Source organism: Rhododendron vialii, chromosome 9a, assembly GCF_030253575.1.
Source record: "Rhododendron vialii isolate Sample 1 chromosome 9a, ASM3025357v1".
Classification (NCBI taxonomy): domain Eukaryota; kingdom Viridiplantae; phylum Streptophyta; class Magnoliopsida; order Ericales; family Ericaceae; genus Rhododendron; species Rhododendron vialii.
Genome location: NC_080565.1, coordinates 9,633,411 through 9,735,000, shown reverse-complemented (window position 1 = coordinate 9,735,000; position 101,590 = coordinate 9,633,411). Strand labels below are relative to the sequence as shown.

Below are 101,590 nucleotides of genomic sequence, written 5' to 3'. Positions count from 1 at the left end.
ATATATATATATATATATAATTGAATATTTATAATATAAATTATAAATATTACAAGATTTAAAATGAATGAGAGAGAGAGAGAGAGAGAGAGAGAGAGAGAGAGAGAGAGAGACATAGTAGAGAGGTAGGGGATTAATGCACACATGAATGGGTAGGAGCGTTGGATTTTTGGGGAGGACCCCCTAAGCCGTGAACTAAAAACATAAGACCGGCCAAGAATTATCTCTAAAGTCAATGCCTTGTTTGTATTTTGTATTTGGGCTAAAATAATTATGTGTAAGTGGGCCATAACTTGTACTGGGTCATGTTAACTTATTTTTTAGTTGGGCTCAAGTGAAAGATTAGGCCCATGTTGGTGTGTATAAATATATCCTTGTAAAGAAAACTCTAGTACGAATGTGAAAAATACTACTCCCTCCATCCCAAAATATTTGTCCGGTCCGCAAAACGAGAACCAAAAAATAATATATTTCTTTCAATAAAAAAATTTAAACTTTTTTCATAAATCATAAGAACTCATCGATATCTAATGAATTGTTGAAAAAATTTTGAATTTTTCTTGCAAAAATTGTACTCATTTTTACGTTCTTGTTTTGCGGACCGGACAAACATTATGGGACGGAGGGAGTATTATAAGTTGTCCCCGACTAAGCTTGCGACAATTAATTAATTGCTTGCTTGTTTCTTAGTTTCTCTGCTAATAATAATCAAGGATCGAGGTTAATCTCAGCCAACAGAAGATGCACTAATAATTGGGGTTTTTTTTTTTTTTTTGACAACCAGATGTTCGGGTCAGCTTGCGCGCACCTCAACTAATTCCTGAGTCCTGAAGAGAACAACCGGAAGTGGCCCCAAAGTTTGAAATGTTTGACCACCGCAGGAATGAAACCTATAACCTAGGAACACTTGTTGCTTTCTCACAATCACTTGACTAAATCGCTCAGGGTCATCAATGGTTGTGTTGTCTCGAACTTGAAAGAGAAAGTAAAGATACACGCTATTACATTTTTTTGTGGTCCTGTACCAAACCTTTTACAGTCTAGATAGATACGAATTTCTGTGTATACAATAGAAAAGTGTGTACGTACAAATCCCTTTTTTGATCCTGTTTGAGTCTCAAAAACTTTATTTACAGCTCTTACGAAAAATAAGCTCAATCCGATATCAGTTAAGACTGTCTACAAAACGTCCAACTTTGTCCTAAAATTCAAACCTGAGTTCTAAAGCAAAATTTGGATGTTTCGTAAATACTTTTACAAACACCGGATTGAGTTTATTTTTTGCAAAGATTATAAACAAAATAAGCAATTTCGATCATTTTTCTAAAACCCCAAATGGGCCCAGAAAGGAGTGTACCATTAGACTTTCCGAAAGTGAAGTTATGCATATTTACAGTCGGTTCCAAACTTTACAAGCCTTCTGCAACCACCGACTAGAGGTTTCCGATCTTGCACCGATGGCGACACGAGACCCACTATGGTAATTAAGTAATTTTCACATTATCCACTCACTTTTACTTACCCATGTCAACTACTATTCAAATCAAGTATAAGCTAATCCTTAACTAATTCCCCCAACATAACATATTCATCTCTTATCTATCTGAAACTTTATCCGATAAACAAGCCTTGAGAGGCTTCACTCAATAAGGAATCTAAACGTATGAAGGGTCAACTGTCTTCAGATGAAGATAATCATGACAAATATACACTGCACATGACATAAAAGCTTGACAGAAGGCCAAGAGAGCCAAAAAAAAAAAATGAGCAGAGGGAAATGTGTCATCTTTATTCACAGTTGCATCATTACATGTACAGACAACAACTGGGGAAGGGTAGATACAGGAGAAGACTAAATCTAAGTAAATTTCTGTACCCACCTACCTACTACTGGACCTAATTGACTCAACCCTAACCTAATATCCTGATTCCCTTCCCCATTCTCAGTTAGACAAGGACCTTGTTGTACTAGTACTAGTTTGTTATGTTACAGGTCATTGGTCTACACTCTTTCACCTTCGACAGCCGTCCTACTTCGTCGTTCTTTACAAGTTAAAATAAGAACGGAGATGGAAAATAGCACCATCACCAATACCATGTCAACTAAAGGCCAATTCATGCAACTGTTTCCTACTACGCTAAATTATTTTGATCATTTTGCAAGAAAAGAAGTCTTGATCGAACACGAACACCTATGAATCCAGCTTCGACCACTCGTACCGTCCAGGGAGAGGTGCGTCATTCACCAGATCAAAGTTGTACCTGCCAAAGAACTCAATATTAACCTCGCTGTCAGGAAAACAAAGAAAAGCCATGTATTTTCTTTATTAAGTTAGCAGGACCGCAGTAGGACCACCATATTCGACTTTCCCTTGAGATTAGCCCCGTATAACCTATTAAAAAAAGTGCAATAATTGTAGGAATCTCAATAAAACGTTTCCTTGGCTACTTCCTCCACGATTGAATGACCATGATACAATAGAAGGGAATTCCATATGGGCAATTTATAAACAAATGATGCTATACAATCAGGAAAAACAAAACTAAAAACAGAGATGAGAAAAATACTTCTCAATAAATTGTCGTCGTTGCTTTTCTTCTGCACCAGCGAAGAACTCATCCATTTCATTTGCGGTCGGTATGTGTCTTGGCATGGAATTCTGCAGTCTCCTGTTAGCTTCAGTAGGCATGGTAGGCCTTGTAGTAGAACCAGGGGTTCTGATGCTCTCTGGATCTCTTATTAAACTGCATGGTGTGCTTTCCCTGGTACTCCTGTCACATAGTAGATGCATTTCCCTCTACCATCAAAGAATGTACACACACACACACAGACCGAGAGAAAGCCACAACAACCCAAAGTCTCCCTCCCTTATCATGAAAAACTGACACTAAACTATCTGCAACTGACATTGATATAGCAAGAAATTCATAGCCAGTGGCAGCTTTCATCATGTGTTTCATATCTGATCCCACTACTCCATTTAATAATGACCGGTACCCCACATACAACTTTAAAATTAGGAAAAGTGCCCTCTCAATCATTTATAGTTATTCCATTCGAAACGCCAAAACAGAATATTAACTTTCTGGATCCGGATCTTTTCTTGCGTATCTGAGTTCGTATATACGCAACTTTTCTGCATTATTTGTCAATCTGTACACCAGGATCAAGTAAAAGGCACCTATCTTTCAATTTTTATTACATACAGTGAAGAACACAAGACCCAGAGTTTTTTTGCACCTTTTGTAATTTCTTTCAACAACTTTCATCTAGGCTATATCCGTAGGACCTTAGCACTAATCACAGAAACCTTTCCCATGCATATATACAGCACCAAATAAAATAGAAGTAAAAATAATCAATTGGTATCCCAAGGGCCCTTATACTAAAATGAAAAATGACAACTAATCTTGGAGGAATTGGTGGTTGTACTTGAATCGGGGGTTGTACTTGAAACGTAACAGAAGATAAACTCATGACTAGTCACTTTAACCAACAAGGAGTAAAATGTGTGTTTAAAGAGTCCATTATGCCTCTCCCTAGTCAGCAATTGCCTAGGTGAGTTGGTATGTGGAATTACTCTCTTGCCCTAATTCAAAACAAGGAGTAAAATGTAGTTCAATGGGGACCTGATAGAACTATATCCTGTTTGCAGAACTAAACACTTCTCAGACTCAAAATAAGTTGAGATCCAACCAGAACTGTAAAAATGACTGCAGAATGTCACTAAACACCAATATTTTCAAATAATTTCCCTGCACCGGATTGAGAAGTGATTTGAGGGACAGAACTGAGAAATTGTAACACCCAGAATAACCTGGTTTAAGTGAACAAAGAATAGCAATTAGAAGTCCAATAAACCCTGAAAAAGAAATCAACCCGTTTAGGATATCCCCATAATAGAAATGTCACGTTATCACCAGTCAAGAAAGGCTTGAAAGAAGGCTAGTACATAGTTTCTTCAGGCTAAATGGAGAAACGGGGAAAAGGGGGAAAAAAATACGGAAAAGAAGAAGAAATTGTTTCACATCAAAAACCTTACATAAGCAAATGGGCAAGCAAGCATTTTATTTTCATCCTACATTCTTTGCCCCCAATTTTTTTTCCAGAACAGGGACTTCATTAACATTAAACAGAGATGGGGCCTTGAAGCCGATAAACAACAAGCCCCATGGTTTCAGCAACCCAACAGCCCCCAAAGGCAGTCCAGGATTAAACACCTAATCAACAAAGATTGAGGGGGTAGTAATGAGACAATCTATGTTTCGAAAAGGGAGTAACAAGACAATAATGTCAAAACCAAGTTGTTTTTTGGGTAATGTAGACACCCCAGACTAATAATCCCTACAGCCTCTCCCAGAGGCTTTTCACACACTTACACTTGGGGTGAGGTGACCCCGACAGTTGCTAGCAAAGGAAATCGAACCTGAGACCTCAAGTGGGAGCAAACCCCAAAGTACCAGGCCAACCTTGGGTAGTCAAACCCAAGTAAAACCGAATTTTCCTTTGCAAACAAATGAAACCACCAAAACATTTCTAGCCTCGGATATTCGAAAAACGATAAGTTTCAAAAAATCTGCTTCTGTATTTTTTTTTCCTGAATAGAATGGAAACCAGGGTTATCAACAATGAGGTGCAAAATCGGTTACATCTAGAAAGAGGGGCTTTAAGATCCATAATCTAGAAAATCCAAAATTCTCCAAACGGACCCTTGGACTCAGGCATTAGTAATTGAGAATGAAGTAAACATTTTGCAATGAAGTTTCGCCTTTGATAATGGAGTTACATGACATGCCTTACATTCATCTACTAATGTTAGGCCACGGTCTCTCTTTGTTGGCAAATTTCACGACAAAACACACATTTAATTGTATCCCTATTTATCGAGTTGTAATTTATTTTCAATTTATTTCTAGAGTGTCTATTTAGGAAGTGGAAGGAAATCAATGAAATTTGTAACTGAGTGGTAGAGATTTTAAGTAATTGAAGTGGAAGAAAATCAAGGGAATCAAGGATTTCAATATATAACAACTTCAAGAGGAAAGGAAGCTAGGGAAATCAATGTTTTGATATATGGCAACGTTTTTCAGAAAGTTGCTTGAGCAACTCAAACAGACTTCAGAAGTTGCTCTAGCAACTCTATCAGATTCTGCAGCTTGTAAATATGTGGCTTATTAGGGTTTTGTGGGTACCACATATGATATAGCCGCCCCAAATCTCTTCCTAACCTAAGAAAACATTGAAGGGACTTTGGCTTGAATCTTGGAGTAAGGAGAAGATCCATGGATCATTGAGCAACAAGCATAGCTCCAAGAAGTTCTTACAAACTTTGATTCAACTTACTTGAGTTGGCCGTGGATTTCTGAAGGATAGTGGAAGGCTTGTGGATTCAAGGCAGCGACGGTCAAAAACTGAGTGAGGTGACGTGGATTCAACAAGTAAATCTAACGGCGATTTGTGAGGATTCAGAATTGTAGGGTAAGATTACTTGTAACCGCACAATATTTCATAGTGTTTGATTCCTTCCCGTGGTTCTTACCCTTCCAGGGTTTCCAAAGTATATCATTGCGTTCGTTGTTTGGTTGCTTTCATTTGTGTGATTGGTTGAAATATTGATTGGTGATTTGATGGTTATTATAAGAGATTAAAACATAGCAAATCTATAAACCTAGGCGAACTACGGTTTTTCAAATGGTATCAGAGCGGGTCACAGAGTGCTCGCAGGGGTGGCATTGTGTAACCAAATCCATGGGACACTCTGGGCCCAACAACTAACAAGTGTGGAATGGGGGGCTTTAAAATTCATCCCTTAGGCCCTGCTTGGATGGAGTCAAAAGAGGAGTGAAATAATAGGAGAGGGTAAATGGGGTGGGGCCGAAGCTGTTGCCGCTGCTTGGATGCATCATTCTTTCCCCTCTTTTCTTTTCCTCCGTTCTTCATTTTGACGCTACCATAGGTTTTAGCCGTGAAACTTTTGGGCTCCTCTTGGGTTGCCCAAATTTTATCCGGCTGTAGAGTGGTGAAATTTGGACGAAATCACCCCCGCTTATCCCATTTTCCCAACCCGAAAATTCTTATTTAGTTTCAAGGCTCTCTTCGGGTGCTCATTGAAAGACCTTAGAGCCAAAAATCTATTATGACTATTTAAGATAAAATGATCAGAAAAATAAGATCTTTGCACGGTTCAAACAGCTTGAAAATTGGAACACTTATCTTTTTACACCATTTATATATTAAAAAATATAGTTAAAAAACGTTTTTTAATATAAATTTTTTAGAATAGACATTTTTTAATTAATTTATTTTTTTATACTTCCAATTGTCCAAAATTGATTAAATATATTGATTTTCAAATTTATATACTTATTTTAATACATAATCAAATTTAACCAAGTGCAAAATAGTCATTTGACAGTTTTTCCCATCATTCACCCCTTCTTATCTCCCCATTCTATAAAAACCGTCCAAACAAAGTCAAATTTTATCCCATTTTTAATATCTCATCCAAACCACATAATATTTTATCCCCCCGTGAACATCAAATCTATGCGGGCCAACCCATCAAAATTAATACCCTACTATCTTATCCCCTTCATATTTTTTACCCCCAATTTTTTACCCGCATCCAAGCGGGCCCTTGCATCTAAAAAGAGGGGCTTTAAATTCTTACTATTTTTTTTGCTTTCCCCTACTTTCTCAGCAACCAAACAGAGCAAAGACAATCTTTTTTACGGTTAAAAACAGGAAAAAGCACTAACCATCAAATACTGAGAGACTTTTAACAACCAAAAACACAATTAATCGAAAACCCACCTCTCTAGCGTCAAATTTCAACAAGCTTTCACCATTTTTTTTTTTGGAGGAAAATGTTGTGCACTATACTGAATTTGTTATTTTCTCCCCTAAAACCAAACAACGGAAGAGAAATTTCTTATAAATTTTCCCTTCTTTTCTTTTCCATAAGTTTGGGTATCGAATTTGGCTTCGTTTCTTTCCAAAATTTTGAAAACCATTTTACAGGATAAAAACAGGAAAAACTACCTACCTTTCAACAACTGAAGCTTAGAAAACAATTAAAAAAACCAAAAAAAGGGTAAATAGAAAAACCCACCTCTCTCTACCTTCAAATTCCACCACATTCTCGCCAAATGAAGCTTCAATTCCCTCATCAACATCTTCGCGCTTCTTTTCCTCTGTCTCCAAACGAGTCCCTTCATCGGCCACCAAATTAGGGTTTTTGGGGTGAGATACAGGACTTTCTTTGGGCGTTAGCTTCTGCCTCTTGGAATCGCAGATTAGGGTTTGTTTCTCTAGTCTACGGCTGCGGAGCTGGAGGTAGGACCCCCCGCCGCCGCCGGATTTCTGGAGAGCTAGGGTTTTGGCGCGGGTACGGACGCCGAGATAGGAGTCCATGAGGGCCACCTCTCCTGATGTCTTTGCCTTCTTCATGTATTTACCCATCTCTCTATGTTCCTTTCTAATTAATTACACTTTTTTCCATGGAAAGAGGAGAGAGACAGGTGTTCGAGTCGAGGGGGATAAACAGATGGCTGGACAAGAGGGAGAAAATCTAGAGAGTGAAGAACAGGTGGAGAGAGACAGAGAGAGAGAGAGAGAGAGAGAAGGGGGTTCTGTCGTTGGGCCCTGTTATTGGAACTTGGTTAGAGAGGGAGGAGACGGGGAATGGGGAAAAGGGGGCGGTTTGCAGTTGTTGGTTAGAGAGAGAGAGGGAGAGAGAGAGAGAGATTAGGGAAAGGTGGGGCAGGCGGCCTTTTGGAAAAGGAAAATTTATAGAAATTGTCTTTTTAGTTTTACCCAAGTCTTATTTTCGTCCTCTAAATATCAATTGTAACTTTTTAAACCTTCAAGTTTGATTTTTGGATCAAGTTGATATCGTCTATTAGCTAAACTGGATGGAAAAAATCAAATTGAGGGCAATCGTATCAATTGGACCAACTTGGTACGAACTAAAACATCCAAACTGACATCAATCTGATTTTTTCCGTCCAGTTTGGCTGACAGAAATTATCAATTGAACCAATTTTGTACGAAAACTAAATTTGAAGGTCAAAAGAGCTGTAATTGATTGTTAAGTGACGAAAATGAGGCTTGAATGAAACTAGAAGAACCATTTATATAAATTTCTTTTTGGAGAAAGAAGAGAAGGAAAATAAAATAGTGGAGTACGAGTTGCAAAGATTTTTGGGTTTTTTTTGGGATTGTTTCGTTTTGTTGTTATCCATTTTTTTTTTTTTTGCGAAAAGCTTTTTACTCTTATAGGTTAGTCTCGATTAGAGAAATCGAAAAAGTAAAATATTTTTTACTTTGGCTTTTGAGTTTTATCTATGATACTCCCTTTGTTCCAAAAGGAGTGACATTTTTGGAAAAGCGCATCATTTTTAATTACTTATGTATTTCAATATGAGTGTTAAAAATATGCAATATGGATCTTATTTGATAGATTTTAATTAGTTCTATAAAACAAAGTTTTTAAAATCACATAAAACTTTATAAATCGAACGATAAAAGCATTTTAAAATAACACGGATTCCAAAAAGCTCACTCATTTTGGAACGGATGAAGTACTACAAAAAAATATTAGGGTAAAAGTTATAATTTTACTTTTTCGATTCCTCTCGTCAAAACGAATCAATAGGATTCTTTTTTTATTACAAATCGAACAAACGCGAAAAAATGTTAATAACAAAAAAGAAAAAAAAAACCCAAAAAATCCAAAAATCCCTTAGTAAAACTTAGGGGTTGTTTGGCCTAAATAAGTCAAATGGTTTATTTTTTTGTCCTTATTCAAAATTTTGCACATCTGTTCATTTTTTTGTCAATTTTTTATGGATTATTGATTCGTCATGACGGGAGAAATCCAAAAAATAAAAAAATGATCGAAACCCAATTTTTTGAATAAAGACAAAAAATAATCCAATGATTTTTCGTCTTTATTCAAAAAAAAATTGAATTTTGATCGTAATTTTTTACAGTTTAGATTCGTCTAGTCATAACAAAGCAATAATCCACTGCACAGGTCCACCGCATGCCACGTGGAGCCTACTCTGGGCCTCACAAAAAACAGAAAAAAATATCCATAAATTCTAAAATAATTTTTTTATGGGATCCCATAGAAATTAGCTCCAACAGAGATATCGGTAGATATATATTTTGAAATCATAAGGACAAAATTGAGCTAGGCCCCAAGTAACACACGGTGAACTTGTAAGGTAGACGTAACATTGTTGCAATCACAATTAGCCGTTTAATCTCGATACAACCGGAGCCACCCTAACTATCTGGAGTACCCTTGGCCACATTTTTTTATCCAGTACGAAGTACGTAGCCTTCCCCACCTACCAATCTTGTTGGCATGTGGTACTATGGAATTTGGGAGTTTGGACTTTGGATGGATGCTTCTTATTAGAGAGTGATATGCTTTTAATGAATCAATGGTGTATTCATTTTTTTGGTGATTCTAGAACTTTGGAATCTATAGTAGGCCGAACATAGCGGCTCAGATCGGACTACCTCGGGCACGGTCCGAGCCCAAGACGGCGCTTAGATCCAATGTCGCTGGAAGGGCACGCTCGACAGTAGACCAAGCTCGGAGAAGGGTCTCATCCCAACGACCCGATGCCTCGGTCATGAGAGAAATTATCCGGCTTGTAGACACCCCAATTTGGCATAACGATTATTTTAAATCCCACCTTGGGGACTATCCCGATGATGAATGGATACAGTGATTGTTGATTGACTTCTTGTAAACCTATGGACTTTGGTGAGTGCTTTTAGCCACTTAGAGGACCTAATTCAAAGCCAAACAGCCTTTCAGACAGAAATACAGCATCCTAAGAAAATACATTTTTTGGCCACAAGATCGATCTCACGGCCTCCACTTCTTTTCTTCACCCGTAGCATATGGTGTTTGAAAATCTCCCTGATAGACCAATTCCTCACCCGCGAGATGAATTCCTCGGCCGCCAGATCTTTCTGGCGGCTACCAGATTGTCTTTTTTTAGAATTCTGGAATGTTCTGTCAATCGTTTAATCCATGCTCAAAACTCTAGTAGCCATTCTCCAATTCTTTAGGGCTACAAAAGCAGATTTGGAATACAGATAATGTTACCCTAAACTATCTTATTGATTCACATCATTTGATTGGCCGGAGTGAGTCACCCCATGCCTATATAAAGAGGCACTTAGGGTTCAAAATGAACATAACAACACACTCTTTCTAGTCACGATACCCTGCAAAAATACTCTCATACCCCCCTCTACAAAAGCCCTAACTCTCTGTGAGTAGCCGCATCCCGAGCAATCAAACCCCGAAGTACAAACCTTAATCCTAGGGTTTCGAGAAGAAGGTCAGTCAATCACCATTAATCCAAAGCAATCAAGCAACTGAGGGATCAAGGTGGTGAGGCCCAGGGGCCTATGGTTTGATTTATTTTTTGTTCCTACATTTTTATCATAGAGTTTTGATTTTTTTATTAACAGTTCAAATTCTGGTGTGAGGAAGAATATCGACTAGGACATCGTTCCCAAGGCCAATACATTGATTCAGAAAGATCCCTTGGCCGTGACATCTATTCACCGGCCATGGGATCCATTCTTCAGGACAGCCTTGCATGTACTACTTACTGCTCTAGCTCACCATATTAACTGCTTGAAGGTTAAAAATAGTTTATTTGTTTAAAATTAAATAGAGCAAACATATATCGTATGTCGAATGACTATGGGTTAGTCTCGTGATTGGGTGAAGAGGGGTGCCTTATACCTTCCCCTTATCATACCTTTGGCTCCTGTACCCAAAATCTCTACCTAATTTTTCTAGTTTTTATAAACTGGGTGGCGACTCTATTTTGATGATAACTGTTATCGTGTGGAGATGTTCCTAGCCATGGGAATGTCCACGATTCTAGTTTATGAAGTGAAATTGAAGAGTCAGGATATCTGTATGGCGATGCCCCATTTGGGAGGTGTCTACATGGCTCGGCCAAAGATCAGGGCTTGTAGATGGCCCCACCACTTCTCCGTCTTTCTAAGCGTTCCCCCTGTGGCTCGGTTAGAAACAGGGTTCGGCCCACATCAGAACCATGCTCCACCCACACGTGCTGAAGCGCTTATGCCAAAGGATAATGATTGGCGCGCATGGGGGTGCCAGCTCACACCAGAAATGGTTACCAGATTTTATCGGTGACATCAGAATGACATTAGCGACCCGTGTAAGGCACATGCCCGTACTTAGAGAGCAAGCCAAGGAGACTTTACAAATACCAAGCAAAGCAGCCCTAAAGAGGTACATGCTTCTCCACCCTAAAACCCTAGTCTCTTGTTTTACCCTCTACACATTCTCATCCTCTCACCGGAGGGCCTTGCCGAGCAACCCGGGCCATGTCTTAGTTGTGCGTTCACTGTGTAGATTAGGGCAAAAAGGCTAGGCAACTCTCGAACCAATTGAAGAGGAGCTCAAACTAAGGATCAACGAGCCACACAATTAGTGAAACTGACGTGAAAATGCTTTTGATTCAAAGCAGCTTGAACTTCCTTCAAACCACCTCCCTTTTCCCAAAAAATAGCCACAATCTCAGACACGATGGGCAGAGAACTGACAGACGTTACCATTTTAGGAGCCAAGGACACCAACAAAAGTCCAATTCTTCAACCTTTAGAGAGACACATATCCATTTCGATTCCTGCTAGCTCTGTGTTATCTCCGACTTAGGACGATATGACGACGGCTTACATCCGCATGTCACAGCGACGGGACGATGAAAAGGACAATGAATTGGCGGTTCTAAGGGCGAAAATGGCTCAAATGAAGCAGCACATGCAAGAGGTTACACCAACTACATCTAGATCTGATGGAGATCAGTGGCGACGACAGCAAACACTTCCCCCACCACCACAGGAACAACCCTTTAAAATGGGCTACTGCAGTTCCATGAAGGACCGCCTTGGCTTCACACCCGAGAAGGGCGACGCAAGGAAATAATCCTCTAGCGGCAGCCGACCACCTCCGTGATGCATCCTCATGAAGCCACCAGGAGTGGAGCAGATCTAGGGACACTGCCAGATCGTTCACAAGTATTTACTCTACTGGTCGCGCGAAGTATTCCCGCACCATGACTTCCTACCACAACCAAGCCTCCCTGGAGACAAGGCAGCACGTTTCTGAGCGTCTCTGAGAAATCCCACTCGAAAACTTGGAAGCTGGGAAGAAGGTTTGGCTGGACGGTAAGGGCGCCCACGTCGAAGGACAAAATGATGACCCAAAGGTCTATCGTGAACAAGAAAAGTCTATTGACGGACCTCGCCGAGCAGACATCGAGATGAAGGAGAAGCTTTGGCACAAAGACCATGATAAGCCCTTGGACAGAGATTCTAAGGATAGAGAACACAAGAGGTCAAAAATCGATGGACACGGCAAGCCACCGCACCCAGGCTTTGAACGGCAACTGAAGGACCTCGGCGTCTCGCCCTTCACACCTCATATAATCAATACGATGGTCGAATCCACCTTCTACTTGCCGAAGGTTACTAAATTCAATCCAAACACCTGTGCAGCCTACACGCATCTAATCCATTTTTGCCAAACCATTGAGCTGTGTACCACGAAGGATGAAGTCAAATGCAAAGCATTCCCCGCCAGCCTTGGCTCCATTGGACTCTAGTGGTTCAACAAATTGCTCGCTGGATGCATACGAAACTTACCCGACCTTGAACGGGCATTCAATACCTGCTTCATAACTAAGAATAAGACGGCCAAGGAGCACGAATCCTTGTCTCAAATGAGGAACCTCTTGACTAAGACGCTCAGGCAGTACTCCGAACGTTATTGGCAACTGTTCAACGAAATCCCTAGGATTGACGAGTATTGGGCCACACGTTCTTTCAAAAACGGCTTAGAATCTGGCAGCAAGATCTTGGACAAATTGGTAATCCATCCTCCGCACGACAAGGGCGAACTAATGAGAATTGTGGAGAGATTCTACGCCCTCCAAGAACTATACGCAGACTGAGCAACTTAGGGGATTCCCAACGCAACTACTCCACTACCGGCGGGGCGCACACTCCTCATCTATGTACGGCAACACGAGCTCGGGCACGACCGATGCAAGAATCGCCTTTGTCAAGTTCATGTTGGCCTCCAACTGTAGCATGCCAGCTGCATTGGCAACCTCGTCCTTGTACCTTGTCCTGTATAGGGATGGCAATCTCGACTGAGCTGATGGGTATCCGAACCGTAACAGCTTTTTTTCCATAAACCATAACCGAAAAATTCCTCGTTGGTGCAGATATGGTGGAGGTTGGAAGGTAACCGAACGGATTCGGTTCAGTTACAATTGAGCTGATAACCCAAACATTCCCCGAACCGAACCGAAACAGGTTAATTACAAAAATACCCTTGTATATATGTGTATACACACACACACACACTTATGGCACTTAGGGTTTTCATTTCCCCTTGACTCGGCCACTCCTATCCAGACTAAACTCCACAGCTCCAATCTCCATAGCAGCGACTCGATCTGGACTCCACTCCTCTTCGTGAGATCTCTCTCTCTCTTTCTTAGTCTCTCTCCCAATCTGGACTCTCTAATCTCTATTGCATACTCTCATCGTCTCTGTAACTCCATTTTTGCAGGCTACGATTTTGATTGAGATAAGCAATCGTGAGATTTCTCTCTCTCTCTCTCTCTCTCTCTCTCTCTCTCTCTCTCTCTCTCTCTCGATCTCTCTCTCGATCTTGTCTCTCATTTCTCGATTTTTTCAGGCAATCGATTGCAGCAGTCCAACGAGTCCGCAATCCGCAGTCGACACTCTTCGGGGCCCATTTGAATCAGTCGACTATTATCATCTCTGGTTTATATCTCTCTCTCTCTCTCTCTCTCTCTCTCTCTCTCTCTCTCATGTGCTCGAAAATATAATTTGCTTGAGAGATCTATGTGCTTGAATTTGCTGCATGTGGGCTAAGTGTTTGATTTTGCTCATAGACTAGTGTACCAGTGGATGAGTTGATTGGACTAAGATTATTCATGTGTTGTGAAAAGTGAAAACTACATCTACTTTCTTAAATTTGCAATTGTTTATACACACATCTATGGTTCTTCTATTTTGTACATCTATGTTTTGGCTTTATCTTTTGTTATTTCCACGAAATAGTTCTGCAATTGTGTATGAAGGTGGGGCCTAAATCAATTGATTGGAGGGACTTATGCTATGATCTCTGAACATTGTTCTAATCTTTGGTAATGAAGAGGCAATTGTTCCTTGCTCTGTCGTTCGTTAAATCTCCTTTATTTGGTGATTGCACCCTATGGCACAAGAGATTCCCTTTCCTTAAGGCACAGTCCTGAATCAACCTAGTTCCATAAATTATGACATTTTAGAAGCTTCGAACTAGTCTTTCGGTATTTTGCAAAACCTCACACTCTTTAGGAGCACGCTTGTGATTTAATTGTAACTTGAACTGAATATTGTAGCTTAAATCTGTAATTGTAGCTTGAATCATGTCTGAATCTGCTGGTGTTTTCTTAGGACTAGATTAATTATGTCTGAATCACCTGTCGGTTCGAGTGCTCAGTCAACAAATCCGATTGATGGTTGTGGACCATCACAACCAAGTGGTAGCCCCGTACCATCATTATCCCCTCTTGATAACCATGCAAGTGACAATCCTACTGATGAAATTGAAGTTGTATCAGAAAAATCCGATGATGATGATGGTGGAAAAAGGTTAAGGAGTCCTTATTGGGCTCACTATAATAGGGTGAAAATTGGTGGGGTTTACAAGACCATTTGCAAGTATTGTGGAACAAAAAAAAAGGGGAGAAACAAGGAATGGAACTTCGCATTTGAAAGAACACTATTTTCGGAAACACCAAAAGAAGAATAAAATGAGGCAACAAGTTCTAACAAACAATTTCATGAACAAAGACCGTCCTCCGCTACTAACTTCTAGTTTTGATCATGAGACGGCACAGAAAGAACTTGCAAGTGCCATAATCATGCATGAGTATCCTCTTTCAATTGTGGACCATGTTGGATTTAGGAGGTATTCAAATGCTCTTCAACCTTTATTTAAGGTGCCGTGTAGAAACACAATGAAAGTTGAAATATTTAAGATTTATGAGTACCAAAGGGGGAAGACAATGAGTTTGGTGGTGAGTAATGCAAGTACATTGGCTATCACAACGGACATGTGGACTTCGAGTAATCAAAAGAAAGGCTTCATGGCTATCACAGCGCACTTTATTGATGATTCTTGGACTTTGCAAAGTCGCATTTTGAGGTATTTCTAACTTATGCCGCTATATTTATTCCTTTATGCAATGTAAATCTTCATTTTTCCATTTTTAACTAAATATCAATATTGCATGTTAGGTTCATATATGTGCCATGTCCACATACAAAAGAAGTTCTATGTAACCAATTGTTGAATTGTTTGATAGATTGGAACATTGATAGAAAGATTTCAAGTATAACGGTTGATAATTGCTCTACCAATGATGCCATGATTGATCTTTTGTGGGACAAACTTGATAGTACATCGCTTATGTTGGGTGAGGATTTGTTTCATATGCGTTGTTGTGCGCACATTCTTAATCTTATTGTTAAAGATGGGTTGGATGTTATCAAGGTAGGTATTGAGAAACTTCGGGATAATGTAGCTTATTGGACAGCATCACAAAAAAGAGCGAATTTTTTTGAAGAAACAGTCCACCAATTGAATGTGACTAGTACTAAGAAATTAGGCCTTGATTGTGCGACTAGGTGGAATTCAACACTCTTGATGCTTCAAACAGCCCTACTTTATGAGGATGTGTTCAATCACTTAAGCAAACGGGACGCTCAATATAATTCCTTATCGAGTGAACGTGAGTGGGGGTTTGCTAGAGATATTTGTCATAAGCTTAAATTTTTTTTTTAAGGTGATGGAGTTATTTTCTGGAACTAAATACCCCACTACTAATCAAATCTTTCCAAATATATGTGAGATTAGAATTGAGTTGAGAAATTGGCTCCGTCTGAGAATCAAGTGATTAGGGAAATGGCCAAAAGAATGGTGAAATTTTTTGACAAGTATTGTTCTGTGGTACATGGTGTTGTGGGGGTTTCTGTTATGTTGGATCTTAGGTATAAGATCAACGTGTTGGAATTCTACTTTAAATTATTGTTTCCAACAACTTATAAGGAAGAAGTTGAGAAAGTTCGTGCACTTTATTATAAATTGCTTAAGGAGTATCAAATTCCTAGTTCAATGATGGAGGATATTGGTGACTCTTCTTCCCAATCAAGTTCCATTGATGAAGAGTCACTATCAAAGTATGATGTCTACATGCTTAGGAAGTCGAAGAGAAGTAGGACAATCGATACTGCAAAATTGGAGTTGGACCATTATTTGTCGAAAGCTGTCTTGCCAAATCCACGGGATTTGATGTCTTAATTTGGTGGAAATCACATCAACCCAAGTATCCAATTTTACAAGCCATGGCCAGGGATCTGTTATCTATTCCGGTATCGATGGTTGCTTCTGAGTCCGCATTTAGCACGAGTGTTAGGTTGGTGAGTCCACATTGTAGTAAACTTCATCCCAATACGATGAAAGCCTTGATGTGTGCTGAAAGTTGGTTGTGGGCTGCCGAAATGAAAGGTAATGAACTTATCTTGTATTTTTCTACTTTAGTAAACTAAAACTAGTACTTATGAATTTCTTACTTTATATTTGTTAGGTGAATCAACATCAGGGTACGTCACTATATTAGATGACGTGGAAACGAGGGATTCGTGTGTGACTCGTGAGGTAATTGGCATTTGTCTTACGTCTCTCGTGGTTTTAACATTACATATTGCTCATATTAATTGAACTTTTTTTGTTGATATTAATTCACTTTTTCTGCCCTTCAATTTAACAAATATGAACTCAGCAAATGGAAGTTGGCATTTCAAGATGGAAATCAGAATTGATTCTATTATTTTGTTTTTCCATCTCTTAATTCTGCAAATGGAACTTTGTATTATTTCAAGATTTGTGATTGGTGAGATGTGGTGACTGAACTTTGTATTATTTCAACTTTGACAGGACTGATTGGTGTGCATATGGTGACTGTGGTGAGATGTGGTGACTAAACTTTGTATTATTTCAACTTTGACCGGACTGATTGGTGTGCATATCGTGACTGGACTGACTGAACTTTGTATTATTTTTACTTTTCTTTGTAGTTGTTTTGTGGTGTTGTATGAATCCATTAGTAAATTGCATGCCAGCATGTGGTAGGTGTTTTGTCGCGAATGTTGGTAGCTATTGAGAATGTTGGGGTATAAAATGGTTCACTAATGGCTATCAAGGGTGTATTAGTTTTTTGTTTTTTGTCAAAAAAAGATCAATTATTCGTTTACAAGGTTATTTTTGCTTTATTAAATGGTGTTATTCACTATAAACTTTGCAGGATCAGTATTTTTGCTTGATTAAAAGGATCAGTATTTTTGCTTGATTTTAGTTATCCGTTCGGTTCGGTAATTACCCAATATCCGTTTGGTTCGGTTATAGTTATCCAGTTCCCTCCCCGTTCGGTTATCGGGGGGAATATGGGTGGTACTTCGGTTTCCGGGATCGGGGATGGAATACCCAATATCCACCCCGAATGCCATCCCTAGTCCTGTAGGCGATTGGGATTTTCAGGATCAGCTCCTCGTTCACCATCTTCCTCGCCTCCCTCTTATACTCCTCCCATGCCCGTTTAAAGCCATCCTAATAGCCTTTAGCGTTGGCCACCTTCATTTTCCTCTTTCTTCAGCTTTTCCAGTTCTCGCTTGGCAGACTTAGCTCGTTTCAAAGCGTCGTCCCTCTCCTGCTCCAACTTCTCAACCTTTGGCTCAACTACCTCCAGTTGCTGCTCCACCGCCTTCACCTTCTCTCGCTCAACCCTTATCTCCTTCCAGTAGCGAGACTTTTCGACGGTTACGAGCGTCACTTTCTTCGTGGCGTTCAGCAAAGCTTGCCCAGCCTACATAAAGAGGACAAGTCAGATTCGGCAGAATAAAAGGAATCAGACCAAAAAGAGGAAAAATAAAGGAAAATGGGTATCCGAACCTAAACTAAATAAGCACTCGCATGAACGAGACTCGGCTGAAGGTTTGTGGGAATCCTCTCCATATCCTTCGGCAAAGAAAGCCCTTGGAGCATGGTGACGGCAAGACCAAGGTCACTTTTCACACTATCCTCGATCGTCACCAACCTCCCGTCTACCGTGTAAAAAGAAGGGGTGAACTCCTGGGCGACGACGACCTTCGCAGTATCGACAGCCTTGGGAACCGCCCCCGAGCTAGAGACCGCTGGTGTCACAGATTTATCCTTCTCCATGGGATGAGGAGTCGGCGGCCTTGTGGTGGGAGTATCATGCGCCGTCTTCTGTCTCTTCTCCTGTGGCACAATCAGATCTGACCCACTTGGCGGCGGCGAAGTGTTCCCCCTCAAATTGACACTAACTGTGTTCTTCCTTGACATTTCCTCGGCAAACTCAAGTACGATGGTCTGCAGCGGAATATTGAAGCCTGGGAGTGCTATTTCTTGACTTTCGCCGAACCAAAAAGCAGCCGGCTTTCTGAACATGGGCAGTTTCACTCTCGGCTCCTTACTTTGCTTGTCTCCTCCCCTCTTCAAAGGTCCCGCTTTCTCGCTCAGCGCCTTTTTTTCCTCCCTTCTTTTGAGCATACCCTTGTAGGACGGGACGTAGCCAAGCAATGTTGGCGCATCTCGGCAAGCTTGAGACCTCAAAATATCTCCATTCTTCTCCGAGGAAATGGCATTCAAGTTCTTAGTGATGGATTTGTGGTCTACAAACTGTTAGGAAGAATCAGCGAAAGTGAAATTATCCAACAAAATCAAAGACAGCAAAGTGAAGTTAAAGACAAGATGCAAAATCTCTAAAGTCCTTTACTTTGGCACAAAGTGCCGATGGGAGACTTGGTCACCAAACTCGTAATTACCGTTCACCTCAACGTAAAAATTTGCCCATTTGTCAGTATCGGGAAGCTTAGAGATTAGGGGCTTCTTACCCCTACGAGTCGATAAATATCTATGCTCGGGCCGCCCATGCCAAGACATGATATACGTATCGAACAAGTCAGCGATGGAGAATTCCAACTATTGGCTCTCCTTCAATGCAATCACGGACATGGCTATCCTGAAACTGTTGATGACGAACAAGTGAGAGACTAGATTAAACCGAGCCAGGAGCACCCTAAGAAATAGGTGAAAGGGGAATCGCAGCTCGGCCTCATAAATAGCCATCAGGGGTACGGTGATGTGCTCGGGTCTATGTTTGGCTTTGTCCTTTATCTGGTCACTAGCCGAGTGGCTAACAACCACATCAATGTCATACTCTTGGCAGAACCTCTCGTACTCGCTAGGGTCACCGGTGAAAAAATGGGCGTGGAGACAAACCTGGCCCCTCTCGTAGAGATCAACGACCTCCTTGTCCACCAATGGTTCAACATGGCCCCCCGACTGCGCAGATGTTAAGGCTTCGGCTCCGGAATGAAACCTCGATTCGGCCTCCATTCCTTTCTGGGGGTTAGACTCATATGGGGTGGACAACATGAATGAAATCTTAGGTTCGGTGAGGAATTCCCCGTCCTCATATTCGAAGTCACATTCGGCATTTGAGTCTTTGGACATGCTTGATGCGACAGACATGTTCGAAGAAACGAAAGAATCGCGGTGTCGGCTCCTACTCCTATTCAACCACTCCTGAATCAATGAATCGACAGAGTCGTCTCCCAAGCCTCGGAGTCGGAAGAAATGACAATCACCGGGTGAGCCAGACCTAACAGAACAAAAGAAACATAATGAAAATTCTTATCATCATAATAAGATGAAGGACTCACTAAGTTCGGCTACCCCTACTGGTTCACCCTGAACTAAGCTACAATCACGGGTTCAGAAATCCCTCAAAAACCCAGCTTGGGTTTCGAAGACGATCCACCGGCTAAAGTGCACTCTGTTTCACTTTAGAGTTGGACTCAGGGTCAGCTAGAGCCAACCAGTGCCAAGACTAGGGCTCGAAAGAACAGATTAAAGGCGAGGATGCACACCACTATTCATCCCAGTTTCCCACTGTTCATAAACAACCACCCCCTCCCCACCCCACAAAAAAAGCGAGTGAAGCGTATAGAAACTAAAAAAAAATGAAAAGCAATGTAGATGAACTGTATACCTGGAGATTTCTGGAAGATCTGGACGCTGAATCTGTAGAAGATCGAAGCTAGAAGCTGAGAGGATGAGAGAAAAGCTCTGGATATCAAGTTCTAGAGAGAGAAAAGTTTGTAACCCTTCTCTCTCCTCACGCCACCTTTTATATAGGCGAGAGGAAAACAAATACTTAAAAGATAAGAAACTTAGCGGAACGGGGCCTACTAGGCATCCAAATACAATAGTTCCCACAATCACTTGGAGGAAAATATAATACTGATAATTAAGAAAGTAAATTATATATGTACCGCCCTAATTTTCCAAGGAATTTCGAAGGCATTAAATAATAATTCTTCGATTAAAATAACTCCAGAGATCTAGTCTTGATATAGATCCCAAGCATACTCGATCTCCACCCCTGGTATTCCTCCTGTGTCAAACTGCTCCACCATTGAATCTTGCACCCTCTGGCATATTGATCGCCGAAGTAACCGATTTACCATAATACAGATGTATCCGTGAGCGATAATTCACCCAGTAGAATAATCTAACCCAACTACATCTCTTAATTTACAACTAACAGGTAAGAAGATAATATTGATGCGAAGAAGTAAAATAGAGATTTTACACATAAACCGATTTATTACTATCCGTTAACCTAATGTGTGATCTAAGATCTCATCTGTGAGATCTTTCCTTCCTAATCGCTAGTTATGTCCTATGCCATGAGATCACTTCCTTTTGTTGTCGCAAATACACCTAAGTGATATACCAAGCGTGCATCCAAATAACTACAAACAAAGGGAAAGCTTATCATGCCACGACATAACTAGGGTTCGCCTATCTTAATCATCACTAGACTCCAGCCAATATCAAATCATCATTGGACATTCCACCAGTTTGGAGATTGGGTCTTTGTTAACAACCATCTCAATTCACATATCAAAAACCCACCTGTAGGCAATCTTTAACGTCATAAAACTTTTCAATTTATCCATTACCTAGCACTGTCTAGGTGAATGCTATTCGCAAACCAATCCATGTCTCTAGAGTCCAATCTAGCATATAAATCAAGAATCAGAGCAATATACAAATAATCAAAATGACAATTGAATCAAATAAAAAGTGAGGCAATCATGTAACTTTTTATGAACAAGTCAAATTTTAATACAAGAAATTTTTATCAAAAAAAATATATATTATTCAATTAATAGTAAGCCTAGGCTTGTATTAGTTTTATTTAAAAATTTAAATTGATTAATCACCATAATAAAAAAATAATAGATAAAAATATTTAAAATAAATAGCATGACCTTAAAAGGAGTCCTACGTATCATGTTTGGGTATCAAAAGTCAGGTCCGGAGGGTCGCGAGGTTATTTTAAATAAAGATATTACCGAAGGTAAAATAATTAGGTAATAAATAATCTAATAAATAAAATATATTAAGGTAAACAAGATTTGATCTTAGGAGTGTAAGGAGTCTAAAAAAAATTATTCGGGCGTTGATAACATGGTTCGTAAGGTTGCAAAGTTGTTTTGATTGAAAACTTTATAAAATAAATAATAAATAGCTAATAAATAAAAAATATTTGATATTAACAAGATTTCATCATTGAGGTGCAATGAGTCTAGAAAAAATAGTTCTGGTGTCAAAAATGTTGTTCGGAAGGTCGCAAAGTCATTTCAAACAATTTTTAAATAAATCGAATAGAGTTTGCGGTGGGAGTCCCCGCCGCAAGGTTTGACCAAGTCAAAACTTGCGGTCCGCCAGAACTTGACTGGTCCTTGTGTCCAAAGGTTGCGGCCGCAAGGTTGAGCCAATTTTTGCAAAATTTTTTTGTTTATCCTATGGTTTAATGCATGGGACCTTATGGGGCTATGGGTTGGGCCTAAAAACACTTAAATATACTTAAAGAATGGTTGGATAAGATTATAATACTTTGTGTTGGTCGAATTGAATAAAAAATCGAAGCTTCTAATTTGGAGGAGATGACTTTGGGTTTGGCTATAGAGGAACCTTGGGACCGAATTGAATGTTATTTGGTGATGCTTTGGGGTGTAGGAGGTGATTGGAAATGTTGATTGGATTTCGGTTAGATCTGTGTACAAAACCCACTTTTCTCTCTCTCACTTTCTCTCTCTAGAATTCCAATGATTAGAGCTCAAATTGCCCACAATTTTCTCTCGTCTCTGACTCTTTGAAGTGTGGGAATGTTGTGTGTGTACTCATGGTCAATGGAGAGGGGTTTATATAGGTGAATTTGGGAGATGTTAGATATGATCGAATTTAATGGAGGTTGAGTTCTTTGGATTTAGAATGGACGAATTGGGCTCGGTTTAAGGTCAGGGAAGAAGTAGGAAATGCATAAATAAATTGAATTCGGATTTTCTTAGGTATGAAGGAAATTTTTCGGTGTGTGTGAAGGGAGATGAACATGGTTTTCTTAGAGGTTAAGAAAGAGAAAGAGTGAGTTATGAGAGATGGGGGAGAGAGAGAGAGAGAGACAGCGCAGGAGAAGGAGAGGGTCAGGAGAGATGCATGCATGCCGATGCATGCATGTGTGTGTGTGTGTGTATATTTATTTATATATTTATATATATTAGAGATTATAAATGCATGTATGTATATATATTATGTAAAAAAAATATTAAGACCTAATAATATTAATGCTATTATTATTACTATTACTCTCTTCGTCCCTATTTAATTGTCCACTACGGTTTTGCGTGCATTTTCAACGGTTTATATCTCTTGACGTATATTATGTTTTATGTTTTTTAAATCATTGTCTTATAGAATAAATTGAGCTCTATCAAACGAGATCCATATTGCATATTTTTAATAATATACATCGAGAGATATAAGCCGTTAAAAATGCACGCAAAATCGTAATGAACAATTAAATAGGGACGGAGGAAGTATTATTATTAAAAAAATTATGGTCAAAAATCCAGGTCGTTACAACCTACCCCCCTTAAAATAATTTTGTCCTCGAAATTAGGGTGTACCTTCTGGTGGAAATAGACACGATTAGTCAACGTGCCTAGTATCTACCATTTTCTAAGTTGATTCCTCAATTCCTCAATATCGTCAGAAGACTCAAACGAGTTGAATGGTTTTGCTTCAGATGTACTTCTCACTATAATCCTCAGTTTCTGCTGGTTGTTCTTCGAAAGTGGTGTCTGTAGAGACTCGCATAATTTTAATTCTTGAAATGTTTATTAAATGGCTAATTAAGAGTATATAGTTTATTTGGTGATTAATTAGATTAAGGATTGAAGTGATAAAATGGAAACTTGAGGGAGTATAAGTGTGATATAAAGATAGAGGGGTATATATAGGTGTGTGTGTGTGTGTGTGTGTGTGGGGGATCATTCTCTCTCTCTCTCTCTCTCTCTCTCTCTCTCTCTCTCTCTGTGTATGGGATCATTTCATCTCTCTCTCTCTCTCAAACTCCACTCCATCTCTCAAGAAACTCAAGAATCAAACTCCATTTGGCCTCCTGATCGTGTTTTTGAGCTCGGAAATCCTTGGGTCAAGCTTGGAGGAGAGATTTCTTTGATTTTAAAGTTCAAGGAGGCTAGGGCTTGCTCAAATCTCGTAGATCTTGGTTTTCGTCTCAAGGTAGGGACTTCTTTACCTCTTTTATGTGTTTATATGTTGATTTGGTGTGAAAATCGAACCTTGATCGTCCCCCTTCGTTCTCTAGAAAGCTATCAAAAAAGTGCAAAAATCGCCCGAAATATGGATTTTCCACCTAGGTTATCGATCCCCATGAGAGGAGGGATCGATCCCTCCCCTCTCTGGAAACTCTGCTCGTTTTCTAGGTTTCAGTACAACTTCAAACGGCTATAACTTCCTCATCCAATGTCCGATTCATGCAAATTTTATATCGATTCGAAGGTCTTGAAGTCAACTTTTCATTGCCACTAAAATCATCTTAAAACTCTGAGCACACAAAAAGTTATGATCATTGGAGTGGGAGTGTGTTAGTCTGCCAACACCCGCTAGCTACTCCTAAGATTTTTGTTGTGTCGTTATGACTTTCTATGATTAGTGGATATTATTCTTGACATGTTGGCCTTCCGTTGGTGAGGAATTAATAGGGAATTACTTGGTTAAAACTTTGTTGAAATGCATCTTATTGATTATTGGTTACTTGTGAATATTTGTGGCCCATTTGTTATGATGTTGGCATATCGTATGATGTTTTATGTATGATTGTGATCATGTGAAGGTCTTAGTTTGCATATTGAGTAAAGAAGCAGTTGTGTGAGTTGGAAGTGGGGATAGGGAGTCTCGTAACGCAATGGGTGGTAATACGGAGACTTGTGTGGGTCTCGTAAAGCAAGGGGTGGTAATACGGTGATCCAGGTTGTCAGGGTTCATTGTAACGCAAGAGGTGGTAATACGGTAACTCTCGTGGTATTATACTGTAACGCAAGGGGTGGAAATACAGATAGTGGAGATTCGGGATACCTAGTTGTGTCGATATGATAGAGTTCCTTGAGTTTTGGGAGTCATGTTGCTAGTTGTGATATCTGGCATGTTTTAGAACGATTGTAGTGAATGTTGGCATACCTTTGAGTTGATTGCTACCCATCAATTTCCTATATTCGCTTGTCTTTCTTCCATTGCATCTTTCTTCATATTTGCACATAGAATTGGTAAAGATTTTCTTACTGGGTTAGTGTAGCTCAACCTATCTTTCTTTTCAGGTTCAAATGCTGGACAATAGTTTGCATGCATTCATGTGCTTGGATGTGGAAGACTTTTGGAAGCTAATTTCATTGAGTTACTCAATCAACTTTGTAATGACTTCCTTTTGATCAAAATGAGTTTGTAACTAATTATTAAAAATTCCTTTTGACTAAATCATTTTGTAACTTAGTAATTGGTTGTACTTGTACTTGAACTCATTTGGGGCTGAAGTGCCAATGCTGTATATTTTTAAACTTGGGGACTTGTTTGTAAAGTTAAACAGGTTGAAACTCTTTTGGGTATTATTTATCTTATGCGAGAAACTTTTATTGAAATGGATTATTTATTTATGTTGAAAATCAAGGGTGTGACAGTGTCTTCGTTACGTTCGATGTTTTTCCAGTTTGAAAGTTCAGCGGTCTGGTCCTTTTGTCGGCGTAGCTCTTTTGCCGACTCTGCATAGCCAAAAGTCATTGGCGAATGATCTTAACCTTTTCTATTATCTCTCAAACTAATTATGGTCCTAATAAACTTGTTTCTCCCAATTTAGTCCAACAAACTAGCGATCGACAGGGTCGCCCATACAAAGCTTCGTATGGTGCCATTTCCATGCTGGATTGATAGTTTGTTGTTGTTGTTGTTGTTGTTGTTGTTGTTGTAGGCAAACTCGACTAGAGGCAAATGTCGTTCCTAGCTTCTTTTAAAGTCCAAAACACCGACACGGAGCATGTCTTTTAAGATCTGAATTGTTCGTCTGTTTGCGGATGGAAGGCAGTGCTGAGATGAAGATCGATTCTCAATGCTTCTGCAGGCTATCTAAAAAGGTCAACGTGAATCGTGAATCACAATCACATATAATGGATACAGGTACACCGTGTAATCGCACAATTTTTCAAATGTAGAGTCAGATGAGAGTGTCCATCGAATTCGTCATCCGCATTGGTAACAAGTGTGAGAATTTAGTCAAACGGTCAACTATCACACAAATGGCAGTGTTTGATTGTGGGGACCTAGGCAGTCCTGTCATGAAATCCATGGTGATGTGTTCCCATTTCTACCCGGGTATAAGTAATGGTTGTAGGATCCCACCGGGCTTTTGATGTTCTACTTTTACTTGTTGGCAGGTGAGACATGTCGAAATGTACTCGGCCACGTCCTTCTTAATTCTTTATTCCACTCCACCAGTATTGTGGACGGAGATCTTGGTACATCTTGGTGCTCTCTGGGTGGACGACGAAATTGAAATGACGGAACTCCTTATGTACTGCTTCCTAAAGTTTACCGATGTTTGGTACAAAAATTCTTTCCTGAAAGTGAAGGCTTTTATCAATGTGGATTGCCTGTCCGACTGCTGCTTTTTCAGTTAATAGTTGATATCTTTTGCGGTTGGCTGCAGTTTGAATCCGCTTATGGCTTTCCATGATCTCCCATTCTCTAGTAGCTAAACTAGCCACTTATCCTCGGTTCTTGCGACTAGTGCATCAGCGACCACGTTTGCCTTTCCTCAAACTGCTCTTTTTATAGATAATGCCGCCAAGACTTTAAGGCGGACACTACTACTGCCAGCTCCAAATCATGAGTTGGATAGTTCCTTTCATGCGGCCTCAATTGTAGGCATCCGTAGGCGACGACCTTTCCATTTTGTATGAGTACAGCTCCCAATCCATCTTTGGATGTGTCGCAGTACACTGTATATCCCACATTTTGTTTGGGAATGAATGACTAATATAGGGGCGCTGGTTATTCTTTCTTAAGTCCTTGGAATGATTTCTCACAGGCTTCGTTCCATTCACACTTAACCCCTTTTTGGTTCAGTCGAGTCAATGTTTTACCCAAAATGGAGAAATCTTGAATGAACCTCCAGTAGTAGCCAGCTAATCCAAAAAAACTTCTTATCTTGAACACCATTGAGGGTCTTTTCCAGTCCATGACTGCTTCTAACTTGCTGTTATCAACTGAGATTCCTCTCTCTAACACTACATGTCCTAAGAATTTGACTTCTTTCATCCAAAATTCGCACTTGCTGGCTTTTGCATACAAATGATTGTCTCGGAGTACTTGTAGGACAATTCTCAAGTGATCTTCGTGTTCTTTCTCCATTGGAGAGTAGACAAGAATGTTATCTACGAACACTACCATAAATTTGTCCAAGTACGGTGTGAAAAACTTGTTTATCAGACAAATGAAAACGGCGCGGGCATTGGTTAGACCGAGCAACAAGACTACAAACTCGAAGTGTTCGTGTGTGGAATGTCGTCTTAGATATGTCACAATCTCTGATTTGCAATTGGTGGTATCCGGATCTTAGATCAATCTTTGAGAAATAAGTCGACCCTCTCACTTGGTCAAATAAGTCGTTTATTCTCGGTAGGGAGTATCGGTTCTTGATTGTGACCTTGTTGAGTTGGCGGTAGTTGATACAAAGTCGGAGCGTTCCCTCTTTCTTCTTGACAAATAAGGCAAGGGCTCCCATGGTGAGATACTAGGTCGAAAAAAACCATTTTCTAAAAGTTTCTGCAGCTGTGTTTTCAACTCTCGTAGTTCTGCCGGAGCCATTCGATGCGGGGCCATGGAAATTGGGGTCGTACCGGGTTGTAGCTTGATGGTGGAATCCATTTCTCTTGGTGGCAGTAATCCTGGCAATTTCTCAAGCAACACGTCCTCATATTCGCAGATGATGTGAGGAGGGCCAACTCCATATGATTTGTTTCTTCCAACTTGAGGCTTGCTAACCATCCAGAAGGCTTATCATGCTACACTGCTTTGTGTGCGTTGGGTGTAGAAGGACCTAGCCTAAGCCCTTAAATGAGTAAGACCTCACTTGCGAAAATAATCTTTCGCTTCTCTTATCAATTCTTTTTTTTTTTTTTTGCTAAGCTTATCAATTCTTTTTGTGACCTAAGAATCACAAGCCAAACGTAGGCCTAAGACTCCTTCTACTATAATCTATCCATCTTTAGGGTCAAGGGGCGATCAGAGCTTGAGGTTAGAGTGTAGGTGTAGTCGTAGCGGTAATCGCTCGTATGAGTTACACAACCTAATTAATACTCCGTCTTGCTTTGAGGTTTGAGTTGGCATTGATCTCGGGATTCACGTAATCATTGTTGTCGATGTAGGCAATGTTGTCGTTGGTATCAGGGCTACGTGTATCGTCCTTGCGGGTGGGGTTGACAAAATGACCGTAGAGAATGACATCGTTGACCTTTTTTGCCAATCTTGTAATGACTGCTCCACGAAGTTAGGTTTAGGGTTTTGAGGGTTTCTAAATGCCTGGTTCTCAAAAAGGAGTGCATGCAACAACATTTTCACACTGGTCCTACCATATTTGACCTATTTTCGATCGTTTATCTACCTAGAGAAAGGAAATTATTCTTCGACATGTACTCTATTTACTGAGTAACTTCTTTCGATTGTACATTTTCCTTCATTGTCGGGGTTTGTCTCTTTGTCTTCTTTGTACTGGGACTCTTCATCTCGTTTGATTGGCCAACCAATTATAAAAGGAACGGCTCCTCTATCGTTTTCTTCTAATAGGGGTCAACGTTGATTTCATAACTCCTCGGAGTCTGAGTTGCGACAGGTAAATAAATATTTATATGATATACTTAGGTAGGATATCTCGTGGTTTTAGAGAAGTAATAGATACGGTAAACATTTAGATACTCGGATTTACGCTCTTAGAATTTGGTCTACCCAAGTTCGAGGAGTTGAACATATGCTCTGATACCATTTATAACGCTCCAATTTTTCAAGGAATTTCAGAGGCATTAAATAATAATTCTTCGATTGAAATAATGTCAGAGCGACTCTAGTCTTGATACAGATTCCAAGCATACTCGATCTCCGCTCCTAGTATTCCTCTTGTGTCAAACTGCTCCACCATTGAATCCTGCACCCTATAGCAAATTGATCGCCAAAGTAACCGATTTATCAGGATACAAATGTATCCGTGAGTGATAATTCACCCAATAGAATAATCTAACCCAACTACCCCTCTTAATTTACAACTAGTAGGTAACAAGATAATATTGATGCGAAGAAGTAAAATAGAGATTTACACAAAAACCGATTTATTACTATCCGTTAACCTAACATGTGATCTAAGATCTCATCCGCGAGATCTTTCCCCCCCAACCGCTAGTCATGTCATGTCCCATGAGATCACTTCCTTTTGTTGTCGCAGATACACCTAAGTTATATACTAAGCGTGCATCCCAATAACTACAAACAAAGGAAAAGCTTATCATGCCATGACATTACTAAGGTTCACCTATCTTAATCATTACTCCATAATCATCACTGGAGGACTCCCGCCAGTTTCAAATCATCTCTGGACTTTCCGCCAGTTTGGAGACTGGGCCTCTGTTAGCACCCATCTCAATTTACATCTCAAAAACCTACCTGCATGGAATCTCTAACATCATAAAACTTTTCAATTTATCCATTATCTAGCACCGTCTAGGTGAATGCTATTCATAAACCTACTCATATTTCTAGGGTCCAATTTAGCATATAAATCAAGAATCGGAGCAATATAAAAATAATCAAAATGATAATTGAACAAATAAAAAGCGAGGCAACCACGTAACTTTTTATGAACGGGGGCGTTGCCCTTAGTCTCGTATGGCCAATAAGTCAAATTTTAATACAATAAATTTTTATCAAAAAAAAAAAAAAGCAAAAAAATCTTATTCAATTAATAGTAAGCCTAGGCTTGTATTAGTTTTATTTAAGAATTTAGATTGATTAATAACTATAATAAATACAATAATAGATTAAAATATTTAAAATAAATAGCATGACCTTAAAAGGAGTCCTATGGTCCTACGTATCATGTTCGGGTATCAAAAATCGGGTCCGGAGGGTCGCGAGGTTATTTTAAATAAAGATATTACCGAAGGTAAAATAATTAGGTAATAAATAATCTAATAAATAAAATATATTGAGGTTAACAAGATTTGATCTTAGGAGTGTAAGGAGTCTAAAAAAAATTATTCGGGCGTTGATAACATGGTTCATATGGTTGCAAAGTTGTTTTGATCGAAAACTTTTTAAAATAAATAATAGCTAATTAAATAAAAAAATATTTGATATTAACAAGATTTCATCTTTGAGGTGCAAGGAGTCTAGGAAAAATAGTTCGGAGGTCAAAAATGTTGTTTGAAATGTCGCAAAGTCGTTTCGAACAATCTTTAAATAAACCGAACGGAGTTCGCGGTGGGAGTCTCTGCTGAAAGGTTTGACCGAGTCAAACCTTACGGTCTGCCAGAAATTGACTGGTCATTGCAGTCCGAAGGTTGCGGCCGCAAGGTTGAACCGATTTTTGCAAAAATAATTTCTTTCTCATACAGTTTGATGCATGGGACCTTATGGGCTATGGGCTAGCTCTAAAAATACTTAAATATACTTAGAAAATGGTTGAATAGGATTATAATACCTTGGGTTGGTCGAATTAAATCAAAAATCGAGACTTTGAATTTGGAGAAGATGACTTTGGGTTTGGCTATGGGGGAACCTTGGGACCAAATTGAATATTGTTTGGTGATGCTTTAGGGTATAGGAGGTGATTGGAAATGTTGAATTGGGTTTTGGTTTGGGCTAGGTACAAAACCCACTTTTCTCTCTCTCACTTTCTCTCTTTAGAACTTCATTGATTGGAGCTTAAATTGCCCACGGTTTTCTCTCGTCTTTGACTCGATGGAGTGTGGAAATGTGGTGTGTGTGCTCGTGGGTCAATGGGGAGGGGTTTATATAGGTGAATTTGGGAGAGGTTTGATAAGATCGAATTTAATGGAGGTTGGGTTCTTTGAATTTGGAATGAACGAATTGGACTTGGTTTAGGGTCAGGGAGGAAGTAGGAAAGGGATATGAATGAATTGAATTCGGATTTTCTTGGGTATGAAGGAAATTTTTCGGTTTGTGTAAGGGGAGATGAACATGGTTTTCTTGGAGGTTAAGAAAGAGAGAGAGTGAATTATGGGAGATGGAAGAGAGAGAGAGTGCAGGAGAGGGAGAGGGACAAAAGAGATGCATGCATATATATATATATATATATATATATGAGATTATAAATGTATGTATGTTGGAGTATATATATTATGTAAAAAAAATTAAGACCTAATAATATTAATGCTATTATTATTACTATTATTATTATTAAAAAAATTAGGGTAAAAAATTCGGGCCGTTACAATATACACCAGCAGTGTAAATATTTGTTTCCTCCAAATCAATTATACTGCCCCACGTTATCAAAACAGTGGTTCCAATTAATAGAACATGGCGACGTGACGCAATGTAATTAATTTGGAAAAAACAATATTTACACCAGTGGTGTAAATAATTTAATCTCAATAAGTAAACCCATCTAATAGTATGAACCCAACAAATGCAACAACCAATACCCAAAAGAACTGCGAACAAACCCCCCATAGATGACACATTGGCACCGTATTAATTAGCAAAACAAATTCATTTAAATTAATTAGAATCCAATAAAAAAATGTCACCATGGAAACAAAAAGATGAACCCTAATTAGGAACATAATTGCACCACCTTCTTTCAGAGAATTGAAAGAGGAAAACCTGCAAGTGAAGTGGAGTGCGTTGGTGTCTTTCTTTTTAAAAAGCCTTAAAAGCATTCTATAATAAATTAGAGGCTTACTTAGTAATCTTTTTGGTATCTCACTTTATTATAAAGTAGCCATTATATGATGGCTGATGCACTTGTTTACATCAAAATTATCTGTCTACATCCAATCATACATTTTTTTTCACTCATTTTTAAAATAAAATTATTGAACGGTTCGGATCATCCATGCGAGACCTGGAGTGGACCCCACACAGCGTACGGTGGCCAAATGTGCGGTGGGCATATCATTATAATATGACACGTGTACTCTTTTGTACTACATATAACATGGTTATGTTATTATCCAACTTTTTGTTAGATTCCCTTCCATATTTCTCGTTTTTTAATAAATTTCATCTTTGCCGATAAAAAAAATGGTTATGTTATTTGCGGTTGAATTATCCTAATTTTGCCACTGTCAAATTCAGATCATGTTGCTGATCCCCTGCTTCCTGTTGATTTTTTTTTTTACTCGTGATGGAATAAACTTTATTTTTTTTTGAAACAATGGAATAAACTATTAATAGCCCCGTTTCACCAACTAAAATAAATATTTATTTTTAAATAAGTATTTATTTTTTGAATTAAAAATAATGTATTATGAGAGAATCACATGTCTCGTAAAATGAAAAAAAAAAGTACTTAAAAAATAAGAAATTTAGCAGAACGGGGCCTGACTAGGCATCCAAGTACAATAGTTCCCACAATCACTTGGAGAAAAATATAATAATGCTAATAATTAAATCCATCTAATGGTATGAACCCAACAAATGCAACAACCAATACCCAAAAGAACAGCCAACAAAACCCCCCATAGATGACACCCTATTAATTAGCCCAAAAAAAATATTGAAATTAATTATAATCCAAGAAAAAAAATTCGTTCTGTCAAAAAGATGAACCCTAATTAGAAACATAATTGCACCACCTTCTTTCAGCAAATTGAAAGAGGAATATTCGCAAGTGGAGTAGAGTGGAGTGCAGTTAGTGTCTCTCTTATACTTCCATGCACATGGGTAGGGTTAGATTTTCGTAAGCACTCATCCCCCTCCCCAAGTACGCTAGGATAGAGTAGATTAGGATTAATGAACGACCAAAAAATAAAAAAAAAGGAAGAGGAATATCCAGAACGAAAAGAGTCCATTCTTAAAAAGCCTTAAAACTTTAATATTAGAGGCTTACTTTGTAATTTTTTTGGTATCTCACTTTATTATAAAGTAGCCACATTATATGATGGCTTTTGTTACATCAAAAATATTTGCCTACATCCAATCATACATTTTCGTCCACTCCTTTTTATTACGGCTGATGTAGAAACCATCGACCCTTGCGACCCAATAGCAATCGTAATTATCATTGCCAGGCGAACAAAAGTGATCTATCTTGCGATTGAAAACGTCAAACACTCGGTCTTTCGAACCCCAGTAGAAGTGACAAAAGAAGAGCGTGGTTTGTCTGATGTTGTCGTAAAATGTCCAATTGAATTCGCCACCATCGTTGAGTGTCCGCATTTTAAGATCATCATCTCCAGATTTACAATGAACTTGTAAATGGCCGATGGGTTTGTCAGGCACGTCGCTAATGACGTGCATCGTAATCTGCCCTGAAGTTGCACAGACGAGGTGAAAGATCACGATGACTAAGGCAAGGAAGACTCGACTCATTTTGTATAAGTAACCCTTTGGCTCCCAAAATAATTTGGTTTTTTTTGCTTAGGTATTGTTTTCATTCAAAGTTTATACACATAGAGGTATATATACACGCTATGTGACTGTATGATATATATATATACATACATACATACACTAGTGCATGTTCGTGCTTGAAGGCACGGCTCGAATTTGGTATTCAACAAATTATTCAGTTTTGTCCCTCTAACCTCTAGAAGGCCAAAACCCCATTCGCAAAATTCGAACTACACAACAACCCGTGCTATACATCAATCCTAAGTTGTATTGGAGTTAACATGCATGAACTCTTTTCATGGCGACTACATAATGCATAATAATACTTGAAAAAAGTCTAATACTCCGTATATCAAATGAATGTTGCTGACCACTTCGCCAACCAAGCCAACTAATAGTTAAATATGTTTTAAATAATTGTGGCACACATCAATTCAAAATACCCTTTAAAAATGTATAAAAGTTGTAGTAAAAATACTTCAAACATAAGCAAATATGTCATGGGAATACTAACAGGTAGTAAAATGTAACAGAAAATAAAATTTGGGATGTAGGTCGTTGCTTGTAATGCCTCATTTCCCGTTTTCCTTTTTGTTTTTAAAACCGTGTCCTTTTGGAAAGTAATGTGAATCCAGATATATGCACCATAAATGTAATTAGTTCTTTGCAATGCAGAAGGATTGTGGAAATCTTGGCTTGATTTATCTATGACAATCTTAAGAAGTGCCTCATGATCGAAGACCCACAAAAGTGGTTGAATTTCCGTTTGACCTAAAAAAAAAAAGGACCCACAAAAGAGCTGAAAAATCATAATGACTAGGGGAAGGAAGACCTAACTCACTGTACATAATTAACTCTTTGGATCCGAAACAATTTGGTATATGTTGCTTATATATATATATATATATATATATTTATTTATTTATATATATATATATTTATTTATTTATATATATATATATTTATTTATTTATATATATATATATTTATTTATTTATATATATATATATTTATTTATTTATTTATTGTTTCCATGGAAAATTTATATAAATATATGTATATATACTAGGAATAACTAAAATAAGTACTTATTTTTTAATAAGTATTTTTTTTTTTTTTTTTGGATTTAAAGGTCATGTATTGTGAAAGAATGACATCAGTCTCCTAAAGCGAAAAATAAGTACTAAAAAAATAGAAATCTTAGCTTTTATCTATTTACTCTTTTATAACTCATCAAATTGACCCCTTTAATGTTACTTAATCTGTAACATTTTGGATTATATATTTTTTCCATTTAATATAAATTTAAACATTCTCTACTTTACTTTCCCACCAACAAAGAATTAATTGAGATCTTTAAATTGGTGTCATGAATTTGATGAAATTATGTTTGAAAATACTTTTTTTTTTTTTTCAATAATTGCACATCTTTTTCTGAAGAACCAACAATATGAGATAAGTGTAGTATTATATTATATCCCTCTTCGACCATAATAAAGACAATTAGACCTAATCCACACAAATGGATTCCCACATCAGCAGAATCTGTAATAGATCTGCAGAATCTGTAATAGATTTGCAAAATATATAAATTCCCATCACTTTACGAAAATATTTAATTGTTTTGTAATATTTGTAATCCCTTACAAAGGAAAGGACAATTTAATTTATTGCTTGAGCCTGTGAGATGTATATATATGGGTAGTACCATAACCAAAATAAAAATAATCTTCATTATAAAATGAATCGATCATCCCTTCTTTTAGCTTTGTTGATGACAATATTTCACCTCGCTTATGCAAGAGATGATATTGTGCTTCATATCACCAGCCTTGTACCAAATGACCCGCCATTGCAATTTCTTTGTCGTTTGAAAGACTTTTATTTCGGACCGTACTCTCTCTCCAAAGATCAAGAACGACAAATGAAATTGGCTCCCACCAATATTACCGACGCCGTCACCCTCTTCTGCAATTTCACCTGGGGTCACAAAGTTAAAAATGTTGCTGTTTACGATAAGAATATAAATGTTTTTTGTGCAGGGTCTTATGATTGTTACTGGGAAACAAGGCCTGACGGCTTTTATCTCAGCAAGGATAATAGTACTTGGAAGAAGTTCAATACTTGGACTTGATTCTTGTTTTTGTTTTTTCCTGGCAAGAGTTGATGCATGAGTCATCAGCTTTTGTTTTGATTACCAATACCTAAATAAAGAATAACAATGATAATTAACTTATTAACATGCCTGACGTTGCATAATCAATGATTGCAATAAATTACTTTTTTCGATACTTCGAGGTTGTTTATTTGTTTAGAAAGTTTTAATTTGGTCGCTGTTGCATCCATATTTATATGCGGATCGATCCTCTACTTCAGAAAATTCAACTTTTTTTTTTCTCGGCAAAAGATACTTTTTAATTTTTAGAATAAAGATACACAGATTAAACAGATCAAGGTAATCATTTTATGTCCCTTCCACTGTCCAGTAACTCCCACAGTGCTTATGGAAAAAACAAGGATAAAATTGATTATTATGTAGTTTTCTTCTCAACTACCTTAGGGGGTGTTTCCGGGAGAGAATAAGATAAGAAAAAGATGTTGTTGACAAATTGTTAGTTGTTTCCACTAATCAATAAGTTATTGATTAGTATGAACGAGATGCTTAATAAGTTGTTTACTGTGAGTTGATTAGTGTGAATTAAGTTGTTGATTAGTCTGAATAATATGCTAAAATGCCAAAACTTAATACAGTAGTAATTAGTGTGAATAAGATGGTAATTAAATTCGCATAAGTTGTTGCTCAAAAATCTTAGTAGTTTGTTCCTGTTTCTAACGTTTTTGAAGCTAACAAATTTGCATTTGTCTCATTCAAAAGGTTAGTTGCAGAAACTCAACAAAACTGTAATCTAAATAGTAAGATTCTTCTAGTACGCGCGAGTCTAGTACTACTACGAAGCAGCCCCACTATTTGTCTTCAAATCCTCCTTGGGGGACCTATATATATATATATATATATAGTACAACAAGATTTAACCATGGTGGGATTTAGGGATGAACATACATAGAGCCAGGGACTTAGGCAGGCTGTTGTGCCCTCAATTTGGGTCTTGTCTGAGCTCGAAAACATGATCCAAACCGTTACCTGCTTAAAGCTATATGCGAACAATTCTGGAAAAAATCAAGTCGATCGGTCATTGGTAATTAACTGATCACATCCGATAATCTTGTTGAGTATTTTGGAAATTAAATTTGCTATTACCTTTTATTTTTCACGGGATTTGCTATTACCTTGCAGCCTTGCTTGATAAAAACGCAATGTGCTTACTAGGTTAACGATGTGTAGTTGACTCGATTTTCATTCAGTTGGTGTTCACGTCTAGTTCAAATTATTTTCAAGTTCGAGATAAAGCTCAAAGTCAAGGCGCAACAGTCAATCTATTGTGCCCCAAGGCACAACAAAGCCCCGAGTCCTAGACCCCGAGTCTCCTTATCCTTGAAGTAAAAAAAAAAATGAGATAACCAAAGCACGAACCACAATATCAGTGTCGTTCATCTTTCAATTCCTTATCGGACTAGCACAAGAGGTTTTGGGCACATAAGTTCAAGACCTCTTGTGTTGGACCCCAGCCCTTGACTAGTATCAAAACCGATTCAGGCTAGTTTTGGATGAATAAGTCACTTTTGTCTGTATTCAATTTTATTTTTTTTGCATTTATTAGTTTTACGTTAGAATTTTTTAAAGATTTTTAGCTTATTTTCTTCTTTATTGGAATAATTATGAGTTTTCGATCATAATTTTTTGTTTTTCCGATTTCTACATTGAAATGAATCAATAATCTACAAAAGTTTGACACAAAACTAACATATGCGGAAAAAAAATGAATAAATAATAGGTCACTTTGACTTATTCATCCAAAACCTGCCTCAATCCGATTCTTTGTCGATGTCACGCTAAGTTCTGGACCCGTGTGTTGGGTGGAAAGCGCTAACAATCATCGGCTCGCAATCCCGCATAAGCAACGTGTTACGCTAGTTTTCAGATTGAGCCTGGCTCATGACACAAAGCTTAGCCGATTTTCAGCCAAAGCCCACAGGCTTCCGCCTGAGCGCCTCGGAAATCTCGGCGAACCTAAGGTTTCAGACAACCGAATTCTATCTTACCCACATGTTTGCTGCCATAGTAGAGCATATCTTATTCAGGGACGACCTTGAGCATAAGCCCACCAGGTGACCGCTTAGGGTTTCCCGTTTTGGATCCAATAATTGAGCCCCCAAATATTGGAATAAATTAAATATTATGTAAGCAAACTATCATACAACTGGGCTAACACAGTGTGGTGGTAACGCACGGGAGTTTGTATTAAGAGCTTGTGAGTTTGATCCCCGGCACCTTCACCTTTTTAGTGCGACAACCTTTTAAAAAAAGCAGCTTTTGGTGCTATAGTGTGGCTCGAACTCAGGATTTGAGGTACCAATAATGCAGTCCAACCACTTTGCCACCTAACCATATGGCTGGTTTGTATCCAATATCAAACAACTAATTAATATAGTAAAAATTAAGATGCCCCATTTTTAAATCCCGCCTAGGGCCTCGAAAATCTCAGGCCAGGCCTGATCTTATCAACCAGCAACTAACACGGTTACAAGCCATAACTTGAAGAACTTCTTGAATTTGGGACCAAGGCAGCCCATGGTCCCAAAACCGCGGGCAGGGCTTGGGGCTCCCCCAGCACTTCCAGTATCATCACCAACCATTCTCATAAGAGGCTAAGAGTGACCAGTAGGTTCCATCAATAGGGAATCTAAACAGATGAAAGGTCCATTGTCTTCACATAAAGATAATCAAGCCAAAGATACAGAGAGATCAAAGGTCCATTGTCTTCACATGAAGATAATCAAGCCAAAGATACACAGATGAAAGGTCCATTGTCTTCACAGGAAGATAATCAAGCCAAAGATACACTGTACATACATGACATAATTGCTTGACAGAAGGCCAAGACCAAAAAAAAAAAACACACATGAACAAAGGGAAATGGGTCATCTTTATTCCAAAGAGTTGGTTCCATCAGTACAGTATAAACAACAAAGGGGGAGGGAAAATACAAGAGAAGACTAAATCTAAGTAAATTTCTGTACCCACCTAAGACTGGACCTAATTGATTCAACCCTAACCCTAAAAACACTAAAACCCTAACTCCTAAAACACTAAACCCTAACTCCCTTCCCCATTCTCAGAGGATCTGTTAGACAAAGGACCTTGTTGTATTAGTAGTTTGTTTTACTGACAAGCTTTTCATATTTTGCAGATCATTAGTCAACACTCTTTACCCTTTTTGACAGCCCTCCTACTTCTCTCTTTACAAGTTAAGAAAGGAGATGGAAAATGGAAAATAGCACCATCACCAATACCATGTTACCTAAGGCAAATTCATGCAACTGTTTCCAACTACACTAAGTTATTGATCACTACACAGTTATTCTGATCAACTGTCAATTTGCAGGGAAAAAAGTCTTGATCAAACACGAACACCTATGAATCCAGCTTCGACCATTCGTAACGTCCAGGGAGGGGAGCGTTGTTCACCGGATCAAAGTTGTACCTGCCAAAGAATTCCATGCTAACCCGTTTAGTTGTTGGGAAAACAAAAAAAGAAAAAAGAGTCTTATATTATTCTGATTAAGTTAGCGGGACAGTAGTGGGATCACCAGATTCGACTTTCCCCTTAAGATTAGTTTCACCACATGACCTATAAAAAATGTACAACCATTTGCTGGATTCCAGAATTTTTGGAGTTAATAATTGTGGATAGTTTGTTGTTTTTGTGTATAAGTAAGGTGTCTCTATTTTTGTGAAGGGAGGTCATTGTAGTTGGTTTTGCCTTGTTCAAAGGGATGCCCCAGCGATTTTGTAGCTTGTTCGCGCTTTTTGGTGAAATAAATTTACTTACCCAAAAAACAAATTGCATATGGGCCATTCATTAACAAACGGGGCTGTATCATTCTCAAAAAACAAGAAAAAGCAGAGATGAGAAAATACTTCTCGATAAATTGTCGTCGTTGCTTTTCTTCTGCACTGGCAAAGAACTCATCCATTTCCTTTGCGGTTGGTATGTGTCTTGGCATGGAATTCTGCAATCTCCTGTTAGCTTCGGTAGACATGGTAGGCCTAGTAGTGGAACCAGGGGTTCTGATGCAGTCTGGATCTGTTATCAAACTGCATGGTGTGCTTTCCCTGTTACAGATGCATTTCCCTCTACCATCAAATAATGCTACTAAGATTACAATATCCACACACACGCACACACACAGAGATCAATACACAATGCTGCAATAACCCAACAGTCTCCCTCCCTTACCATGAAAACTGAAACTAAACTTTCAGCAACTGACATTGATATAGCAAGAAATTCATAGCCATTGGCAGCTTTCATCATGTTTTCCATATCTGATCTCACTGCTCCATTTAATAATACATGGTGACCCACATACACCTTTAAAATCAGGAAAAGTGCCCTCTCAAACATCTGTAGTTACTCCTTTCAAAACACCAAAACAAAATATTGATTTGATCTTTTCTGAGTTTGCATACACAAACAACTTCTCTACATTATTTGGAAAAAAGAAGTTCCTGATCATTTGTCAATCTGTGCACAAGGATCAAGGGAAAGGCTAAAGAACCCTGTTTCAATTTCAATTTTGTTGCACTTTTTGTCATTCTTGTAACAACTTTCAGGTCAGCTAAGGCTTTGTCACTAGCACTAATCATAGAAACCTTTCCCTTGCATATATAGCCCCAAATTTAATACAAGTTAAAATACTCAATTTGTATCCCAAGGAAATAATAACAAATCTTGGAGGGTAACAGCCATGCATCTTATATATGCAGTGTTAGGCATGTTGAAACATAATGGACGCTTTAAACATCCAAAATCACCAGATTTAAGTAAACATTGAAAAGCAATTAGAAGTTCCCTAAACACTGAAAAAGAAAATTGAACCCACCTCTCACCATAATTAAAATTAGAAGTTAACAAAACCTGGTATTCCCATAATTTAAATGAGTATCCTCAAATAGGTTCACCTCCAATTCCATAACCCTCCACATGCAAATGGCTAAATAACATTATTTCCATCCCACATTCTTAGCCACCAAAATAATTTTCAGAACAGGGAATTAATTAACAGAAATGGGGCCTTTAAACCAATAGTAAAAAACACGCCCCCCATGTTTTCAGCAACCAAACAGCCCCCAAAGGCAGTCCCAAAATTAAAGACCTAATCAGCAAGATAAAGGGAGTAATGAGACAATAATGTCAAAATCGAGTTCAAATCCTCTATACCGAAATCCTTTTTTACCTCTATACCGGTGCATTTCCGGCCGTTGGATCGCACAATAATTTCTTCTTTAAAATCTTACACAATCTAAGGACCCAAAATACATGGATACATGAAATTTTTGGTGCAGATGATTTGAGGGGGGTCAAAATCATGTTAAAACCCAATTCCCAAATTCAGGAAAATTCAATTCTTCACTCCAAAATTCTCAAAACAACTGGCTTCAAAGTTGTGATTTTTGTTCTTTCCCCTGCTTTTTCAGCGACCAGAGCAAAGACAATCTTTTGCAATAAAGAACAAGAAAAAAACACCAGGCATCAACTATTGAGACCTCTCACAACCAAAAACACCAAAACATAGGTTACGAATCTTGACTTGTTTCTTTCCAAAATTTCCAAGTCATCGACAACTGAAGACCAAAAAATTAAATTAAATAGGAAAACCCACCTCTCTCTGCCTTCAAATCCCACCAAATTTTCCCCAAAAGAAGCTTCGATTCCCTCATCAGCATCGTTGCACTTCTTTTCCTCTGTCTCCAAACGAGTCCCTTCATCGGTCACCAAATCAGGGCATTTAGGGTTAGATTCAGGACTTTCTTTGGGCGTTTGCTTCTGTCTCTTGGAATCGCAAATTAGGGTTTGTTTCTCGAGTCGCCGGCTGCGGAGCTGGAGGTAGGCCCCACCGCCGCCGGCGGAATTGGCCGGCGGGGGAGATTTCTGGAGACGCTGCTGCAGAGCTAGGGTTTTGGCGCGGGTACGGACGCCGAGGGAGGAGTCCATGAGGGCCACCTCTCTTGATGTCTTTGCTTTGTTCATGTATTTACCCATCTCTCTTTTTGACTAATTTTTCAGAGAGAGAGGTGATTTGAAGGGGGGGAGAAAAACTAGAGAGGGAAGAACAGGTGAAGGAGGGAGTGAGGGAGGGAGGGAGAGAGAGAGGCTTCTGTTGTAAGTTGTTGGTTAGAGAGATGGAGAGGGGAAAGGTGGCGGTTTACAGTTGTTGGTTTGAGAGAGAGCGAGAGAGAGAGAGAGAGAGAGGTGGGGTAGGCTGCAGTGTACTGCTGCCTTTTGGAGAAGAAGAAGGGAGGGAGAGAGAGAGAGAGAGAGAGAGAGAGAGAGTAGGGTTGGCCCGTTTCGGGGGTTTTGACTCTTTCGAGAGAAGTGTTGTTCCTTTTCTAATTTCTCAACCGTATTAATCCATCCAACCAACTTATAGAACCAATTTCTTCCAACGAAATCTCACGCTTCCGTTTCAAAATGTTTGTCCAATTTATGAAATGAGATTTAAAATAAAAAAAATAGCTTCAAAAAAAATTCAAACTTTATTTATAAATTAAGAGAAATTATTGGTCTCTAGTAAATTGTTTAAAAAAGTTTAAATTTTTCTTAGAAAGTGTGTGTATTTTTAAATCATCGTTTTGCGGATTAGACGAACATTTTAAACCGAAGAGAATAACGAATTTTTAAACTTTTGAGAAATACACTCCTTCTGTCCCAAAATAATTGACTAATTTTACTATTTGCAATTGGTTAATTATACATTATATTTACAGTTTAAAATTTTTGGATAACAATGGTAGGTGAACTCTATGAAACAAAGATTCAGATTGCATATAAATGATAAGGTACCCTAAATGATATTATTAATTAAAATTATATGTATTATTGTAAGAGGTCCAAATAGTGCACTTGGGATAATTTTTTTGAGACAAAGGAATATGAATGTTCTATATGAAACTAATTTTAGAGTCGTATGAATGTGTTTTTTTTATTTTTTATAAATACAAATTTAATATCAATAATTTAAAAAATTGCAAAAAATATTATTTCTATGCAACAAAAGTGAAACTTCAGGATCGTATATCAAATAGTAAAAGATTAAAAAACGCAGAAAAATTAGACTAGTCGTACATACTAGAAGGTTTCTTGTGTTGCCTAAATATTGATGGATTACTTGTTTGAATTATCATGAACTAGAAATAGAATCAAACTTCTTCTAAATCTATGTCTTAATATCTTTTCCTTTTAAAGATTTTTTTTAAGGATATTTTTTTCTTACCCATTGACCTTCTCTTTATTTTCTATAGAGCATAATGAGAGAGGAGAATTAATGTGACGTGAGATAATGCCACATGAAGTTTTAAAACTTTTTAATCAAGAAAGGAAGAGACATTGCTATACTGCTACATACATAACGAGAAACGCTGAGGTATTTCCAACTCATTATTGCAGGGCGAGAGCACATATACCACAATTGATTAAAGATAAAAAGCATTTAAAAAGGTAAAAAGCACAAAACCAAAAAAAAATAAAAAATTTTTTTGCCTAGTTGAAAAAGAACTAATTTAATTTATCCAAATAGACCTATAAACAATGCTCTTAATAATCTGTGCCTTGCACGGACGTTGTTAGTTTAGTAAAGTGCAAGAGTTGAATATATCGCATGTGTCCTACATGTACTACTATAGTTTAAAAAAACCATGCAAAGCTCGTGCATCTTGGACTTTTAGAAAGATCTCTCTTTAGAAAAAGAAATCTGGTTCAGCCATGGATTAGGTATATATATAGTAATTAATTGGTAAGAGTCAAACTTCCATTTTTGGTGCTGTGGTAACAGTCAACTTCCATTTTTAGTGTTGTGCGCCATCCAAACCGTTCGTTCGGCAATCCAATGGTCCAGATGCTACACTCAGAGCTAGTATGGTTCAAGCGCTATGTGCCAAGGTGGGCAATCATCAATGGATATATAGCTGTGGTCCCGAGGGGGTGTTTGCAATAGTTTTTTCTTAGATTTTCAATCACGTCATAGAATTCATTCACACTGTCTAAGGAAAACGTGAAGATCGAATTGCCATTTTTTGAGATTGTTTGTAGATTGGTAATTCAATCTTACATTCTATATTTTAGATTTTAGATAAGTACTTATGAAGAGTGCTTGTTTTTTTTTTTTTTTTTTTGAACAGATGAAGAGTGCTTGTTGCAGCTGTTGATTGTGGATTAAATGTTACGGAAGATGAAGAGTAGTATTTACTTCAAAAGCTGCAAAATAAGCTTTTGTGATGAATTAGTCTATTTTGCTCTTGACCAAGGGTAATTGTTGGAATGGCAACGAATACTTTTTATGCCAATCATAGCTTCTCAAAATCAATAAAAGCATCTGAATCGTAATTTCTCAAAAATCAGCTTTTATGCCTTGCAAAAATTTCAAAAAACTGGTGATTTTTAAAAGTTGCTCTTAAAGTCTATAGCAAACACTTTACGACAATTTTCTAGCCAGAATCTCATAATCTGCCCTCATAATTTTTAGCAAACAGACACCGAGTGTTATGAACATCTATTTTTTGCTTATGTGCAAAGAAACCCTGGCAATTAATTTGTTGCAGGAATTGGAATGAATTGATCTAAACAAAAGGGGAAAGGGTATGATGCATACCTAGTACTATAAGTTGTCTCTAGCTGCCACTCTGTACCATCAATGGAGCTAGATAAATTTCAGGGTCATCAGTTGAAAGAGGAATTAAGGAGTGGAAGCTGTGAAACAACCAATTTTTGTTGAGATGAGGTCCTACATCAGTTCTTGGAAGAATGTTAAAAGATCTTCCGTTAATTAAAGTTATGCTTGAATTGACACATTTCTTTTACGAAATCCTATTGGTACCAACGGTACCGTAGGGAAAATGCACCGACGGCTACCGGACGGCCGATCCGAGCCGTCCAAAAATTTTAAAAAATAAAACCGAGTGGGCTCACGCGAGAATCAATGGCATCCGAGGTGTGTAGGGTACTTGATCCGAGCAACCCTTTTTCGTGTATATACACGTATATATATATATATAAACGAAAAAGGGGTGCTCGGATCAAGTACCCTACACACCTCGGATGCCATTGATTCTTGCGCTGGCCCACTCGGTTTTGTTTTTTAAAAATTTTGGACGGCTCGGATCGGCCCTCCGGTGGCCGGAGACCGCCGTCCAGTGGCCGTCGGTGCATTTTTCCTACGGTACCGTCGGTACCAATAGCAGTACTCTTTCTTTTAATATGTCTGCTAGTTCATAGGTGTTACCTTTGGCTGCAGGGCTTAATTTGGTGCTACAGGTTGGGGTGTTTTGTGTGTTTTTTTTGAGTCTTCGGATGCATGGGTTAGGCCTTTGGTTTGATGAATGTTTGATTTCTAGGGGTATGCCCCGTGGTCATGTATTTTGATTAGTTCCAATTAAAAAGAAATTATATTTATATATCAACTTGTCAACAACTTGCTCAAAAGTACCGAAGGAAGGATAAGCCTCACATGTTTGTCATCACTTCTGGCCCTAGTAATATTCAATCAACAAAACACTCATAATGCACCGCTAAAAGCAGCCAGCATGCACCACCAAAAGCGGGAACAGAGTTGTTGGATTCTTTCCACCAGCTCTTCAGTCAAAATTCCTACTCGATTGATTTTACTTTCCTTTCTTCTATATAAAAAAAACCTTCACCATTATTAGCATGAAAAATACCAGACTAGAATGATGCAAGTGTTACACGAATAAAAGGCTCGAGGGTGGGTCTATAATTTCTACTACCTCAAAATGCTATAAACATCTTATTCACGCAGGGGTGGGACTTAGCTCATGGAGGCCAATCGGTTTTGCTGACGGATTTTTGAGCTTTCCGATAGTGACGTTGAAGACATCTAGAGCTGATCCCATTTTGATCCTGTGGCGAAAACAAGCTCACCACTCCAGATATTCATGAACTCCACCCAAATTCTCGAGCGAATCGATGAGTCCTAACACCGAGCAAATCGATGAGTTCTAACACCAAAGCTGATTCCCTTGAGGCTTTTCTCTTTATTTTTGTTTTGTTGTATATTGTTTGGTTTGTTATAGTTGTACTCTGTTTTCGTATCAATATAAATGAGACAACATTTGCTTCAAAAAAAAAAAAGGATGGGTACTTCCGAAAACTAAAAAAGCTTGTAGATTAAATATTTCCCTATACTTCAATAATGTTTGTTATATTAGTTTATGATAATTAATTTCGAACATTATAAAGCACATGTAAAAATATGTTAGTATTTTTTTTGGATGGCCCACTAAACAAATGTCACGTGCACATAAATAAATCCTACTACATTGTTGAACACCAGGAAAGCCCACGCAGGCACGCACTAGTCCTCCGAGGCCATTACTTACACATATGTGCATGTGCGTATACAACAAGATTTGACTTTTCAAAAACTATTTCAATTTATATAAAAGCGCCATTTACGTGAGGGGAATTGATTTTCACACTCCCTTTTTTGATTTTTAGTATTGAAAGTGAACGTATTTTTTTTTGGTTAAAGGACAAAAAAGGAAGTGTGGTTATATAAAAAGGGAGTGTTGAAATCAATTCCCTTAGGTGAAAGGCCTCCTAAAAAAAGATCTTTTGTCAAAATTTCATAAGATTAATCTCTCCCATATTTTACATTTTACATTTTACATAAATACTAGTATAATTGTGGACGCTAGAGACTTGAGTATTTGTCAAAATTTCGTAAGATTAATCTCTCCCATGTAAGAGTCCTCCATTTGTGTTTTAGACGCAGGACGTGAGAGTCTGGTGTCCAAGCCGTATCCCTTACGTGTCCGACGTGCATTTGATGTCGGGGAACTGCAAGCGGGCCAGGCTTAAATTCAACAAAAGTTTCCTGATGAGCAGCAAGTACATCGACAACATGGGGGTTTTCCAAAACAAATGTACAGTCAAAGAAAGTCTGATGCGAAATGATTTTGACAGACTTACCATCAGCTTACTGGTATAATACATTGTAGACAATCCTCGCTCACTGTACAGGATTCACACATGAAACCAACCATCAAATGGGAAATGAAGAATCTTGGTACCTCAAACAAATGACTGGAGCTCTCAAGATGCCTCCAAATACGACCCATGCAACGAGAACTTGCAAAGGGCTTTAGATGGAAGAGTGGGCATTTTCATTTTCTGAAGTATCATCGGAGGACATGTGGGATGCTGAATCCTCTTCTAAAATACGTGCAAAACGACTAAAACCTACGTCATCAGGAGAATCAGATTCATAATCATCGGTCTCGAGACATCATTGGCTTCGAGATGCGGCTGCACATTCTCAAGTTTGTGGTCTGGCGTGTGCTGTCGATTAAAGCAGCCTAGAAGCTTGGAGGAACTATTATAGCAGCCTTCGCACAGGTCAAAGCCGATTTTCTCCTTGCAGTCTTTGCATCTGTATCGCTCCCCAATTATAGGATACATTTGCGTTAAAAGTAGACAGAAGATTTGCATGTGTTTGATTTGAAGGATCTTGCACAATCAATCTAGAAGTAGTTCAGAACTCATGTTCTCGCAAAATTAGAGCATGGAACATATTGGACTGGTTGTGATAAACTGAGCACCAAACCAACTTTTTACGGATTAGAAATTTCGTGAACCAAATCAATCCGTGAAATTCATAGAACAGATTCAACAGAATCAATACAATTCGGTAGACTACCATTCGGAGCTGGTTTTGAAGCACAGTTCATTTCAAACTGAGATACCCTATTTACAAACTATTCAATGCACTCAAAAATTACATTAAAAAAATCGGAAATCATAATTATTTTTGAACCAACTCCTCTGAAATCATCAAAAACCAACGAAATCCATTAAAGTACACCATATGACTGAGACTCTTTTAAGTGTGATGTTCCCCACTAAAATTATCATACTACATATATTCATGTATGTTTATACCCTGTCAATGAGGTTCAGATTGATTTGGAACCCGAACCATTAGCATTCATTTAGAAACCAAACCGTTCTTCCAGTTTCCTATGTTTTTAAACCACCGAGACGAAACCACCCACCTAAGGACAGAACCAAATTGCTCGGTAGATTCGGACCTGCTTAGCGCTGCGAAGCTGAGATTCAGTGCGCTTCGGTCTCTCGATTGACAAGGCCCTGAATCACATTGATCATCGGCAAAGCTTCTTCCTGGGGGTTTCGGCCCCCCATTGTTCGGATTCCTGTACGGAGTCTTGGCCATGTCAATCCATTGGTCCTGGGCCACCAGTTGCTCCAAGAAAGTCTTGTACAGCTGGCAAGCGGTACTATAGTGTCCGAGCTCATCGTGATACAAACTCTTTTTCTTTGGATCTCGGTTTTGTCCTCCTGTTACTAAAATTCTTGTTTTCTTTCCAATCGACGGAGAATCGACGGGAAATCGTATCGTAAGCTTGCTGGAATGTGAGTGTGAAAAGTGGAGTTTGGTTTCTTGCCGTATTTCAGGACTTCTTTGAAAACAAACAATGAAGTGAATGATGTGTGGAAGAAGATTAACAAAATGGACTTTATTAACCCTCAAAGTAGAAGAACAATCAATCGAGATGATTGAGTGAACAATTACAAATTAGCTCTACTCCTAGAAAATAAAAGATAAAGGCCTGATTGGCGTTGTTTTTTGTGTGTCCCTGAAACTGCTACTAACTTGTTCTTAAATAGGCCTTCCTACATTTGAATTCGAATCTTCCCCCCAAAGTAGCAGTTGAAAAACTCCCTCGATTTCTGATTAAGAACTTCCTCCAACTGCTGATCATGCCCACGTTGAGAAAATTGTCTCGTTAATTGCGGTTATCGTTCTCTTCAATCGTGGAATCATGGGATCCAGTTCCATTTGACACCTGTCACCCGATCGACGAACAAAAAGGCCATAAGAATACGCCACGTGTAGGCCAATCGACGGACAAAACTTTTTATATTTTCACCATCGATTTACTTCCATTCTAAATTATTAAGGTGAGTCCATTCCATTCTCCCACTTACCCATATTTACCCTTGCCACGTGTCGCCTGATCGACGGGTAAAAATAGAAATCTTAATTATGGTACAAACAATGCCCCCCTTATTTGTTTGAGTTAAAAATCTTTTAACTCGAATAAATAATTCCTTTGCCTTTTCCAAAAGGCGTGATTAACACACGGGGCTCTTCTAACGTATATATATCCTTTCGTTTATAAAAATTAGGGCACCGTTTCAAACCATCAACCTCGGAATCGATGGCGCCCAAGAAAGCTCCTCAAAGCAAAGCAATGGTCTCCAAAGCTTCTTCCAAGTCGTCGACTCCTCGGTCAACCCAGAAGAAAGAATAGAGCTCTCAGGAAACTGAAACCCCAACCGAGTCCTATCTCCCAAGGTACCCTCAATGCCTAAGGGAGGCACCTCAGTTACCTCTTTATTTTATTCCTGTAGTTGGTCATCCCTCCAAATTCATATTGGGTCTCATTTATTCTCCAAACTCCCCTGATTCACTACCGACATATTATCCGGTGAATTTCGACGAGCCTTTACTCCTTTCGCTCCCAGGTCTCCATCGTACTGGTTGGAATACCAGAGGAACAATCCGATCATGGCCCTCTGTATTCCCATCTTGGACAAAGTGGGTTGATCGTATGAAGGGATACCTACATCTCTCGTGGCATGCCATGGGAATTTACGAAACCATAGACCTATCCACACAGGCCTTTGAATTTAACCCTAATTTGATTGCTGCTGCTGCCTGTTTTTAGTCTGTTTCATCCAACACCTTTGTTTTTCCATATGGCCCCATGAGTCCCACTGTTTTAGACATCGCTCATCTGACTAGCCTATCGAGTATAGGTGCAGAAGTTAATGCTGCCTTGGATCATCGCCCTTGTGATCCACCGTTTGAGGCCTCTGCTGATAACTCATGGAGTTATGCACATTTTATATCCCTTTTTTGTACTTCTGATCTCAGAGAGCCATCATTTACTGAGAAAGTAGCATTTTACTTGCATTGGCTCAACAAATATGTGCTATGTGTGTCTAATTTGAAGATTACCAAGGAATATGTCCGCTTGGCCATCTGCTTAGCACAAGATGCAAAGCTTGCATTAGCTCTCTTTGTACTGGGGACATTGTATAAAGGATTATGGACATTCACACAAAATAAAATCACCAGTAATTGTGGTGGTCCTTTTTGGATTCTCCAAGCATGGCTGTATGCCTATTTTCCATTTCTAAAACCCACAAGTTATTTTCCGAAGAGGAAAGATGGGGGTGAATGCTTGAGCTATGCAGAATACTTTTTAGCCCATGAACCCAAACATGAGGACTCATCCTTTAAAAGGTACTTCAAAGCCTTTTATAGCCTTGTTCTTGAAGAATATCCTACTTGGCTCCCTTTTAAGGACTGCCGTTACTCGGCATCGCGAAGGATAGAACCCATCCTCAAATTTTTAGTGCCAGCTCAAACGGTTAATGAATTTTGGGCTAGTATCTTGATATCAAGATTCCTGTCGATAGGATTCTCCCCATCAACCACACGCTTTTCCAATTGCAGTTTCGAAGTCTACATGCCAAATCAGTGTGCTAGACAATTTGGTTTGTCACAAGGGATCCCTGTCCCTCACACTCATCCAAGGATCAAGGATTTGGCCAAAACAAGACCAATTGTGACCCAAACTTCCTTAATTACGGAACTGATTGGTCAATTTCAAGGTATCAAGGCCAGTTTCCAACTTGCGAGTTTTGTGGCCGAACCTTCTCTCATCTCAGAATTCAGACTGTTTTGGGATTGCATCAAGCCCACCATTTTCAACAAAGAATTGAGCAACTGTCTTATGAGACTTGACACTGAAGATTCCTCGTCAGGTATCTTCTATGAAATCATCCCTCTTTATTTCGTAGACATGAGGTCTCAATCTTATTAATTATTTCTCATGTTTTTAGTTCCTAAGAAGGCTCCTGTCTCAAGACCAAGAGGCCCAAAAGGTCAAGATAAAGGGAAGCAACATGAGGTTTCACTTCCCTCCAAGAAAAGAAACAGGACTTCTCAAGCCCAAGGTACATTGCGAGATCCCCCACTGATGGCGGATGCAATGAAAGGTCTTAACTTACCTGATCGACAGACCAGTCTGCCAGAAATTGCTGAAGATTCAGAGACATTGGTGACATTTAAAAGGGTAAGAATCTCATCTTTCTGCTAATTTGGACTTTAGATATCATGTATCAATCCTCTATTGATTCATTTCTTTTCTTTCACATCTAGAAAACAAGGATGAGACTGCAACTGCCACCTCACTCAGATGACAAAGGCAACAAAGATGAAGGTTTGAGTTTAACCCCTGTCAATTCCTTTTCTGTCAATCAATTTGACCTTCCATTTAATCCCCCTTCACCTTTAAAATATCCAACACCAATTTCGGACGAAGGTGTCAAAATTTCTGACATGGGCAACAAATCAGCTTTTCCAAAGGTTTCACTATTTGATCCAATTACTGAGCTCCTCTTAAGTTCAGTACCTAATTCTCCTATAATTCAAAAAGTTGATCCCCTGGTAGAACAAGAGACTATTAGTATCGAGCAACCAGATATCCATTCTCCTGCTCAAGGAGAAAGAGTGCTGGAGCCTCTTGTTGAACAATCAGGAATTCATTCTCCTATCCAAGGAGAATTGGTGTCAAAGCTTGTGGAACCATTGGTTGAGGCTACTGAATTCTCAGAGCAACAGCAGGTTGAAGGGGAAATCCATACCCCAAACTTGATCATCAACCCCACTACTCCAATGGTTTCTCCTTCATCTGCCTATGGGGCTGATACTGAATTGCCAACCAATTCACCAAATTCTGACTTGGACCTTATGCTGACTAGGACCAAGAAATATTCTGAGTTCTATTCAAAGTCCATTTCTGAGTTTTCTGAATCTCTGACTTCTCCACCATCCTCTGGGCTTAGTGAAGAGACAAAAGATAAGATGAAAACCTTTTTTGAACTGCTTGAACTTCCACTGTTGGAAATTGCCACTGATCATTCTGCAGCTTTTACTAGCTGTATGAACCGTCTGATATCCAAGAAAGTTTTTCCATTGTCTGAGCAAATTAAGCTTGAGGAATTTGGCACAATTGTACATGAGAGTTTGACAGTAGCAGCCTACTGTCAGAAAGAGATGAAGAGCAAACAGGATACCCTCAATCAATTTGTAGCCATTTCAACTAGTTTGGACACAATGGGGAACAATATACATCAACTGAAAGATGAATTACAGCAGATTGAAGATGAAAAGGCTGCCCTTCTTGCCCGTTTGAGTCAACTTGATGATCAACAAAAGATTTTATTAGCACGAAAGGAGCTGATCAGTCAAGAACTATCCAAGGTCTCCTGTCATGAGCAGAGCACTAAGGCCATCATTACCATGGCCAACACCGATTTTTTGAAATATCAGGAAAAATACAATGCTACAAATAGCAAGTGGAGTTATTTCTCCAAGTTGTTCTTGGAAGTTAAACTCAAGAACCAATAATTACTCTGTATATTACAACTATCATTTTGGCCTCTATATTTCAGGCATCTTATTAGTTGTATTCTTTATTTTCTTGCAATGTTTAGCCTTGTTTTCAGGCTTTTGTAGCTTTTGTATTAAAACAACTGTATTAATTCTGAGTATGTTTATCCCATTCTTGCATTTCTCATAATTATCCGAATCTCTAAACGGCTCCTGTTCAGAATCGATAGGGCAAATCAACCCCTGCTTGCTTACTTCTTTTGTATTTGAAACAAACCCACTGATAGGATCAACTCATAGGAAATCATGAAACCATTAACTAATTATTCCATTCCTTGGTAATGGATATAAATCGTGGCTAACCATTTCCTTCTTTATCGATGGGATAAACCAATGATATCCCATGGAAAATACCAACCGTCTTCTCCTCCACTTCCTGCTAGTGGAGCAGATCATGCGTAATAACTGCTTTAATTAACTGCTCGGAAACTGAACCGTTGCTAATTTTTTCTTTATAAATTGGACTTTTGTGGGATAGTTACACATCGATCCTTTTACTCTCAATTGACTTCTCATCTTTTTCGTGATTTGTTCTGCTCACAGTCAAATTGACACCATGGACATCGATCTAAACACCCCCTCGCCTTCTTTTGATACCGTCGATCGGCCATTTTCTCCTATTACGGCCATCTCTGGCTGGGATGATCCTTTGCCTTCTAATCCTCCATCCAGTTGGAGTATCAACCCACCCACTGAAAGAGTAATCGTCAGAATGGAGGATCCTCCTCTGTATCCCAATTCGAGTATTCGACGCTCACACGTCAAAGTCAGCTATCAATTTCCCTGGGTCAGAGAAGAACCACTGGCAATGTTACTGGATTCACTACTGTCCATGCCATATAGGCCAATGCCATTTCAACTGGCAGAGGCAGGCGGCAAGCCAAACTTAGAGAATCACGAATCCCTTTTCGAGAGGGCAAAAAATCAACAAGCTTATTGGAAAGAAATGGTGAGAAAGCCATGTTTTCCTGGTGGCTTTTCTGATGACCAGCCTGACATCTCTCCCCTTCCTGAGAACCCTGATTGGTTTCAAGAATTAGAGAAGGTATAACCCCCCACTATCTCAAGCCCATGTAGGGTATTCGATTTATAGGGATTCTGATGAAACTACAGCCAAAGAGCTATTGGCTGCTTTTGCCTTTTTGGATATTCACATTTTGGAAGAACATGTCCCTTATTTGAACTTCCTGTGGGCATGTGAGACTCTCCAATTTTACGAGAGTAGCCTCATTACTACCCATCTTCATGGGTTTAAATCTGCATTGCCTCTTATAAGGCTTTGGATGAAGACCAGCACTGCTGCTTTCTATGATCCCTTTTGGGTAGACTATGAAGTTCAACATGACAAAGTGGTTAAACTTCATAACAAAGTATTGGACCTAAATCACTCCAATTGGGAACTACCACCGAATTCCTCAAAAGCTCTGTTCAAGAAACATCAGAACTGGCTTCGGAAGAAAAACCACAAGAGAGCCCATCTCTTGGCTCAAGCTGAAAAGAGTGTAATGGCTATGAGGCCATTGGTAGATAAGAAGATAAAGATGGATGCAGAGGCAATGGCTAGGGACAAAGAGCATGCATTCCTGACCTATGCTTGTGAAAAATTTCATGTTTTTGTCACTTGGAGTTTCCCACATTATTTTGAAATCATTCGAATTAATGCTGAGGGTAACCCTATCAATGCCTAAATTTCCTTTCCAAATAGAAAATTTTATGTTTATTTCCTTTTGTAAGCAGGAAATGTAACTTGTCTTATTTTGAATGAAAAGTTAGCCTAAGTTTATAGGCTTTCACCGATGATTTGTTTAGGTACGAATTATTTGTCCATCCATCGATTCACGTTTTCATTCGTCGATTAACTCCTAAGGAGATGGAAAATATGCCTTTAAATACTTTCCATTGATTGTTCTTTCGTGAACACTTCCAAGAATGGATTCTAATTGATAAGCACCACCTCTTAGTACTTTTAATACACGAAATGGTCCCTCCCAATTTGGAGACCATTTACCAAAATATCTTTTCTTTTTCTTATCTAAAGGCAGAATTGCTTTCCAAATCAAATCACCCTCTGCAAATGTTTTTTCATAGACTCTTTTATTGTAAACTCTTTCTAGATTTTTCTTTTGTGCTTGTATATTATTTAAAGTATCTATTATGGATTCTTCCAATCCATCCAACTCTTGATACATTGCTTCCTTGAAATCCACATTATTTAGGCCATAATGCCTAGCAATTCTGTGAGATGTAATATTAACTTCGACGGGTAATACTGCAGCTTGGTCATATACTAACTCATATGGTGTAGCTCTTGTGCTTTCCCTTTTAGAAGTCCTATAGGCCCATAACATTCTTGGCAGTAGATTATGCCATTCCCTTGGATTGTCAATTATCATTTTAGATAGAGTGTTCTTGATTATTTTATTTGTAGATTCCACTTGCCCATTTGCTTGGGCATAATAAGGAGAAGAATTCAAGATTTTAACCCCATATGAGTTAACATAAGTCATTACTTCGTGACCATTGAACACAGATGCTTGGTCAACTGTGATTGTTTCAGGAATACCAAATCGACAGAAAATATGCTCTTCAATGAAATCAATAACTTGTTTCTGTGCCACACTCTTCAATGGGATGGCTTCTGTCCATTTCGTAAAATAATCTGTAGCTACCATTACGTACTCATGTTGTTGAGAAGAGTGAGGAATTATTTCTCCAATCATATCAATTGCCCATCCCCTAAAAGGCCATGGTTTAACAATTGATTGTAAAGGAAAAGCTGGAACCCTTTGAATGGGTCCATATTGTTGACATTTTTGACACCCCTTAGCATAAGAGATGCAATCTTTCCTTATTGTTGGCCAATAATAGCCATATCTTTTAAGTAACCATTTCATTTTCTCTCCAGACTGATGAGAACCGCAAGTTCCCTCATGAACTTCTCCCATAACTGTCATTTCTTGGGATTTATCAATACACAGCAATAGTACTTCATCTGAAGATTTTCTGAACAAATCATTGCCCACTATAACATAGTTTATGGCCCTTTGCTTTATATTTCTGTCTGTTTTCTCCTTTGGGTTCTTTAGAAATTTCCTTATTAGAACCCTCCAATCATCAACCAGGCTTATTTCCATAACATCAAAATCATTGCTATCTCTTTCAATAGAGAAAGGCAGGAATCTCTTTTGGACCTTTATTAATTTTTCATTTTGCCCTTCTGGAATCCTAATTCCATAAGTAATTTGTGCCATCTGATTAGCATCACTATTCTCCAATCTATAGACATGTTGTAAATGTACTTCATCAAAATATGATATCAGAGTTTTAACTTTCTGTAGTTGTAATTCTAATAAAGGATGATTGCACTTATATTCACCTGTTATCTGTCGAATCACCAATTGTGAATCCCCCGTAACATTTAAATACCTAATATTCAATTCTTTTGCAATCTCTAAACCGATAATCAAAGCTTCATACTCAGCTTGATTATTGGTCAAAATCCTGTTTTCATCTAACTGAAAAGAAAACTGTAAGAACTCTCCTTTTGGAGATGTAAAAACTACGCCTGCTCCAACCCCTCTGTCAGTTTTGGAACCATCGAATGACAATTTCCATGGTTTTATTTCAATCATATGTATCTCAAATTCATCCTTTTCCATTAACATGTTAGGATGATTAGCTACAAAGTCAGCTAAGGCTTGCCATTTTACTGCCTTTTGATTGTAAATCATACTCTATTAGAGATAACAACCATTTTCCTTGTTTGCCTCTTAATATAGGCTTTGTTAACATATATTTAATAACATCTGTTTATGCAATTACCTCTACCGTCGATGGTAACATGTAACATCTTAGCTTAATGGCAGAAAAGTACAATGTTAAACATAGCTTTTCAATAGGCTTATGTTTTATCTCACATTCATTTAATCTCCTGCTAAGATAATAAATGGCTTGTTCATGACCATTTTCATTGTCTTGAGCCAAAAGACAACCAATCGATTGGTGTCCTGCTGATATATATAATTTCAAAGGTTTTCCAATTATTGGTGGCATCAGAACAGGAGGCCTTACCAATGATTGCTTCAAAAACTCAAAAGCCTTCTGATGTTCTTTTTCCCATGTAAAATCTTTCTGAGATTTTAACTTTAATAGTGGGGAAAAAGCAAGAGTTTTTCCAGACAAATTGGAAATAAATCTCCTGAGAAAATTTACCTGTCCCAGAAACTGTTGGAGTTCTTGTTTATTTGTTGGAGGCTGTGCTTCTATTATAGCTTTTGCTTTATCTTTATCAACCTCAATCCCTTTCTTATGAACTAGAAATCCCAAAAAAATTTCAGCAGTAACTCCAAAAGCACATTTCATTGCATTCATTTTCAACTCATATTGTCTCATTCTCATCAAGACTTGTCTTAAGTAGTCTACATGCTCATCAAATGTATGTGATTTTACCACTATATCATCAATATAAACTTCCATAAACCTTCCAATTAGGTCATGAAAAATCACATTCATTGTTCTCTGATAAGTTGCTCCTGCATTCTTTAATCCAAATGCCATAACAATCCATTCAAACAATCCAATATATCCTGGACATCTAAATGCAGTTTTGTGTGTATCTTCTTTTGCAATGAATATTTGGTTATATCCAGAATAACCATCCATAAAAGAAAGAAATTGATGGCCTGCAGTTGCATCCACTTAATGGTCTACAACAGGCATGTGATACTCATCTTTTGGTGATGCTGTGTTTAAATTTCTTAAATCAATGCATATTCTCACCTTACCATTTTTCTTAATTACAGGAACAATATTTGAAATCCATTCAACATATTTAACAGGCCTAATAAATTTGGCCTTAAACAATCGTTCCATTTCTTTCTTTACTTCTTTTTGAACTTCAGGTGTCATCTGTCTTGGAATTTGTTGATATGGAACAAAGTCCTCTTTAATAGGAATTTTGTGTTCAACTAGTGATCTATTCAAACCAGGCATATTAGGATAATCCCAAGCAAAACAATCTTTGAATTCAGACAACAAGTACTTCAAACGATCCTTCATTTCATCAGGTAAAGCAGCACATACATGAAGAATTCTAGGATCTTCCTCTGTTCCTACATTAAAATCCTCTAATGGATCTTTTACTTCTGCTTTATAATCATCAAGTTTAGCAGGAGCAACTTTAAGATCTTCCATAGTCAATTCCTTAACAGTCAAAGGACTATCATCAACTACACAGTCTGCCCAATTACAAGAAATAGGCTCATCAGCCTCTAATTTCCTAGATACAATGAAAGAAAACAATCTCTTAAAAGTAGCTTTTAAAGTAGCTAACTCTTCATTCACATGGCTGAGATTGTCACTGATCATGGGAAACTTTTGATTTAGAACCACTAGACCTTAGTATCATGTTAGGTCTAACAAAATCTCCACTTATTTCCTTAAAACCATCTGTAATGTATTTAAGGAATTGGCTTTCAGTAATGCTTATCCCTATCGATTTCACTTCTGAACCCTCAACCTTGATTGGCCATAAGTCTTCATCATATAGACCTGCTTCCACGTTGTTGGTATCTGCTTTAAATGGATGTTTGTTTGCCCAGAAAATTTCCATTCCGTCGATATCTTTATCCTCTCCTTGTTTCAGAAATATTAATACCTGATGTAAAGAAGAGGGAACACATCCGTTTATATGAATCCAATCTCTGCCTAACAAGGCATTATAATTGGATGAAGAATCAATAACAAAGAAAGTAGTGTTCATCTTTCTGTTTCCAATTTGTAATTGCAAAGAAATCACACCTTTAGCAGGTGAACATCCTCCTGCAAAATTTCCAACTGTCACTTCTGTTGGGATCAGATCTGACTCATTTTTGTTCAAAGTCTTCATCATTTTCGAAGGTAAAATGTTTACTATAGCTCCATTATCAATCAAAACCTTATTAATAGGCTGCCCATTAATGTGAACCATAATATATAATGGCTTTAAATGCTTGACCAAGGCATTTTCAGGAGCCCTCAAGACAACCACATCTTTTTCTCTTGTATCTTTCTCAATTTGAATGGACTTCTTTTTAAAATCTTCTTCTTGCTCATTTATCTTCACTATAGCATCTGTTTTATCTTCAACATCCCCTTCTAAACTCGTGGGCTGATTAGGTTTTGCCTGAAAAGTTTTTGGCAAAACTAACATCATATTGCAATGAATTCTAGTAGGGGAAACTGACCCGAATTGGATTGTGTCCAGTGCTTGACCAAAGGTGGTAGATTTTTGAGAGTCCACTTCATTATTGTCATCTTTGAAATCTTCTTTCATCATATCTAAACTATTAACTGACAAAAGATCATCATCTTCTAGCAATACTTGTTGAAATTCTTCCATCTTCTTCTTTAAGCTCTTCTTGAATTATGCCTTTTGTTCCTTAATTGATAGAGCAGGGGAAACACTTGAGCTTTGCCCCCCAAGCCTTTGGGTAACGGTTGGTTTGATTATTTGCCCCCCAGGTTTTTCTACTTCCTTTGCCTTTTGTTTAGGCACTGTTGAAACTGGTATAGTAGACTCCCTAGTCCAAACCATAGGAACTGCCTGATTTAGAACTGCCCTAGCCTTCATTTCTGGCCACTATGTTGAATCCATCATTATCTGTTGATCTCTCCTTTATCTGTCTGAAATCTTCCTTTGTAACCTCCTTTTCTGAGTATTGGTAATGGGCTCGAATTCCCTTACATTTGGGAATTTAGGATGTCTCACTGTATCCCATCCATGATGCTCCATATTTGGTGGAATTACCATCCTTCCTTGATATCCACCTCTGACAAAAGGCATTCTTCCCCTTGATCTTCCACCCCTTGGGTAAAAACCTCTTCCCCTTCCATTCATAAATGAAGGTGGATATATTAGACTTGCATCCGGCTTCCCAGGTGGTGCTGGAATCACAAGGTATCCTTTAAATAGGAATGGTCCATCATCTTCCCCATACCACTTGAGTGATTCAGAAGGTATAAAAATTCCAGGATCTTCACCTTCAAAAATCAACTTTGGCCCTACATAAATCTGCAAATCACTACTTCCCATAGTGTTGAATCTAATGGAACCTTTAGCATAGGTACCATTGTACTCTTTTTCTGCAATCATTTCTTCTCCCTTCTTGATCTCCTCATCACACCTTAAACAAAAGTAATTCTCAAATTTCTGCCTCACTTGAACTTCCTCTTCCATAATTTCTTCTTCTTCTTGAATCCTTCTTTCAATTTGAGATGCCATTTTTCCTTTCTTCAATCTGGCAGTCACCATATTGACCTCTACCAAGGGAAAAGGATCAATATCAATCCCAATTACTTCTTTATTTCCCTTAGCATACTGTAACAGGCCCTTCTGGATCAGGTCCTGCACACAATTCCGAAATGTAACACAGTTGTTAGTATTATATCTAAAAGAATTATGCCACTTACAGTAATCTTTTCCCTTTCTATCCTTTTCAGGAGGGATCATATGCCCTGGTGATAAAGTTAAGAACTTTTGATTAATTAGTTCATCAAAAAGTTGATCAGCTTTGGACAAATCAAATGAGTATTGTCTAAAATTTGCTTGATTTCTCCTATTTGGATGAGATGAAGGCATATTCACAGGCTTCTCAGCCTTTGTTAAAGTGTCACAAACAATTGGTGCTTTTCCAATTACTTGGGCAACATCAATCTCCACATCTCCTTCTATATCTTGGTAATATGTACCCAGTGATTTACTTTTCCTGTACTCCCCTTCCATAAGAATAGCCTCATATCCTATGGCTTTGGAAGTAAAATCAAATAAATCTCTAAATTCCGTTCCAGTAAAATGTTTCTTAAAATCATAATCAAGCCCTTCCTGGGCTATCTTCACTATTTCAGATTCGGGGATGTAAAAATGACACTGATTCCTAATCTTTTTGAACCTGTTCATATACTGTTCAACGGACTCTGAAGGCTTTTGTTTGATTTTAGCTAAGTCTGCCACTGAAATTTCTGGTGCATGCCTAAAGAATTGAATATGGAACTGTTCTTCCATTTCTCTCCACGAATGAACAGAATTTGGAGGCAAGTTAATAAACCAAGAAAAAGCAGTTCTAGTAAGAGAATGAGGAAGCAACTTCAATTTTAGAGCCTCATCCAAATCTGCTTCGCCTATTTGCAGGCGAAATCTCCCAACATGCTCTGTAGTCGACTGATTTTCCTCTCCATTGAAAAGAACTAAATCTGGAATTCTATAATGCCTTGGAAAAGGCACATTATCAACCCAATTTGGATACGATTTTCTAAACATAGGTTTTTCAATTCTCTGTAATCCAGGACCATACATATCTTGCATAATATTCGTAAGTTGAGCCCTTAAATAAGGCTCCTGTATTCTTCCAGTTTGATTTGGGGGAACAAGGGCTTCAGGTCTAATATTATGCCCATATGGATAATCTTGTCTTCTTATGTTTGGTGGATCATACCCATAAAGATTTGGATCACCATTAGCCATGCTTGGAACATTCCTGTTATCATTCCTAAAAATATTTGCATAAACATTTTGCCCTCCATGGGCATTATTTCCAATATTTCCAGTTTCTGTTCCCATAGGGACAATAGTTGGTATACTTTGATAAAAGCTCTGATTTTGACCATTACCAATATTATTTGGAACTCTATTCATATCAGTAAAAATAGTTTCAAAAGTTGGATTATCAAACCTGCGTAGAAGGTACTTCATTACTACGGTTGGCATATCCACTGGTTTGTCCAGGGTTAACATTTACGTTAACTGGGACCTCCACCGTTGGTTGATTTTGTGCCACCGCTGCCTTAAACATAGCCATCAAAGTTTTGGCTACCTCACTTTCTGGATCATTTAAAACTCTTGCAAATTTTTGGATCAAGTCGCATGACTCGATCTCTGGACCATTTGGTTGGCCCCCTTCTGGACTCCTCTGGTCCGGATTCACAGCATTGATTCCATTTGCGTCACTTCCACCATTAGTATTGGCAGAATTGTTGTCATTGTTGCCATCTGTTGGCAATTGATTTCTAGTCTTCGGTGCCATAGCTTACTTCCAAATTAGTAAATCGCCCTCCTTCTAACACCAAAAATTGTTACTAAAATTCTTGTTTTCTTTCCAATCGACGGGAAATCGTATCGTAAGCTTGCTGGAATGTGGGTGTGAAAAGTGGAGTTTGGTTCCTTGCCGTATTTCAGGACATCTTTGAAAACAAACAATGAAGTGGATGATGTGTGGAAGAAGATTAACAAAATGGACTTTATTAACCCTCAAAGTAGAAGAACAATCAATCGAGATGATTGAGTGAACAATTACAAGTTAGCTCTACTCTTAGAAAAGAAAAGATAAAGGCCTGATTAGCGTTGTTTTTTGTGTGTCCCTGAAATTGCTACTAACTTGTTCTTAAATAGGCCTTCCTACATTTGAATTCGAATCTTCCCCCCAAAGTAGCAGTTGAAAAACTCCCTCGATTTCTGATTAAGAACTTCCTCCAACTGCTGATCATGCCCACGTTGAGAAAATTGTCTCGTTAATTGCGGTTATCGTTCTCTTCAATCGTGGAATCATGGGATCCAGTTCCATTTGACACCTGTCACCCGATCGACGGACAAAAAGGCCATAGGAATACGCCACGTGTAGGCCAATCGACGGACAAAACTTTTTATAGTTTCACCATCGATTTACTTCCATTCTAAATTATTAAGGTGAGTCCATTCCATTCTCCCACTTACCCATATTTACCCTTGCCACGTGTCGCCTGATCGACGGGTAAAAATAGAAATCTTAATTATGGTACAAACACCTCCCTTGTCCGTCCCTAGTTTTCCCTCTGACCAGCGGAAGAAGGGTTTCCGCTGAATGGTCCGGAGCAAGATGTAGATTGGTTCGGTGAAAACTGTCATTTCGGCTACGAAATCGTGCTCTTTCGGTGCCCTACGGCTGCCGGACTTGATGTTGTTGAAATCAAGAAACACAAAAACACAAACAGATAGATTTCAAATTTTCAAAACATGTTTTCGTCCGAAACTGAAGTTTGTATTTGACTTTTCATTGTTGTTATTTCTGTAAACGCGAAAGCAGAAACAATACCACACCAACCAACCTTCGAAATTTTCTTCTCAGGGAAACTACCACTATTTTCTGCAAAAGCGAAAGCAGAAAATTTTGTTTTGGCTCTCTCCCAAGTGATGAAGCATCAGGAGGCTGTGAATCTCATCAGGCACATAGAGGAATAGGATCCACAAGAAGCTGCAGAGTGCTTAGCTAGAGAGGCTTTAACTAGAATGAGCGAAAGAAATATTTCCTAAGGCAGGGCCCTTGGCAAAAATATAACACTTCACCTCATTCCAAGGTGCATGAATGAATCAAATTTCCTTGAAGTGACAAAATATAGTGTCGGATAATAATTTATTTTCCAAATTGCTCCATCAAGCACCAAGATCATAGAAACGCTTCCTTTTAGTGACATGGAAGAAAACATGAGTGAAAAACTGAACTTTTCGTTTTCCAATCATTGAGTACAGAAAGTGGTTGAAAAAATAGCCAGTTCCATCATAAAGAACTTTAGGCCTCTCTTTTGAAAGAAAAAACGGGCCAGTTAGATCAAAATTGGCTAGCAGTATTTACAAAGCCAAAGGAGATATTCTACTTTTACCAGGCTTTGGTGATTCAACTCATATTCGTTAAGCTGCAGTTCTCTTCCCGCCCGCATCAGCCTTAGGGAATGTGTCCGATTTTCTTACTACTTTTTTGTTTTTTTTTCCCTGGGGGGGAGTGTCTCGATTTTTTGTTTTTTTTTTGTCTAAGTGTTAGAAGAATATAGACTACCATGATCCCAACCCAACCCATCAACAAAGTATCGACATCCTCGATTTGAACCCACAGCCTCGCCGTTACTATCGTTCGTGTTCTATACAATAACTTATATATAGGTTTTCCAGCCGTGTATATGCGCATCCATTAAGTTGGTGATTAAATTCATGAGGATACCTCATTCTTCATATAACCACTACACAATAAACTCCGAAATTAACCCCCTTTTATTTGACTAAAGTTGCAAGCCAATAAACCTAATACTAACACGAATCTCGAAAAGAAAAAAGAAAAACCTCGGCACAAAGAAAACGCGATAAAAAGAATACAGCAAGTATGCATACCCACACGGGGAGAGAGAGAGAGAGAGAGAGAGAGAGAGAGAGAGAGCTTACCAGAAAACGCAACACTGAAATTCCTCATCGGTTTCAATTCCAGCAGATATCTCCTGCTGGTTTTCCATTGCTATTAGGGGGTGTTCCACTTTTAAAAAAAAAAAAATTTCAAACTTAAAAATCATGTGTTTACGCAAATAATTTTCCTACGAATATAGATCTTATTTGATAGATCTCATTAAGATCTTTTAAACGGTGCAAAAAAAATTGAAAAAATATTTTTCATTTTCATTATACTTAAGTTTGAAATTACCTTCTTTTTTCAAAAAGTACTTTTCTAAACGTGGAACACTCCTTAGTCGAAGATAAGTATTTTTGTGATGTACACTTTTAGGAAAAATTTTAAAATAGCACCTGACCTTTCGTACAAAGCACACACATGCATCTGACCTTTTAAAATTATCAAAAAAACACCTGACCTATTTAAAAACTCATCAATTTTACACCCGCCGTTAACTTCCCATCCAAAACAAACGGAAATCCTGAAAATATGAATTTTGGCACGAATATTGACAAAACAAGATAAAGGCTCATTTTGGCAAAACACAATATTATACTCATAAACAAGATTAAGGGTCGATTTGGCTTTCAAAGTCAATTAATAACTTAATTTTTATCTTTATTAAAAAAAACGCATTTGTTAGTTTTGCGTCAAAACGAATCAATAAGTCGCAAAAATTACTTAATTTTTCAATCCAAACCCATCCTAAATGAGGAATCAAACTTAATTTAGTAATTAAATACTCATACCTATGCAGCCAAATAAGATTACTCTGTATTAAATAAACAAAAGAAAATGCAAAAACAAAAAACATATAATAGTCATGAGTAGGTGTGAAAAGTGACTTGTCGTGGGTATTTAATTACTAAATTAAGCTTGACTATTCTATATTTTTTGTTTTTGCTTTTTCCTTTGTTTAATACAGAGTAATCTTATTTGGCTGCATAATTATGGGTATTTAATTATTAAATTAAGCTTGATTCCTTATTTAGGGTGGATTTAGATTAAAAAGTTAATTAATTTTTGTAACTTATTGATTCATCTTGACGCAAAACTAACAAATGCGTTTTTTTTCTTTTGAATAAAGACAAAAATTAAGTTATTAATTGACTTTTAAAGCCAAATCGAGCCTTAATCTTGTTTATGAGTATAATATTGTGTTTTGCAAAAATTAGCCTTAATCTTGTTTTGCCAATATTCATGCCAAAATATACATTTTCAGCATTTCCGTTTATTTTGGATGGAAAGTTAACGGCAGGTGTAAAATTGATGGGTTTTTAAATAGGTCAGGTGTTTTTTTAATAATTTTAAAAGGTCAGGTGCCTGTATGTGATTTGTGCAAAAGATCAGGTGCTATTTTGAAATTTTCTCATACTTTTATATAAAAATACAAAGAGAGAGAGTGTGTGTTTGCGTGATGACGATATAGGTGGCGAGGATCAAGGTATAACAATTGATCAACTGAAACCTCAAAACCCGCCAAAGGCCTTGCGGCCAATGATATTTCTATGTCCTTTGTGAGAAACCAGGATTTGTTTCTTATTTTTTAAAAATGTAATTTTAAGCTTAAAAATTATGTATTTATGCAAATAATTTTTCTATCAATATGGATCTTATTTGATAGATCTCATTGAGATCTTTTAAATGGTACAAAAAAATCAAAAAAGTATTTTTTATTTATATTATTTTTAAATTTGAAAATGTGAAATAAGCTGTTTATTTTTTAAAAAAGTTTCTAGAACGAGATATTTACCCTCGTAACATTAAGGCTCCGTTTAGTTGCCAGGAATGTTATACCGGAAAGTTATTCTCAAGAAAAGTTAAGTAAAGTGAAATAAAGGAAAAAGAAATTTATTTTCCCGTGAGTGTTCATTTGACAATTTTTTTTTTTTTTTGCAGAAAAACTAAAGTTTAGTGGTTCATTTGCCAGGAAAAAACACTTATGAGAAATTTCTTTATTTTTATTCTCATGGCTATTTTTAAATAAAAGTAACTTTGAGAGCTAAATAATAGGCTATCATATTTCAAAAATTAACACATACGAAAAATGTATTTTATCTAATACAAAACCTTAACATAAAATGAAAAAATCGACTTGCAATTCCCTATTCAATTTGCTATATTCTAAATGGTCATGCAAATCCCCCATTTAAATTGACATTCTCTGATAATTAACCGTACAAATGAAGTTTAAAAAATAAGTAGATGATAACTAAATAAATAAATATTAAACAACTGTGCTTGATTAGTTATCGATGCAAAAACTCACTGAAAATTAGTTAGTACAAAACAAAATTGAAGACTAATGACAAGATAAATAAATATTTCCAAAAATAATAAACTACCAATCTTTTTCCACAACAATTATCTCAGAAAGCACCATAGTAGTCGAAATTGTTGTTGCTCACGTAAATCTCAAAGTGTCTTTCTAATAACCTAATTCGTATTTTTTGTGTATTGGCGTCATTCACTTTTTTTCTTACCCGCCAATTATTTTGGCCCCACAATGGAGAAAACTTTTGCCGTAAAACAAAATCCTATGCTTTTGGCCGGACCACTTTTGCAAAAAAGTAAATCCTGTAGAAAAACTTAAAAACATGTTTCTCACTACTTTCCTACCAACTGAACACTACAAAAGTAATGGGAAAGTTGATTTTTCCATCATTTCCTGTACTTTCCTGACAACTGAACGGGGCCTAAGGTAAACTATAGGGATGCCAATTTGAACCGAACCAATGGGTATCCGAACCATAATCGAAAATTTTCCCCGCGGGTTTAGGTATGGTGGAGGCTATGAGATAACCGAACGGGTTCGGTTCGGTTCGTTTGTGGTTCGTCTGTTATCCGAACCAATCCCCAAACCGAAAATAACCGAAATCTTGAAATTACAAAATTACCCATGTATATATATACATACATCTACAAGTTTTAGGGTATTTCTCATTTCCAGACTGACGCCTCCACTCAAGAGGCGATCTGAGGAGACCAGAGGTTTCTCTCTCTCTCTCTCTCTCTCTCTCTCTCTCTTACGCGAGAAATTCTTCAGTGTCAAGCGGGCACGGACAGCTGGTGCCGAACACGCATCTCGACCGTCCAAACTTGTTTTGGACAGCCCAGATTTGTTTGGGCTTGAGAGGGTGTTTTGGTAATTTTACACTTAAAAATTACCCAAATAGATCTAGGCCGTCCAATTTTGGACGGCCGAGATGCGTGTTCGGCACCAGCTATCCCGTGCCCGCTCAGCACTGAAGAATTTCTCCTCTTACACACACACACTCGGCGAAGCGTCCATCTCCAGAGCCAGATCCATCACTCCAAGCGCCTGTTGCCATTGTCGGGAAAATCTAGAGTTCAGAAATAGCCAAAGGGTCTTTGTAATTGACTCATGTAGATGTGTGAGATTCTCTGAAAGCATTTGGTAATTCACATTATGTTTTCGTTGATACACGTTATCATGATATGATTTGGATTGACTGTGGCAATTTCTCTCACAAAGGGGCCTCATCTAGGCTTCTCTCTCCCCTGCTCTCCCCTCTCTCTCTCTCTCTCTCTCTCTCTCCCTCTCTCTCTCTCTCTCTCTCTCTCTCTCTCTCTCTCTTTTTGTCTTGTTCGGTTATCCATTCGATTCGGGGATTATCCGAAATCCGTTTGGTTCGGGTATGGGTAGCCACTTCTCTCCCCGTTCGGTTATTGGGGAGGATTCGGAGTGGGTAATTATTCGGGTACCGGGTACGGAAATATCCATATCCGCCCTGAACGCCCCGATTGTCATCCCTAGTAAACTAGACGGTTGCCACTGACCACAGCCATAGACGACACGTGGGGCTTACTCCCCGCACGGATGATCCGATCCGTTCAAAAATTTTAAAAAAAGAATTCGAGTGAGTTCAAGAGAACTCAGCTCCATCCGATGTGTGTAGATACTTGATCCAATCATCCTATTTTTCAAAAATTAGAATGAGCTCCAAAAAATGGGATGATTGGATCGAGCTTTTACACATATCGGAAGGAGCTGAGCTCTCGCCAGCCCACTTGGAATTTTTTTTTTAAAATTTTTGAATGGCTTGGATCATCCGTGCAGGGCCCGGAGTGGGCCCCGCATGCCGTCTATGGCCGTGGTTGGTGGCTCCCGCCGGTTTCTTTAGCATTACCAAAAAAGTAAAAGCGAACATGACCAATTGAACAGAGGTGCTACAGGTACAACAAATGTTGTACAGCAGCCATGCACAGATCGTTTTTGCGCTCGTCTCGGGTACCGCAAAGATTATCGGAGCCACTCATTTTGTTCAAAATATCTTCTTTACGATCTCTGTAAAAAATCATCTCAATCCAATACCGGTAATGGCATTTAACAATCATCCAACTTTACTTCAGAAATTCAGGCCAAATTCTGAAGCCAAGTTGTATGATTCGTAAACGCCCTTAGTGATATCGGATTGAGATGATTTTTTATAGAGACATTAAACAAAATATTTTGAACAAAATAAGCAACTCCGATCATCTTTGTGGAACCTGAGACGAGCACAAAATGGATCTGTGCGTGGCTGCTATGCAAGGTTTGCTTCACATGTTGAAGTATGCCCATCTCAATTTTTGTTCTTCTGGTGTTTACCCTAGTGATTAACTTATGCAACATAATTTGTTAGTTTTGTCTACATTCAATTTTTTTCGTATTTGCTAGTTTACGTCAAACTTTTTATGTGATATGGGTTTGTTTCGACGAGAAGAATCAAATAAGTAAAAAATTATGATTTTTACACAAGTATTTTGGAAAATATCAATAACAAAAAAAATTTAAAAGTTAGTTTCTGAACTTTTTCTTTGATATTTTTCTAAATACTTGTAAAAAAAAGTCATAATTTTTTACTTTTTTGATTCCTCTCGTTGAGACGAACCCATATCACATAAAAGTTTGGCATAAAACTAACAAACGAAAAAAAAAATTTGAATAAAGACAATCAAAAAATTATGCTGCATAAGTTAATCACTAACTCAACGAGTAGACAGTGTCGTGATAAATTATGCATTCTTTGATATTTTTCAAAATACTTGTATAAAAGTCATAATTTTTTACTTTTTTAATTTCTCTCGTCGAGACGAACTCATATCACATAAAACTAACAAACGCAAAAAAAAATTGAATAAAGACAAAATAAAAAAATTATGCTGCATAAGTTAATCACTAGCTCAACGGGTAGACATTGTCGTGATAAATTATGCACATCTTGATTAAATTTTAGAGTAACAATATGTAGATTAAACGGAACTTTGGGATCTCATAGAGAGCGAACTTCTAAAGTTGGTTTGACAAGATAAACTTGCAGCTGTTTCTTGCTCTAGACATTTTCTATGTTTATTTATGTGTTTATAATTTGTTTCCTAGTTGTTACTTACGGGGGAGAGACAATGAATTATTTTGTAAGATAACTAGTGTTTATCTGTATTTACAGTACTATGCACCTCGGTTGAAATTGTCTGTGCTCAAGACATTTGCTAGCTAGTGGCTCAAACACTAAATCGATTCATTAATGTGCAGTATGTGATCCTCTTCTTAATGGCATGAAAAAGAATTACTCGTGCTTACGGTACTCCTCAACTAAACTTTTAAGTTAGCTACAAAAAACTATCAATTTGCGAATAGGGTTTTGGAATGGGAAGATCGGTGGCATTTGTGCAATTACTACAAAGAATGTAGGCACTTACATTACATTTGCAAAGTTCCTTTGCGCAATTACTACAAAGAATGTGGGCACTTACATTACATTTGCAAAGTTCCTTATCAACTCTTGGGTCAAATGAATCTCAGCCCTTCTTTCAATTTGTATTTGTGTAGTCATCATACTCTTGTGTTTTATTAGGTAGATTATACTTTACACATTTTTTCTATCAATATAGATATTGTTGATAGACCTAACTAAGATCTTTTAAACGGTGAAAAAAAATCAAAAAATTATTTTTTATTTACATTACTTTTGAGTTTGAAAATATGAAATAAACTGTTTATTTTTTAAAAAGGTTTCTAGATAGGGATATTTACCCTCGTAATATTAAGATAAATTATACTTTACACCCCTCAAGTGGTATTAATTCTTTTCATGCCTGTCAACTTCAGGTATTTTCAAATGAGTCCTGGAACTATTTCTTGTTTCGGTGCCATGGCCCTGGGAAACCCAAAACGGGGGGGGGGGGGGGGGGGGGGGGTGGCACAATAAGAACATCATTTATATATATAGAAACATAATGAAATACATGAGTTCAACAAAAGCTGCAACGTTAAGATTACAAATCAAAGATGACTGATACCATCCCGTGACCCACAAGATTGTATTAAAACACCAACCACAATTTGTAGCTAATCAAAAAAGCAAGCACCTCCAGAAGTACTCCTATGACCAAAGTAGAAGAAGAGTCCACTTCGGATGAAGTCTCTATGACCTGCAAAGAGGAAGAGAGAAGACAAAAGACGCAACCATATCAAAATAAAGAACGGTCTTGCTATTGTCAGCCCACTAGAAGACAAGAAAAACACGTATTAAAATGTACTTTTTATACCCTTTAATACACATTCACACATTCACTATTGTCAGCCCATTGGACTGATTTTAGAATTTTCCAATAAAGAAAATAGAACTCACTAACCGCACTCAAGATAACGTCACCGAGGGGCTTGAATAAGATATGGGTTATTGTAACTGTCTTCAATTACATGCTCCATTTTCCGCTTTGTGTTGTCGAAAGATTGAGAAACCTCCATATTCTCACAATATGACCTTGGTGCTTTGATTCTCTGAGATCCACCCACCTTAAAGGACACAATCCGAGCAGGAGAAGAGCCAAGCTTTCTTGAGCTCACTCCTTGCGAACTAAAAGAAAATATATGGCTTTGTAGAGGGGATTTGTCTTCCTCAATGATTGGATCATCTGAAGCAATCCCACTAGGCAACCCATCCACTAGAGTTTTCTTTGATCCGCAATCAAGATTGAAATCACTAGCCCTTTCTTTAGTGTGAAGCTGTTTTTCTTGGATGTCCATTTGGATATCTTCCTGAGGAAACTCTATTTTTCGAAGTTCAACATCTGATAAGCTTGGGTGATGAAAAAAACAAAACTTTTTGCCAACAACTTGAGATTGAGAAAATCCGCGATCAATAAGAAGATAATTTCTTCCCATAAGAACCTTTTTCCTCCTCTTAATTGGTTTTTTGAGGTTCGATTCACTAAAGTCCATTCTCAACCATTTATGACTACTTGGTTTTCCAGAAATCACAATTGGCTTATAACAATCCGAGTTTTCCTCGTTCTCCTCCCTTCTAGGAATGTTCTGCCCCGCCATTTCAACCAATTCATCAACTGGTTTCGTAATCATTTCATATGTCTCAATATCCACCTCTGAAGAAGGCACATCATTCTTCTCAAACAACCGTGATGACTCACCTTCCACCATCACTACCCTGGAGCTAACATTTTGTGCGTGCTTCTCCCACCCCACTGATAAATTAGACGCATGATGTTCTAGCAACTCTAAGTGCTCAAGTGGGTCAAAATCATCCTTACAATCATCTTTCAGTTGTTTGAAGCATCTTTGAAAGTCTTGTGAATCAAAATATGAAGACTCTCCGAAAGAGGATTTTATGAGCTCAATGCTCAAAGGGTCAAGGAATGGGGACATGCCTTTTAAAGGGTCTGGTGGCAAGACTCTGGAACCTTCTTCCCCAAGACATGTTACTGCTATGTTTTTACCTTTTTCTCTCATAGAAATCTTGCAGTTAGAAGATGGAGTGGGCCCGAGGAAATCCTTCAACATATTGGAAAGGACAAAAAACATGACCAAAAATGACAACAGAGGCAACACAAACAAGATTTATGGACACTAGAAGAAGAAATTTCCTAGAGAGTAAAGACCCCAAGTAGATGAGGAAGATTGCATACCCACAAATTTAAAGCTAAAACGATAAGCCAAAGTTAAACCCTAACCAGCACATGCAAGTATAAATCAAGACTTACCCTCAATCGAGAGATTTTGTTTTGAACAAGATAGCAAAATCCATAAAGATCTTGGGGGTCTTACAGCGCAATCTTCGATTCTGACCTGATTATCTTCAATCAGAACTCATAAGTGTAATCAGTGATTGGCTTATGCTATCAGGATTCCTTTCCTCTCTTCAAACAGGACAGCGTGAAACACTGTTGAGCTTATGAGACAAAAAATCTACGAGAACAGGGAGATCGACTCTATTTTGACATGCAATAATAGATTAAAGGAGAGGAAGATTGTAAAGGGGAGGGGGAGGGGGAGGGGGAGGGGGAGGGGAGATAACGCCCGGAAACTGGTATCGCCGGAGAGAAGGGAGATAGCAAAATCAAAATTAAATTAAATTTGAAGATTCACAAAAGCAAAGCACTTTCCAATAGAGATAGCTTGCTATACTATTTTGGCGTAGCTCTCGTTCTCTTAAAAGTTGAAGAGAGAGAAAGCACTCTTCAAATTGCCACAACAAACACGGCTGGACATGACACAATGCCCACCGGCAAGTCGTATCCCTAACGTGTCCGACAAAAGAATTTATAAAAGAAAATAAGACGGCAGTGGAATGTCCGATGTGTATTCGATGTCGGTGTCTCACAGCCACTATAATCAATTGTCTGTGCTTCATAGACCACTTCAACAAAAGCTTCCTAATGAGCTGCAAGTACATCGATAACATGGAGATTTTCCAAAACAAATGTACAGTCTAAGAAAGTCTGGTGCAAATGATTTTGACAGACTTGCCATCAGCTTACTAATGCTTTGTAGTCAATAACAAGAAATGCAGAGTCAAACCACGTTCACTGTACAGGATTTACATATGAAACCAACCATCAAAAATGTCGAATACAAACCAACCATTAAGAATCTTGGTACCTCAAACAAATGACTGGAGCTCTCAAGATGCCTCCAAATATGGCCCGTACATCGAGAACTTGCAAAGGGCTTTAGATGGAAGAGAGGGCATCTTCTTGATTTTCTGAAGTATCATCGGAGGACATGTGGGATGCTGAATCCTCTTCTGGAATGGGTGCAAAAGGACTAAAATCCATATCATCTGGAGAATCAGATTCATACTCCTCAGTCTCAAGCCTCGAGACATCATTGGCTACGAGATGCAGCCGCACATTCTCAAGTTTGTGCTCTGGCGTGTGCTGTTGATTAAAGCGGCCTGGAAACTTGGAGGAACTATTATAGCAGCCTTCGCACAGGTCAAAGCCGGATTTCTCCTTGCAGTCTTTGCATCTGTATCGCTCCCCAATTATAGGATACATCTGCATTAAAAATAGACGGAAGATTTGCATGTGTTTGATTTGAAAAATCTTGCACAATCTAGTGGTAGTACAGAACTCCTGTTCTCACAAATTAGAGCATGGAAACATGTTGGACTGGTTGTGATAAACTAATCACCAAACCAACTTTTTACGGATTAGAAATTTCGTGAACCCAATCAATCCTTGAAATTCATAGAACAGAATCAACCAAATCAATAAAATCCAGTAGACTACCATTCGAAACTGGTTTTGAAGCACAGGTCATTTCAAACTGAGATTACCCTATTTACAAACCATTCAATGCACTCAAAAATTGCATTAAATAATCACAAATCAAATTATTTTTGAACCAATTCCACTGAAATCATCAAAAACCAACGAAATCCATTGAAGTACACCATATGACTGAGACTCTTTAAGTGATGTTCCCCCACTAAAATTATCATACTGCACATACACTGCCATTGAGGTTCGGATTGATTTGGAACCAGAACCATTAGCATTCATTTAGAAACCAAACTATTCTTCCAGTTTCCTATGTTTTTAAACCACCGAGACCAAACCGACCACTTAAGAACCAAACCAAATTGCTCGGTTTGGACAAAGTCGGACTGGATTCGTAGTTCAACAAAGTTTCCCTCGCCCCCTAATTAGCCTGATAAGTGGCTGCATAGACACCAGGACATAGTTGGTTTCGTGTTACGTAGCATGGATGCTAACACATCACACACAACATGACAGACGCAGTTTCACTAAAATGGAGAACCTGATATGTTAAGGTGTAAGAACTTCATTCATGGATCATGAAAAATGAAACATGACACTAGGCTAAATTAAAAAGACAACAAATTCCATGACATAAAAGACCAAGCGATGGATGGAAATTTGTGTCTTGGGGTCGGAATTCAGGAACAGAGATGTGCATTCCAAGGTGTCCGTAGAGTGTCCAATTCTAAACCACGTGTCAAAGGGGGCAAGGTGCTAAAAAGTCCACAAGACAAGCTTGGATCAGTGTTTTATAGCGTCTAGCGAGTTCCGACGTCCAACAGAGTGAGCAACTTTCTTAGAAGTGTCTGGCTTCTTAGGCTTCATGAGGTTGTGTAGTAAACCCTAAAGACCTAATAAAGAACTTCCTGTTGGAGGTCTTCCCACCGATATCACCCTAAATGGATGACAGCTATCTCCCCACTCTTTACTATGCTCTTGATGATTGCATGACAATCAACCCCAAGTTTGTCAGTCACGATGAAGAAGCCTTTCCACAAATGAGACGGCCACCAGCCCAAACCAACCTGTCAATTCAATAGAGCCATTTGGACAGTTTGGCACGGTTATTTCAGAATCTGGCCTAGAAAATCTAAACTTGATCAACGCGCATCAGGTGATAGGTCAGAATGAAACCCAACCCAAACTGGCCCGCATGCCCCTTAGTCAAGCCCTAAATAATCAATTTTATGTCAATCCCGAGCATCCGTTCAGTTATTCAGTTAGTCTGGTTAACTGAATATAACGACCCATGCCAGTTGACCCACTAACCCTTAGCCTAGCCACGTGGCTCAAAAGGTTAACCTCAGGTAGTAGCTAGTGGGCGTTGTCTTGTATACTATTCACAACTCCCACATTACTGATGTAGGACTACTGCCCAAGGTGGGCTCTCACAATCTCCCCACCTTATGATGCAATGTCCCTGTTGCATTGGCCTAGCAATCTTCCCTGGTGGCCATGGTGTGGCACTTACTAGATTCTAGAGGTGGCCCCCGCCATGTAGACCAGGGTACTCTGATAACAACTGTAACACCTGTTCCATGTGGCTCAAAAGGTTAACCTTGAGTTAATAGTAGATGGTCGGCCTTACCTTATTTAACATCCAAGACTTTCATAACTTCCCGATGTGAGATGTCACAATCTCCCCACCTTGTGATGCAATATCCTCGTTGCATTGGCCCAACAACCGTCCACCGGTGGTCATGAGGTGGCACTTAGTTCTGTATAGCACAATCAGTGTGCTTGTACCAGATTCTAGAGGTGGCCCCCACCATGTAGACCAGGGGCTCTAATACCACCTGAAACGACTCGCGCCATGTGACATGGGGTTTGTTTTTTTTTTTAACGTGGGGTTGTTTGATAACCTAAATTCAGCAATTAAAACTAAATCAATTAGGTAATAAGTGATCCAGTAGGTTTGATAACCACATATTATATTGCTTAACAAATTAAGTACTACTTAAAAATGTAGACTAAAAAGTTGAAAAAAAAAAAAAATAGCTTTGAGCTACTTAATTCTGGCTGAATTTTTGTGTACTTGCCTTCAACGATCATACCACCACCACCACTCCAGCCCACCACCACTACCACGCCACAGCCGCTGCTACCGCCGCCACCGCCACCACAACCACAATGCCACAATTGCACAACCACCACTCCACCGCCACCACTCCAACTCCACCGCCACTCCAGCCCACCGCCACTCCACACTGCGCCACCACCACGCCGCCGCCGCCACAACGCCTTGGTCAATACCATTGCACAACCACCACTACTCCACTACCACCACCACCACCACCACGCCGCCGCAACGCCACCATTACACAACCAACACTCCATCGCCGCCCCCCATTACACCACCACCGCCATTTCCACTCCATCCCCACCCTCACCACTCCACCACCACCACCCTCGCTCCATCACCACCAACCCACCACCACCACCACAATCACCACTCCACCATCACCATATGTACATTCTGACCATTAGTAAATTAAGAGAGAATCAGAACTAAAATTAATTCATCATTTTTTTTAATTCAGTGCTTAATATGTTTACCAAGCAGTTTTTCAGCTTAAAAAATTCAGCTTTCAGTACATAATTTTTCAGCTTTTAATTTCAGTGTTCAGTTTTATCAAACAGCCGCCTAACCACGTGGCTCAAAATATTAACCTTGAGTTATATTATACAGTAGCTACTCGCAATTCGTTATATACCACTTGACTTTCCCATGATTCCCCGATGTGGGACTTCACACTAAAACTATAAACGGATACTTATGCAATTTACCCTGTCCTCCTAACTACTCAACGAATTAATTTTTCTTCTTCGTTTCTTTATTCTCTGTTCCCCCTCTTCTTCTCATATCCACTGCCATCTGACCACCGTTGCACAGCTTGGTTTGGGCTCACTATTTTCAAAACCGTCTCCCCTAACCGCCTTTACACTTAGTCTCCACAACCCACCACCCCATTTTCCACCACAATAGGCCGCAAAAATCATTGACCGCCACACCTCCATATTACAGATTCACTAGCAAATCCAACACAACCATCATCGTGATCTTGAATCAGCAAAGACTTTCCTAATCTCTATTATAAATTACTTTGAAATAAAATGGTGTATTATTACGTGCTAATAGCTAACTTATGGTTCTATGAGATCTAATAACTTGGAAGGAGGATTACTGGGAGGGGAAGGGAGCGACAGGGCTAGGTGAAGTACTAATGGCTTGGCTAGATAGGAGAGAGATGAGAGATGGTGTTATCCTGTGGCTAAGTTCAGGGGGTTGTATTTGGGAGCTGCAATGGTAGGTACGAGATGACAGCAACTGTATCACACCATAGCACATCTGTCATGTCATCTTGTGTGTCTCTCCACAAGTGCCCTAACGAGTCCTTAACACTAGCCTCTAATCAAGAAGTCCTGTGATTATGGTGGATAGAGTCCTAGGTTGTGCTCTCAACATAGGTTGACGAAGATCCTGGGTGCTGCTTGCCTATAAGTGAAGAACAAGCAACCGTGGTCATGGCCGAGGGATGGTTGCTCGGTTAGGTAGGTATAATCTTAGTGGGGCAAAGCGGAGCTTGTTTAAGTGAGCCATTGAGCTTGCTGCAATGGTGACCAGCTAGGGCCCTAGCCTACCCTCTTGGGTGAGGGACCATGAGGCTGTTCACAGAGTCCACGCGTGAGCCTACGAGCAACCCGATAAGAGGTCAAGTGATGGCTTGTCACGTAATATGGGTAACACATAACTTGGCTACATGGCACCAAAAGAGCCGTACCAACACTCTTCTTGATGGGTAATCTTTGCTCTTGTATAATGCTTATCCATTTACCAAGACAAAGGTAATGGTCAATGGGTCATAGACTCATAACTACACACTCCCTTGAGAAAATGGGCACAGAAGGAAGTCAGCAATTTTCAGTGATCATCCACACATCAATTTGACAAGTACCAGAAAGAAAAGAAAAGAAGAAAAAAAAGAAAAAGAATTAAGATATGAACGATGTTTCCAGTGGCAACAGGTTTTCAGTATCACAATTTACGAGTACGAAATTCATCGTTTCCAATTGCAAGAACCATAAAGCCAGAAAAATATTGACCTTACCCCACAATAATCACAACCAACTCCGATATGAACCTCGGGACCCCGGCCAGACAACCATGATTGGTAAGGATTGGTAGATATTGACGGTAACATGGGAGCATTATTCAGAGACTGGATTGAACCTAGCATTTTAGCAACAGCAGCAAGATTCAATCACGCAAAAAATATCGCCACAAAACGTAACATGGCTACAAGAATATAGGATGCATTGTTGAACTAATCCAACTATATCTGCAAGAGAATATCCAAAATATTGTGTTGATATTCACACCCAAACATGATCCCATGAGAAAGTGGCCAATATGCTAGGATATTCTCCATATCAAAGGTTTGCATCATTACAAGATGCTCAAAAGCTAGCCATGTTACCCACTCTTTGATTATTGATAGATGACCTGCAGATAAAGAAGCTAGCCCGCGATGGTGCAACCATTTAGCAACTTGGTACAAATAAGTAAAATCTTCAATATACTGGAAAAGATAAACATATTATTGGCGAAGGAAACTTGTCGATTTGAAGTCAAGAAAAACATTCGGACGGAATACTTGTCAACAACGTACGATTTACCATCAGTTCATGATATGATTCACCATTCATGACAACTTGATAAAATCTTTAGGTGAAACTTTTATGAGATAGAGTTGGTGATGAATCCCATTATCTCACAATTCACGGTTTGATTCCCGATTCAATTCATAGTTTACAAATCATGCGATTCTTGAGACGACCAATTCTGAACCTCTTTTTCCTCTTCTTTCAATTGTGAAAAGGCAAGAATATGTTAAGAGTGTTTGGTATCAAACACCAATACGGCAATACCCATGCGTAATTTGTTAATCAGATGGTGATTTAGAGTGTTTAATATATCTACACAAGGTTCTTTCTTTTTCTTCATAACTTTTCCAACCATCAATGAGTAAATAAATCTTCTAAATATGTTAAGGCTAAAATATGTACACTTAGATTGCCTTTACCGATTTGGTGACTGTTGGATCTTGTTCCACATTGGTTAAATATAACCTCCAAACCTAGTATATGAGCATGGCCAGCCTCTTCACTCATTGCCAATTGGTTTTGAGTTGGATGCTTTAACATGGTATCAGAGCTAGGCTTTCGGAGACTTGCGGACAAGACTCTATGTCGTTGATGGTTGGTTCACCCTTTGTTTGTCGTTGATTGTTGATTGTTGTCGTTTATGTTGAATTGTTTGTTTACCTCACAACGTGCGAGTCAGGGGTTGCACGTGCGGGGGAGTGTTGGATCTTGTCCAACATTGGTTAAATATAACCTCCAAACCTAGTATATGAGCCTAGGCAACCTCTCCACTCATTGGCAATGAGTAACAAAAGGACTCGTTTATGTTGAGTTGGATGCTTTAACAGTGACAATACCCTAGCTTAATATAATGAGTAACAAAAGGACTCAAGAATTTTTGAAACAATTTTCTTTCACCTTTCTTTGAACGTTAATGCACTTCCAAACTCTTCCAACACAAGCATCTAACCTATTAAACAACATAATTGTCAGTCACACAAAATTCAACCCCAAGGGGTTGGCCTAATGGTTAAGGCCCAGGACTTAGTGGTTTGCCCTCTGAAGGTCACAAGTTTGAAACCTCTAAGCCCTCAGGTGCTATCAAATCTTTTGGAGTCAGTCTATATGGGGCTTTACCCCAGCTGTAATTGGGCTCCCAAGACCCTGGTCTTGGGACTTCCCAAGTCACTGCGTCTTTGCAAAATTCGTAAACAAAAGGAGTATATCTAATGGACTGTGGGATTAGTCCCGAGGATTAGTCGAGGTGCACGTAAGCTAGCCAGAACACTTTTGAGTGATAAAAAGAAAGAAAAAAAACTCCTATAAAACAAAATTCAATATCGTAAGCTTAAATGTAGAACTTAAATTTTGAACAAGTAGATGTTTATCTAAGCACTTTGGAGGTTGTCACCAAAACTTTTTGACTCATGATTCGGTTGACTTCATGATTCAGAGAAAGACAATTCCAATTCTAGATCTGACAACTATGCACAAAAGTACTAGTATAATTTAACTTGTCAGATCAGCAAGAATAAAAAGTTAAAAAGTAGGTAAAACATACATGCCGATGGACTCCTATTCTGACTATCAGCGTGCTCATGAACATTCTCCTTTCTTAATGCATATTGCTCAGGGAACTGCTCCTCCAAGAAGTTCTTCAACAACAAACAAACTTTTGGGCACCCATTTGGATGTGCACTTTGACAAACTTGACATCTAGGGACCCTATCAGTGGGGCTAATGATGCAAACTTCACAATATACTGCACAAAAGAAGACATCAGACTTACAGTTTCTTACATAACACTTTTCAGACTTGTAGGACGGCTACTTAGTAGTAAGATTTACCATGGCCACAGTTAAGAACTACAGGTCGATAGAGCAGTTCCTTGCATGCCGCACAATGAAAATCAGTGATAAGCAACTGCGGGGAATTTTTTTGCCTACTCAATATTCCTCCCAGCATACTATCCTGTTGGGGGGGCACTTTTTCAGTTCCTTCAATATTTGGTTCTGCAGGAATGGACAGTTTAGCATCTATATGAAAGACAATAGTACTTTCCGAACCCTTGGTTGTTGAAGGTTCCCCCTCTACTATATAACATGATCCTAAACAAACCATACTATTGCATGAACAGTTGGTAGAATGTGGAGGAAGATGACTGCAAATTCTCAACCCTTTACTGGATTCTGATCTAAAGCAATTAACAAGCTGAGGTGAGAACCATTCTAATCTCTTTTCTTCCTCTGAAACAAAGAAATAAGACAACATCAGACAGTATGAGTTTGAAAATCTACGGATAATCCACAAGATAAATGGTTAGTGACAAAAGCATATATCTAATGAGTCCAGCTGTTACACACGGCTATAAAGTGGGAAATAGCACATAGAACCAGATGGTCGGTTTAGCTAAAATACTCAAAAAATATAAACATAACCCTTTCCTCAGAAGGGGGTAGGTTTTAAAGCAAATGGTTCCGACATTTCCAATTGTGGGTAATTTTCCATTTCTTGAAAAAATGGACAAAATATCTAATATTCATAAGTAGTTTGCTAAATCAGAGAGAGAGAGAGAGAGAGAGAGAGAGAGAACATCTGTGCAAATAATATTGAGATGGTAAGAACCATTGCGACGCACCTAGCACTTGTTGCTCCCTTCTTTTATAAGCTTGTGGGTACAACTTCAAAACCATGAAATGAAGTAATTGACAGATGCTAGGGAAATGATTGTATGGATGCCGACAAACTGGACAGTGTGACACTGACACCAGGTGCTTCATCATTCTGAATACACACCAGAAGCATGATATATGCCCACAGGCTGCACACAAAGGAAATGAGCACAGAAATTTATGAAGGATCAAAACTGATTTGTAGTCATTATAATGCCTTCTTACGAATCTTACCTAATACAACAGGCTTGTAGAGGAGATCCCTGCAGACCAAAATCAAATTGCAATCAAACAAATCATTCACCAGAATAAAAGATAACCACATAGATTCAGTTAGTATGAATCTAGATATCCCTTTGAATTTCAACCCCATTATGCTTTTAATGAAGTAAATGTCACCTTACAAGATAACCACATAGATCCAGTTAGTGTGAATCTAGATATCCCTTTGAATTCCAACCCCATTATGCTTTTAATGAAGTTGAAGTAAATATCAACTAAGGCAGGGCCCTTGGCAAAAATTATAACACTTCACCTCATTCCAAGGTGCATGAATGAATCAAATTTCCTTGAAGTGACAAAATATAGTGTCAGATAATAATTCATCTTCCAAATTGCTCCATCAAGCACCAAGATCATAGACGTTTTCTTTTTAGCGACATGGAAGAAATCATGGGTGAAAAACTGAACTTTTCGTTTTTCCATCATAAAGTAAAGAAAGTGGTTGAAAAATAGCCAATTCAAAATTTTCAATGTGTTGATGGCAAAATCATAGGTACTGTAAAGTTTTCCATAATCTGTTCAGAAAACCAAAAGATGCAGGAAACTACCTGCTATTTTCTTCGAGATTTATTGTATATAAAGACGACAATCTAAAAGGTATGAGAGACACAGAATGTGAAAACTGATCTCCTATGAGTGTACTTGGTCGCTTAATAGCTTTTTCAAAAATTTGCTTTTGTTTTATTTTTGTGCGTAGTGCTAAAATATCTTCTTCGCGTTTATTACATGATGTATACCTTTTGTTGAAATGATGCACTATATTAGTACGATGACAAAATCAGTTTTACTTGTAAAGCCATTATAAATTTTTGTTCCACGGCAATGCCATGTAGAGGTTAAGACACAAACAGTCCTCAATCAATTCAACTGCACGATGGTTATGGAGAGTGCAAAATAATAAATACCGCCGAACTAGAGATGTCATCAAAAACTATCTAAAAACAACAAAAATATAGTTAGTAGATTCATACAATCATAGCTGCAGCAGGTGACTTTGAAATGTGCAAGAAAGACCAATGGTTGCAGAAACATTACGAATACGATTAAGGGATACACATTGACAATGACATTGACGAAAGAAATTTGCCTGGATAGATCAAAATTGACTAGCAGAAGTTACAAAGCCAAAGGAGATAATTCTATTCTTACTGGGTTCTGCCGAGTCAACCCATATTTGTTAAGCTGAATTTCTCTTCCCGCCCACATCAGCCTTAGGGAATGTGTTCGAACTGTCTACATGTTAGAAGAATCTAGACCCTCCCAATCCAACCCAACCCATCCCATCAACATCTTCGATTTGTACCCACAGTCTCACTGCACCTAAGCGCAACAACACAACAGTTATGTACACTAAGACCTCCTTTCATCCAATGAAATCCCATCACCATTGTTCGTGTTCTATACAATACCTTATATATAGGTTTCCCGTGGTATGTATGCGCATCCCTTAAGTTCGTTATTAAATTCATCAGGATACCTCGTTCTTCATATATGATATAACCACTACACAATAAACTCCGAAATTAACCCCCTTTTAATTGACTGAAGTTGCAAGCCAATAAACCTTACACTAATACGAATCTCGAAAAAAAAAAAAAAAACCTCGGCACAACATTGATCTCAGCGGTTTTCACAGTAAAGCATGTGAAAAGAAAACACGATAAAAGAATACAGCAAGTATGCATACCCACACGGAGAGAGAGAACTTACCAACAAACGCAACACTGAAACTCATCAGGAAATTCCTCGTCGGTTTCAACTCCGGCAGGAGTTTCCTGCTGGTTCTCCATTGCTATTACTCGAAGATAAGTATTTACGTGTTGAATACGTATATATATAGGGAGAGAGAGAGAGAGAGAGGGGGCGAGGATCAAGGTAAGCAATTGATCAGCTCAATCTCAAAACCCTACCAAAAAGCCTCGTAATAATAGGGTAAATGATACTTTACACCCCTCAAGTGGTACCTAATTCTTCTCATGCCTGTCAACTTTAGGTATTTTTTAATGAGTCCTCAAACTATTTCTTGTTACGGTGCCCTGGGAAACCAAACAAAGGGGTTAAATATTGGAAAATGATTTCTACGCTCCCCTTTTAGTCATCCACACTCTTTTTTTTTTGTCTTTATCCGTATGAATTTACGATATTGTCCTTGAATGTGTGAAAAAAAATGCATTGAAAAAATGTCAAAATAGTAAATTCAAGGGAAAAAGACAAAAAAAAATGAGTGTGGATGGCTAAAAGTGGAGTGTAAAAATCAATTTCCTAAATATATTATTCATTTTGTAGTTTTAACTTTGTTTTTTAATCATTATCCTATTTTTATCTCAAATCATTACCCTATTTCTTCGATTATTACATTCATTCTATCTCTATCTCTGTCTCTAGTCATTATCCATCTTTCCAATCATTATCTTATTTCTCTCTCCACCCATTACCAAAACAAAAATACCCAAAATTAGCAAACAAACAAGGCCCTAGGAGTCTTGATTTTGAGAGAGGGGTTAAAAAAATTTCTCTTTTTTATTCTCATATTTAAAAATGATTTTTCATATTCTATTTGTTTGATTCTTCAATGAGATTCTCATTTCAACCACAGTGGTTTCTAATAAGCTTACAATATTGAATATTCTTATGTTTAATATCTCCAATTTATCCTATCATTATATTTAATGTTGAACGTTTTAAATGATAATGTGTGTGAGATATATTTTTATTAATTTTAGGTAATTTAATATAAAGTGTACTTGTTGACACCCAAATATAACCTGACCACTTGCGCGTGCAATAATTGAGGCCGATGTTGTAGTGGTAGTGTTTGTATGCAAATTGGGTAGCTTAAGGTTGAAGTAGTGGATAATGGGTAGTTGACCCGATCAAATAAATACCTGTTACTTATTTTCTCTCCCCTCTTGTAACCTAGGTCTTTAAAAGCTACAAAAGATGGAGACTTTAATGTAAATTCAGCTTACTCTCTTCTACTATCTCTGAAGCTCCATTCCTCATCCTTTTCCCCCAATTTCCTGTATCCACTCTTCATGCCCAAGCTTTACATGGAACTTCATTTGGTCCTTGCCAATCCCCCATAAGATCCAGTTCTTTTTTATGACCATTGAGTCATAAATGCTTGCTTGTGGGGGATCTCTTAGTCAGTCGAGGATGGAAAGGTCTATCCCTATGTCACCTATGCAAGCAATCCTCTGAGAGCCTAGTCCATCTCTTTCTTGAGCCTAGTCCATCTCTTTTTTGAATGCGAGTTTGTAAGGCCTATTTGGTTTGGAGCTGACCATGGGATCTGCATTTCTGAAACTCCTAGTCTCTCCCTTCCCTTTTGGCTAGGATGGTTGCATAATGTAGGGAATGTCATGGCTATGGATAGTCACAAATTCTTCTCATATATATCTTCTATTTTATGGTGTATTTGGCTTGCTAGGAACAAGTCTGTCTTTGATTCCAAAGCCTCTTCCCCCATGGAAGTTATCAGTCATGCTAAACAATTGAACCAATCCATTTCCCAAGCCTTTACTCTTCTCAAACCAGTCAGATTATACAGCGACCTTGGGAGAGATTCTAGGAAAGTTCAAACTCTCCAAACTCTAGGAGCTTCTTAGCAGATTCCTTGTCAACTTTGATTAATGTAGTTCTGATAAGGCTTCTAATACTGCATCTTTTACTTTTCATGCAAATCCATGTCTATGCTCCAAGGATAAACCAGTCTTGGATATTTTCCGTGCCAATTCTTTTAATGTGCAGCTCAAAAAAACGGGTGTGGGTCTAATGTTTATGGTTAACTCTAGGACTGTGGGCTCCTCTTTCAAGAGCTACAATTCTCACAGGGATTGTGCCTCTATCATTACTCTCATGGCAGCTGTGAGTTGGCCCATTGATAACCGTATGTTGCATATAAACATTTACACTAACGACTCTTATTTTTTCCAGCAATTGAGACGCTTTAAGGAATTTCCAGTATTTGCAACCCCTCTGTTTTTTGACTTTTGCTTTCTCGCTCAAAAAGTCCATATTTGCAGTATATCTTTATGTGAGCACTCCAGAGTTCATCAATCTTTTCTTTTGACAAGATTTGCGGCCTCTTCCAAGATTCACTCTGAAGTTAACACATCTTATCTCTTTGAAAACGGATAGTTTTTACTCAAAGTGGATCTTTTTGTTTTGGAAGTTGTCTATCCTTTATGCTTGTTGATTCTCTCTTATCTAGGTTTAGTTCTGGTAACCTTTTGTAATTGGGACTGTATTTATTATCTTTGAACTCTTGTAATGACTCTTTATCTATCTATGAAGTTCTTTTTTTATGTCAAAAAAAGAAGAAGCTATAAAAGACTTTAGTTGATCTTTAGTGCGTCTCTATTTCGTATTGATTCATGTTTGATGTTTAGCATATCTTAGTTAATGTTCATGGTTTGTGTGTTGCTTTCCATCTTTTGTTCATAAATATCTCTTGTTATCTAATGCTCCTCCAATAAAATGCATAGCTTTTGTTCTTGCTATTACACACTTCCAGGCACTAGTCTTGGGATATGGTTTTTCTTTTGTCAGAGTAATTTCATTTAAGAGTGTATTTATGTGAAAATTTGAATAAAGTTTTTGTTATAACTTGCTTTAGCTCTCGTTGACTAGTTTGTCATCTTAAATTCATGTAAAATGTAAAATGAAAATGGACATAACATATTTCAAAGAAAAAAAAATTGTTGAACTCCTGCTAGTTAGATACGAGTAGGCATATGGTTTGTATCTTGTGTTTGTTGGGAGGATTGCCTAGTTTTTAAATTTTGTTTTCTACGATTTGTTTGTTAGGGACTAAGAAAGTCCAAGTTAGGGGTGTGATAAGCACATAATATTGTATATTTTGTGCTTAATATCTCTAATTTATCCTGTTAATATATTTAATGTTGAATGTTTTAGATGATATTGCGTGTAATGCATATTTCTATCGATTTCATGTAATTTAATATAAAAAGTGCATTTGTTGACACCCAAATATGGCTCGACCACTAGCGTGCGCAAGAAATGAGGCCGATGTCGTCATCATAAAATCCAAGTCGAAGAAAAATTTGGACTATATTTGAACTATAAGAGCCCATAATGGGCAACAGTCCCACATCGCCTAGAATTGTGAAAAGGAAATAGTATATATCAAACTCCGATCAGCTACTATATAACCAACGGTTAACTTTTTAAGCCACGTAGTTAGGCTAAGGGTTAGTAGTTTAGCTGGCGCGAATTGTTACACGAACCCTAATCGGATACTGTTAAAAAAGTAATCGAGAGCATCACAGAACAAAACAGTGCATGTCAAAGGGCCTTCGCTGGACTTTTACGTGTGGAAAAGTCTTTTGTTGACTTGAATTTTCTCATGTCTATAAAGGAATTTCAAATGGAAGCAGATCTTGCTGTGAGCAATCACAGCAGACTGTGACCATCTCACCGTCCGTCTCGACAATCAATGTTCTGAATTTTAAAAAAACTCTTAACTCTTCCTTGGAAGAGTGTTTTTAAAATCCACGGTGAGATCGAAGTGCTACTGCATGTTGCTGTGACTTGGTCACAACAGCCTTTGCTTCCACTTCAAATGCCTAAGAACAAAAGAGGAAAAGACAATGACAACTTTGCTAGAGTTTATATTGTGCACACATTAGAGTATGTAGTGTGTGCAAGACCTACCGAATTGGGAAATCCTGTAGTGCAATACCCTGCAAGACACCTTATAGGGCGCACACAGATCATCAATGTTGACAATATACGGGGTGCAGTACAGCACCCCTGATCCAGATCCACCACCCATGTGAGTGTGTATTTAGATATGGTACTAGAATTATTGTTAGACAACAACTTTGAATGTGTATATAAGTGTGTATTTAGGTGGGTAGGTCTGTCAATGGACCGGATCTAATCTGGATCCGATCCGGATCAGATAAAGTCGATCCGATAATCCGATAATCCGAATCCGGTAATTCAATACGGATCCGGATCGGATTAAATCCGTTATCAATCCAAATCCGAACTTTATTTTTTAAAATTTTTAAAATTTTTTTTTACAAAATAGTAAATTTTTTTTTTTGAAAAAAAAAATGTTTAAGAAGTTGTATTTTTATTTTTTAATTTTTTCGGAAAATATTTTTTTTTGAAAAAAAAATTTGTATTTTTTTGAAATATATATATATATATTTTTGCTAAAATTTTTGAAGTAAAAAAAGTTCCGGATCTGATCCGGATTTTCGGATCGGATCCGGATTACCACTATCGGATTTGAGTCTTATCGGATCCGGATCGGATTGGGTCTTATCGGATCCGGATCTGTCGGATTCGGATCGGATCCGGTCCATTGACAGGCCTATAGGTGGGGTTGAAGTTTACTGGGCATCCACACCAACCAAATTGATATCTACTATAAATTTGGTTTTCACCAAAGTGAAAAGATATATATTTTTTAGAATATAAGAACGACAATCATCTCAAAAATCACATTTTAATTGGGCATGATATCTACGATTTCGGTATCACGTCCATTTTTTTTTAATCGATAAGAGAGATAATGGTATCATATATGAAGTACAAATTATGAGACACTACATCAATTGTGTGAGAGTCCACGAGATACTAAGTCCAACAATTCAACCATTATAAACCCAGTCCAACTACGAGCCCTCATTAGGGGAAAAAATAAGGGAAAATGACGGCCAATGATGTGTTTTAATAATTAATACCCGTCAAGAATATTTTGTTCGTTAACAAATATTCTCAGCATATCATTGGCGAATATTAGTTATCAAAACACGTTACAGACCGTCATTTCCCCAAAAAATAATCACAACGAACGAACACATAGCACATGGGAATACTCGAACTCTTGACATTCTATTGAGAATTTGAGATGCAAGCTAACTCAGCCAACCCGAGTTGGTTGGTATCACCTGGGTTGGGCTCGGGCTATTCGGGTTTTTATAACCCGTTGATCCATTATGTACCACCCGTATACCCGCCCATCTCAGACCCGTCCCCTGTCGAGCTCTTCGTTGCTTTTCTAAACAACAGATCATAATTCCTATAGATTTCATCGCAACTCCAAATTCTCTCTCTCTTTCTCTCTCTCTCTCTCTCCCAATGGATCTTCGTCACAGTTGCTTCCTATTGATTGCTTCATTGCTTCTCTGCAAGCAATCTACGGTTTGTCCTGCTATCCCTCTCCGCATACACGCTCACGTATATCTGTATCTGTCTAAATTATTTTAATTTTGACGAGTATCTGACAATCGTGTTTTCGAATTGCTTGGTTCCGACCCAGGCCGATGGTTCTGGCTCGGTCTTCTTCCTCGACAGCCCCATTCATCAATACCTTCGGCCTCTGTCATCTGATGCTGCATCTGAGGTAACTTCAACACTTGCCTATCCATATACAATTTCGATGGAAGTTGTGTTGCTCATCAATAACGTCCCAAACCTAAATTGTTATAAAAATTCAAAATTTTTGATTTAATGGGTGATTGCGATATTGGAAGTCTGGTTTCTCTGCTGCGTTTTCCCTTACTAGAAAATGGCTTTCTAGTTGGAGCGCGCAGTAAACTAGTGAAGAGGAAAAGCAAATTGAGATTAGATGCCTAATGACGGATGGAGATTGAGGATAGACATGTTCGGTGCCTCGCCCTTGTCTCCTTTGCCGGAGACTTCAAATGATGGCAGTTCTCTTGATAAAAAGAGGCATAGACTCCCCATTTCTTTGTCTTGTTAGCGCAGGTGGATGAAAGCCACTGAACTTAAAGAATCGAGTTGAGAAAGAGGGCTAGGCCCTCGTAAGGGCTTTCAGGGACTAGGGAAGACGGTTGGAATATAGAGGTAGGGGCCAATCAAAGGTTTATCCATTGGGATTGGGCATGGACGAGCCTAGACTGGGCCAACATTGGTGAAAAAATGACAAAAGATAATTTTCTCCCATTGCATCATTATCCAGTGTAGGATTAGACAGTCTTTTCCCCTAAAGCCCGTTTGTTTGACGAGACTATTAACGAGGATATAATGATTGGAATTCATAGAAGGAGGAATCCACAAGACTAATAGTGATCCGATTAGTAATACCTCACTGTCTCCTTCATTCTGGCATGTTTTTTTTCCTTGGGATTTCATGTAGGACGGATATTGGATCATGACCACAAAAGTTCCAAACTATTGCAGGAATCTGGTTCACTTGTATTTACTATCCAATCTGATTCCCTAATCCATGAAACACCTAAAGTATGTGAACAATTCTGGGTTCTCCTGGTACCTGCGATTTAACCAATGTGTACGAGGTGCACCTCATTGGCTGATGTTTTGCTCAATGGTGGCTCGGGGGCTCCTTAATTCCAATGTTTTAGGAGAGAATCATTTTTCCCTCTTCCATCCAAGTTAGCTAAGCCATGATAAGCTTCGTTGTTCATGTATTGGAGTGTAAGTAGTGATGCTGCTCCTCCTCGTCTCTCTGCCCCTTTTTCTATTTCTTTCCAGCCCTCCTTTAATTTTTTTTTTTTTAGATTTATCACCCTCTACTCTTTTTTTCTTTCCAAATATAGATTAAAAGGCTTAAAGTCAATGGCGACTCAATGCCAAGGTATCACATTATCGAAGGTGGTTAATATCCTAGGGAGAAGCTTATCTGCTTATATTAACATTGGGGAAGGAAGAACTCCGGTTTTGAAAAGTCTAGTCATTAATTTAGATAATGTTTTCATTTCTTTGTATTGCCATTGTCTTCTTCTTTTGTTGCTTTACATAGTCCAAAGAGTGTCCGTTACACTCTTTGTTTAAATAAAAGTAGGATGGATAATGTGATTTCAAGCTATTTGTATTGCGGAGATATCTCTGCTTTAGTATGTAGATTTGGGTGTCTAGATTTAGGGACAAATGAACATTTATATCCTTTCTACAAGTGGATTTCCGAACATGCTTATGGACCTATGGTGTTTATTAGTTAAACTGTAACTGAAGTCATGCCCCTTCTGTTGGCGTTGTTTTGCTTTAAGAAGTCATCAGTGCCATTCTTTTGCAGTGAACCCAGGGTGCCCCAATATAATAGAACAAAGACTTATCAGGAAGAGTCCACAATGTTGGATTTTCTCTTTTTCTCTGCTCTTATCATGCTTGAACTGCTCTTTGAAATTATTGTTAAAGACATGGTATGGTGGTTTGACCGTTTGAGTGCCCAATCTATCTCCACATGCAGACTGATCCAATGGTACTCCCAGAAGTTGGTGCTGCCGTGTCAGTATTGCTTGGGTTTGCACCACCTTCTACCCTTTCAGCTGCTAGTTCATCGAAGGTAGGCAAAAGTAAATGAGTAATAAGAAACAGATGTGAAATAACTCCTGTTATCTTCTCATCTTCACCACTAGAACTGTTTTTTTTTTATTTTTATCTAATGATTCTTATCTGGTCAGTAATTTTATTTTCTCTTTTCTCTTTTTGTTTTCAGTTGAATGAGGTGCTCATGCCTAATCCATTTGATAGGCCTCGTGCTGTTTTCATGCTAGCGGTCGAAGAAGCCAAAGGTGCCTGAACTTGGATCTGAAATGCATCATGAGATGCAAATTCTAGTCATTCTGAATGAAGTAGATAATTTTTGTGAATGTGTTACCATATGCAGGTTCTCAAGTCATGGTGCAGTCAGCTAATGCTTTCTTTGGTACTGCCCTTAGGAGCAGGGATCTTATAACCTCAACGAAAGCTGATATTCAACTCCCAGGTTCTTGAATACTCGTATGATGCACAAGTTAACACTTGTGAGAGTTTGTGTCTTTGTTTCATGTAAAATTTTCTAATTCCAAATATTTTGGTTTCCTATTACATAGGTGAAGATGAAGTCTTGGTAGTTTCCTTGAATGAACCGTTAAGCGCTGATACTGACATGGAATTGACTGAAAAGGAAATCAGTGATCTTGTTAGTAGCAACTCTTCCTACTCCCTTTGTCCTCCATTCCAATGATTTTGGTATAAGTTCTGTTCTTACGGGTTACTGCTGAGTGCTGACAATTGTTTGTCTGTTAGGCATCCTGGTTGGGTGGAACATATGTTGCTAAAGCCTTGGAGCCAATGACTGGAGAGTTGACTATCCCCTTGGCAAGTTGTGCCAGTCTAAATCTTCTTATGTCCAAGGTCTTCTCTATTTTTGGTCTTGCTAATTTCTTTTACTAATAGATTTATTTGGTAGTAGAGAATTATATGCCGAACATTTACTCAAATTTTGTGATAATATTTTTGGTTGAATATGCAGAAAGCAGACAGAGAATTCATCGGAAGCCTTGTTTCTCTCATCCGTAATATTAGGAGGGCAATGGATATGCATCAGGATTTGTTTGGAAGTATGAAAAAACCGGCAGAGTTGATTCGAGGAAGTTTTGATGGCATTAAGGTGGTCCAATTTTTTCTTGACTTCTTATTTCGTGATTTGAGGTTATAGTTTTGCTCAGTTAGCTTCAAAAGGGAGTTTACTTAAAAGATTTCGAATCAAGACGATCTTTACGATGCATTTTCTTTTATCAATTTTTTGTACTGTAGGCTACGCATCCTAGAAGCATTTAAAAGTTTAATTGCATAAACTATAGGTTTGACTTTATTTATTTATTTATTATTATTATTATTTTTTATTTTTTATTTTTTATTTTTTATTTTTGGCGGGGGGGGGGGGGGGCAATTTTTTACTTTGTTCCATTAGAAAAATGTAGTCCTGATTCCTGAACAGAGGGAAATTTGCTTTGAATCACCAGTGCCTCCATGGTGACAAATCTTTAAATTGTTTTGATTGCTACTAGAACTTCCTATGGCCATCGCTTGTGCCTCCACCATTGGCACCATCGTTCCTGGGTTGCAACCACCAGCAGCAGCTCACAAGTTGACAACTTCAACAAAACCCCCCTGTGCTATCAACACCAAGTTTCCAATGCCACGCCGTCTAATGCTTCCTAGTTTTGAAATTTACATACTTTGTAGCTAATCAGAAGTCACTTTGTCGCTAATTTTATATTTGTATTTCTATAGATGATGAGATATGCCAGTAGAAGATTTTGTTTTTGTTAATTAACTAAGAGCTTTTATAGAGAACAAGCAAGACAGAAAACCCTCAGATTACATCAACATACAAAAAGATAAGAAGTCTAAACATCTACGAGGAAAGGAACCTATCAAGCTAATATACAACTTGGGATCAACCAATTGTTACAAAGAGAAGACACTAAATTAGAGGGCCTGATGTTCCTGCTTTGAGAAGGCTTGACCCTGACTTCCACCTTAATCTGACTAATGACTGATGAAGGGGGCCTGAGGATGCCTTTGAAGATCCGACTAATCCTTTCTTGCCAGAGGATATAGACCATGGCAGAAAGAGCTAGCCTTCCGATAGCATTTGGAAATCCTCTGCATTTGAAATTGGAGCAAAATTAAGACACCTTATCAAACCATAGAACAGGCCCAGAGGGAAACAGCACAGCTTAACCACATGATGCCAGACTTGCTTAGAGTAGGGACACTCAGTTGCAGCTGAGAGAACATGTAGTAAAGAATCCCCCAGTTTTGGATCGTATCCTTTGTTCTAAGACTATCTCTAATAGCCATCTGGAGAATAAAGCTATGCCTAGGAATATACTTGGAAAACCAGACCAGTTGATGCCAGGTTACAGTAGGATAGTGAATCCTTAGGGCATTCCATGTGAAGAGACTTGGTACTTTGAGGAGGAAGCACCAGTCCATACCACTGAATCAGCAACACTTTGATTTGGAGGAGATGTAGGAGCTGAAAGTGAAAGGAAGGGCCATGCCCATACATCATCATTGATGATGCACAAGACCTTTGCAGTTAAAGGAATACCAGAATTAGCTGCCATTTTTAGCCCATGATAATCCAGAAGATGCCCTAGGGTGCCAATTATCATGCCAAAAGAAGGTGGAAGAGCCATCTCCATTTATAGATTTAACAAGAGGTTTGGCTTTTGATCTGAGGTTGAGAAGCTTCCTCCATGTCCAAGAACAGGAGGGAGGAATTGTCATAGTCCAAATACTATGATGCTTGATAAGATTTTTGTAGCTCCATTTAACCCATAGAGAGTTTTGCTTGGTACAAATGGCCGACTAGTGTCTAAGCATTGCTGCATAATTCCAATCTACCAGCTTTCGAAGACCAAGACCTCCTTCACTTTTAGGGCTACAAACAACCAACCAACCAACCAACCAAGCTATCTTATTTGAGTGCTCATACTTAGAACTTAGAAATACTGGACCAGCAAAAAATCCCTATCAGCTGTTCTATGTGCTTACCAACTGACTTAGGTAGAACGAAGTGCATAGCCAAAAAAATTACATATTGAATAGAATGGACTTACTGATTTGGAGACGACCAGCATAAGAAAGCCTTGCTAGCCCAATGAGTAATCTTAGAAGAGATTTTGTCAATAGGAGGGGCACAGTCTGAGGTTGAAAGCTTGGGGGAACTAAGGGGAACCCCAAAATATCTGACTGACAACGAACCAGGTTGGTACCCCAAATGCTGTAGTTTTTAAGATTATCCAGAGCAGAAACCCCACCATTGTTAATTGGCCATGACAGAAATAGATGGTAAGTTTTTTGTGAATGTGATATAAAAGGAAACTTTGTTCTGAATCTTGTGGGCTGTGGCCCCAAGACCTTAAGAAGGGCTATGGGACAATGTGCGACATGACGTTGACATGCAATTTGAGAAAAATTAGGACATGACAATGACAGAGGCACATCGATAAGGGAATTCATTTTATGGATATTCTACAAAATGATACACCTATACGGTGAAATTATTTCTGCCTAAGCATATCTATTATCGAGAATAAGATTCATCAGAGGTGACCTTATAGAGTATTAATCAGATCAGATGTCTATTTTTATCTCTTTCCATACTTGCATTCTAGAAACTTTACCATGCAGTACTCCATAATGATCCCAATGTTTACAGTGTCTGTGACACCATATTGGGAGATAGTGGTCTATGATGCACCGACACGGACACCGACACCGAAACCGACACCGGACACGGGAATTCTAAAAAAATGGGGACACGGACACGGCAGGGGACACGCCACGTGTATATTTATTTATTTATTTATATATATAAATAAATAAATAATTATAGTTTAACACCCAGAAATTTTAAAAAATTATAATTTGGCCCCAAATTTTTTTTAAAGATTACAATTTGACCCCCAATTTTTTTAGAAATTACAGTTTGGCCCCCAAATTTTTTTAAAAAATTGCAGTTTGGCCCCTGTTCGTGTCCCCATCGGTGTCCCCGCCGTGTCCCCAGCAGTGTCCCCCTCAAAATTTAACATTAAAATATGGGACACGCCACGTGGCGTGTCCCGTACGTATCTCCGAGGTGTCCCGCCGTGTCCCCGTGTCCTGACACTGCGATTCTTCGACCTCTAGAGGTGTCGGTGCTTCATAGATAGTGGTTAATATTTGTTTCCTTCTTTGCCATGCTTTGATGAGATTACGATATGTACAAAGTTAAAAAAACCTTCTACTCTGTTCGCTATACTCCAGTGCCTATGCAGTTACTGAATGCTGGCAAGACAATCTTCGGAAAGAATATATGTCCACATGATAAGAATAAATGACCTGCAGTGGAAGCATGATGTATCATTTGATTTGCTTTGAAAGTATATTTCTTGCTTTGAGAATGACACTCAAATCCTTAGTTGCACTTCCACGATGCGGGAGCAGGAGAGCGGGCAAATATAGAAGCTCCCAAGGTTGGGAGCGTGAAAGGAACGTGTACATATATCACAAAAATTATGTAGCTTAGAATATGCACTTTAAAAGTACAATCATTTTAGGGAGTAAAAACAATAAAACATGGTTCGAGTCTACCATAAGTGTAAGAAATGGGCTAGTGTTACAACATATGGTTTTCTTTTCAAGATATCATGATGTGGGCTTTATATAGATAAGTTAAATTGATGACCAATTTTTAAAGCCAATTGGTAAATCCCTGTTTTTCTATATAAGGATTGTACAAAAGCTCCCATCTTCCTAAGGAGCAAGCTCCAATCTCAATGGGAGCGGGCTCCCGTCAAGCTCCTTAGTTGGGAGCGTAGGAGCGCGCTCCTAAGGTGGGAGCAGCACCATTTCAGAAGCTTCCTTCTACTAAAGCTCGAAACCCAGAGAAGTACCCTGGAGTGTTAAAGATGTCTCTTCTGTCGATTTAGTAATATTGCTTCATTCATCAATCTAATGAAAGCATTTGCAGGTTCTGCAAGAGGAGTACGGACCTGAAGGTGTTACCCAGCAAGGAGTGGAGTTACTCTTTACTTCAGTTGCAAAGATATTTGATTCCTTACAATCCGTGTACGAAGGTCAGTTTTCTACATGGTTCATGAAACTTTGACTTGATCTTTAGCTGTACAACTAGTACCTATTCCCACAGCAGATTTTCAGAAGTTTTGTAATGACAGTTTAGGCTATATGTGGGTGTGTATGGCTTCTCTGTACATGCTAACAGTAAGTTATTAAGGTGAACGGGTAAAGGTGTTACTGGTTTTTGGCCTTAGTCCTTGTCCTATGTTACACGGACTCAACGGGTCAGGTGTGGATTTATTTGTCATGTTCATCTAATTCCCACCCAAGGACACTGAGACACCACCCAGTAATCAGAGTCCTATATTTATTTATATGTTTAGGGCAAAATGGTGGGTGCAAGAAGGCACAGAGCCTTGCGTGCTTTATATGCAAGCTATATATATAGTTGTATTCAAAATCGGAGTACTACAGATGCTTGCTATGAAATGTCCAACTACACATGCTGGACCCTTATTCAACTGTCCAGTGACAACACTGACATGTGCCCTTACCTCTTGAAATATATTGCACCTGAGTAATACCCTGTTGTTAACAACTAGTGTTAAATATATTCATCCTTTTGAATATTTTATGATTTTTTAAAGTTCATTCTTGGTAAATATATGCATCCTGTCTCATTGTCAATCCAACTGTATGTATTGGTTGAGCAGGAAAAATTGTGGGAGTCATCTTGTCTAATGAAACACCTTCTCAAGAGTCAGAAACAGTGTTGAATGTTATGTTCACTTCTCAGCCCTCTGCTCGTTGGCTGGAGGAAACAACAGGCTTGCCAAATTCAACGGATGTGGCAGCAATACTGTTGGTTAGGCGGACTCTAGCTTGGGTTACAGGAATCATTCTTCTAGTTGCCACTATCATGGGGGTGAGTTGCTTATCAAACCCCGTTAACTACATTTTTCCTTCGGTCAGATTGTCAACTTTTATAAGACTTGGCAAAGCCTATCTGAATGCAACGAGAAGTTTAAATAACATTTTTATCTCGTTAAGAATACATTCTCAACAATTACTCAAGACACTAGAGTTTTTTAAGTCTCGAAATTTTTTGTAAGACATTCCACATGTCAACTCACTTGTTAAGCTTTAAGCAAAAAACTTTGTTTCGAGACAACAAAGTTTGCTCTATTTTTCTTAGGGTGTAAATATGTGCCTCCAACGTGAATCTCTGGTTCTCAAAAGTGGTCGGTAGGTTAATCCTGTCATGGTGACTGACCCATGGATAACATGGAGTAGAATGCATCGTAATAGCATCTGACATGAATGTTTTGTTATTAATGGCTGTATGTAAACAACTCTGGGCTTTAGTTTCCGAGGTCACTATTATCTCTCCATCTAGAATAATTTGGGAATTAATAGCTGACTCACTGTGCTTTCATCATGATGACAAAGTGTGTGGTTTTATTGAGTCGGAGAGGAAGCATCAATCTGCGCAGAGGGAAGTAGCAGCATTGGAGCCCGCTGCTCTACCCGAGAAAGGAAGTGAAGGCTGTGGGAAAAAATACCTCTAGACTTGAGTATTCTACTTCACTTTGCCTGTTACAGCTTGCGAATTAATAGTTGCCTGAAAAACAACTCTAGCCTTAGATATTCGACTTTACTATTATCTGTTGTGAGGGGTGGAATTTTGTCACTCGAAGCAGGAACTGACTCAGCCTTGGAATTGGTTGAATGGGCGTGGTTAGGATGATGAGCTGTTAGCCTGCTCCCGCCTTGTGCTAGGTCGTCCCACATGCTGGCGATCTCCCTAGTACTCTTGACTTCCTGCCACACTGTGCTAGGTCTCACCAGATTACCTCCAGGTCTTGTCGAGCTGCAGCCCAACATCTGTGGTCTCTCTTCCTCTAGAACTATGTGGAAACTTGATTACGAATAATTAGTCCCTCTTTTTGGGAATTATCACATTATATAGGATTGAAGAGGGTATGACTCTAGGATTCTAGTTTGACAAAACGCATAGAAATTTTTTGTAAAGACAAAATTCTATAAAAAATAAATAAATCTTCTGTTTAAGTTGCCTAATCTATTTTGTTGTGCCCAGCTATACCATCTATTGACTCACAGATATTTAAGTTTTCATTTATTTTTACTTCATACTAACGACCAAGACAATATTAGAAAAAAGATCAAACTAGATATAAAAAGTACAAATTTTTTGTAAATTTTTCGAACCCAAGGGGTAGGCTTGAACCCCCTCATTTGATGGTTAAACCGCCCTGGGATTGACTATTGAGTATCATGACCGAAGAAGTTTTAAGTATTGGATTTCTTCATTAGATGCCCGCACCGTCCAGTAACCCCTTCCAGCCAGCGAGGAATAGTGGTTTAAGTTCCGTTGCTTCAAGGGATTTTCTTTGAATGGTTATATCGTTCACCCATTTTAACTTCACTTAGTAATGGAAAAGTAGGGAGGAAAAGAAGTAATTCCATTAACATCAGTTTGTATACTACTGAAGTTCAACGGTAGTGATATAATATGGCTTCAGGTTTTATGTTCTAGAAGCCTTTTTAATTTGGAGCTTTCGAGCTTTATTATCTAGTGTAAGGACTTCTAGGTTGCAAAAAAAAGGGGGGAATGATGGTGACAATGCCAAGGATAATAATAATGATTAAATAATATTAGTAATAATACTGAGCCTGAGATATTGTTGCGAATAAGTTTGCAATTGAAAATCTTGGTGGGGGTTGACTCTGACATAACTACTATGAGAACCTATGTAGCACCGATACCAACACTCGGACACGTATATCTTGAAAATTCGAAGACAAGACACGTAATGGGTACAATTATATGAATAAAAAATGAAAGAAAAGGCTCTCATTGTAAATTTGTAACACCATTTATGCCTTAGTGTGTCCTTACAAGCAATAAACCACACCATTATACCTATGTTTTAATGAGTTACCAAATCAATTAACATCCCAAAAGTTTTGCAAGTGTCCAGAGCATATTCTTCAGGGTGTCCCTGGAGTGTCCAAACGTAAAACGTAGAAAAAAAGTACAACAGTTAAGATTTGAATGACAAACAAGTGTACGGAGAGTGTCGACAAGTGTCCAACACCAGACCTCCAACAAAGTGTTTGTGCTTATATTTGTTCCTTATTTGTGCAACAGTTCTCATCTATGATTCACGGATACGGACACCGATACGGGGACACCGGAATTCTAAAAAAATGGGGACACGGACACGGCCGGGGACATGCCACGTGTATTTATTTATATTTATATAAATAAATAAATAATATAGTTTGACACCCAGAAATTTTTAAAAAATTACATTTTGGCCCCCAAATTTTTTTTAAAAAATTATCGTTTGGCCCCTGCCGTGTCCCCATCAGTGTCCCCCCGTGTCCCCAGTCGTGTACTTGTAAAAAATTTAAATTAAATCATGGGACATGCCACATGGCGTGTCCCCGTATCCGACACTGCGATACTTCGACCTCTAGAGGTGTCGGTGCTTCATAGGTGGCTGCTAAGCAGAAGATCTGGGCTGAAGTTTGTGGGCAGCTGTTTTGTGGAAAAGATCCAAAGGGTAGCTCTGCACCTAGTCTAGTCGAATTGTTCAGTCCTCCAAGTACCTCAGTTAAATGGTAACCAGCTCTAAGGAGCAGACTTCTGGCTTGACATGTTGTCGTCTCAGAGTCCATTTATAATTGTGCTTTTGATTTGTCATTGCAAACTGTTTTGGATGATGGTTGGTTCAAATCAAGGCCATTATACCTTGTAGTTTGGACTTTGTGTTTCTTTTCTGTTACCGGGCATTTGTAGAGAACAATAGTCGGGAACTTGTGTTATTATTGTGGAGCTTTGTGATTTTATAGTACAATGATGCTATGTTCCTTTAATTTATGATGCTATGCCTCTCAACATTCTCGTCTTTTGGATCACCAGTTGATGTGAATGTTTTATGGATGCATATACCATCTAAACTGTTGCGGCCTAAACTCTTCAGTTTTGTTTTCTCATGAAGGTTAACTATTGCCTACCGTGAGAATGATGCTAAATATGGGTTTCTGTGTATGTTGTAAGGACCACAGAATGCTGACATGGGGGAAAGAGAATGTTTTATGTTTGAAAACTTACACACACATTTAAAGTACCTACAAATCTTTTTAAAGAGTTCATACGATTTGATGCCTCCTGGGTGTGAAATTCGATTGTTATTTCGTTTTTCCTGAAGAATGGGTTATTCACTCCTTAACTATCAGTTGGCGGTGTCTTTTATGTTTCCATGCAGATTTACTTCCTTATGTACATGCCGATCACAAGGGACACCCTTCTATATTCCAACGTCAAGCTTGACTGAGAATTACTGGGAGGATGTTTTCTACTTTGATCTGCATATGTATTCCAGGTTCCGTCACACTTCGTATGAAACCTCTTTCAACTTCTTCTGTGTTTGTAATGATCTTGTTAACCAGTTGTCTTCTCTTTTGGTTATTCTTCTGCTGGGTGAACAGGGAATTGACCTCTAGTAAAACTTCGTGGTGGAGGTGGACTTGAAGCTCTTCTACTTATTGTATCTAGTAAAAACTGCGGTAACTGGACTGTTTTGGAGGGTAGGGAAACAAGTGGGGGCTATTCTGTTATTATGTGTATTCCATGGGTTAATGATAGCATTTTTTTTTTCGTTTCTCGATTTGTAGTTTTGTATCCGAATACAAAATACTGAATGAGGAAAAGTAATAATTGCAATCGTCGTTGTTCGTCAACGGAGTTCATGTAAGCATGTTAACCAGTGTTGCTTGTGTATGGGGTTGTGCTGTGGGTATTGGGAATGTGTTCAAATTACACACTCCTTGTTCCTCTCGACGCCTAATTCTTTTGTTAGATTTGTGGATGCAGTTATAATGGTTCTGCATTTAGTGTCTGCTGTGCTTATTTTGTCAAAATGAAGTCGAGAGCATCACTTACTGCAAGTATAATGTTCATAATGTTGGGATTATTACCATTGAAAATACTTCAGGCACGTGTTCCTAGAGCCGTTCAATATGTGTGGGTCCCGAGAACATTGTGTGAGACTTGTTGGCATTGAACGGTTCCGGATACATTTGTGTCGTAGTATTGCTCTATTACATTTTGCTTGATATAGGTGAGATCTCTAAAATCTGATCAATCTGATAATGCAAGCAAGTGATGTTTAGCAAATTTGGTCATTTCCAATTTTTCCATGAACTTGAATTAAGCATACTTCAAAACGATTAATGCCCATATCCGTGGTTCACGGGGTGCAAACAAGCCGAATCGAACATAATTCTGTTAGATAGGATATTGGTCTAGCATGAGTTTGGTTTGTCTAAAATTTTCAAAGCTCAGGCTCGACTTGATTTGGCCTGTCTATGTTTAACGAATCGAGTCGAGCTGAATTCAAGCTCGAGTTTGGCTTGCTTAAAAGTTTTGAAGTGCAGGCTTGGCTCGTCAAAACTTGTTAAACTCAAACAAGCAAAATTCATGTTGGAGTGTGATAATTTTCATTTTATTGCAATTTATTGATATTACCTAATATTAGCGGGGGAAGAAATTGAGAAATACAAAGTTAATTTTCATTTTATCGCAACATAATGAAATTACCAAATATAAAGCAACAAAAATTTAAACATACAATGCATCAAGAACATGATTTTTATGTCATCATGTTATATATGAATAGTCCTCTGAAAAATTATTCCTTATATTTTGATCTCATGTTCGCGAGCCTAATTGAATCGAATACTCTTAAGTTTGGGATTAGCTCGTTTATGGAATGAGCTTAAAAATGAGGTTTGGTTTTGGTTCATTTAGTAAATGGATCGAACTCAAACGAGCCCTTGCCAAGTCAAGACTTCAACAGTTCGCCAAGCATTTGGTTCATTTGCAGCCTCAACTGGTTTAGAAAGAAGTTCTACTCAAATTCGAAAATTTAAGTTCGTCGAAGTCTGTTGTCATTATGATATTTTCTTGAAGCTAAATTGCTAGTACATCAAAAGAAAACAAATAATTGTGCGGTTTTCGCCTTTAACTTCAATGGTTTCTTGGAAGAGCAATGTTACACATATTGAAGTATAGACACAAGTTCGAACATAGATGTGTTTGAAAATGGTAAATGCATGGTCTCCATGTGCATCGTGTGAGGTTCACATGCATTGAACTTTTGTGAATAACGAATACGTTTTGTGCTCGGATCTATGTCCAAACGTATGTGCAGGAGCATTATTCTTTCGGGCCCATTGCTAGATTAATCACGTAAAAAAATCATGTTAATTGACTACCAAAAAAATAAACTTCTTCGGATGGGACTGAGGGATGGTGCTGCCCTGCCAAGTAGGGCCCACTCCGGTCTCACTCCAATTGATCGGAAATGTTCACTTCGTAGAGCTCGTCGCGTAAAAAAGTATGTGAAAAAATCAACTTGATTGAATATTATTACGTGCCTGATTGAAACACATATAACTTAAAAATAATGGATTCCAATGGGTTTGATACGATGGTTCGAATCTATTCTTTTCAAGATAAAGGGGCAGCACCACCCCCAGCTGATAAACTACGGTAAATAGGCTGAAGAAAAAACCATCACTAAAAAAGAAAAGATTGTCTAATGATTAGTACGTTCTCTTATCAGGTCAGGTGTGATGTTTGTGTATCAGTATTTCGTAATTGAGAAAAACTTATTTTTGGTTGTGCTGTAAACACACTCAATTATGATCATCCAAAAGTGTTCTGGACAGTCTGAATGTTAATAAAACTTTTTCGGAAAAGAGTTAAACTTTTCCCGAAAAAAATTTGATTAAAATCCGAACCATCAACTTGTTTACAGCACAGCCAGAACAAGACAATCTCTTCATAATTTTCCTTTTACGTTATCTTGTTTCATGTTGAGGCAAATGTGAGTCCGAGCCCACTAAACCTGATAATTGGTACATCATTCATTTTTTAGGGTTCGTTTGAAATTTATGAAAACAAAAAGAA

At 38.3% G+C, this 101,590-nt stretch overlaps 6 protein-coding genes and 1 long non-coding RNA gene across 14 annotated transcripts; 3 read left to right on the top strand and 4 right to left on the bottom strand.

The window, feature by feature from the left end:
- Positions 1-1,764: 1,764 nt before the first annotated feature.
- LOC131300440 (cyclin-dependent kinase inhibitor 5-like) lies at positions 1,765-7,759 on the bottom strand. The gene is made up of 3 exons (XM_058326291.1): positions 7,113-7,759; positions 2,569-2,772; positions 1,765-2,262 (listed from the first exon to the last, which is right to left on the bottom strand). Exons 1-3 carry the CDS (start codon positions 7,460-7,462, stop codon positions 2,193-2,195), a joined length of 624 nt encoding a protein of 207 aa, XP_058182274.1. The 5' UTR covers positions 7,463-7,759; the 3' UTR covers positions 1,765-2,192.
- On the top strand, positions 3,386-6,848 carry LOC131300442 (uncharacterized). Its single transcript, XR_009190963.1, has 2 exons — positions 3,386-3,514; positions 3,619-6,848. It is a non-coding gene; the product is annotated as an uncharacterized LOC131300442 (long non-coding RNA).
- Positions 7,760-14,904: 7,145 nt separating the features above from the next.
- LOC131299593 (zinc finger BED domain-containing protein RICESLEEPER 2-like) lies at positions 14,905-16,454 on the top strand. Its single transcript, XM_058325179.1, has 3 exons — positions 14,905-15,299; positions 15,392-15,895; positions 16,145-16,454. The coding sequence occupies exons 1-3, from the start codon at positions 14,905-14,907 to the stop codon at positions 16,452-16,454; spliced, it is 1,209 nt and encodes a 402-aa protein (XP_058181162.1).
- Positions 16,455-32,682: 16,228 nt separating this feature from the next.
- LOC131300441 (S-protein homolog 29-like) lies at positions 32,683-33,259 on the bottom strand. The gene has a single exon (XM_058326292.1). It carries the CDS (start codon positions 33,198-33,200, stop codon positions 32,799-32,801), a length of 402 nt encoding a protein of 133 aa, XP_058182275.1. The 5' UTR covers positions 33,201-33,259; the 3' UTR covers positions 32,683-32,798.
- A 4,984-nt stretch (positions 33,260-38,243) lies between these two features.
- Positions 38,244-41,639, bottom strand: LOC131300439 (cyclin-dependent kinase inhibitor 5-like). 3 transcript variants are annotated; one of them, XM_058326289.1, is made up of 3 exons: positions 41,007-41,625; positions 39,262-39,477; positions 38,244-38,824 (listed from the first exon to the last, which is right to left on the bottom strand). In XM_058326289.1, exons 1-3 carry the CDS (start codon positions 41,384-41,386, stop codon positions 38,755-38,757), a joined length of 666 nt encoding a protein of 221 aa, XP_058182272.1. In that variant the 5' UTR covers positions 41,387-41,625; the 3' UTR covers positions 38,244-38,754. The 3 variants fall into 3 exon arrangements, with proteins under 3 accessions (XP_058182272.1, XP_058182273.1, XP_058182271.1); XM_058326290.1 differs by having other exon boundaries at positions 39,262-39,456; XM_058326288.1 differs by having other exon boundaries at positions 38,244-39,456; positions 41,007-41,639.
- Positions 41,640-46,257: 4,618 nt separating this feature from the next.
- On the bottom strand, positions 46,258-82,181 carry LOC131300437 (E3 ubiquitin-protein ligase PRT1-like). 5 transcript variants are annotated; one of them, XM_058326285.1, is made up of 8 exons: positions 82,000-82,181; positions 80,242-80,270; positions 79,974-80,156; positions 79,459-79,581; positions 79,183-79,347; positions 78,897-79,097; positions 76,801-76,922; positions 71,786-72,424 (listed from the first exon to the last, which is right to left on the bottom strand). In XM_058326285.1, exons 1-8 carry the CDS (start codon positions 82,077-82,079, stop codon positions 72,098-72,100), a joined length of 1,230 nt encoding a protein of 409 aa, XP_058182268.1. In that variant the 5' UTR covers positions 82,080-82,181; the 3' UTR covers positions 71,786-72,097. The 5 variants fall into 5 exon arrangements, with proteins under 5 accessions (XP_058182267.1, XP_058182268.1, XP_058182269.1 ...); XM_058326286.1 differs by having other exon boundaries at positions 79,519-79,581; positions 82,000-82,157; XM_058326284.1 differs by lacking the exon at positions 71,786-72,424 and adding an exon at positions 46,258-46,816 and having other exon boundaries at positions 79,183-79,581; positions 82,000-82,157.
- A 5,117-nt stretch (positions 82,182-87,298) lies between these two features.
- On the top strand, positions 87,299-99,357 carry LOC131300436 (uncharacterized). Of its 2 annotated transcripts, none has more exons than XM_058326282.1 (12): positions 87,299-87,468; positions 87,587-87,670; positions 89,498-89,593; positions 89,747-89,822; positions 89,927-90,016; positions 90,123-90,211; positions 90,319-90,426; positions 90,545-90,682; positions 94,541-94,646; positions 95,301-95,512; positions 98,883-98,999; positions 99,106-99,357. In XM_058326282.1, exons 1-11 carry the CDS (start codon positions 87,406-87,408, stop codon positions 98,949-98,951), a joined length of 1,131 nt encoding a protein of 376 aa, XP_058182265.1. In that variant the 5' UTR covers positions 87,299-87,405; the 3' UTR covers positions 98,952-98,999; positions 99,106-99,357. The 2 variants fall into 2 exon arrangements, with proteins under 2 accessions (XP_058182265.1, XP_058182264.1); XM_058326281.1 differs by having other exon boundaries at positions 89,918-90,016.
- Positions 99,358-101,590: the final 2,233 nt, after the last annotated feature.

Bases quoted from the DNA above. Each gene is read 5' to 3' on its own strand.
- LOC131300437 (XM_058326283.1), bottom strand. From the start codon at position 82,079: ATGGAGAACCAGCAGGAAACTCCTGCCGGAGTTGAAACCGACGAGGAA. The intron at 80,271-81,999 runs GTAAGTTCTCTC...TTTGGTCTGCAG, and splicing joins TTTCAGTGTTGCGTTTGTTG to GGATCTCCTCTACAAGCCTG. The intron at 79,098-79,182 runs GTAAATCTTACT...TCTTTTGTGCAG, and splicing joins AGTTCTTAACTGTGGCCATG to TATATTGTGAAGTTTGCATC.
- LOC131300440 (XM_058326291.1), bottom strand. From the start codon at position 7,462: ATGGGTAAATACATGAAGAAGGCAAAGACATCAGGAGAGGTGGCCCTC. The intron at 2,773-7,112 runs GTGGGTTTTTCT...ACTATGTGACAG, and splicing joins GAATTTGAAGGTAGAGAGAG to GAGTACCAGGGAAAGCACAC. The intron at 2,263-2,568 runs GTATTTTTCTCA...GTTCTTTGGCAG, and splicing joins CGACGACAATTTATTGAGAA to GTACAACTTTGATCTGGTGA.
- LOC131300439 (XM_058326288.1), bottom strand. From the start codon at position 41,386: ATGGGTAAATACATGAACAAAGCAAAGACATCAAGAGAGGTGGCCCTC. The intron at 39,457-41,006 runs GTGGGTTTTCCT...CATCTGTAACAG, and splicing joins GGATTTGAAGGCAGAGAGAG to GGAAAGCACACCATGCAGTT.
- LOC131300441 (XM_058326292.1), bottom strand. From the start codon at position 33,200: ATGAGTCGAGTCTTCCTTGCCTTAGTCATCGTGATCTTTCACCTCGTC.
- LOC131299593 (XM_058325179.1), top strand. From the start codon at position 14,905: ATGAGGCAACAAGTTCTAACAAACAATTTCATGAACAAAGACCGTCCT. The intron at 15,300-15,391 runs GTATTTCTAACT...ATTGCATGTTAG, and splicing joins TTGCAAAGTCGCATTTTGAG to GTTCATATATGTGCCATGTC. The intron at 15,896-16,144 runs GTTTGCTAGAGA...GTTGGATCTTAG, and splicing joins TCGAGTGAACGTGAGTGGGG to GTATAAGATCAACGTGTTGG.
- LOC131300436 (XM_058326281.1), top strand. From the start codon at position 87,406: ATGGATCTTCGTCACAGTTGCTTCCTATTGATTGCTTCATTGCTTCTC. The intron at 90,427-90,544 runs GTCTTCTCTATT...TTGAATATGCAG, and splicing joins TAAATCTTCTTATGTCCAAG to AAAGCAGACAGAGAATTCAT. The intron at 95,513-98,882 runs GTGAGTTGCTTA...GTTTCCATGCAG, and splicing joins TAGTTGCCACTATCATGGGG to ATTTACTTCCTTATGTACAT.